The sequence below is a fragment of the Mustela putorius genome, unplaced genomic scaffold (assembly GCF_011764305.1).
Source record: "Mustela putorius furo isolate JIRA1106 unplaced genomic scaffold, ASM1176430v1.1 tig00003845_pilon_pilon_pilon, whole genome shotgun sequence".
Classification (NCBI taxonomy): domain Eukaryota; kingdom Metazoa; phylum Chordata; class Mammalia; order Carnivora; family Mustelidae; genus Mustela; species Mustela putorius.
This window is the reverse complement of record NW_025421998.1, coordinates 79,536,844-79,681,022: the sequence shown is the minus strand read 5'-3', so window position 1 is coordinate 79,681,022 and position 144,179 is coordinate 79,536,844. Positions and strand designations below refer to the sequence as shown.

Here is a 144,179-nt window from a genome sequence, read left to right as displayed (position 1 = left end):
AGAGGGACTCCAGATGGAGGGAATGGCAAGAGGAAAGATACAGAGGAAGGAAGACAAAGAGCACGTACAAATGGTAACAGACGTTGCTTTTTGAGGTATAGAGATCCCAAGGTGGTGACATCTAGCAGGTAGTTAGGAATTTCTCCAGGGGTGTAGAATTGGGATTCTTCTGTGCTGAGGTGGTGGTTGACACAAAAGAGGGAAAAATCTACAGAAAAAAGATGAGAGACCTGAAGATAGAATTTTGAGGATCACCTCAAAAATCAAAGGAGAGAAAATACTCAACGACAGAAAGAAAAAACACAAGTCATGAGAGAATTAGGAAGACAGTACAGTGTACCTACAGATGAGGGACCACAGTATTTAAGGAAGGTGATGAGCTGTGGAAGATGAACACGAAGAAAAGGCAACTTGCTGAGGTAGATGTTGACTGGTCTCAAACTTCAAAGGGGTTTATGAGGAAGTCAACTGAGTGAAGGCAGTATGGTTCCTTAGACTAGAGTGCAGTCTCCCTGTGACCTCTTGATTATCTCTCACTCGAGCTCCTTCAGCTGGAGTGGAGGAAGGATCCCATCTCAAGAAGGAATGCCTGAATGGTACAGGCCTCTCAATTTGGGGGTACTCAACTGAATTTACTCCTGAAGAGCTAAGGAAGAGACTGACACTCAATTCAGAGTAGTAGTAGTAAGTAGTCAGGTACTTGGAGCTTGGTGTTTTTTTAGTCCTGAAATAATAGCAAGTTTGGCTTTGAGAGATTTAAGAGAGAGGCATAATACAGCATACTGCATAATACAGCAGTAAACAATTATAGATGTTTCCTAATCTAAAAGATATATTATACATGAAATAGTACTGCCTCTTTCCTGATTATTTATTAAGCCATTCTCGTTTTTGCAAGCAGTTGAAAAATAGGTATTTGTTAATATTTAGTTTTGTTGGGGCGCCTGGGTGGCTCAGTGGGTTGAAGCCTCTGCCTTTGGCTCAGGTCATGGTCTCAGGGTCCTGGGATGGAGTCCCAAATTGGGCTCTCGGCTCAGCAGGGAGCCTGCTTCCTCCCACTCTCTGCCTCTCTGCCTACTTGTGATCTCTGTCTGTCAAATAAATAAATAAAATCTTTAAAAAATATATTTAGTTTTGTCTTTAGTATCTTGTGATTCTGTCTTTAACATTAAAGATTCAGTATCATAGAAAGATCTATAGCATTCTCAAAAGTAACAAACTGAAGCTTTACTCTCTTGCAGGGAGGCCTTTAAAAAAGAAAAAGAAATTGTCCAAACTTGGTCTCTGTAATTTGGGTTCAATTTTAAAATTTAGACTAATAGGGACACCTGGGTGGCTCAGTCATTTAAGTGTCTGCCTTTGGCTAGGGTGATGATCCCTGAGTCCCAGGGTTGGCCTACCTTCTCAGTGGGGAGTCTGCTTCTCCCTCTCTCTTTGCTCATTCCCTTGATGGTGTTCTCTCTCTCTGTCTCTCATGCTTGCTCACTCACTCTCTCTCTCAAATAAATTTTTTTTTAATCTTTAAAAAATTCAGATTGATAATATGGAGTGTTTGGCTGGCTTAGTTGGTGTGAGTCATCTTGGAGTTGTAAGTTCAAGCCCCAAGCTAAGTATAGAGATTACTTTTAAAAAAATCTTTAAAAAAGCCTTAGATTACTAATAAATGTAGCTCAATCATACACATGATTTATTGCCTAAATCAAAAAGCTGGTTGATGCAAAAAGATAAGAGTTCAATTTAAATTTAATTAAATAGAGGATTCTCTGAAACAGAGAAGGCATCTTTGGGTGATGTGCAAAAATAGGAAAGCTTCCCTAAAGAACATATTACCTGAACATATGAAAAGATTTACGGTAGAAGGAGCCATGGTAAAGAGAGGGATATGCTTAAATTTAGTTTTCCAAAAGTCCATATGGACATTTAAAATTAGAATTATCAAGCATAAAAAAAAATTTTATATAATGTCAGAAACTTCTGCAACAAGCATCTGGAGAAATTTTTATTTTTAGAAGTATCAACTATTACATTGGCTGCTTTGGCAGTAGTTATACTTGGAGATTAAATGCTCCATTTCTTCTCCCAAACTCATCAATCAGCAAAATCACTCCTCATCTCCTGGGGATGGATACGAGAAAAGGCAGAGAAAAGATAAAAGTGTTTTGTTTTGTTTTGTTCCCCATACTATTCTAGAAGTTCCTTCCTCTCTAGGACACAAAATCCTGGGGGAGAAAAGTGTTCCCGTAGAACTTTGACTAATGTGACCAGACATTCTGGTCAGCTGGGAACAGTCAGTTTCTACATTTTGTCCTCAATTGATTATTGGTAGTGCTGCCTTTTAATTCTCAAAACTGCCCCAATTCAGACAATAAATTATATGGATACCCTACATGTGTAGCAGTTGCCCTGTGTATACTCAGGGGATACATAATACCAAAAATAAACATTTCAAAGACCAGAGTTTCAAGGATCATTTCTACAGTTTGTTACTAGAGAAATTTCTCTGAATACGTGGTGCACTGGAAATTACCAGGAGGAGGCATGGCACTCTCTCCTGAGTGCAAAACTGGTTCTTGTTGTTTCTGCAAACGACATTCACCCTTGATATTGGTTGGTTCTTCTCTTCCTTTGAAAGAATAAGAGGGAGAAGATGCAGTCTAAGTGAAAGAAAGAAAGGAAGGAGAGAGAAAAGTTATTATAAAACTTTCTACTTAGCTTACTAAATGAAGGATTATGAAATTGCAAAAAAAATAAAACTGATGAAATCGGGATGCCTGGGTGGCTCAGTCGGTTGAGTGTCTGCCTTCAGCTGGCTCAGGTCATGACCCCAGAGTCCTTGGATAGAGTCCCACATGGGGCTCCTTGCTCAGCGGGGAACCTGCTTCTCCCTCTGGCTGCTGCTCCCCCTGCTTGTGCTCAATCTCTCTCTCTCCCTCATAAATAAATAAATAAAATCTCTTTTAAAAAAATAAATAAATCATTTTAAACTGACAATATCAATTAGATATGATATTTTAAACTTTATATATGAGTTAAACTGCTTAGAAATAAGCAGTTTTTATATATTTTTAAATTTAACTGTAGAATTGTTAGCCATCTTCAATAAACTGATTCGTACCTTTTTTTGAAGATTTTATTTAGTTCTTTGAGAGAGACAGAGAGAGAGCGCAGGAAGGTGGAGCAGCAGGGAAAGGGAGAAGCGGGCGCCCCACCGAGCAGGGAGCCCGATGCGGGGCTCCCTTCCAGGATGTTAGAATCATGACCTGAGCCGAAGGCAGAAGCTTAATGACTGAGGCACCCAGATGCCCTTGATTTGTGCTTTTGTACTCTTTCTTCCCCTGAGGGAAAAGGTCTCATATAATCCTTAGATCAAGGTAATGAGTGCACTAAAATATTTCATCTATTTTTGAGAGACTACTGAGGTCCGCAGACAGAAAATAGACCAAAACTCCTTTTCTGGATTAATAACTCCCCGCACTACCCTCACCTCCACTCGATTCCACTTACATTTGAAAAAGAGTTTTAAAAATTAAGTTTTAGAAAATTTTAATAGGTTTTATAATTTTGTTTTAAGTACAGCATTACCTGACTGGGTCAGTCAGTGGAGAATGCAACTCTTGATCTTGGGGTTGTGAGTTAAAACCCCACACTGAACCTAGAGATTACTTAAAAATTTTTTTTCAAGTGCCTCAGTATGGAAACCAAAATGAATAAGAAATAATATGAGTAAATGCCATAATGGATTATATTCTTATAAGACAACAAGGGATAAAGAAATAGGTGGTGGGTGAAGGAAGATTACTGAAACCTATTTTTCAAGGGGTTTACAATCTAGTGGGTGAAATAATCATAGAAAACAATGTGGCATAATAAAATACGTTTCAAAATAACATTGACATTTAAGATGGACGAGTATTACACTAGAAAGAATTTTTTAAATACAGAGAAATTGAGTGACTACATTCTAATTAAATCCTAGCAGATGATAGACTTACTTGATTTTTTAAGTACCAAAAGAGAAGAAACTTCTATTTTTATTTTATAATGAATTCACGTACCAAAAAGTGTATTAGGGAAAAAAAATCATATTCGAATTGACGTCAAAGACAGACCTAGTTTAAAATGCAAGAGACTCATTAGTAGAAAAATATGTCTGATAAAAAGAACAAAATGAACAAAAAACATGGAACCCAATGAATAAATGAAAAATGATTAACAAAAAGGTTAACAAAAGGACTCATAATTACCTTTCAGAGTATTGCAAGTTTTAAAAGAGCTAGAAAAATGAGCTTGCTGATAAAAGAGTAGGGAATTGAAAATATTGGCTAAAAAGGAGCTATAAAAATAAATAATTTTTTCTCTATTGCCTTTTAACAAGAAAATTAAGGGAAATGTGCAGTTAGGGAATAACAGTGTCTTTACAGAAGGCTGTGAGGGAAAGGAAGGGAAAAGTACATTGAATGTGAATCAGTCAAAGGGAAAGAGTATTACTTCAACAGTACTCAAGGAGCTTGGGATGAGTCTACTGATGCATTTAGAGCCAACTGATAAATGGGGGTACCCCCACTGAATTACTGTAGTAGCCTTTTACAAGTCCCTTGCCTTGTTCTCTGGCTTGGTTCAGTCCAGTTGCAACACTGCAACCATAATGTCCTGTTGAAAGCTTGTCAGATCATGCCATTCTTCTGCTCAAAGTTCTTAAGTGATCCCCATGTCCCTCAGAGTATGGATTAAGGCTTTATAGTATCCTAGAAGGTCCTATATGATTTGGTCACAGTTTCCTCTCTGACTTCCTCTCCTGTCTTTTTCCCGTAGATCTCTCTGGGTCACACCAGCATTCTTGAAGTCCCTACAACAGACTAGGCCTCCCTCAGCCCTTGCTCCAGCATCCATCAAAGGATGACCCAGGGATCTCTGTAAGTCCCCGGGATCTTTTCATGGGGTCTAAATGGTCAAGAAGCTCTTTGGGCTCCTTACCATAGTTTAAGAGTATACAAGAGTCCTGACACCAAGATATTAAGAATGATTGTTCTAGCTAATTCACTCCAGTGTGGAGTGACTTGGCCTTAGATATCTGCCTGCTCAGCCCTACACTTTCTTCAAGACTGCTTATACTTCACTTCCCTGGCGAGGCCTACCCCCACCATCTCCTCCCAATCCCAGACTTCTCAATCTCCCACATTTTCTCTTTTCCATGACATTTATTGCCTTACAACACACTATATAATTTACCTAAATATGATATTTATTGTCTATCTCTATAACTCTATAATGCTAGCTTCAAAAGAGTGAACACCATAGTCAGTTTTGTTCACTGATCTATCCCAAGAGCATCTATCTACCTGATGCATAGTAGATGTTTCCTGCATAAGTGAATGATTAAGAATTGATAAAAAAAAATAATTCTGATACATTTATTGTGATGAGCATTGCATAATGTATGGAATTGCCAAATCACTATGTTGTCTACCTGAAACTAATATATGTCAACTATACATCAATAATAAAAATTTTTTAAATATATATATTCCAAGACATTTCCAAGTAATGGCTTTATAAAAATGCAGCAAAAATACATACATTCACCAAAATTTAATAAATTATTGGGGAAAAAAACATCTAAAGAAAAATAATAATAAAAGTACTATAAAGTTGGTAACTTTATCTGGTGAACCCATGGCAGAAGAAAAGAAATCTTTGAAACATCTCGTATTGGTAATTATGTGCTCTAGTCTGAGAATGACGGACAGCACTGCCATCACCACTCATCATCACTACTCATCATCACTCATTAACTAGAACTAGTCACATGGCCCCGCCCAACCTAAAAGGGACCAAAAGTACTCTCCAGCTATTTATGTGAAGGCAGGAACCTGAAAATATTTGACAAATCGCACTACTACATGATGAATTGTGTTTCAAATTTGGTAAATCAATTCAATAACCAAGACTAATAAAATTTCATGTGAAATTAATCCAGAATATATGAGGGTTTTAAAAAGCAAATAAGTTCCAGTTTCATTATAAATAATAGATGGCTTAATCTTGACTTACATAACAGAAAATAGGTTATGATATATTACATTAATCATAATGAACTTTATTGATGGTTTGGACTTGGGAGCATTTCATTCATTCCTCACATCTTTTCTTCCTTCCTTGCTTCCTGGCTTCTTTGCTTGCTTTTTTCCTTCCCTCTTTCTTCTTTCAGCAAATATTTGTTGAGCCCTTCTCTGTGCCACTAGTGGTTCTAGGTGATGGGGGTACAGCAGTGGATAGACAAGATTCTTGCCCTCCACAGAGTTTATGGGGGGACCCTGGCAATAAACAGATAAGCAGAATTTCAAAATCAAAATAATTATAGATGGTGATAAGTATTATAATGGAAGTGAACATTTATAAAGAATAACTGGGACAGTCAGAAAAATCTTCCTAAATTGATATTTGAGAAGAGATGTATATAGACCGTGAAAGAGCTAGTTTTGCAAAGATCCAGAGAAAGAGAATTCCAGACACATGGGACATGTGCAGAAGTTCTGGCATGACTGAGAAATTGCAAGGAGTCCTGTACAGTTTGCACCGGGGAGGAAGGAGGAGAGAGGGGGGAGACAAATTTAGAGAGCCAAGCAGAGACCGAACCATGCAGGGCTTTGTTGACGAAGACAGTGGATTTCAATTTTATTCTGAAAGTAATAAAAAGTCTGAAAAGGTTTTAAGCAGGAGATTGCCAGGATTTCTTCTGTGTTTTTAAAAAATTACATTGGCTTCTGGGAGGAAAAAAAGAATGGATAGCGGAACAGTTAGGAAGTAAAATGCAGAAATCCGATTAAATTTAGATAATAGAGACAGAGAGAAAGAAATAGAGTCAACCTATTTAATAGGAAAGTCAACAAGATTTCCTGCTGGGTTAGATGTGGAGATAAAAGGGAAAACCTAAATACTGAGGAAATCAGCTAAAAGGTGAGGCCATGTATTGACTTGGATAATACAGAGGCAGAGTAAATCAGAATGGTGGGAATCAACAGTTCTTCATTTAACACATTAAATTTTGTATGCTGCTTAAATATCCAAGAGATGCTGCGCTTTCTGGAAGTTTTAAGTTGGCATTAATTCAACATATATTAAGCACTTATTATGAACGCTGTGCTCATTATTTAACATATAGAGCAGGGTCATAAATTTAAATCATACTATGTTGTGTATTTTTTTTCCTACTCACATGTAACAGCTTTAAACTGAAGACCAAAGTAGTTGTAGACAAAACAAAGCAATTACATTTGATGTATATATGCACTTTATGTATACGTGTGTATACACACACACATATATGCATATATATGCATATATGTAAAAATGTATGTATACATTCAGTGTGTGTGTGTGTGTGCATAGAGTGTGTTTATATATGCACACACTTTATTTTGTCTACGAATATTTTGGTCTTCAGTTTGAACCCCCTACTTCTGAATCAAAAAGCAAATTAACATTTAATTCCATTTAAATTTAACCAAATCCAACATCTTTAGAAGTGTAATGTTCCTGTCTATAGAATAAAAGTGCTGTCTTTCATATGGCCTCCTTCATTCTTCTACATCTGCCATGAAGAATGGTGTCCTTTCAGGTGGAGGTACAAAAGTAGGGGGCTCAGACCACCTCATGGGAGCAGGGAAGAATCCAGGATCTGGCATATAATGTGTTTTGCTTCTTCTGGTTTGTAGGATAACAGTCTTTATCCACCAGGATATTGCTTACCTTTGGAGATATTTAAGGCTGAGGTTTAAGTTGGGCACAGCTGGGATTTGGCTGCTCTAGTCTCATGGCCGTGACCCCTGGGTGGCTCAGTCTCGGCTCCTGATGTTCCAGGTCATCACTACTCAGGTCAGTTTGTGTTTCCTACTTGATCCGAGTCTCTTCTAAAAGCCTGGCCATTAGGCCTCTTGTTCTGCTAAAGTGACTCTTTCTGGCAAGCTCTCTAGTCAGGTGCTCAGTAACTTGGGGGTCAGTGCATCCCACAAAGGATCAGAGGCAGCCCAGGCAGCCACCTGACCACAGTTCATTTTCAGGTGACTGTGCTTGAAATGGGTGTCTGGCAGCCAGCATGCCTGCTTCCTCCCAGAATCTCAAACGGTGGAAGGAGGAAGAGTACCTCTCTATTCTCAGTGTTCTTCTCACTTAAGGAATGCTCTGCTCTAGGCCAGAGCCAAAACCCACAGAGGGAAAAGTACAGAGACATCTGCTCCCTTTGCTCTCACTCTCTTACTTTCTTCTTCTTCTCATCATTGCCCACAGTTCAAAAAGGAATGTTTTACTCCAGAGAAGGGCTGCGGGTCATCGGTCAGAGTGACATGTCTCCACCACTGGAGAACTGCCTAGCCGAGTCCATCAAGCTAACACGACTCTTATCTGACTGCATAATTCAAATGTATATATCGAAAGCAGAACTTGAATTTATTCTATATGTACTCCTCCTAGAACAAATTTTAGATTCATCTTACACAAAGGGGAGCCTCCTTAAAACCAAGATGAAAGTCATGAGCTCAGAAAAGCAAAAAAGAAAATCCGACCATTCGTTTTTAAAAAGTACTCACGGTTATTATCCGATTCAATCCATCTTCACATCAAATTTACAAGTTCAGTGATCTTGTTACTCCCATTTTAGGGAAGAAACTGATACTGAGGAAGATCCTTTTGCTTTTTAACATAAAACAGAAATTATCAAATTAAATTATTGGGACTCCAACCTTTCTGTCTACAAAACTCATGCGAAAATGTCTTTTCTTGAGATTTTTGGAGTTATGACTTGTGAAGAGAGGAAAATAAAAGGCAAGGATTCCAGCACCGTATGTGATACAGATGAAGGCAAATCAACTTAAAACCTATACTCTAACAAAAGCCCCAAAAAGCAAATAAGCAGAAACAGAATCAAGTAATATATTGCTTAGGAATGATGTAAGAAAGCCACAGAGCAGAAAGCAAGCTGGCTTTGTTTGGGGCATATGCTCAAGCATTATGATCAACCCCAAATCTCGGTAGCTTAATACAACAAAAGTTTACTTTTTGTTCCCGTTGTATCTCCCATAGGAGTCGGCTAACTTTCTGCTCCACACAGAGATCCACACAGAGATGGGGCTATGGCCCTCTTGTTCACTCCACCATCCTGGGCATGCCCCTTCCTCAGTATTTTGTTAGGGGAAGAGAAAAACTTGAGAAACTCACATGGGCTTTTGACTACTTCAGCCTGCAAATAATATACTTACACCCACTAAGATTTCACTGGTCAGAACTAGTCCTTTTTACTCATCCCATGCAAGGGGGCCAGGAAATGCAGGAGAGCAAATGGAATGTTTGCCCCGTCACTGTCACAGCCCTAAGAACCCAATCCACACATCCAGCACTTATCCCTTCTAATTTCAGATCTTTCATTTCCAAGGTTGCTTTTAGGCTCAGAATAACTATTATCCTTATTTTGGAGACTGCTTTACGTTTTGTGATTAAGGAAGAATATTGCAAGGTCTTTGGAACTCTTTGTTAAAGATGAAGTTACAGTTCTAAGATAATTGCGGGTAATCTATTTTCTCTTTAATGAAGCAGTGTTTATGGGATGAGAGCACATGTCCTCTTACCTACATTAGGAATAAGATACCGTGTAGGTAGCACGGTGGGGTCTCTGGTGATGGTGTTGGCCTTTCGTGGTTTAAATACACGAAAGTGACTTAAAAAGTCAAGCACCTTGCTTTTCAGTTACGATTGACAGGTTTCCATTTACAAAATTCCTTATTACTTTACAGCATGTTGAATAAGAGACATTTGCCAATTTGAATATGAACATGGCATATCTAAAACCTACTGTAAATAGTTAATTGATGTCTTCAGAAAATGTAAGGAAGTAGCACCATCTGGTGGGTAAGAAGGAAAGGAGGTGGAAAATTACCAAATGTGTAACTGTGGGCACTTTTTAAAAATTATTATTGCCATAGACATAATCAGATTTTTAGATGAAAGCTTTTGGGGAGCTTTAGAATGGAGACCTGAGGAATGAAATCCTCCTCTGAGAAAACAGGGACAAATACAAGGTGTGTGCCTTTTCATATTACCATATTTGTCACGGGAAACCCAGGTCAATGAAAGCAGCCTTGGTCATGATGAAAGGGTTATTTACAACCTGAGACTATTATCATCAAAGAGCCGGGTATCTTGGTAATTTTAGACAGTTTGCACATGCCAGACAGAGGCATGGAGTCTGGGCCTCCAATTCATCAGTATTTATTAGTAAAGGACCAGCAGGGGGCCCTTCACACCTATTTTGTTGGCAAGTACCAGAAATTAATGTTGAGTTTTAGTAGTTTGCTGCTGTTGTTTTGACAAAGGCAAGAGAAATAAAAGTTTTCAGCTTTTCAGTTTTGAAGTATCAGTGCCCCGTTTATGTGGCTGACACTTTCTCACAACTTAAAGGTTATTTCCTTGAGAGATTAAGTTTGGAATTCAATTTGGCCCTTTTGGAAAGGTGAACTTGACTAAATAGAGCAACAATGTAACAAATCTGTTCTGGAGTCCTACCCTGATACTTTTATCCCACATTTTCGAGATGTTCAGGAATGAAAAGAGAATGGTAGGTTTTATCCACAGGGAGGGAGGGATGTTAAAACCTAGTGTAACATGCTACCATTTCTGACGGAGCCTCGTGAAGTCAGCCTCCTTTAAGGTTGACCTTTCCCCCATGCATATCAAACCCATATGTATTTTTTAAGATTTTATTTATTAATTTGAGAGAGAGTGAGAGCGAGTGAGAGAGAGAGAGAGCACAGAGAAAGAGGGAGAAGCAGGCTCTCCACTGAACAGGGAGCCAGATGTGGGGCTCCATCGCAGGACCACGGGATATAATGTGAGCCCACCCAGATGCCCCAAAACTATATGTATTTTAAGGTATCTGAGCATGCTCATCAAAAAGTTCTGCTTGGCAGGCTTCTGTGGTCAAGGGAAAAGCCATAGCCCAGGGGTTGAAAGCCCAATCTCTTGAACCAGATTACCTGATTATTTTTTTCATAAGATTCTCATATCCCTTAGCTACCATTTCCAATTCCCATGACTCTCACCATAAGTAACTACTAATTTACTTTCTATCTCTACAGAGTTGCGTATTTTGGACATTTCATACAGATGGAATAATATAATTAGTGATCTCTATAACTGGCTTCTTTGACTTAGCATTGGGTTTTCAAAGTGCAACCATGTTATAGTATGTATCAGCACTTCATACCTTTTTATGCTCAATAATTCCACGCCACATTTTGTTTATGCATTCACACCGTCAATGGACTTCTGAATTATTTCCACCTTTTAGCTATTATGAATAATGCTCCTATAAAAACGACTGCACACATTTCTATGTGGGCATATGTTTTCATTTCTCTTGGAACAGATTTAGTAGGCCCTAGGAGTGAAATTACTACATCCTATGATAACTTTTTTTTTTAATTTTGAAAAAATTATTTATGTATTTGACAGGGAGTGCAAGAGAGAACAAAAGCAAGGAGAGTGGCAGAGGGAGATGGAGAAGCAGACTTCCTTCTGAGCAGGGAGCCTGGCCCCAGGTTCCACCAGGCTTGACCCCAGAACCCTGGGATCATGACCTGAACTGAAGGCAGACATTTAACCCTCTGAGCCACCTATGTGCCCCAGGTAACTCTATCTTTAATCAAGACTACATGATTTTAAATTCTGGCTCTGTTTCTTGCCATGTATGTTTTGGGGCAAGTTATGCCTCAGTTTGTTTATCTATAAAATGGGACCAGTAGTGCCCATGTGGTTTAAACAAATTACAATGTGAAAGGCTCATAGTATATCCATAGACATCATAGAAATGTATTTTTAAAATCAATTTCCAGATTTTCTTCCTTAAAGATTTTGTGAGACTCCTTAAGCCAGAAGGATAAAGGAGTGAATAACTCAGGTTTGGCCAGATCTGGACACTTCTTCCTCGACTGTCCCAGCTCTGCCAACCATTCTCTGTTTTCTCATGTCTATCCCCACACCATTTCCCTGTTTGAATTGTTACCTCTTTTCTTCAGTGCCTTATAAGGATTTTAAGTAGTATTTATTCTTTGCATTGGCAAAGGTTCAAAGTTCACCTAAATACAAGGTTTAAAGAGGCTTCATTTCCCAGCAATATAGTTTGCAAGCAGTTGACTTCCCGCTTTACTTGTAAACTGTGGGGAAGGTTCTTATTTATTTTTGGCTCTTTACTCTTAACCTGAGTATCCTACCCTAAGTGTCTCTGTCACATGGCGCTGGAGGAACTCATTTATTCTTCTCCATTTGCTTGATGGGGTCCAAACTGAAACAGCCCGCACCTTGGTACAGTGCCTTGACTCTTCCCTGCTGACTCTTCTATGTTCTACTAATGCTTTCTTTGATTAAGCCAGTCATGCTTGGAACCGTGTAGGCTACATGGATAGTAAGCTCCTAAGTCCTGAAATGCTCTGTTTAACAGCATGACCCAGAGGACTTTGGCTCACAGATTTTTTTCACTGAAGAAACAATTAGGTTGGCATAAAGATAAAATATGTTTTATTGTCAACTATCCACCAAATACATCAAATCATTCTTAGCCAAAGAAGACAAAGGGGGAATTATGTTTACTAAGAGCTTACTGTGTAGCAGAAACTAGTTACTTTAAGGTCTATTTTGGAGTAGGTCAAGGCTGGAGCATGACATAAGGTCCTCTGAATGCCCTTGATAGAACAGCTTCGGGTGACAGAATGTTCCAGGGGGGTTGTGACCATGACTGAATGCTCCTAAGGATGGAAACAGATGCCCAGACATACATCTCGTTTTGCATGCTCCTGGGATATCTATAGGAGAGCTCAGATCTGGTCCACGTGTTATGTTCAGGCATCCAGAAATCAGTCTAGGGGAGTGGGATTCCCCCAAAGGAGGCTGATCTGGAGACAGGGAACTCAGAACCCATGAGAAGATACGGAAGAATGGGCCTGAGGTGGTAGTTTGCCTGAATGTCAGAGGGAGCAGTGGCAGCTGGAGGCTTGATCTCCCCTAATATTTCCCCTCTCCCCCTAAGCTTGAATATGCTGTGAAATGAGAAGGCAGGGACCTGCGGGGCATAACTATTGAAATCTCTCTAAATCATGGCACCCTAAAGGATTTTCCCCACTGTCCAGAGGGAAAGAGAAACGTAAGATCAGCAATCTAGGGGTAAGAGCAGAGCACATGAAAATGGAGTGACTTTTGGCACGCCTCATCATGGGGCTTCCCAGACAGAATGAACTAATGGGAAGGGCTGCCATCAAAAGACTGAATTTTCTGCTGGTCAGGCAGCTGTAGACTCGTAGCCTTGAGATTCAGGATATTATTTTAAGTGTCAAGTATATGTCCTGGCAGGAAGCGTAAGGCTATCTGGTTTCTGTGCAATTAGCCCGTACAATTAATTTTAGAGAAGAAAAATGGAAGTTGGATGATGTCATTTACCTAAGTTCGCAGAGATAAAGGATGACAGAGCCATGAATCAACACCAGAGCTATTGGCTCCAAAAGCCAGGATCTTTCCGCTATACCTTAAAGCTTCTCAACATATGGAAGATTCAGTGGAGCACAGTCAGTATGCATTTAGAATATTCCAAACAATAATGATAAAAAATAACGGATATTGAGCAATTAACATGTGCTAATATACACTGTTATTTGCCTGTATAGCTGTGTGATTTACTGAGAAATTGATCAGTATTTTTATTTCTTTCTATTGTTTCCACTAAAGAATGATGAGAAAGATGAGACTCCACGCGCTTGAACTCTCCATTTCCCTGATCCTCTGAGTGAGTTTTAATAGGATTCATTTCAAAGCCCTTAGCCAATAAAGGGATTAAACTGGACGGTCCCAAAGGAGGTGAAAACAGAGGCCTTGGGAGGCTTGTCCAACCCTGGAGTTCTAAAACATGGGCAGGATTATGGATTTCTCAATTGCCTGGACTTGGTGTTCTGGAGATAACAGTCCTTATATGAGAACAGATGTTTGAATCAATGTGAGACTTGGCCTCAAATGCTGTATCTTGAGCACCTTGAATAAGATGCTTCTGGCTAAGGAGCCAGCAGAGAGGTATATTGTGAATAGATATGAGTCAGCCCAACCAAAAAAGCCATCTCCTGTGTATGACACAGAAGCAGTGCCCGGCTGCTGCTGAGCAGTTGGGGGACTGAGCTGCTACCCCCATGTGTGAAGGCTGGATACACAATGGCCCTGTATATGGCAACCACACGGAATCAAGGGAGAAAATAGCCATCCAGTGACCGAGAACCGGGCCCCCCCCCCATTTTTCTAGGAAGATGTAAGCCCCAGGGATTTTGTAAGCTCCAATAAGGATAAGCCCAGTTGATAACTGGTATTGGACGTATTGACATTGATAAGTGGTGACTTGGAGATGGCTTAATTCAGAAAATAAAGAACCATGGCACTTCTTGCGTCTTTACTGTCACAGAACTATTCACACCTATTATACATAGAGTAACTCACTTCCTTTTCCCACAACACATTCCTGACATTCTCTTACCAACCTCCTTTTACAGATAAAGAGACCAGACCACAGAGGCTGAACAAGTTGCCCATGTTCACACAGCTCAACGCGTTTCTCAACCTGAACTTAGACCTTTCAGACTTGCCAGCTTTATAAAAAGCACTGTGACCGTTTCGTCTGCAGGACTTGAGAACCTAATTCAAGGAGTCTCTTCCGCTCTGTAGAAACAGATCGTCAGATACCTGGGTGGCTCAGTCAGTTAAGTATCCGCCTTTGGCTCAGTTTATGATCCTGGAGTCCTGGACCGAGTCCCTTTCCCTCAGCCACCCCCTGCCACCTCACTCGTGCTTTCTCTTTCACTTTCTCTCTCTCAAATAAATAATGTCTTTGAAACAAAATAAATAAATAGATTGTCACCCAGCATAAACAGAATATGTGGGAGCATTCACTCTTACTTTAAAAAAAAAACTTATTGATAATTTAATTATATATAGGATACAACAAGGTTTTTTGTAAACAGCATGTCTCAGAATTTAGTTAAAGAGACTATATTGAAGGTATTAATTTTTGAGAGAGTGTTACAGATAATAAATGCTATAGGAATTTGGATTGGGACACTAGTAGATGGTGTAATGGAAAAATCATTAGACAAAAAACATCATTAGATAATGAGTCAAAAGACACCAGTTCCGACACCAACCGAACCACTCCTAGCTCTTTAACCCTTAAGGTTCTTAATTTCTCTGTGCTTCAGATTTGTCATTTAGAAACTGCTGATAGTAATGCTCCCTTCTTTCCTCACAGGGTTTTTAAAATTATATGTGCAAAAATGTTTATAAAACTATAATGAACTGTGTAAACAAATGAGAGATACTGTTTTCCCTCCTTTCTTATTTTTTTTAAAGATTTTATTTACTTATTTTTTTTAATTTTATTTATTTATTTGACAGACAGAGACCACAAGTAGGCAGAGAGGCAGGCAGAGAGCGAGAAGGAGGAAGCAGGCTCCCTGCTGAGCAGAGAGCCCGATGCGGGGCTCCATCCCAGGACCCTGGGATCATGACTTGAGCTGAAGGCAGAGGCTTTAACCCACTGAGCCACCCAGGCACCCCAAGATTTTATTTACTTATTTGACAGAGAAAGAGAGATCACAAGTAGGCAGAGAGGTAAGGGGTATGGAGCAAGCTCCCCGCTGAGCAGAGAGCCTGATATATGGCTAGATCCCAGGACCCTGACATTATGACCTGAACTGGAGGCAGAGGCTTAACCCATTGAGCCTCCCAGGCACCCCTGTTTTCCATCTTATCATTAGCACCATAGCTTCATGATTCCTGAGAACGATGATAATTTATGTGTCAGTTTGACTAGGCTATTGTGCTCAACCGTTTCATCAAACATTAATCTAGATGTTGCTGTGAAGGTAGTTTTAATTTTTTTATTAAAAATTTTTAGAAGATTTTATTTGTTTATTTGTTTATTTGTTTATTTGAGAGAAAGGGAGAAGCAGGAAGCCCGGCAAGGGGCTCAATCCAGGGACCTTGAGATCAGGACCCGAGCCAAGGCTTAAGTGACTGAGCCACCCAGGCGTGCCTGAGGGCAGTTTTTAGATGTGATTGTCATTTAAATCTGTAGACTTTGAATAAAGCAGATTACCCTTCATAACAGGAGTAGGCCTTCCAATCAGTTGAAGACTTAAGAAAAAAACTAGAGTCCCTACCCCACCAAAAAAGGGAATTCTGCCTCCTGACTGACTGTAGACTCAAGACAGCAACATCAACTCCTGCAAGAACTGGCAGCCCACCTACAGCCCTTCAACTCTCATAGTGCCAGCGCCTATATTTGTATGAGTCCATTTTTTGAAATACATCTCTCTCTCTCTATGCAACCAATGTGAGGTGTGTGTGTGTATACATATGTGTGTGCACAGATACACATTCACACACATACACATCCTGTTGGTTCTGTTTCGCTGAAGAATGCTGACTAATGCAATAGCTGCTCTGAATAAAGGACTTACTTTGATAAGAAAAATGTAGAAAGCAATTAAAGCAACTTCAGAAGGTACTATTTTACCCTTGACATATTTTTTGTTGGTCAACTTTCAAATATAGAGTGTGTGTCATGATGATATCTTCCCTTATTCCTATGAAATATGTGCCCTTAATATACCCAAGTAGGATATAGGATGAAACAAGAATGTTTGCTCTTGTCTGAGCTGTGGATCTGCCTTTGGGGACTGAATGTGTGTCTTTGCTCAAGGAATTGCCTGCATTAGAAATACCTGCCTTAAGGTGCCTGGGTGTCTCAATTGGTTAAGCATCTGCCTTTGGCTCAGATCATGATCCTGGAGTCCTGGGATCAAGTCCCACACTGGGCTCCCTGCTCAGTGGGGAGCCTGCTTCTCCCTCTCCCTCTGGCCCTCCACCTGCTTGTACTCACTGTCTCTCTCTCAAATAAAGGAAGGAAGGAAGGAAGACCTGCCTTCCCACTCATTCTTTGTGCAAATGGGATGCAACCCATTCTTTCAAGCCCAGTTCAATGACCCTTCTGTGCGGAAATGCACAATTCTTCTAGCTGAAAGTGGTTACTACTTCCTTTGAACTCTGTTCCTCTTTTAGTATTCATCACTGTAGGTCCTGAATTATAGTGACGTGTGTGTTTCTGTTGTGTTGACCTCTAGAAATGACAATTTTCTTGAAGGTAACAGTTACTGATAAATCATAGTTTTCATCAGAGCCTGCTCTAGGTCCTTGCCTGACGTATCCTGATAAATATATGCTGAATAAATAAAATTTTGTGGGTCATTTTCGTCTCTGGACTTCAAGTCATTCTCTCCCCTTTGTGCAATAACAAGTCCTATAAGAAACTTCTTCAGAGTGATTATAACGTTTTATGTATAATGGTGGTCCAGCGGTGAGTATTTATTACATAGTATAGGAATGAACAGTAGCTGCATGGGGCTTTAGCTATGAGCTTGAAAGTTGGCCTAAAATGACATTTTAAATGAGGAAATTTTATGAGCAGAGGTAATAAAATCACACAGGCTTGGTGACTGTACAGTAACCAAGGTACTTCCTTGTTCTCCCATGACTTATTCCTGGTATTTATCAGTGATATAAATTCACTGCTAAAATTATGGAAGCAAAGTACAAGTGTCTGTGTACCCATCAAATGCTTCACTTTCAAAGATATTTCTGTGCCCTCAATGAACAGCATGTACTTTCCATCCAAATTGGGAACACTCTACTAACTTCCCATTATGTGAGTAGACACAGTGGCACAGAGATACAATGACTTCTTAGGGAAAAAAAGCAGAGATGAAATCTATTTTAGATCGAAGAATTTTAAAATTCTAACTCAGTGTGTTTGGCTCCAATATTCCTCATGCCTCTGGGGGAAAATTCATCAAAATGGTTTACAGAGAGGGCACCTGGGTGGCTCAGTAGGTTAAAGCCTCTGCCTTCCGCTCAGATCAAGATCCTAGGGTCCTGGGATCGAGCCCCGCGTGGGCTCTCTGCTCAGCAGGGAGCCTGCATCCCCCTCTCTCTCTGCTTGCCTTTCTGCCTACTTGTGATCTCTGTCTGTCAAATAAATAAAATCTTTTTTTAAAAACCTGGTTTACAGAGACTTGTTCTTGAGTTCTGTTCAACTAGTTTTACATTTTAATGCATCTAAAATTCCTAAAACCAGAATTACTCCAGAAGATAAGAATAATAATCCAAACTATTGATTTTGATCATTGATCCAGTATTGATTGATAACATATGGTGGCACTATGGGGAATGCTAAAGACCCATCCGTGAAGAAAACATAGCCCCTACCCTCAAAAAGACCACTGTTTGTGGGAGGGGATGGACATATAAACCAAATTCACTGGTAAATCTTAATCATTGTTTATATCATTTTTAGTTTCCCCCCTATCAGTTCACCATGGTAAAATAAATGGTCTCCTTTCCTAAATTGTACCGGAAAAGGTAAGGTCTAGTCTCTCTTTATATGGCAGCTACCCCTCCCCCACCCAATAAACACAAACAGAACTGTTCAGTAAATTAAACTATTTGGGATTCAGGCCTATTGAGGAAGATTATACTGGATTATCTCAGAAGTAGAGTGGATAAAGGAATTGAATTATTGTTTGGAATTGAATTCCTGAGGTGGGTAGGGACAAGGGTCCTACTCCCAATCAGAATCCCAGTAGGTGGCATGACCAGTGGTAAGGAATGTGTGTAGGTGGCTGGTGGTTCTGTCTCTATAGCTGTAGCCTTGCAAGCCTTGGGTCTCAGTTGAGTATGGAGGAAGGGTACTACACAAATAATGGAGTAGCCTACCTTCCAGTAGGCCACATGCTTGAGTAATGGACATGACAACCGGACAACTAGAATGAACTCAAGTAAGAATCCTTTTCTCCATGATGATGTGGAATCATGAACACTCAAAGAAGAGCTCTCTAGTAATTAATATTAGAGGTGTTGACAAGTTCGGAGTGAGATTTATTTTGATTATTTTTTATTTTTTTTAAGGTTTTATTTATTTGTCAGACAGAGAGAGCACAAGCAGAGGAGGGGCAGAGGAAGAAGCAAGCTCCCCACTAAACAAGCAACCCAACTCAGGACTCCATCCCAAGACCCGGGGATCATGACCTGAGCCAAAGGCAGACGCTCAACCGACTAAGTCACCCAGGCATCCCTTGGGATTTTTTTTTTTTTTTTTTTTTAATGTGGGACTTGAGCTCACAACCCTGAGATGAAGCCCTGAGCTGTTAACAAGAGTCAGACACTTGATCAACTGAGCTACCCAGGCACCCCTTATTTTGATTTTTTTTTTTTTAAATAAGGTAATACAACTTTTGTTTCTGTTTTTAAAGATCGTATTTATTTATTTGACAGAGACACACAGAGAGAGGGAACACAAGCAGGGCGAGTGGGAGAGAGAGAAGCAGGCTTCCCACTGACCAGGAAGCCCAATGCAGGGCTCCATCCCAGGTCCCTGTGATCATGACCTGAACCTAAGGCAGATGCTTAACAACTGAGCCACCCAAGCGCCCCATACAACTTTTGTTTTAACCAAATCTCATGTAACAAATTTATATCCAATATGATATAAATGATTTGATAAGTACTAAAACAGAAAGTGTACTTATAGGAGTGCTTATAGGAGTAAGCAGCTGCAGCATTTTTTAAAATTTTATCTATTTATTTGACAGTGTGAGAGAAAGAGAGAGAGCATAAGCAGTGGGAGCTGCAGAGGGAGAGGGAGAAGCAGGCTCCCCACTGAGCAGGGAACCTGACTTGGGGCTCAATCCCAGGACAAAGGCATATGCTTAGCCAACTGAGCCATCCAGGCACCCCAACTACAATATTTTCTAGATTTTAAAATTTGTTTGATCACTTTAGCATTTTTCTATTGGAACATGTCATAAACTGAGGCATAACTTTAATATTCTGTTTGTTTTGCTTTAATTTACCAAAAAACCCCAATATCTTAGAATCCAAAAAATATCATAATTCTCTCTAGGGAACTGAGGAGGATAGGAAGGTATCATACAGGAATTGATTTTATTAATTGATTCAAAAGATGAGTAGCAACCAAAGTGGAGTAAAGACAACGTGTGTAGATGGAAATACGTGGAAAAGCATAGCAAGTGCAAGAAAACCTGAGTATTATTGGCAGCTGGATGATTTGGCACCCTTTTAATACATAAAAACTATTTGTTGAGCATTTCTTTAGAGGATAAGAAAATTATATCAATAAAAATCTAAGGGGCACCTGGGTGCCTCAGATCATTAAGCGTCTGCCTTTGGCTCAGGTCATGATCTCAGGGTCTTGGGATTGAGCCCTGAGTCAGGCTCTCTGTTCGGTAGGGAGTCTGCTTCTCCCTCTGTTCTGCCTCTCTGCTCATGCTCTCTCTCTCTCAAGTGAATAAATAAAATCTTTTTTAAAAAATTGACATCGAAGCAAATCCCTTTGCTGATTGACATGTACTGGTCAGAGCATAGTCAATGTTCTGAAAAATGTGACCACTTAGTTGGATACATATTCATAGATTAAAATTATAAATAAAAAGTTAATTATGTCCCCCATCAAGCAGCATTGTGACCTGCATTGTGGACCTTGGAATTGTGGCTGTTTGTAACTGCTTATTTGCAAGAAAGTTCAGCAAAGATAGCTAATTCTAGCAAGGGGAGTTTTGTTTTATATTTTTATTTCCGCTCAAGGGCTTGCGTCTTTGGGCAGAAGGGAAACCAAAAATTTACATTTTGCCAAGGATGACAGGTCAAAGTCTACATTATTTGACAACAGACTTCCAGAAATGTAATCCAGAGCTGTGCAGCACTTTCATACACTAGCACCAGGCTGTGGTGCCCTTGCCCACGCCTTCATCTAACTCTGAGTTCAAGGAACTTTGAGGAGTTAAAATGTGTTTATGGGAGGGAGGGCAGTTGAGGCAATCTAGCAAACTGTTGCTTTAATGAGCTACTTTGGCAGCATACACACTCTCTTTTGTTTCCCCACATCATTATAAGTTATCATCGCCTCCACTGTAAAGATTATGAAGCTGATACTGAGGAAATTAACCTATCTTAGACAAGAGTAATCTGCAACAAAGAAGATGGAGTGTGAGTCCCCAGAATCTCAACTGATGGACTGCCCACTACCCCACGCAACAGGCACGTGCCTCTCCAATCCAAGGGAGTGATTCTTTTGTTTGTTCAAAGAAATCACTGTATTAAATTTTTCAGTAATTGTTTATTCCACAAGTATTAAAGCAAATGAAAATTAACTATCCAGCTGGGTTAGGTTGGGAAAACACCATCTTTCCCTTGGTTACACTCAACCTAAGGGGCCTCTACACAGTTAACAGGCTCCGTGTTGCTAATGGTGGTTGCTGTGGCTCACCATCTGCCTTCTTCTAAGATGCAAAGGGTAACAAAAGGGACAACCACATAACTGGACCCAGGGACTGCCGGGGCCCCTCCCACATCCTGGAAGTCTTCTGGTTTTCAATGGAGTTGGTAGCTGTTGTGAAAACTGGAAAAATCAGATCCAAGCAGTGGTGGTTTATAAAGCTCTTTATAGAGTTAAGGTAAGCAAATTTATTTGTAGCAAAATATGCAAGGAGAGTCCTCTGGGATAAACATTCCAACACAAAGTTGCTGAAACCCTGTGGATTTTTAACCACAAAGTAATTCCCTCGTAATCAGTTTTGAATGCTGACAGGCTTGTTTTCTTCCTGGTTTCTTATTTCTGACCTCTTTAAGTCCCTTCTTTAGCAACAGTAAGAATATTCCAAAATAATTCTTTCCGAGGACTCTGTCAGCAGCTGTGAAACCTCTAAACTTCTGCTTTTATTTGGCTCGTCATTAAGTGAGGTCAGTGTAGGGCTTATGTCACACTTTCTAATCGAATTAAAGCAGCTTCTCAACTGGTGGAAAATGTAAGATTCTCAGTTACCAACATGTCAAGAGTTTCTAAAACCTGCTATGACATTGCTATTATGCAGTACACAGCAAGTCCACTAAATTTCTGACTAATATGTTGACATCATTCATTTGGCAACGTTTTTAATTTTATTTTTTCATTGTGTGTGTGTGCTCTCTTTTAGTTTTCTTTGCTATTTTAATAAATAGACTGAAATTAAAGAATTAAAAAAAAATAAAAGCTGGACATACTTTAAAATACTGGGACAATTACTGATGATACAGATGGGAGATTGAAAATAAGTAACATTCAAACCACAGAATTAAACTCTCTTTTACAAAGAGACGCTGCTGCTGCTGCTGCTACTGCTACGTGGACACGCACACGTACGCACAGCCGCCGGGTACCTGGAGCAGAAGTTCTTGCTAAAATAACTAGATTCGCTTATAAACATATTATTTTGTTGAAAGAGGGTGGTCAAATGCTATTGTGCACAGTGGTGACTCAGCATCCTTTATCTATCTCTTCGGTAGAACTTTAACAGACCCGTGAAAGTTCCTTTTAGGATCTTAGAGAATTGGCTCTCTAACGCTGAAGTGTATACTCACTTCAGCTCTCTAACGCTGAAGTGTATACCATGCCATAAAGTCATAGTGATGAGAAATCATAGGTGATTTCCTCAAAATCCTTAATGAGTCTTTAAAGAGCCTTTGTATTTTGTTCCCAATTATGTTTTCAAATTTCTTATTTGTCCCCCCAGGCATCCTTACCTACTGCCATCAGTGTGAATCATGGATTTTTCTGGTATTGCTTCTTTGTACAAACAATCATCCTAGCCTGGAAATACTTCTATGTCTTCTGTCTGTCAGCATTTTAATTTTTTCTGCTTGCATTAGCACCTCCTCAGTAAAATGCTTTTTAGTGACGTTGGGTAGAGTTGAACAGTCACTGTGTTTTAATGACAAATGTTGTGTCAGCCAGACTAACACCATCTTGGACAAATCCACCATGATGACTGCTCCACGACCTGAAGCCCACCTGAACAGAGCGCCCCCCCCATTCTTTTCTTTTATTTAACCACACCCTAAGTACACACTTAAGACATAATGTCCTTGATCTCCTCTGGAGATATGACAGTGACACACACCTGTTCTCAAGCATTCCCCTGTAGGGTGGTCCTTCCCACATGTACTCACTAACCTCTAGGGCTATAAAGGCAGGTCTTAGGGGAGATAGAGTTGTGGAGATCTCATCTTGTGGCCATACAGACATGCTTCTGTTCATGAGTCTCTTTTAAAAAACTATTTCTTGTCAAGCTGGACTTCTCAGCCTTTTTCTTTGATTCTATAGCTCCTTCAGGCATTGGAACTCATTTCGCATATACCCCCCTTTCAAGGAACACCTGTGTTACAGCACCTAACGCAATCATCTGTGCTCTACTGCTAGATTAACCCCAGTAACATTTATAGAACTTTGGAAATGGGACAAGAACTAACTAGAAATACAATTTAAAAAAAAAACCAATCAACCAAAAATAGAGAAAAATCCCTGCATAGAGGAGGCAGATCAATCCATTTATTTATTTATGTGCAGTGTGGGGATAATGGTCATGTCTTATTCACCTTTGGATTATCATCATTAGGCCAGCATGTGATGGAGAGAAAACATGATAAATATTTATTGAAGGAAACCAGAATTTCAGAGCTGAAACTCAGATTTTCTGATCATGAATAAAAGAAAAATATTTCTTTAAGCAGGTATCTGTTCATGTCACTACTATACTCTAGAAAAAGGCAAAGGGTTTCATTTTATATTTAAAATTTTATAAAAGTTTATATTTATGGGTATCTGGATGGCTCAGTGGGTTAAGCATCTGACTCTTGGTTTCAGCTCAGGTCATGATCTCAGGGTCCTGGGAAAGAGTCCTGCTTTCTTTGGGGTGCCTGCTTAATGGGGAGTCTGCTTGTCTCCCTCTCCTTCTGTCCCCCCCCACCCCCTCTCCCCACTTGCCCACACGTGCTGTCTCTCTGGAATAAATCTAAAAAAAATGTTGTACTTATTTACATGTGATAAAAAATAATTGGAACTATTAGTCAAAGATCTGGCTTTGAAAAACTCTAAATATGGTTAAATTATTTCAGGTGTGTTCTGCGGGGTGTTAATATGTTTTATAGGGAAAAAAGTCCACAATGAAGTGAATTTAGCAAACATTGATTTAAACAAAGTTAAACAACTTTCTTTCTTTATGACTTCTCAAATGCTAGTGTGTGTTATACATTTCTAAGTGGAGGATAGATTCATTCCCCAGACATATTTGACCAAGGAATTATTTCATTAGTAAAGATCTTACACAAGGGGTGACCATGTCATTTATTGCCTGAACTAGGACAATTTGGAGAGCAAAAGAGAGAGCCATTAATTATGCCAGAATAATAGTTGTGAACTGGGATTATGCCAGGAAATCCAGGATATATGGTCACCCTAGTCTTATGGGATTAGTTTTGTTTTGGAATACACTTCGAAAAAAGAAAAACTGAACTGGGGTGCTTGGGTGGCTCAGTCAGTTAAGCATGTGACTCCTGGTTTCAGCTCAGGTCATCATCTCAGGGTCATGAGTTCAAGCCCCACTTTGGGTAGAGAAATTACTAAAAAGAGATAAGTAAACTTTAAAAAAAAGTAACTTGTAGTATTGTTGTAAGTATTCAATGAATAAACTAATGTAAGGATTTAGCACAAAGCCTGTCTCATATTAAGCTCATTGAATGTTGGCTTTGTTAGCATACTTCTTCTATTATTGTTAATGTTATTGTATTATAAAGTAGCAGAACCAGGAATCAAATTCAGATCTATCTGATTTTAGGGTCTACACTTTTCAAGAGAGCAACACAGTCTGCATGCAAGCAACATTTAGTTTAGTGCAGCTAATTCCAAAAATACAATACTACTTAGTGAATGACAGTTGTTGAAACTTACTTTGCAAACTTCCTTGAGATGGTCAAAATGTTAAAGAAATGGATAATGAATATTCGTGTTTAAAAAAATCAACCAAGGTTAGTCTGTTCAAACCCTTTAGAAGAAAGGTATTATATAAATCCATGAAACCATGGATTATCATGAATTCATGATACTTCACATAATCTAAATAATTATGACATTTCGGGGAACTAAGCTTGATTCTCTCCTAAATCCTTACCATTGAGAAGCTTATCTAGAGATGAAACTTTTAAAAAAGACTTTTGTTTTGAAAATCTTCAAACCTACTCAAAATAGGATTTTATAATGAACCTCCATGTAGCAATGACACAACTTCAAAGGTAACAGCTCAATTTCTTTTCATCTGTACCCTCCTCACCAGCGCAACCGCCATTAGTACAACTGCGGCCACCATTATCATCATTTGTATTATTTTAAAGCCAATTTCAGACATCGTGTTATTTTACCTCTCGATATTACATTACATAGTTCTAAAAGGTAAGAATTTTCTGTGGAAAACATCAGGCCTATACTGAAGATGCTGTTGTCCAAAAGATAAACTTACTCCTGGAATTTTAGTTTCAGTTCCCCCTCGCTGACACTTTCCTAAGAAGTTTCTGGAGCGTAGCACTGATACCAACATGTCATTTGGTCTCAGACAGGGGTTCTCAAGCTTTTTGTTCTCCAGGCACCTTTACACACTCAAACTTGTAGAGGATCTCATAGAGCTTTGGCTTCTATAAGCTGCATTTATTGATGTTTACTATGTCAGAAATTAATAGTGAGAAACTTCAAAATATATTCATTAATTCATTTCAAAATAACAATGAAGGTTAGTTGAAATGTGGAATCATAAGCCCGTAACTCATTAACATGAATAACACATTTGTATGGAAAAAGCTTAATTCTCCAAACCATCAATGAACCAGTGAGAAGAGTGACTTTATTCCATATTTTCACGAATCTCCTTACTGTCTGCTTGATAGAATTCATCTGGATTCTCATACCTTTTTCTGCTTTACTCTATTGAGATATATTGTTTTGGTGGAATATGAAGTAGAGTTAGTTCAGATAAGAATCATCAATATCAGGGGTGCCTGGGTGGCTCAGTGGGTTAAGCCTCTGCCTTTGGCTCAGCTCATGGTCTCAGGGTCCTGGAATCGAGCCCAGCATCAGGCTCTCTGCTCAGCAGGGAGCCTGCTTCCCACCCCCCCACCCCTCTCTGTCTGCTGCTATGCCTACTTGTGATCTCTCTCTCTCTCTCTGTCAAATAAATAAATAAAATCTTAAAAAAAAAAGAAAGAATCATCAATATCGGCTAAAAATATGGGTGCACATTTGAAGAGGAGTAGGATATTTATTTAAAGTATCTCTGTCCTAATTATTTATGAATTACAAATTAATTTTAAAAGTTGTAATTTTTTCGTGATTGCATGTGTAATTTTATAGTGGAGAAGCCTAGTGGACACCACATTTACCAAGCTAATATCACCAAAATAGGAAACTGACATGATCTCACGGGGTACCTGAGATGAGAAAGTCACGGTATCACTTCTGTTGTACTCCTGTCAAAAAGATTCACAGCCTGCTTCTAATCACTTGAAAATTCACATCAAAGGGTGCAAAGGAGGCAGTACAAAACAATTGGCTCAGGCTCTTAAAAATATCGTTGTCATGAGATTAAAAAAAAAAAAAAACGGCCAGGGAATTGTTCCAGATGAAAGGCAGCTAAAAAAGACATGGCACTTAAAGGCAATGCATGTTCCTGAATCAGATCCTAGATGTGGGGAGGGGTGGCAGTGAATTACATGCAGAAAATTCGTAAAATATAAATATGTATTATATAATAGATAATTGCATTGAATTATATCAAATTTCATGGATTTGATCATTGTGCTATGATTTTTCCAGAAGAATATCCTTGTTCTTAGGAAATACTAACTGAAGTATTGTGGGGTAAAGAAGTATAATGTCTGCAACACTCATATGATTCATGAAAAAATAAAAAAATATGGAGAGATTGATGATAGATAGTAATAAAGCAAATGTGGCAAAATATAGGGCACCTGGGTGGCTCAGTGGGTTAAGCCGCTGCCTTCGGCTCAGGTCATGATCTCAGGGTCCTGGGATCGAGTCCCTCATCGGGCTCTCTGCTCAGCAGGAGCCTGCTTCCTCCTCTCTCTCTCTCTGCCTGCCTCTCTGCCTACTCGTGATCTCTCTATGTCAAATAAATAAATAAAATCTTTTTAAAAAAATGTGGCAAAATATAAATGATGAATCTGATTGAAGGGTGTGCTATTCTTATAAGTCTTTTGAAAGAAAATTATTTCCAAATGAATAGTTAAAAATAAAAACCATAATTGGCAATTTTAGAAATTCAGCTAACATTCCTCCCACGTATACTATATTATCAAAGGCTTATAGAAATAAACACATTAATGAAGAAAAGTGCCCTAATTTCTTTCTTACAATTCCCATTTTAGAAATATAAAGCAAGAGATGGAAAAATGAGCTCATGATGGAATTAAAATAATTCTATTATTCATTAGCACATTTTCTGAACTGAATACTTTTTATAACAATACAAAGTTCTGTTTATAATCAAAATACACTTATCTAGGACACAATCTAAAAGCAGCACACAGATTTATGGGAATAGACAAATAGTCTTTTTAAATCAATTGAAATCAATAAGTAGACAGTAAAAACTATCAATGCTATCAGTGTTTTAAGTACCTAGAAAAATGAAAAATAGAAACTTAGAACCTATCCTCCAAGACCTTATAATTTTATCAAGCTAAAAAATTTTGCATAAATGATTTAAAAAGCGAAATAATGAAAAAGAAAAAAGAGGGGACGCCTGGGTGGCTCAGTTGGTTAAGCAGCTGCCTTCGACTCAGGTCATGATCGAGTCCCACATCGGGCTCCTTGCTCGGCAGGGAGCCTGCTTCTCCCTCTGCCTCTGTCTGCCATTCTGTCTGCCTGTGCTTGCTCTCTCCCCCTCTCTCTCTCTGATAAATAAATAAAATCTTTAAAAAAAAAAAAAAGAAAAGAAAAAAGAGGGAGGCAAACCAGGGAGGAGACTATTAACTGTGGAGAACAAAGTGAGGGTGGAGGGAGGGAAAGTGGGTGGGGGCCGGGGTAAATAGGTGATAGGCATTAAGGAGGGCACTTGTATTGAGCACTGGGTATTGTATGTAAATGATGAATCACTAAATTCTACCCCCGAAACCAATATTACACTATATGTTAATTAACTAGAATTTAAGTAAAACTTCAAACAAAAAAAAAGTAAAATAAATGGCATATTATATAGTGTCCAAACGTTCATTATTGGGCAGTCTTATCCAATGGAAATATAATGTAAACTATATATGTAATTTTTAATTTTCCTGTAGCTACATTTTAAAAACTAAAAAGAAACATACGAAGTCTCAGAATCAGTGTGCATTTTACATCTATAACACATTTCAATTCAGATCAGCCACATTTCAAGTACTCAACAGACCATGGCCTGTGGCTACAATTTTGCACAGAGCATGCACAGGTGATGGGAGAATTATGGGAGAATTTCTTCATAAAAATAGCATTATGGCAGTGTATGGCTTAAGAAACTGCATCCATGTGACCCTTGTGTAAATTTAATCCGAGTTTTCCCCCATCTCATCATCCTGGGGATACAAAGGAGTTTTTACTAATAACAATTAATCAAATTTAATGACTTTGTTGTTTTTCTTTGCACTTCATGGGACAATGGTCTGTTATAAAATTCTACACCGCCATATTTTTTTCAAAGTTTCCAGGGATGTCTTGCCAATTCCCTTTCCAACCTTCCTTGAGAAGCCCGTTGAAGGGACATATCATCACTGTCAAAAGCTGTGCCTTCCAGTGCATCCCAAATCTTCAGCTGAAGGATCAGAAATGGTACATCACTCCAGTAACAACTCATTGTGTCTGTGTGGCAATGTGTCCTGCTCCAAAGTGTGGAAAATGTTCCTCCCCCAAACCTTGTCTTCTCTCCTGAAAATGTTCCTTCAGCCTCCACCCAAAGCACCTCTCCCCAGGAGGCTCCAATTAATAAGAGACCAGGAAAGAGACATGTTTCCCCCCATAACGTTTGTTTCTAGCTCCCAGGTGTCAGGCCTAAAACTTCCTCAGACTTCCTACAGTGTGAAACAAAAACCCTCATGACAGTCCACCCATAAAAATCAGGCTCTTCTTAGGTCCATCCGACTAGTTTTCAAAAGATGCCCCATTATGCCGAAGTTCTAAGAGTGGACCCAGTCCAGTGTAAAGCTGAGATTCCTATAATAGAAGGATTAATACTCAAGTTACGGTCATTCAAACACAGACATATATAGAAATATACCTTACTTTATGAAGCAGATGTTTTCCTGAAACATGTCTGTCAGTTGAAAATTTACAAATTAATTCCTACTTAAAATATATTATAGAATATAATATTTATCACCTAATACTATAGAATAGTATTAGGTGATCCAACTTCTCTAATTTTTCTAGATGAATAAAATGGCCAGTATGCACCTGCGCTTGAGGGAAATGTGGTCCCCTCTATTTTTCTGTATTGCCATGGGTCTTCCACTCCTGGTTGAGTGGCTTTCCATTGTATCAGTTGCCTAGGGAGGTTTGCTATTTTAAAAATTTATATGGAGCATGATTTTATTTTATTTTATTTTTTAATATTTTTTTTTATTTGAGAGAGAGAGCTCTTGAGAGAACGAGCATGAGCAGGGGGAAGGGCAGAGGGAGGGGGAGAAGCAGGTTTCCTGGTGAGGCACCTGGGTGGCTCAGTCAGTTAAATGTCTGCCTTTGTCCTGTGTTGGGTTCCCTGCTCAGTGGGGGATCCTGCTTCTCCTTCTCCTCCCGGCGCCCTCTCCTCCCTGCTCCTGCTCTCTCACTGCCTCTGTCTCTGTCTCTCACAAATAAACAAATAAAATCTTCTTTAAAAATTAGTATTCTTTACACTTTTTTAAAGTAAATCTTTACACCCAGTGCGGGACTCAAACTCACAACGCTGAGATCAAGAATTGTGTGCTCCACCGACTGAGCCAGCCAAGCATCCCTGTTAAGTATTTTCTTAAAACACTTGGAAGTATTTGTCGGGGTGTCCTCTTATTCAATCTTTCATTCATTCAACAAGTATTTATTTAACACCTACAGTGTAACAAGCACTGAGCTAGTTTCCAGGTATACAAGTAACGTAGACATTTCCCTGTCTCTTAAAGAAGACAAGAAGAGGGGCACCTGGGTGGCTCAGTAGAGATAGGAAAGCTGAGACATTAAGTATGAGTTGGAATTTGCTATGAAAAGGGTAGTGAAGAAGGTGGGGAGATAAAGAACATCAAGGTGAAGAGTCAGAGGGAAAGCTCTTCAAAAGAGCCAAAGGTGGGGCGCCTGGGTGGCTCAGTGGGTTAAGCCTCTGCCTTTGGCTCGGGTCATGATCTCAGGGTCCTGGGATCGAATCCCAAGTCGGGCTCTCTGCTCAGCGGGGAGCCTGCTTCCTCCTCTCTCTCTGCCTGCCTCTCTGCCTACTTGTGATCTCTGTCAAATAAATAAATTCTCAAAAAAAAAAGAAGAAGAAGACCTAAAGGTGAAATAGCACACGTTCAGGGTACTGTAGAGTTTGGGGGAGGGAAGTGTCAAGGGTCTGGGAAGGTGAGATATCCATGAGCCAGATCAGGAAAAGAATGTTAAAGACTGGGATGTCATTGTAAGGGGAGTGGAAGACATTGAAGGGGTTTTGAGTAGCTTGTGACAAGATCTGACTTGCACTTGAAGAAGATGCTATGACTGCAGAGTTGAATATGGATCAGAGGAAGAGTGTTTCAGTAATTAGCAGTTGCAGATATCCCAATGGCAAAAGACAGACATCCGATCTAGGGTGGTGGTGATGGAGACTGGTCGGAGCAGCAAGGGACAAGTTTGGCAGGAAAAAGTGGCAGAATTGACAGCATTTGCTCACTCGTTGAAGGGCAATCCACTGAGTGAGCAAAGCATAGAGGCAAGAATCTGGCTCATGAGGCTGTGTCTCATTCCCCTTGACTCTCCTCTGCCTAGCCAACTACCGTGCATGAAGTAGTGCGAAATAAGTGTTCGATGAAGGGATGGATGGATTTAGATTTATTGATTGACTAAGTGAATTCATTAATAAAAAGCAGAGAACTTGAGAGGAGAGGTTAAAGCAAAGAATGAACATTGCTAAATAAGAAACCTCAACTTGAATAATTAAAAGTTTTTATCTAGATTGAGATTTCTATGAGCTCTGAATCACAAGCTTGAGGGATTAAGCAAAGCAAACAATAAAGATCTGACTCAAATGATGAGTGAGTTGATACAAGGAACACATATACACTGGTAAAGCTGGGTTGTTGAAAGCTAATACCATCAGAGAAATACATGCTAAGTAAAAACATTCTGTGTGATGAAATTTATCCCAAGAGCATAAAAATCCACTGTAGTTATCCTCTTTTTTTGAACTAGTATAAAAATTGAACTAGCACAAATTAACGTGAAATTTATAAACCAATAATGTAATCTCATCTAGTGATCAGGTTATATTTATCTTAATTTTCCATTAAAAAGAGGGTAAGAATTAAAAAGAATAACAAAGCAAACTTCTTATTCCTTAATACAGTTACTAAATAACTGAAATAGTAAATATCTAATATTTTTAAATGTAAAACTAGATTCAAATCTGTTAAATCACAGTTTGCATAGTTCTTTCCTATGCAAGTTACCAAACAGAAGCTCATCCAAGAAGAGCACATGGACAATTTGTTCTATTAACAGCAAAAAAATTTCCTGACTGTAAAATCTAAAGCAGCAAAGAATAAGTCTGAGCAAGGATCAGGAAAAAGACTAAAGACATTCAGTAGTTTCTATAGTCAAGAATAGACTTAGACCATCATAAAAATATTCTAATCTTTCTAATGACATAGAAAAAAAGAAAGGCAAATCAAGAGAACCAGTGAATATTAGGAGACATTGTGGTGTGTCATCACATCAATGGCATTAATTCTTTTTCTTGGGTGTTGGATAGCTTGCCATCAAATGTAGTTTTTTAACTGTAATATCAGCTATTGGCTTCTGTGGGCAATCAGCAGACAAATAGTCCTTGGGCCCTTGGATTCGCCCAACCCAATGGCATTTCCTTTTGACTTCAGGCAGAAAGTAACCAAGCAATTTTCCTCACGCAAAGCTTGATTTTAAGCCACTTTTCTATAATTTTGTTCCAAAGATACCATACTTCTGGTTTCATTTACTATTTAAGTCACAATTTTTACCATGTAGTTCAAATCACTGGACTCCTGTGTTGTCCTGAGTTCTTAGCTTCAGTCCTAGTGTTTTGCCTAGTTGCTCAGTCCCACCACTTCAGCCTCTGGGTTTGAAATTTTGTACCAGAAACATCATTGCATTGGTTGGAAGGCCCATGATTTGCACACCAGCCTCTCAGATGGCAACTGAGAAAGATTTAGATGTCAGAGTATCACATGTCTGATTATGTTCTTGCCACCCATGAAGATGCCCTTGCTAACCATCGAGGTGCCCCACTTTTAGATGTCAGTCCCCACTCTTGCCTGAACTCTGACTGGATGTTGCTGTTTCCATGGATTCTACCCACTAACCACTCCACTTCAGTCTTAGTGACTTCTCTCCAAATCCAGGTAATTGGCGTCATGTACAAAATACCCATAACAAAAATGCCAAAGTACTATAACCACCAAAGTTTTTAGACTGCAACTACTATACTGGCAGAAAGGTGAGACTTTATAATCCAACTCTGTTACTCGAATTTATATGGAGGAAAAATATAGGATTACAAACATCGTGAATGATGAGGTAAAGAGAGGAACAACTTGGGTAGACTGAAATCAAACACAATTACATGTAAGTAATGGTTGTAGAAGTACGTGTGAGAGCACCAGCTGACAGATTCCCCTGATGTCCAGCAACATTGGTTTCTCTCCTTTTTAGAGCAAAGTAACCATGACGCATGAGGTAAAGACACAAAGTCAATACATTCCATCAGTGACTGCTCAACAAAGTTGAGTCTCTGTGTAGATGTAATGAGGACAGAAGTCTTAGTCATGGAGTGGTCATAACACCATCAACTGGGCATTTTACTATCAGTCACGAGATGGATCAAAAATAATGAGGTTCATTTCTCACTATAAAGGTCAATTTATATTTGTAAATTTGTAGCTAGGTGGACATATATCATGGTGGTTCTCCACTAGGGCTGTTTCCCCCCAACAGGGGGATATTTGGTGATGTTGAGGCATATCTTTGGCTGTCACAATGGAGTATGCTAGTGGCATTGAGTGGGCAGAGGACACAGATGCTGCTAAACATCGTACACAGGACATGCATAGGACAGCCCTCCAAAAAAAGAATTATCCAGTTCAGGGGCGCCTGGGTGGCTCAGTGGGTTAAAGCCTCTGCCTTCGGCTCGGGTCATGATCCCAGAGTCCTGGGATCGAGCCCCACATCGGGCTCCCTGCTCAGGAGGGCACCTGCTTCCTCCTTTCTCTCTTTCTCTCTGCCTGTCTCTCTGCCTACTCATGATCTCTGTCTGTCAAGTAAATAAAATAAAATAAAATAAAATAAAATAATTATCCAGTTCAAAACACCAAATGCTGAGGTACAACAACCCTGATAGACACTTCTTGAAATCTACATACAGGCAGCTCCCATTTTGCATGGTACAGTGTTGACTGAGGTTTGATTTCAGTGAGGAGTGAGGAAACAGTTCTGATATGAACAAGAATCAGTGAACATGCAGAGCAAAGACTGCTTTCATCTAGTTGCTGGGTGAAGCGGAACAATTCACAATATGATCGCAAGCAAGGAAAAGCATTTTTAGAAATAGACTTTCTCTCCAGCCTACTCTTCTTAAGGCACACTATTTAAATTTATAATGCCTGCAGCTGAACATTTTATCTTTTTTCAAAGTCTATCTCTTGCTCACACTCTTTTTCTATTAATGGAATTACCACTATCTTTCTCTTCCTTCTCGCTAAGCTCTTATATTCAATACATGGCCAAATCCCGTTGATTCCATTCCTGTTCTATTTCCCACATCCATTTCCTCCTTAATATTCTCAATGCCACGTTCCTAATTTGTGTCTTCTTTTACCTTTCACAGACTACAGCAATAGCTTTATGACAAGACACAGAAACTCCACCCTATAATCCATTTTCAGCACATTTCATGAATAAAACCTACTTACTAATAATTTATTTTTCCTAAAACACAAACCAAATCATGAAAATTCCTAGCTCGGAAACCTCTAATATTTCTCTATTGCTTCCTGAGTAGTCAAGTCCCAACGTACTTTGCTTTCATTGCTCAACACTCTTCTAAGTGACTAATGGCCCTCCTGAGCAGGATTACTTCATTTCGTTCTGTGATTACACCTACCCTATTCAATCTCCGTGTCTTTGCCCACATTCTTCACATAACCGGAAATCTTTTCCCTGACTCATCCTGCCACCCAGCTTTTCAAGAACTGTCCAGATTGACTATCACCTTCCTTACAAAATTGTCCTTGGTATCTTAAGGGGAACTTCTGCAGTAGATTGTTTGGTGTGTGTGTGTGTGTGTGTGTGTGTGTGTATGTGTGTGTGTTTTAATCTCAATAATTGCTAAATACCAGTAATGATTCTTAATGGTAATGGTAATGATTCCTAAATACCAGTTCACCGTCACACTGTTGGTGACATACTTTTTTCCTGTCCGTGATGAAGTAAGATAAATAGCTAGGCAGTACCTTTTTATGAGGGTAGATTTATTTAAACATAAGTTGTCCTTTATTCTGGTATCGTGTCCATCCTAACTTTTGGTTTAAAATAACGTGTTTCTTTAATGACAATGTAAAAAAAATTTTTTTCTTACTTGATAAATTTAAAAGCCAGCAACCTTATGTATGTCATCTCCATTTTTAGGGGCAATTTCATTGGTCTATGAAACCTAAAAATCTGCCTATCACATTTTACATTTACATTTACATTACATTTACATATCACATTTTATTTACTTATGTTAATAAGTGTTCACATTTTTTCCTTCGAATCTCTTTCCCTTACGGTTTTGAGGTAGCTTTAATACTACGAATACTGCGATTCTTTGCAAAAGGACTGCATAAATTATGAAGTAGACAGATGTTTGCGTCTCTAGGGACAAACTGAGGGGGTTCTGATAAATCTTGCTGGTAACTTATAACAAACTCTCACATTTAGGTTCGCAGGGATAGGTTGGGTTTGTTTTTCTTCTGTTCTGTTTTTTAACCTTTCCCCTCAATTTTCCATTAGAATAGTTCCTAAAAATGGATTTCATTTTTCACCAAATGCCTACCTTCCCTGGGCAGGTAGCTTCTGGCTTTTCTTGCCTTCCAACAATACTTTTATTATGATATTAAGACCTTTCTTTGTATAATACATTGCATCTGTGTTTTCAATTTTTCAAATAAATACTTCAACCTGGCCCAAAAAAAAAAAAATCTTTTGCATGAGACGGTTAACTGGGGTGTACATTGTGAGGAGTCACTCAGCTCCTCCTCCCAGAGGACTTGCTACCCCAGTTCCTGGAAGGGCCACTGGCAGGCAGCTTTCCGCTGTCAGCCTCTACAGGGATTGCTCCAACTCTAGAGAGCTCCCTCACCCAAGATAATGCCCCTTTTGTGGTGGTTTCCTTCCAGTGACTAATTGACAGCATCATGGGAATACTTTAAAGGGCCCTTTTAGCTCCAGAGGTTTTCCTGGGCTGAGCCAACACAAACACGGAGTCCGATCCAGCTCTTCTACCACAGCCCTCTTTTACTTTAGCAACTCTCTACCTTTATACGAGCAGAGCACGTGTGCTGGCCCAGCTCCCCTAGGTGCCTGATCCAAACTGCACCAGTCAGAACACTGCACCCAGTTTGCCGAGATGCTAATGAGCACCTGCCCCTGGGGGCAAGGAGAGCCAGACTGAAGACTCCTGCTCAGACTGGGGGGTAAGAGCAGTGGAGCTTTTCTACAAAGTGCTAAGCTGGCAGGTGCTAAGTCCTGGAGCTTCAGGGAGCCAGCACAGGGATAGAAGCTGCCAGGGAACTGTGGCTACATAGGATAAAGTTGAAACGTGGAGAATGAAATGCTGGAACCTATGGACATCAATGAGCCCTAGATATCCAGCTAAGCCTTGAGAAGTCTATCTTGGTCTTTTCAGTTATGAGAACCAATAAACCCAATCTTTTTTTTCCCTTCCTTTTTCTTTCTTTCTTTCTTTTTTTTTTTTTTTTTGCATGAACTTATACTCAGAATTCTACCACCTGTAGTTGAGTCCCCTTTTAGCAAGTTATCTTGAGGCACCCAAAGATTTATACCGTAAAGTTATTAAGTTGAAAATCAGAACCAAAACAAATCATTCCTAAAATTCAACACAGTTCACTGTTTTTCCAACGGATGATAATTACACTATGGATTGTATGTGAGATGATTTTAGCATGATGTGTAAAATAACTTTTTGTTTTAATAGCTTAATATTTCTTTGAATATGAATTAAAAATATAGCTAGCACATCAAACCCAAGCATTGTTTTAAAATATATTTGTTAAAGCCAAAAAAAAAAAAAAAAGATCTGATTAGAGTGGGAATATAAATTCTTGTGGGAGGGCAAGGAGATGACAAACATCAGAACGTAGGCATATGTCGGAAATTTTGAAGACACTGATAGTTCGTGTGACTGAGTATCAAATTTTCCTCTGTGTGTCATACTAGGCTGAGGTGAGGCAGGTGAGGCAGGTGGGGGATGGGGTAGAAATGCATGTGTTACAGCTCTTATCCGAAAAGAGCAATATGTCAGCACTTCTGGAGAGCCTATTCCCCGCAACTAAATTCCAAAAGAAATTTCTCAGTAAGCACTTTTATAGAGAGCCTATTAACTCATATTACTTAAGAAAAATATCCCAAGCAATCATTTTATACTCAATATCAAAGTGAATATTTTTTTCTTACAATAATCTTCTATTGAAGTCAAGAGTTTTTAAGCTATAACTCAGAGCATTTGAAAGCATAAACAGTGCGTTCTGATCCCACAAAAGGTTTAAGTTAATGTGGTGCAACTGTGTGGCCTTCCAGGGATCTAATTTAATACAAAAATAAAAGTTAGGTCACCTAGGGGTTTCAATGGGGAGCATTTCCATTGAAAACTTTTCTAAATCTCACATTTCTTACTGGGCTTGACAGTAGCTGAATAGTGAAAAATTTATGGTTTATGCTGCCTGAGGTGGTTTTGGAGTACTGATGTTCTGTATTTCTAATTAAGGACAGACTCATATGCTTTGGAAATCTAGAGAACAGAAGGCAACTATTACTGATGACAAAAAGAGAAGTCTTTTTGTAATACAAAGAGTTCTGTAGCAACTACAATTAGGAACCTTTTCATAATAGGAAAGATATCAACATAATGTCCTTCAGAACAGAATATAAGTTATTGGTAATCTAAATTTAGTGGTCAACTGTGAATCAAGAACTACAGGAACAGAAGCTAGAGAGTGGGAACCTTAAGAACCTATTTATGGAAAAAAGAGTAAGTAATCTCCTAAAACAATAGCAACGGGCACAGGAGAGACACATTGGGAGTTGGCCTTGTAAAGCATATCTTCGGAAGGAAATTGAAAAAGCTAAAGGAAGAGTAGAATGATAAAAAGTGAAACCTGACCTAGTAGGAGAGAGTAAGAGAACATATCCAGAGACTAAACCTCCTTGGGCCAATGTTTTGTTACACTAAGGAAGCAGGAAGGGCATATTGTTGGCTTCACTCATAGCCTTGGTTTAAATAAATATGAAAACTGAGATAAAGACCTGCACTGTTTTGGCAGCGCAGTAGCTGAAGAAATGCTGACTACAGAAAGAGGAACTGCAAAAGAAGTTGTTCCTTTAAGTCTTAGTTTTTGATCATTTCAATAGTGAAAAGTTACGCTTTCTTCTACATACATAAATATTTGCCATCTAATGGACTAAGTGTGAAAAGACAAACCATTTCATTAGCAGAAGCTACTTTTGAGAAATGTATGAAAACTGAGAAGGGAATTAAGAGCAAAATATTAGAGAAAGAGACTATAAATCCCTTGAATTAACAGATACCCAATTCTGTCGTATGTGAAGAGCAGGGATTTCCCCAACTAATGCTTTAAACCCTTTAAGTTTTAAACCCTTGACTTGCAAAAGTGCCCAAGATACTGCATCCCTGACAATTGTAAACTATCAATTTCTGCCTTTACCCATTCTGACCTGGTCTCTGTTCCCTAGCCCTGCCCCGACTTGCTTAGAAAACAAGAAGATTGTTTTGTAGAGGCAACATCAGTACTTGGCTATCATCTTTATTCACCTTCAGAGGGACAATTCATTTTCTTTATTTATCACTTGTAGCTTTGTTAATTCAAAAGAAGATGAAAAAATTTCCTTGAGAAATTGACAAGATTTTTGATTAATAAATACCTTGAATGATGAATAAAGTGTTCAGAATTATTAGCTTCTAAGTCTTTGATGTTGTATTTTTTTTGCAGTAGAAATATATTCAGACAAATTATTTAAATATAACATATGATTCCTGGTCAATCCAGTACCATTTTTGAATGTGTTTTTGTCATTAAGAGTCATTGCCACTTTCAAAAGATTTGTTTATGCATTTGTTATACATCAGGAATGTCAATGGAAAGGAAGTAAGATTGGAGGGCGCCTGGGTGGCTCAGTGGGTTAAACCTCTGCCTTTGGCTCAGGACATGATCCCAGGGTTCTGGGATCAAGTCCTGAATCAGGCTCTCTGCTCAGCGGGGAGCTTGCTTCCCCCTCTCTCTCTCTGACTGCCTCTCTGTCTACTTGTGATCTCTGACTGTCAAATAAATAAATAAATTTTTTTTAAAAAAAAGAAAAGAAAGTAAGATTGGAGATGCTGGTACCTGGGCAAAGATCTTCCAGTAAGTATAGGAACATTTTGAAGGAACCTACCTGACTGCAGAGAGTGGCATTAGTATTTGTATTCAGATGGGTGAGAACAGAAATCTTATGATTCAGACATTTAACACTGGGAGGGCCAAGATTACTTAAAAGAAAAGGAGATAGAGAACTATAAGGAATCTGGAGTCTTAGAACTCTGAAAGGTCCTTCTCTCTCCTTGCTTTCTTTCCTCCCTTCCCTTTTATGTTTCTTTAAATGTTAATAAATAAATACTTACTGAGAATCCTTGCCAGGCAGTAGAGGGATCATGTGTAAGAAAAATCTACATACGCATGGAAAGTTACAGGGTCCATCTCTTTAGAATCACATGAGGAAACAGGTGAGGATGAACACGTTTAACTCATTCTAAGCTGTAGTAGAATTATATGCAAGTTGCAATGTGGGCCCAGAGGAGAAAGGGGCACCTCCCCTGGGAAATTCGGTCAATGCTTCGCAGAAGTGGTAAATACTTGACCTGGCTGTTGAAGGAAAGCTTGCGACACAGACAAACAAGGGAACAGGAAAGAGGACATTCCAAGCGGAGGGAATAAGGTGTAAGATATGTGGCCTGTTTAGGCAACTGTAAGTCCTGGTGGGGCATTAAGTATGAGGAGTGAGGAAGGGGGAGCTACCAGAGCACAAGGCTGAACCCGTCAGAAGGGACAGGTAGTGAAGGGCTTATACATCCCTTTAGAAGGAACTAAATCTTACCCTGTAAGCAATGAGGAATCTCTGAAGAATTTCTAGTAGGGAGGGTAACATGAGGAGCGTCTCATCTGCTTGCCGGCAATATGTGCAAGATGAATTGGGGGCAGGGCAGTAAGAGTAAAAACAGAGAGACTATTAAGGCAGTCAAGGATGGCCTGATTTGGGGCACAGACAGAAGAGATGTGAGAGGTGATGGATTGAGATCTTAAAGGAGGTAAAACTGACATGATATGATGACTGGAGTTTATTTATTTATTTATTTTTAAAGATTTTATTTATTTGGCAGACAGGGACAGTAAGAGAGGGAATACAAATGGGGAGTGGGAGAGAGAAAAGCAGGCCTCCCGCTGAGCAGGGAGCCTGATGTAGGGCTCAATCCCAGGACTCTGGGATCATGACCGGAGCCAAAGAAAGACTTCAGGACTGAGCCACTCAGGTGCCTTTGGTGACTGGAGTTTAGAGGACAGGGGCAGTGTGAGGGACGGGAGAACCCAACGGTTTTGAAGTTTCTGATTGGCAGAGAGTATATGGCAGTGCTATTCACTAAGGTAGGGAACACCTGAAGAAGAAAGATTGGAAACAAAGATTTTAAGTTCAGATTTGTGCGTGATGACTTGGAGGAGCTTATCAGTTGAAGATACAGATCTGGGGCTCAGCAGAGAAGTCTGGAGAGATATATGGGAATCACAGAAATGACAGTAAAAAGCCGTGGACATTAATAGTGCCACTGCTGAGGGTGTAGGCTATTGTCAAAATAAGCAGCTTTGAATCAGATTTTCCTCTCACTGACTTGTGCAAGTGGTCTAAATCTGAAAAGAGATGTTAAAAATATTTCCCATAAGCCAAAAAAGAATTACATGAGAATATATCTAAAGCACCCAAGAAGGTGTATGACATGTAGTAAGTACTCAATAAATGCTTGCTTATGTTATTCTGACAAATAGGATTAACAAATTAGAATTAATCTAGTCACGAGGTCTCGTTAGGACTCCTGCTATATTCAAGGCCAAAGAAAAGAAGCAAAATGAAAGCACTCTGGGTGGATCGATATTTTTAAGATGCAGAGCCCACAGAGAAAGCAGAGTGAGTGGTCAGACTAGTGGGAGAGATAATGTATTGACTGGTGGTACAGCGCCTGCAAAGAAGAGAAAATGTCAAACTCTACCAATATGTCACATAACTAATGAATTTTGGGGGAATTTAGTAGTTACTAAGTCACTCGTGAACTTAAGACACCAGAATGTTAGGGGTGGAAACCAGCTCACACTGCTTGATGAGTGAAAGAGAAAGTTAAAAAACGGGGACAGTGAATGGACATGAATCTTTTTAGAAGCTTGACTGTGAAAAGGAGAGATACAGGATATTAACTAAATCAGAGTATTTTTAATTTCAGCTTGAGAGATATTTGAGCATATTTATATATAGATTAGAGAAAGCCAATGAAGAAGAAATTGCTTAAAATATAGGAAAGAACGGGGCGCCTGGGTGGCTCAGTGGTTAAGCCGCTGCCTTCGGCTCAGGTCATGATCTCAGGTCCTGTGATCGAGTCCCGCATCAGGCTCTCTGCTCAGCAGGGAGCCTGCTTCCCTCTCTCCCTCTCTGCCTGCCTCTCCATCTATTTGTGATTTCTCTCTGTCAAATAAATAAATAAAATCTTTAAAAAAAAATACAGGAAAGAAGGTGAATCATCCATGGAGCAAGTTTACAGAGAAGTGTAGAATACAGCAGGTGGAAGGCTTTAGGAAGGGCAAAATGCTGCTTCCGTAAACATAGAGATAGATGCCAGACACGATGCAAACTGAGTTACCTTTACTGTCATTTGAAGGGTAGAATTTGAGCTGTCTATATTATTAAAAAAGACCTAAAAATGTATAACATCCATAGGTCAATGATTTTTAAAGTTTTTTTGTTTTGTTTTGTTTTTTTACTTATTTATTTGACAGAGAGAGATCACAAATAGGCAGAGAGGCAGGAAGAGAGAGAGACGTGAAAGTAGGCTCCCCAGCAAGCAGAGAGCCCGAAGCAGGGCCCAATCCCAGGACCCCGGGATCATGACCTGAGCTGAAGGCAGAGGCTTTAACCCACTGAGCCACTCAGGTGCCCCAGGTCAATGATTCTTAAAAGAAATTTACAGTAAAATAGCCAATGAGTTTCTTTTTCTTTTTTTGAGTAATTTTAATGGTTATCCCTATCTCATTGCAAAGTATTTAAGATACTCTAATCCACAAGTCATTAGTTCAGCAACCGTGGATAAAATTATGAACTTCACTTCTGGCAACCTCAGTCCTATAGTCCTAACAATCCAAGAGAGAAAGGTTTTTTTGTTTGTTTGTTTGTTTTCAGAATTATCACAGAATGTCTCTGAGTATCAGGCTGTGCTCTGAGGCAAGAATTTATAGACAAGAGCTTGTCATTCTCACTGGTTCATTTATTCAGTGCTGTCTCACAGTTACTGAATTCTTCATACCTTTATTATTTGATGGCAAAAAAAATACTTAATTACCTATCAAGGGTTAACAAACTTTCTGTGTATGGCCAGATAGTAAATATTTGAATCTTTGTGGGTTATACATGTTTCTGTTGCAACTACTCAGTTCTTCTATTGTAACATGAAAGTAGTCATAGACAATATTTAAAGAATGAGCATGGCTATGTTCCAATAAAGCTTTATTTATAAAAACAGGCAGCAGGCTAGATTGAGCCCTGGCTAGTTTGCTGACTCCTGCCCTAGAGCTTTCTGGAATCCCAATAAATTTTAGGTTGTAATAACCATAGGAAATAATGTAATACTGTTTCATTGCTACTTTCTCAACTTAGAATGTGAATGACACTTTCACTGCCTCTTGCCCCTCGCAGCCACATAACCAATTCCAAATAACCCACCTTCCTTAATGATATATTACGTGCAACCAGCATTATGGTAGAAATGTTAGAATCACCTAGGGTTTCCAGTTCCAGCAACAGAAACTGACCCTGAATAACTAAAGCAAAGGGGAATTTATTGGAAGGATATTATGAGGCTCACAGATCAGCAGATTTCTCAAGCACAGGTCAGACCTCCTGGACCATGTTCCCATTCCACTTGATACTGTGTTAGGTCACTGCATAAAAACATCACACTGAAACTGACCTGTAGATCAGGAGGTTACAAGTATCCTAGTGCCTAGGCCAGATAAATGATTGTGATGGGGAAATGAATATGACCAAATACAGAAGTCTAATACCATAGGGACATTTTAGGAGGACATGTAAAAATATCTTCTTCAAAATGAAGGGCATGTTGCCATTCCTAACATGTCTTTCCAGTAAAAAAAGGAGGCTTGGTAGACATCTTTGGATGGTTATGTCAGCAGATACAGTTGAGTGCCTTATTTCAATTTATGTATCCAGTGTTTGCAAACTGCTATTTTGAAGTGGAACCAAGAGTAAAAGAGGGCTTTCCAGTAAGTTCAGCCTGAGATAAGATGGTCTGCAAATCACCTCTTATGGCCCAGTAAATCCAATGGTGCTTGGAGAGCCTGGGGAAGATTGGGATGTTGTATGAAACTTCATTAAAACAGGAAGTTGTGACAGGGTCACACATTCTCCTTTTGTGTGTCAGAACATTATAATGTGCATGCATGTAGACACAGGCTGCTCTTCCTTGGATCTCCCTCTTGGAGGGTGGGGGGGTTTGCATGAACTCCCATCTTCGCTTCATTCTGATTTCTCCCCTCAAAATGCTTTCTCTTCTTTCATGCACACAGAAAATGGCCACCGCACATTCCTTGCATTTATATGTCCTTAGTTGATGCAATTAGCACGCACTAACATCTAGCACATAGGATTCCCAGATCCAGATCCCAATCCTGGATTGGCCCAGCCAAGATTAGGCGCTCAGCCCTGATCCAATTTTCTATGGGAGGGTCTTAGACCTTAGATTAGATTTTCTAAGCGCAAGGTCACAAAATAAAACATGGCTACCACTACTTCAGTACGGACATGAGCTTTTGTTAAAGAACAGGTATCTATTATAGGAAAATAGGGACGAGTAAAGGTAATATGTGGAATCTGATTATTGGTTTCACTGGTGCTAGGAATGCTGAAAAACCAAATAGGGAACAGTAGAAACAGAGATTAGTAGAAAGAGAAAGTCACTAGAATTTTGAGTCTGGAAGAACAAAGGGAGAAGGAGGAACCAGAGATACTTAGCAGTAGCTGGATCCTCAGCTGGCCCAGTCAGTGGAAGCTCTCTACTCTCAGAGAGGCCATCTCAGAAAAACAAAATACAAAACAAAACAAAAAGTTTCCTGACTGCTCTCTTTCTCCTGTCTTCTGGTCCTTAAAGTACCTCTCATTAACTTAACCTAGTTGGAAATCAGCTGATTTGGAAGCTGGGAATTGTACCCTTGTAGGAGTCACCCCTTTACAAAACAGAACAGAACAGAGGAAGAGTGAGAAATTGGTTTGATAGCAAATTCTCAAGGACAGGTATGATACTATTTGCTAAACTAACCTTAGAAGGTTGTATGTAGCCTTCTAAGTTCCCAGTCCCTGTGTCTCCTTCAGATACACACACACACACACACACACACACACACACATATGTGTATACATATACACACACACACACATATATATTTTCAAATTCATTTTGTCTTGACTGGACTTCTTTCACTCAGAGTTTCTGCTCATTACTAGCTTTTAAATCATTTACCAATCATCAGATTCCACATGTTATCTTTACTCCGGGTTAGATTCATTCTGTCTTAAATACTTCATTTATGATTGCTTAGGTGGACCATGGTTGACCATATGAGCATCACTATGAGTATTTTTTTTTATTGTACTTATTTGAGAGAGAGAGAGAGAGAGAGAGAGAGAGCACGAGTGGGGTGTGGGGAGGAGCAGAGGGAGAGGGAGAAGCAGGCTCCCCATGGAGCAGAGAGCCAAACATAGGCTTAATACCAGGACCCAAAGATCATGACCTGACCCCAAAGCAGATGCAAAAACCCCTCTGCGGGTTTTTGATTTCTCTGATGTTTCTCTGAAGTCTCACAGGACTCCAGAGTCAGAGCCAAAGGCAAGAGTCTAAACCCAAACAAAATATAAGCCCCCGGATGCTTTAGAGACTAAGAAATTATTGTTTTTCACTGGTAACAGTTGAAATCAAGATTAAGTGATAACCAGACAGAGAAAAACAATTATTGGGCTTTGATGAAAGGACAATTTGTATCCAGCTTTATTTTTTTCTTAAACATTTGTCAGTATTGCTTTCCGGGCCCTGCTGAGCAGCAGGTACTGAAGCCCTTCACTTGTAGTTTATGCTTCAAGGGCTGTCACTAGTCTACTCAGTGCTTTTGTAGGAATTAGCAAAGTGTCTCCTCTGGGTGCCAGGGCTATAGAGTGTAAACTAGGCTACAGAGCGTAAACTAGGTTTTAGCTCATAGAAATTTAGAAATTATTAATCAGGATGCTGTGAGTGCAAAGGAAAAATGCTGGATTCAGAAACCTTCCTGGAAGAACTATTCTGTTGGTGTACCTCCCCCATCTCCTTGACCAATCCAGGAACCCAGCTCCCAGTGTTGAAAGTGCTGCCAGCTAAGGGTGCACAGCTGCTCCTCTTCTCCAGAGACTTGCCATTGCCTTTGGCTAGTGGGCGTCACCATCCAAACTGCTACCTCCTCCCAAAGCCAATGGCTGAGAGTGTAATATATGACATACAAAAGGGTGATCCTCAAGAACTCAAGGTGACATTTCTGTGCAGTCATTTCTGCTTCAGAGCCTCATCTTCTGGATCAGACTAAGGCCAGACCTCATCTGAGATGTCATTCTTGTGGCTATTTCTTTCCTCCCCTTGCAGCTTCCTTCATTCCGTTTTGAGTGTTTCCTGAACAACAGTCCCTCCAGAAATCATGTGTGCCTGAATCCCTATCTCAGGCTCTGCTTCTAGGGAACTCAGTCTAATACAAATACTAATTATTATTATTATTATTATTATTAATTTTAACCTCTAGAGAAGGACAAATAGATTCTGGAGAAAGAGTACTGATTTAAACAGTAAGAAATAATTAGTAATTTAATATTAAGGTTTAAGGATTCAATCTTAAAACAAGTGGCTAATTTGTACTTATAGATGAAATGACAAAATATTTTTCTTGGATAAGAATCTTAAGAATGGAGAAAACAAAGCAAGGAAGTGTTTTAAAACTTGATCTGTGCACTGTAGGGTCTTCAGGTTACACATGTTTTTATGTATAAAGTACATCTACATATGGCTGAGTAGTTTGATTAACATTCTTGAAAATCTTTCTTGTGGGAATTGCTTACACCTTCCTTCTATTGAGTAGTAATAGCTACCATTTCCTGAGCAACAATTAAAGGTCAGGTTTGTAGCAGGTGCTGTTATATACATAATTTCAATTTTACTCCTTGCAACAATCCCATAGGATAGTATTATCTAAATTTTACAGATGAGAAAAATGAGGTACAGTGACGTTAATTTGACCACTGCAGAGCTGGTTTTCAATAGAGGTCTAACTGACTGCTATAATGTCTACCTTATGTTCATTATATTATGCTGCCTCTCCATGGAATTTTTAGATACATTTAATCAACAGCTGTTGCTGTGTAGCAAACCAAATATATCCAGCTATTCTCTTATACTTATTTGCTTTTTTCATTTTTAGGCACAGATGAAGGAAGAGTTTGAGCTATATAATTGTTAAGGTCCCTTCCATCTCTAACACAAGGATTTGAGCTGAATGATTTTCCAAACAAGGAATAAGGAATTTATTCTAATATAACCATTAACTCTGGATAAAGTCTTGAGTGTTCTATGTTTTTCTCATCTCTTAAAAAACAACTAATAATATTAACTCCCAGCCATGGGAAATTGAGAAGCATGACTGATTTAGCAATTACCAAGTTTTGTGTAATCTAGTTTTGAATATAAATAATACGTATGAGAGTGACATTTCCATGAAACCATAGTCACCAATTACCCATTCCTTTCTGCTGCGGTAATTAGAAGTAGGATTTTTATGCTCAGGGGATAGAAATTCTTACCAGCCCCTCCTGCAATAGAGGTAGGCTTATCATTAGACATATACTCCCAGAGGGCATTTGTAATAATGCAAAAAATAGCATTGCTTATATTCTCTTATGCACTGCCCTTTTATCCATTACTTTTAAAAATGCTAGATGTCTTTCCAATTCAAAAATATGGGATTGATTATTTTTAAGCTGTAAAAAACCTTAGCAATCGTTAATTCATTCCTTTCATTTCAGAAATCAGAAATGGAAGCATAAAGAAGTTGAGTGACTTTACTACGATATATCAGAACTGAGATTAGAATAGCTAATCCATTTGCCCTAGCAGCTATTTTGCCAGATGTGAACAGTGAAGATGTTGTGCCTATGTCTAGGCCTTACACTGACAAGAATACACCCTAACAGGTTTTTTTAATTAAAAAAATTAAGTTTTTATTTGAATTCCAGTTAACATGCAACGTAGTATTAGTTTCCGGTGTACAATATAGTGATTCAGCCTGTCCACACATCACCAGGCACTTATCACCACAAGTGCCCGCCTTAATCCCCATCCCGTTTTTTATATAATTTTTACAATTTTTTAATAAACATATAATGTATTATTAGCCCCAGGGGTACAGGTCTGTGAATCGCCAGGTTTATACACTTTACAGTACTCACCATAGCACATACCCTCCCCAATGTCTGTAACGCCACCACCCTCTCCCTACCCCTCTCCCCCAGCACCCCTGTTTGTTTTTGTGAAATTAAGAGTGTCTTATGATTTGTCTCCCCCATCCCATCTTGTTTCATTTACTCACGTTGCATCTCCCCCCAGACCCTCCACGTTGCATCTCCACTTCCTCATATCAGGGAGATCATATGATAGTTGTCTTTCTCGGATTGACTTATTTTGCTAAGCATAATACTACCTCTAGTTCCAATCACATCATCGCAAAAGGCAAGATTTCATTTCTTTTGATGGCTGTATTGTATTCCATTGTATATATATACACCACATCTTCTTTATTCATTCATCTGTTGATGGACATCTAGGTTCTTTCCATAGTTTGGCTATTGTGGACATTGCTGCTATAAACATTCATATACCCTAATGGTTTTTATAGTTCCCTCCCCAAAAAGGAATGGGATTCAGATATGGTGGCCTAGTTCAGAAGAAATGTGGGATCTGTTGTTAGAGATTTTGATAATAGCTTTTAGCATGAATCATTTGCCAGAAAACTAAATCAAGGCCCGACTTCATCTGGGGAAGCAACTCTGAAAGCAAGTCCAGTACCCAGGCATATTAAAAACTGGAGTAAGAGCAAGGATCAGGACAGAAGGTCAATAGACTAGCCATCCCTAGGGACTGGGTGAGACAGATAGTTCTCAAAACGTGGTTCCCCCAACCAAGGGCAATGGAATTACCTGGGAAATTAAAGAAATTCCCGTTCTTTTGAAAAATTTTTAAAAATATTTTATTTACTTATTTGACACAGAGAGAGAGAGAGACAGGGAGAGAGGGAACACAAGCAGGGAGTGGGGGAGGAAGAAATAGGTACCCTGCTAAGCAGGGAGCCCAATGCAGGGCTCGATCCCAGGACGAACCCAGGACTCTGGCATCATGACCTGAGCCAACGGTGAACACTTAACAACTGGGCCACCCAGGTGCCCCAAGAAATTCCCATTCTTGAATTAGAAACTGAATCAGAAACAGTGGGGACAGAACTCATGAGTGTATATTTTAAAAAGTCTTCCTGTTGATTATGATGGGCTGATTTTCAAGAGGACATCTAGGGGGCTAAATTTACAACTACCAACAACTACCTTCCCCCTGTAGCATATAAGATATATAGCATTCTACACACCATATCTGAAGTGATTTCATGCTCTGGACTTGAATTCATTTGCTGGGCCACCTATAGCGAGAGCCATCCATGTCTGTTGCTCTAAGTTATAACCGCTCTCCCTGCTCCCACTAGGCTTTATGCAGATTTCTGTGTGTTGTATTTTCTTTCCAGATACTCTTTGAATATTATGTGATTAGTATTGTGTGGAAGAGTTTAGACAAACCAGTAAGTTTTCTTGTCTTGATTTTAAAGCATGTATAACCATTTTTGTACCTTATGAGAAATATTCATGTACTGTTCCTGGAATCAGAAGTGATCATTTGATCTAGGAATATACATTTAATTCAGTATAGGTTCAATATTAAGAATAAGGAAATATTAAAAAAAAGAATAAAGAAATATCAAGATGAATAAGACAGAGCTTTCAGGCTAATAATGGAAGAAACAGACATTTACAAACTAATTATATTTACCAAATAGAAAATTTGTATGTCACTGGCTTTGACAGAACATTATGATATATTAAAATGACACACAACAGTTTTCTTTAATGGACTGGCAAAGCAGCTATTTGTAGACAAATAACATCAAAGTGTATCATCTTATAGTTCCAATCCATTCAGCCATTACTAACTTTCTAAGAACAAACCTAGTTGACCTGGGTCAGGGGGAAGGGATAACATTGTTAATTCTTATTTATTTATTTTTTAAAGATTTTATTTATTTATTTGAGAGAGAGACAGTGAGAAAGAGCATGAGAGAGGAGAAGGTCAGAGGGAGAAGTAGACTCCCCGTGGAGCTGGGAGCCTGATGTGGGACTCAAGCCCAGTACTCTGGGATCATGACTGGAGCCAAAGGCAGTTGCTCAACCAACTGAGCAACCCAGGCACCCCCGCTGATTCTTATTAAAGACCAAAAAAAAAAAAAAAAAAAAGAAGGAATGAGGAATGAAAAGGACTGCTTACTTCCTAGAGACAATTTTACAATTTTTTATGTGTGGGATATGCATGTACTATATAAAATGCTGTCACCTTCATAAAACTGGAAAGCAAATACTAGTTAAATTTAATACTTAATATTATTGTTTTGTCTTTAAAAAGATCCCCTCTCTAGTCATCCAGTGTTCTAAAGTTCTGTCGATTGCCACCTTCTCTCCAACTGAATCAACTTGCTGCTGAGTGCCTACAAATATTCTTCCTAGGTTCAGGGAATTTCTGACCTTATGAATCTGCAGATCCCTAAAGTTGAACCTGAAATCACAGGCCCCCTTGCAGCAAGGGCACAGGTATGTGACTTTTCTCTAAACAGACAAATCCATGGGCAACTGTGATTTCAAAGCACAAAGAAGTGGGTGGCAAAGGAATCCATTCTGGCAAAGGTAGCAGCAGAAACACACAGCTTTAAAGAAAGAAAGAAAAGAAATATATGGCTTTTAGAAACCTAGAAGAGATTCTGGTTTCTTGTTCCCAATATTAGCAGTGGATTTATGGTGTCTGTGTCCAGAGATGATGACAGGTGAGAGTTCACTGGAGTAATTCCAGAGGGAAACTTACGTTTAGTTTCTAGTTGTGTAAAGAATACATCAGGACGTTTAACATTCAACCAACAGACATTCTGGAAAGAGAAGAGAAAAACTGAGTGGAGAAAATGATGAGAAAGTAACCTAACAAAATGTTCAAGTACCAAAGAACACGAGTTTTTAGGTAGAAAAAGCTTTTGGAATACCCAGTACAATAACTGAATATATATAAAAAATGCCACTATGATACATCATCAAATTGCAGAATTCCATGAGCAAAGAGAAGATCCTAAGAACTTCTAAAAATAATAAAAAGTCACACAAAGGATCAGAATCAGAATCGTAGCTCCACATTTCAACAGCAATGTTGAAAATTAGAAATCAATGGAATAACACCCTCAGTTTCTGAATAAAACTGATTTTCATTCTGAAATCTATCTACCCTGTTAAACTATCAGCCAAGGATTAGAATAAGACAGAATCTGATATGCAAGGTGTCAAAAATTTTACTTTCTACAGTTTTTTTTTTTCTAGGGAAGTCACTAATGGATATAGACTACCAAAATGAAAGAATAAACCAATTTAAATAACACAGGATCCAGAGACAGAGGCCCCAAGAATAAGAGGGTTGAAGGGAAATCCCAGATAACAGACATGTAGTCAAGAGAGCTATAGACTAGGTTAACCTCTCTCAGGGAGAGAGGTCTCTGATTTAAAAATAAACAAACAACAATGTAAATATATCAAATAGGTTTCTGATACATGTAATTACCTGGAAAATAGTATGGGGAGGGATTTTATAGTTGTTAAAGAATATGGAAAAAATGCAAAAATTAAACATAAGAAAATTTGAGGAAATCATTGAGGGGGAAAAAAAACCCCAACAAAGTTAAAGTAGTATAAGGATATAAATATAATCATAGTGCAACACTTGACTCATTAGAGACTAACGCACATTTTTCTGTGTGATAATGCCTTAAACACAAATTGTGCTATAACTATGTGGGAAGGGAGAGAAAAGTGGGAATGGTAGTTTAAGAGATAAATCCTTGCCATTTGTAATAGAAAGTTAATAAATAATACTTTAAATTGATCAAGTTAGTATATAGCAGCTTAGCCTAGTATTTATAAATACATACGTAAAAGCCAGAAGAAACAATGAGGATGTCTCTGGGGAGAGTAAGTGAGAACAGAGAAGGAAGCATGAAGATTCTATTTTTGTTGTTATAAACTTTGTCATATTTTTAAAATTATGCACAAGTATCACTTTTATAAAACTAAATATTGATTTTAGAAAGTTCTATGCATCTTGAAATATATTCAAATACCCAATCATTATGTCGTTTACCTGAAACTGATATAATGTTACATGTCAATGATATCTCAATTTTTAAAAAGCCTCGATTTCAACTCTGAAATGGAAAAAGAACTACAAATTACTAAGACTGAAATAGAAAAGAGCAATAAAAACACAAAAATTATTGAAATAGAAAATCAAATAAACCTGATCAATATAACAACAACAACATATTAGATGTTAGGGATGACCATATCCTTCACCCTGATACTTTTAGTGAGGTAATGGGGATCTGTGGCGTCTTCAAATGATCCCAAGCATCCAAGATGCCCACCATTTCAATCAAGGTAGACTGACATGGAGCACATTATAAAAAAGGAAGCGATGTTCCCGCCCCCTCATCTGAAATAATTAAACTAAGAGCCATTGAATATTCATTAACATTAAAGAGCAACAACAGAGAAAACCAGTAAGCAGCACCCTGGGAACTATTACACACTTAGCTGTTTAAATAATTTCTTCAAAAAGGTACTGAGGTGGGAAACAAAGGCAGAACAAAAATTGTTAAATTTCCTTACTACCTACAGCCCATTGACACGTCCTTGAAACAGGCAGACTGCTACCTACAGCCCATCGACACGTCCTTGAAACAGGCAGACTGACATTCCTCTAGGGACTCAACTGCCCCCTCAATGTTAATAATACTTTGCTAAGGGCAAAAGGCAATCCTAGCCTGACCACCCACCTCCACCCCATCCCCAGCTGAAATCCTATAAGTTTAATGTATAAAGATTCCTTTGGAAACCTCCTTTATCTATAAACCCACCAAGATATGTGTTGGCAATCATCTCCCAAGCATATGGCCCACTGGTATGCATCTGAAGGATCTCATGACTAAGGTTTTATTAGATAGCAATAAATGACCTTTTGCCAACAATAGCTAGCTAGCCCCCTCAAGATCCTTAAAACTTTGCTTCCAAATTCCTTTGAGACTTATGCTATCCCTAACCCCCTCTCAACTTGAAAGTATATAATGGGCCATGCCTCATGACCCCAGTGCAGCTCTTTCTACCCAAGGGTCCTGTCCCCATGCTTTAATAAAATCACCTTTTTGCACCAAAGATGTCTCAAGAATTCCTTCCTGGCTGTCAGCTTCAATCCCTAATGTCATCTTTCTTACATCAGGTATATATTAGGCATCTGGAGATTATGCCATATAGTGGTGGTGACTACCACTATAATTCACTAGCATGAGTAAGAATTCAGTTTTCTACTAACATCAGTAAGAAATTAGAACGAATTGTAAATAAGCTATCTAATTCTTTAAAAAGTAAGCCCCAAAGAGGCTTATACTCAAAAGGAATTTAAAAGGAAGCGGAAAGGGCACCTGGGTAGCTCAGTTGGTTGGCCTCTGATTCTTGATTTTGGCTCAGGTCATGATCTCAGGGTTGTGAGATTGAGCCCCCTATTGTGATATGTGCTGGGTGTGGAGCCTGCTTAAGATTCTCTCTCTCCCTCTGCCCCCCCCCCTCTCTCCTCTCTAAAAAAAATAAAAATAAAAGGAAGAGGGAAGGGAAAATAAGTTTGCTAGCTTTTTAAGATTTTAGTTGATGAAAAACAAAACATTCAGCATTTAATGAGAGAAAGTACTAGGACAAATTCTTTTGCACACTGCTGTGTGCAACATTTACATAAACATGAATAGAGACATTTTACAATGTGAACATTTTAAACCCAAGGCACTTGGAGGTTGGTTGGTAGAAGTCACATTCATCACCCCTGCAGTATCCTGATTCACTGTTGTTCTGTCTCTATAACTCAGTTCTGCCAAGTAAAGCAGCTACTCAATACTGGTAATTACGGCTACAATGGCTGCTGAATGCAACTGATCCTGTGTGCTACCTCCACATTCCTCTACAATGATGGGTGTCACTACATTTTAAATTATTAACATTAGCAATGAGAACAGGGTGTTTCAAAGGACTTGTAATAGTATACAAACAACGATATCTGTGAGAAGAAAAGTGGATTAACAAAGGAGAAATTTGCAAAATATAATAATGGCAAGGAATCCATCTGAAATTATGCTCTCGTTTCCATAAATAAGCTACCCTAATGTCTTCTGTTAAAATAAGGACTTTACCTTAAAGGATCATAGCAAAGAAAGAAGAAAATAGAAGTAGTTAGAATACATTCTGAGTCATGGAAAGTCAAATGGAAGAAATTAAATTTAAGAATTGCCTTATTCTTAATTATTTTCAGACATTTTAATACAGCATATGCATTTTATACCCACATGAAGATAAAATCCTTACAGTCTTCTTAACCTAGCTTATAAATTTCAAGATACTTAGTGGAAGGGAAAGAGAATACTTCTTATTTCCTGGACCAAATCCAATCTCTCAAACTGGGTAAAAAGAATTTGAGATAAGAAAATAACTTGCCAAAGAAAACAGAGAGAAAGATGTCTTGTGTTCTGCCAAATAGAGGATATGCTATCAAGAATAAAAGAAGAGACTTGCTAGAACTTTGAAACAAACCAAGCTGCTACTGCTTGGTCTCGGGATGAACATGGAAAAATAAAATCCTTGTATGCATGCTAAGAAGGGAAAACCCCAAATATTGCTTGTTCACATGCTCCTAAGAGTAAGGAAGTCATATTTCCAATGTAATGTTCACAGTAACATTTTCCATATTTTAAGAATAGGGAGTTGGGCAAAGGCCAAAGAAAAGCAAAAATAAGAATGAAGGGGTAGAAAATAAAAAAACTTAGATTGCAATTTTGTGGACAAAATAACCATATTTCAAATTTTGAGTCAAAGTTAAAGAAATGATTTGGGCCATCATCATTTCTAAACAAAGAAAGGGGCAAACAGAAAATTGCACCTAGAAATAGGTGACATTTAATATTTCCTGAAAGGAAAAAAAAAGCAATTAAAATAGTACATAGTCCAGGTTAACAGGAGGTTGTGAAATGATTGGAGTTAACTCATAGCTGATGTCCCTTAACTAGCTTTCCATGCTGCCTGCTTTTTCCCATAGCCCTCTTCCATGGCTCTCTCTCTGATCTTCAGAATAATTGGGTGGTCTATAAGCTTTTAAAAGCTAACCTTCTGCATAAAAATTGCTGCCTTTCAGTTTTTATTAATGAGTAAAATTAACATTAGAAAATACAATATTATAAAATATTATTTAATATTATAAAGATAATATTAGAAGCAAATGAGTCTGTCTCTAGTTTTATAGTTTTAAAAAGATTTGTAATTTTGGCATAGTGGGACATACATACTCCACATGACATACTATATAGCCTTAGTCGAAATTCTGCTCACAAAGAAATAATTCACCACTATATATTTGGAGAAGTACAGAGTTCTAAATGCGAAAAACAGTTTTTGAAGTATCACATTTAGATAGCACAAAGGTAAAAATACACATTTCAACTCAACTTTTGATCCTTAGCTAAGAGAAGGGAAGCTGACCACAGGCAAAGGGAAGACAAGAAGACCATAGGCAAGGATGGTCAATGATGAACAAATAATATTTGAGTAACCACTATGTGTCAGATATTTTACATCTATTTTCTTGGTAAATTTTACAAGTTTGAAGTAGGTTTAATTATCTCTATACTACACCTCTATTAAATAAAAATTATTTTCATTTTACAGATCAAGACTCAGGCAACTTGTCCAAGGTCCATAAGGTTGTATAAATACATGGCAGAACAAGAACTCCACATAGGCCTATCTAAAGTGTGTATTTGTTACTACCCTGGTTCACAGGTTTGACACTATTAGGTCTCTGATTTCTATTATTTCTCAAAAATTTGTACTGCTTTCTGCTGTCATTGTGATTTTAATTTAAAGGAACCGCACTTTTAAGAGACAAACTGATGTAATGTCTGTTAGCTTTGTAATTCAGAGGCAACTGCAGGTTTACATTTCTGCCTTTCTATACCTAATTATTTTATAAAAAGTCAGCTTGCTTTTCTTGAATCACTTTTCCCCCTAACACTACTAATCAAGTTTAATTTTGAGATGTCCATATTTTATAAGAGGACTCCTAGGACTACATGATCTCATTTTCCTTTCTAGATATCTTAGCTAGTTTCATAAGGGCCGCTTTAATTTTGAATTTTTATAGTATTTCCAAAGTTCATTTATCATGGCTTATCAGTTTCTTTAGTACATAGGAGATTTGCATTGGAAGCTAAAGGGATGTTAACATCAAATAGTGTTACCAAATTTTATCTGGTGTAACATGGGGGTCAGGTTTAATATATGGCAACTCCTTTGTTTATTGAAATTGAATAATTACCAAACACAATGGTAAAGATTATACAATAAATGATGTTTAAAGTGGAGATGTCAGGGGCGCCTGGGTGGCTCAGATGGTTCAATGCCCTCAGCTCAGGTCATGATCCTGGGGTCTTGGGATTGAGCCCGGCATCCCGCTGCTGGCACAGTGGGGAACCATCTTCTCTCTCTTTCCCCCTGATCATTTTCTTTCCCTTCCCGGTATCTCTTTCTCAAATGAATAAATAAAATCGTTAAAAAAAAAAAAAGTGGATAAGTCAGATACATATTGCTGCAAGGGTATTCTTTACGTTTCGGTAAGTGCGAAATCTCGTTTAGCAATATTTGTTTAGTATTTCATTTGCTGAACAAAGAACGTTATCCTAAGTAACTATCAATGTTCTGAGGCATACAAATTTAACACAAATTCTTGAGATTTTCTTCTAAGGATTAAATCAGACTACCTATTTTCCTGTGTGACATCCCCGTATGGGCGCATTTCTTTTGGATAAAAAGACAAGAGTGTTTGGGGTTTGAGAGAAAGAAAAAGATGGGGAAGGGGGGGGGAGCATATTTTCCAATTCACAAGACAGGGGAAAATGTGTTCAGGGCACGTCAGAGAAGAGAAATTGAATTTAAATGTTCCAAATACATTTATCCCACGCAACACTCCAGGCAAACGGTAGAAAAAAAATAATTTTTTTTTTAAGCGCGTGTGATTTTTGTTAACCTCCATCAGCAAGATCCGTCTTTCACAATACTGGGAGAGGCCTGTTTGTTCCTCCACTCCCACTGCTGAAGTTTGGACAAAGTTTGAGAAACCCCAGGCACCTGCGGCTCTGACCGAAACCGGCGAGGAGCACAGGGAGCGCGTCCCCTCTTCCCAGTCTTCCGTCTCCAGATTCCAGACCTTTTTGACCCGCGATGTGAACGTCCGGCTGCCGCGCCCCCCAAATAAGAGCTATTCTGGGGCGGGGGGACCTGGGTCTTTACCGACGCTTCGCCAAGGTGTGCGTCCGCGGCCCGGGGGCGGGCGGCCCCTCTTCCCTGCAGGCGGCTGCCGCCGGGCCCGAGCCCCACCGAAGCGAGGCCAGAGGCCGGCTCCGGTACGCGTGATCACAGCTCCGCGTCCCACCGCGCAGCCCGCGCCCCGCCGGAAGGGGGCGGGGCCTCGGGCCGGCGCGGCGAGGCCGGCCGCGGCGTGGGGTGGGGGGGGTGCTCCTCAGGGGCCCGGCCCGCAGCCGCGCGTTTCCGGCGCGCTCCCCCGCGTCCTGCGTCCTGTGGTCTCGTCCGCCCCCGCTGCCATATTGGATTGTGCGGCCGCCACCGCCGCCGCTGCTGCCGCCGAAGAAGGTTTGGAGGAGGAGTTGGGAGTTTAGCGCAGTCGCCAGAGAACGAAGACAACGGCCATCCGGCCGGAGCCTAGCCGGGCGGGAGCCGGGAGCTTCCCTTTCCCTGCGCGGCCCGTGGTTGGCTCCTCCTTCCCGTGGCCTCCTCCTCCCCGCGCCCGAGGAGCTGCGAGATGCTGCGCCTCTGATTCCCCTCCTCCTACCCCTGTCACCGAGAGGGGAAAGAGCGCTCGCCTACTCGCCGGAGACGGCCCTGGACTCGCAACCCCGCCAGCGAAACCATGAGCTCCGGCCAGCAGCAGCCGCCGCCACCGCGGAGGGTCACCAACGTGGGGTCCTTGCTGCTCACCCCGCAGGAGAATGAGTCTCTCTTCACCTTCCTCGGCAAGAAATGTGTGGTCAGTGGCCGAGACCCGCGTCTCCATCCCCTCCCCGACGTTACCTCACGGGCCCGGGAAGTGGGAGTGGGGAAGAAGGCGGGAGCGGCGCGGGGAGGGTCCGGCTGCCGGCCAGGCCTCCAGCCGGCCGGCTCCCTGGGTACGGGCTCTGCGGGCCGGGGCCGCCGGACGCCGCCTCCCGAAGCTGCCCGGGAGCACGGAAAGTGTCACCTCCGCAGGCCTGTCCTGGAACCCTGCCTGGCCGGGCCCGGGTCTGCGCCCTTGCTGCTGGTTCAAACTTTGCTCTCAGGCCACAAGGGGATTTTATTCTTGCACGAGCTGCTCGATCTTAAAAACCGGGCCTCTGTACTGGCCCTCGCTTCACCTCCTACTGCTTGATTTGGGGGTACCTTCTTTCACAATGGCTGAGGTTCAGGAGTGGGTAGGTCAAGGAATGAAGCCCAGATATGAATGAAGAGGACCAGATTGGGGTATTTGATCCCCCTTTAGGATCCCAGGAGGGAATGAAGTCGAGTGCATCGGTTCAGAATGAGGGCAGGAAATGCTACTGATCCCCATTTGCAGAGAACCAGCGTTTATTTCTCCAGCAATCTCGCCCAGGCCTGGTTTCTGCTCTCCTCCCCACTGACTTTTTTTTTTTTTTTTTTTTTTTCCTCCATTGGTGGGAGGAGGTGCTGCTCTCCCCACAACCATGCGCAGGGGAACCGCAATCTCTAGTAGTTCTGGGCCTTTGGGGGCCTGAGAGTGATTCTTAGGTTGGTGCTGTGCGGCCTGTTCCAACCCCAGATGGCCGGTTGGGAGCAAGCAGTTCTGCTGTGGGAAGGGGAATGTGTGTTGTTGACGGAAGCATTCATTACATTGGCTGCTGGCACTTCTGGGGGTGGGGAGGTTCTGCTCTGTGGTGTAGGCCTTGTCAGGCTGCATCTTACTGCGGTGGCTGGTTTGAACTGTGGTTGAGTTTGTTCAAACGCTGTTTGGGTCCCTTTCTCCCCTCCTTGGCGTGTTAGCACCTGCACTGTCTGTGCCGCGGCGACTCAGGAAACCCCTACTGAAATGTCCACAGAGCAGTACCATTTTACAACTTTTCTTAGTAGTGTTAAGCTAGGCTAAGTCTGCTTGTTTAAGAAGTTAAGATTAGACAGTTTCTGGAAAGTTACCGTATGGGTTAATTGTTAACTTTATAGGAGTCAACCTTTTGTATCCTCTTGGAGATTGAATCATTACATTTAATTCAGATGTGTTTCATATTTTGCTGATTAGAAGAATGAAATAAGAAGACTGGTTTAAAATCAATATTTTGGGAAACGACTTTAAGGATAATCAAGTCCCCCCACACACACACCCACTGCTTTTAAACAAATGAGAAAACAGCCAGTGAACCCCAAGTCACACAGCAGTTTAGTAATGTAACCAGAACTAGAAAATCTGGACTCCTGATGCCTAGTTTGTTGTACTTTCCACTACATCATGTTGTTTTAGAAGGGTATTTCTCTTAATTTGTTATTGATTTATTTCAAAAAGTCGTGCAGAAGGAATAATCACTTCTTTTTTTTCCATCAGAACTTGATACAATTGGAGTGTGAGATTCTTAAAAGCAGCACTAACTTTTGTATATTTTCAGTTTAGGAAAATCTCCAGCTCTTTAAATGTTACATTATCTGCAAATGAAAAAAAATTAAAATTTCACTGGTTTATTTTTATTTGCTATGTAATCTGTGTCAGAAAGGAAGTAGTTGTATTATGTTTTACATACCAGACACATTAACTTTAGGCAGGAAGGACATTACATTTAAACACGAGTGCACTGACTAATTGCTCTGTGCTTACCTGTAATGTTTACTGGTTTCAAAAAAAAGATGTGGAAGAATACTGTCATTGAGATAGTTTTGCTTTCTGGTTAGCATAAGTGGATTGCAGAATGAGCCATCAGTATTCATTGCTCAATATCTTTATGCCATCTATTATTCATCACCTTTACCTTTTGAATTTGTCATTTAAAACCACACTCTAGTGGTATGAAATTATTGTGAAGATTAACTTTTAATATTTGAAGTCTCCAGTTACTTGAGTAAAGTAAGACTATTTTAATTTTTTGAACGATCTTTTTTTTCTTCTTTGCTGACTGGCAGTTTTTTTTTTTTTAGCTTAAAATAATAGTGAAATAGGTTATATCATTTAAAAAAAAAATCAGCAATAACGTTTACAAGTCAGACCAGATTTCTTAAGGAAGAAGTGTATTCAGAGCCATATCTAAGCGTTCAAGGAATGAAACATAAGTAGTTATATAGTCCCAGTTCTGGAGGAGCTGCATTCCTTCTTTGACTCAACAAATATATATTGAGTAACTAAATGTTGAGGTCAAAATCAGGGGAGATGCCTGCCCTCAAAGAGCTTCACTGTCTCAAAAGGGAAACAAGTAAGTAAACTGATGAGTAAGTCAGTACTTCAGAATGATGTGTAAGATGCTGCATGTCACAGTGCAGAATGTCTTGGCTTGTAGTCAGCACATCAGAGTTCAAACTCATTTGGTCACTTAGGACAAGTTTTGTTCTTGTTTTTTTCTTTTCTTTTTCTTTCTTTTTTCTTTTTTTTTTTTTTTTTACTTCTTGTGATAGAATTGATTTTCTCATTTCTAAAATAGGGATACTGTCTGATGGGATGATTTTATGGATTAGGAGGACCATATGTAAATATAAGGATGGTGGTTTTTTTTTTTTTTTTTTTTTTTTTTTTTAAGTTTAGGAGTTAAAAGAGGATGAATTATATTTTTTAGGTTGGGTGATACCTGACTATTTAAGATTAGTATATGCTCCCAGGTTGATGAGAGAAATGAGACATCTTGGAAAGTTGGAGGCCTACTAGTAGTTTGTTACGGAGCAAGGAGGATTTCTGTTTGGTTCTCAAATTTAGGTATGCATTAGAAACATTGTAGAGTTTACAAATATTGCTAGCTGGCATTCCTAGATAATATTCAGTGAGTCTGAAGTGGAACTTGGGCATTTCTATTTCTAGCAGGCTTAACAGGAGACTTTAACATATATGAAATTTACTGTTTTCTGATAGGATAATCCTGAAACACATTTGAAATGTTTGTTTCCCTTTACTCTTGGGTGTGTATTTTGTGAGTTAAGTTTAAATTTTAAAAAAAAGATTTTTTTGTTTTGTTTTGTCTTGTTTGTTTTAGTATAGACTATCTCTAATAAGGTATTTCATAGATGTAAGAGAGAGATACAGTTGATGAAGTTTTGTACTGGTTAGTACACAAGATCAGGTATGACTGTTAGAAAGTTGGGGGGAAAGTTGAAGGTGCTATAGAAGGTCGATTGACGGTTGTAAGAGTGGAGACAAAGGAGATCAGGTAAGTATTTAACAGTAGTGTACATGAGATTTGAGGGCCTAAATTAAGGCACTGCTGGTAGGAATTCCAGGGCAATTAAAAAGTCTTTTAGTAGGATTTCATTCCACTTAGATTTAGTGGGTGAGGGAAGAGAATTAGGTTAAAGTCAGGTATAACCACCAGCAGAAAAAGTATGCAGACACATGCATACTTAACTAAGTGGAAATATGCCTTGTATTAGACTCCATGTTGGTGATTGGTTTGATGGAAGAGGTGAATCTTAAATCTATTTTGCCACAGTTTTAAAGAACAGATTTTGTGAAAGATGAGGTTTCACTTAAAGTTATGTATAATAAGTCAGTATATGTTAAGTATTTTTACTTAAGTAGTTCTGATGCAGTTCATTAGCTGGGGTATTTTCTTAGAACAATTAAGAGTTTAAAAACAAGATTATCAAAAAACCCATCAAGATTATCAGCTCTTGGGGTACCTGGCTGGCTCAGTGGGTTAAGCCTCTGCCTTCTGCTCAGGTCCTGGGATGGACTCTACCTCAGGCTTCCTGCTCAGCAGGGGACCTCCTGCTCCCTCTCCTCCCCATTTGTGCTCTCACACTATCTCTGTGCAAGATATTATTATTAAATAAATAAAATCTGTAAAAAAAAAAAAAAGGCTGACAGGTCTTATTTTGTTGTTAGTTCTGTTGTACTGTGATTTAACTTACTTTCTGTAGAGTATATGCCATCTTGCCAAGTGAGGTTTAGTATATGTAGTCCTGAAAAAGAAATTCAGGATTGGGAAAAGTAAAATCTTACACTAGCTCTCTACAACCATCTTTGGGTTGAGGTTAGTAATATTGACTGCTGCTTATTTCTACCATGCTGACCTGGTTTATTACAAGATTTAGTGGTGTTTAAGGAGCCATTTTTATTAACCATCTTTAATTTTCATTTCTTTTGATTCCTCAGTACTTGTTTTAACTTGCTTATATTCTTTTGTTAGTTTTTTGGTTTGTTTTCTCACCCTGTATGTAATTTTGGGAGATTAGACCTTATGCCTATGTAGTTTTCTATAATTTTTATGACATCTAGTGTACAGATCACTGACCACTTATTAATTAATTATACTTGCTAACTCTTTTATTCCTTAGGAGCTCATTTAGTATTTCTCATTGCTCAGTCAGGTTGTTAAAGTCTTCAGTTTCTGATGCAGGTTGTATTTGTACTTAAATCTTCTTCTATTAGAACAAATGGTTGGGCGTCTGGGTGGCTCAGTGAGTTAAGCCTCTGCCTTTGGCTCAGGTCATGATCTCAGGGTCCTGGGATTGAGTCCCACATCAGGCTCTCTGCTTGGCAGGGAGCCCGCTTCCTCCTCTCTCTCTCTGTCTGCCTCTCTGCTTACTTGTGATCTGTCAAATAAATAAATAAAATCTTAAAAAAAAAAAACACAAAACCCAGAATGGTTTAAGTCAGATGCTGAATACAGGTGGTAATAGTAGCTATCCCAATAGTTACTTTCTGTTTTAAATTCTACAATAGGTTTATAGGAAGAGGTGCCTAGTAGGGTCATTGTTTTGATGAAGGCCTGAATTAAGGCAGCACTGGTGGGAAGTTAGGGCTGAGAATATATTTCACCTTGAGTTTTGGAAGAGAAAGAAGGTTAATACTTACGGGATTTGGAATATACGAGGCAGAGAAGGCAACCTTGTCTAGTATGGAGGGAAAAGGTGATTATAAAAGTGTGTGTCATATGGGATAAACTATAAGTATAGGAGGAGATTTAGAAGAATCTAGCAGATTTGGGTTATAAATCCTATTTCTTATAATTCTTAGCTTATTGTCAAATTTCTTAGCCAATATGAGCCTTAATGTCTATCTAGATTTGTAAAATGGGCTTACTCAAGGATTTCAGAAAATAATGCTATAATGTATGTATAGCACTTGGAGTACCTGCCACTTCTAAAGTGTTCTGGTTGTTTGGGGAAGCATGTGAAAGAAGGTAAAGAAGAGTTTAAAAAAGTTTTTGTTTAAGTGTGAGATTCAGCAGTTATAGTGAACTGACTTGGTCATTTTATTTTATTTTATTTCTATTATTTATTTATTTTAATACTATTTTAAAATATTTTTATTTATGTTTTGACAGAGAGACAGCGAGAGAGGGAACACAAGTAGGGGGAACGGAAGAGGGAGACACAGGCTTCCTGCTGAGAGCAGGGAGCCCAATGTAGGGCTCTATCCCAGGACCCTGGGATCATGACGTGAGCTGAAGGTGGACAGTTAACCACTGAGCCACCCAGGCACACTTGGCTTGGTCATTTTATTTATTTTATTTTATTTTATTTATTTATTTGAGAGAGAGACAGTGAGAGAGGACATGAGAGGTGAGAAGGTCAGAGGGAGAAGCAGACTCCCCATGGAGCTGGGAGCCGCATGCGGGACTCGATCCCGAGACTCCAGGACGGTGACCTGAGCCGAAGGCAGTTGCTCAACCAACTGAGCCACCCAGGCGCCCATTGGCTTGGTCATTTTAAAGAAACTAATTCAAAGTTGAGGTATAAAAGAGCGGATAGAGGTTATTAATTGAAAGTTGATCTGTCTGGGAGTTTATAGAACCCAGGATAGAGGTCACTTTCACTAAAGGTTTTGGAAGCAAAGCAAGTTCATACATTCTTGTCCACTGTAATATATATTGTTAACTGTAACTGTGACTCTCAGTGGTGTATGAGTGAACAGTCTAGTACTTTTAAGTGGTTATGTATTAGTAATTAGAAGACATTTTGTGTATTTAACTCTTCATAAATACATGTAAGAGAAATATATCCTGTTTTTATTTGTTACATCTATCGTATCTCTATCAGCATTCTTAATAGTGGAGGATTAATAACTATAATATCAATATAGGAGAGTGAAATTAATTAGACTATTAGTTTCACTTTGGAGTTAATGTTTTGTGGAGGAATTATGACCCTTTTTTAAAGAGACCAAATAATTGCGTTTAGAATACTATTGAAGAGGGAAATCTAGAAAAGCCACCTTTAGAAAATGGAATCAAATGAAAGATTTGAAGTGACTTAATAGTTCAATTACTGTGGGTTTCTGTTAGTTTCCTTGGTTTCTCAGTTACCTTGGCCCCTTGGTTCCTCTGCCATAGTGATTTTTTAAACTTATTTTTAACTTGATCTGAACATTACTATAGAAACCTGTCTTTGTGAAAGGGGTGCTCTTTGAACACCAAATAAACTCAAACAAAAGGGAAATATGAGAGATACCTAGGAATATAAAATGCTATTAAAAATGATATGCGATCAAAATTATCATAAGCTAAACATACAGTAGTCTTTGGACAATGAAATGTTTTTCAAGTTTCATTTTCAAGTTAAATTTTATATTAGATTTGGAGAAGCTAAATCTAGTATTTTTAATTATTAAGATAGAGGTGAAATTGTTTATTTGTCATGTCTTTGGTTCCAGAATAAAAAAATTTTAAGAGATATTGTTCCTCCACTGTGATGAATACTTCTGTTGCCGTAAAATATTAGAGGATCCTTAAATACCTAAGAAATTTTCATTATAGTGAAGGAGTTGATTGGTTTGTATGTAATTCATAAAGCTAGTTAGAAACCCAGATGATTTCCTCTCTTTTTATTAATGAAATGTCATCATGATCAAGTACCGAGGACTTACTGAGAACATAACATCCTCTCAGTATCTTAGAATACATGAAAGGAGTGAGGAAGATTCAGTCCTTATTCCTTAGCTGGGGAAGACAAAAATCATGCACAAAAAGATACGTTTTACAAGCCAGCCCATACTAAAGATTTAAATAATAAAGAGGAAAGTTAGATTACCATGGGTTTTGGTACATCATTGTGGGGCTTAAACATGCGGACTTAAAATGTCCTCAAATTGTCAGGAACAAGGAAGCAACTCAGTTCAAGTTGAGGGAAATACGTAAGTTCAGACTATAACATTTGCAAGAGTATTAGGAAATATTAAATAGACTGGCTTGGCTAGAATGGTGTTTGCTTGAGAACACAATAAATGATAAGTTTGAAGGGTAAGTTGAGGCCAGATTTTGAAGGACCTTGACCTTCAGATGTTGAGCTTTAGTTCTTAAGTAGTATGAGGTCAAAAAGATCTTTGATTCAAAAAGTATCAAGCTGGAAGGATCTAGAGATGGGGAAAGCTAGAAATTACATTCGTAGTGGAAATAATTCAGTAATGGTTTAAAGTTTAGTAAACATTCTCATATTCATTATTTCAGCTGACCTGGCCTGGCTTAGGAACCTGAATTGTAGCAGCATCTGGAACAAAAGAAGGGTTATGATGTATAGTTAAATCCATGGTCTTTGTGCACATGGCAGACACCACCTACCACTCATAGCATTTTTTCCTACTATGTCCACATATGGTCTCTGAATACTTAGCATATCCCTACAGGTGGCTACTACCGATCAGTCCAGGTTTTGCAAAGATGAAATCTAGTTGCCGTGCCATGGCTGTGTAATAAAAATATTTTGAAGAAAAAAATGGCAATGTTTAGTTGGCTGTATGAATTCCAGATGACAACAGAAACTCCTGATAGTAATGGTTAGATAGTAGAGACTGTAGGAGTAGAGCTTTTGGATTCCTTTGCAGTGTTGATTATTGAGGCCTTGGGAGTGAATTCAGTCTATGAAGGTGTCAGTGCAGGTCAGGATCACAGAGGGAACTAGTCTAACCCATATTTGACTTGGCCAGTATTTGAGAAGGGTGGATTTCAGTGAGTAGTTGGAGGGAAAGATGTTCTCTTTAATTTATCTGAAAAATGGTATTATACATGCTGTTCTGAAACTTAATTTTTTCACTTATATTAATATATCTTTCATATATTTCCATCTTCATTTATATCTATTGCATAGTTTTTTTTTTTTTTTTATACATCCTCTGTTTTCTGAGTTTCTTGTAACTTACTGTAACTGTTGATAAGTGTATTAACTTTCTGGGGCTACCATAATGAAGTATCACAAACGAGGTAGCCTAAAAGGCAAATGTATTCTTGCTTACTTTGGAGGCTAGCAGTCAGAAATCAGGGTGTTTGCGGAGTTGGTTCCTTCTGGAGGCACTGAGAGAATTTGTCTCATCCTCTCTCTTAGCTTCTGGCATTGCTGGCAATCCTTGATGTTCCTTGGCTTAGAGATTCATGACTCTAATCTCTACCTATGTAATCACATGGTGTTCTCTACCTGTCTGTGTTTTCTCTTATAAGGATACCAGTCATTGGATTAATGTCAGCCCTAATGACCTCATTTTAACGTTGTTACACTTTGCAAAGCCGCACTTTGAAAGTAAGGTCCATTTGTAGATACAGGTATTAGAACTTCAATATATCTTTTAAGGAGACATAATTCAGTCCTGGACGTTAGGTATTTTTTACTTTCCAAGTTTTTGCCTTTAGAAAAAGTGCTATAGGGACACCTAGGTGGCTCAGATAAGCGTCTGCCTTCAGCTCAGGTTATGAGCCCAGCCAGGGCCCCGGGATCAGTCCCACATCAGGCTCCCTCTTTCTCTGCCTGCTGCTCCCCTTGCTTGTGCTCTCTCCTTGTCAGATGAATAAATAAAATCTTTAGAAAGTGTACTGAGCGCCGGGGTGGCTCAGTTGGTTAAGCTACTGCCTTTGGCTCAAGGTCATGGTTCTGGAGTCCCAGGATTGAGTCCCCATCCATGCTCCCTGCTCAGCCTCTGAGAAGTCTCTGATTGACCCTCTGACCCTTCCCTTCTTGTTCTCTCTCTCTCTCACTCTCATTCTCTCTTTTTCAAATAAAATAAGTAAAGTAAAATAAATAAAATAATTATATATATTTTAATACATACCGCTGGATTGTCTTCCAAAGCAGTTGTTTCTGAACTCCATATATTCTTACCAATATTAGTATTTCAAAATCATTTCCATCTTGACAGTTATACTGGCCAAAAAAAAAAAAAAATCGTATTTGATTTGTAGTTTTTAGTGAAGTTAAATATTTTTTCATGTCTGGTTATTGATACTTCTGTGAATTATTCTTGTCTTTAGACCAGTTTTTCTATTGGGCTTTTTTCCCCCCGTAGTTATTTGAAGAACTCTTTAGGGATAGTTACTGTATATTACAGGTGTTTTTTTTTTTCTTTTTTTTTCTTTTTTTTTTTTTTTTTGCAATTTGTCATTTATCTTTAGCAGAAGTATACTTGGTATTTCTGTTCACTGCATGGGATTTGAAGTTTTGTATAGTTAGATATAATAATCTTTTCTATTATTCCAAGCTTTCACTTAATACTGCCCTAGCTTAGAATTGCAAAAATATTTTCTCAATTTTCTTACCTTTGTGGTTATATTTTGAACATTTTATCTTCGATCTTTCTGGAAATAACTTTGGAAAATGAGTATAGAAGAAATCCAGCTTTATATTTTTACAAATGGCTAGTTGTCCCAATACCATTTATTGAACAGTTTTTTCTTTCATCTATTTGAAATGCAACCTTTATTATTTACTAAATTTCCAGATGTACTTACATGTATTTTTGCATTCTCTTCTATTTATTTATTTCTTTGCCTGTTAGAGAAATTTTAATGAATGTAACTTTATAATGATGGTAGAGTTTGATTATCATTAAGCCCCTCATTACTCTCCTTTTCAGTATCTTCTGGCTATTTTTATGTGCCTATGCTTTGTATTTTTTTAAGACTTACCTACCATCTCTGTCCCCCAGAAAATATTTGCTTTGATTTGGAATAGCATTGAATTTGTAGATTAAGTTAGGAAGAATTGACATATTATGGCTTCCCATTGGAAAACAAGTCTTTTATTTACTATTTAGTTCTTAATTCATTCTGTAGTTTTATGATTTTCTTATCATATGTATTAGCCATTTAAAGTTGTTTTAGAGTGTAAAAGTAATGTCCACTTATACTCATTGTTTAAAACATACACATACACAGTGCACTATACAGCATTAAAAGTTAAAATACTCTTTTACCCCTCTAAGCCTCCAGTACAGTTAGGCTTCATATAACACTCTCCTTAATGGTTTAATGTGACTGTTGCCCTTTTTTTTTTCACTTTTATGTGCATTCAGTGCTATAAATTCTCTCTAAGTGCTGTTTTTGCTTCATGCCACAAATTTTGCTAAGTTATATTTTCATTTAACTCCACATTATTTTTTAAATTTCTCAAGACTTGGAGCACCTGGATGCCTCAGTTGTTTAAGCATCTGCCTTTGGCTCAGGTCGTGGTCCCAGGGTTGGGATTGAGCCCTGTGTAGGCCTCCTTGCTCAGTGGGGAGTCTGCTTCTCCCTCTCCCTCTGCCCCTTTCCACCATTTGTGTGCACGCTCGCTCTCTCTCCCCACTCTCTCACTTTCAAACAAATAAGTAAATAATTTTTAAAAATTAATTTCTCAAAACCCTTTTAAATCCTGTGTTATATAGCAATATGTTTAACTCCAAATATTTTGAAAATTTCTTTTATTGATTTCCACATTGTTGTCTGCTTTGCATGATTTGTTATTTTATTTTTTAATTTTTATTTTTAAAAAGATTTTATTTACTATTGAAAGAGAGAGATCCTGATTGGAGTGGGGGGGGGAGCAGGGAGGGAGAAGCAGACTCCCTGCTTAGCAGGGAGCCATACATGGGGCTCAGCCCCAGAACCTGGGGATCATGGCCTGAGCCAAAGGCAGATGCTTAACTGACTGAGCCACCCAGGTACTCCTCTCTTCTTTTAAATTTAAGTTGTGTTTTATGGCCCAGAATTGTCTCTCACTCGGTGATTATTCCATGTGGACCTGAGAGAGATGTATATTTTGCTGTTGAATGAAGTATTCTATAAATGTGAACTAGATCCAGCTTACCAACGAATAATAGTGTTGAGTCCTCACTGATTTTCTGCCAATTAGATCTGTCAGTTATTGCTTGAATACTGCTGGAGTCTCCAGCTTAAATAGTGGATTCATCTGTTTTTTCTTGCAGTTCTGTCAGCTTTTGCCTCATGTATTTTAATGCTCTGTTGTTAAATGCAGACTATTAAATATTGTTATATCTTCCTGAGAATTGGTCTCCTTATCATTATGTAATGTCCCTCTTTATTCCTGACAATCTTCCTTGCTCTAAAGCATGCTTTTTTTTTTTTTTCCTTCCAATTTGTCAGAGAAAGAGAGTACAAGCAGGGGAGCACCAGGCAGAGGGAGAGGAAGAAGCAGGTTTCCTGCTGAGCAAGGAGCCCGATGTAGGACTCTATCCTCATGACCTGAGTGGGAGGCAGATGCTTAACTGACTGAGCCACCCAAGTGTCCCACTCTAAAGTATGCTTTGCCCAAAATTAATATAGCTACTCCAGCTTTCTTTCATGTAGTGTTGGCATAGAATATTTTTCTCTTTGCTTTTAATTATCTGTCTTTATAATTAAATTTTTTATTTTTATTTATTTATTTTTTGGGTAAACAACATACACTTGGCTCTCCTTTTTAATCCACTCTGACAGTCACTCCCTTTTAATTAGTATATTTAGACCACTTACATTTAAAGTGATTACTGATATAATTGGATTAAGGTCTACTATATTGTTTTTTTCTATTTGTTGCCCTTGTTCAGTGTTTCATTTTTTCTTCTTCTGCTCTTTTTCTGCTTTGTCTTTTTTAGAGATATTTATTTATTTATTTTAAAGAGAGAGGGAGCATGTGCACATGCTCCCTCTCTCTGGAGTGCCAGATTGTGCCCTGAGCTGAAACCAGGAGTTGGAGGCTTAACTGACTGAGCTACCCAGGTGCCCCAAGCTTTTGGTTTTAATTGAGCATTTTATATGATTCCATTTTAATTCCTCTCAACATATCAATTGTATTTCTTAAAAAAATTTTTTTAGTGGCTCCCCTACATCCTGCAGTATACATTTATAGTCAGTCTAAGTCTAATATCAAGTAACAGTATTGCCTCATGGCTAGTGTAAGTACCTTATGACAGAGTACTCCCAGTTCTTCCATGTCATCCCTTATAACATTGCTTTCATTCATTTTGCTGATCTATAAACCATAATCACTAAATACATTGGTGCTGTTATGTGTTAGAGCAGTTAAAAATAAGAAAAAAGATTTTATTTAACCTTCATTTATTCTTTCTCTAACCCTTTCTTCTTACAAGTATATTCATGTTTCTGACATTTCATTTACTTCCCTCTAACGAATTTTTAGTACTTATTGTAGGTAGGCTTCTTGTCTAGTGGGAACAAATTGAATTTGTTTGTCTTAACAAGTACTTAACCACTTTTGAGGCTAATTTTGCTGTATACAGAATTGTAGATTGGTGGGTTTTTCTTTTAGCACTTTAAATATCTTACGCCACTCTCTTGTTTGTATGGCTTTTGAGACATTTGATGCAGTTCTTACTTCTGATAGGAGGAGAAATTCCTCTGGTAGGAATTCTTAGGTTTACTTAAATACTGAATGAATCCTTAATTTTTCAAGCCTGTTTTGATGCATCTAATGATTATGATCTTTTTCTTATTTTTTAGGAGAACTCAGAGAATTTTCTGAAGCAGAAGTTATTTTAATTCTTTATTCGATTAAACATACTGTGCATAATTTTAATGTCACATTAAAAGACCTTGAAATAATGTTCATAGTATATAGCTAAGCAGTTAATATGTACTGAATTTAACTATCAGGAATTTACTGTTTAGGACATGTAGAAATCAGGGAACTGGTTTTATGTATACACCTACTTCTATACTGAAAGACTGCTAGTGCTACATTTTTAATTTTTGTATTGTACCTTTCTTCCATGAGCTCAGACCAACCTGTTCATTTCTAAAAACAGAATTTTCCCACAGAATACTAGGAAACAGTATGAATAACTCAAAAAATTATGTAATATTCAGGTGTGAGACTTTGGGAAAAGGTCTCTGATAGCAGTCAAGTGACTGATTATTTAAAAAATGACTTCTCCTTTCCATTAAAAATATAGTGTTTATTATAGAGATTAAGACCTTCACTGTCTGATAATGTACCTGGTAGCCACTAACCACATGTGACTGTTGAGCACTTGAAGTATTATTAGTTCAAATTGATATGTACAGTAACTATGGTATACACCCTGGATTTCTAAGACTAAAACTAAGACTTAGTACAAAAAAGAATGCAAAATATTTCACTAAGATTTTAATATTGAGATGCCTGGCTAGCTCAGTCAGAAGAGTATGTGATTTTTGATTTCGGGGTTGTGAGTTTGAGCCCCATGTTGGGTATAGAGTTGCTTAAATAAATAAACTTTTTTTTTTTTTTTTAAGATTTTATTTATTCATTGGACAGAGAGCACAAGCAGGGGGAGTGGCAGGCAGAGGTAGAGAGAAAAGCAGACTCCCTGCTGAGCAGAGAGCTTGATGTGGGGCTTGATCCCAGGACTCTGAGATCATGACCTGGGCTGAAGGCAGACACTTAATCCACTGAGCCACCCAGGCATCCCTTAAATAAATAAACTTAAAAAAAAAAAAAAAGATTTTAATATTGATTACATGCTGAAATGACAGTTTAAGAAATATTTTCAGTTAAATTTATTAAAATTTATTTTATCTACTCTTTATTTACATACTGGCTACTTGAAAATTTGAAATTGCTTATGTGATTCACTTACTCTGTCTACTGGGGAGTGCATACTTAAGCAGTTCACTGGGTAGTAATCATAAAAATGGAAAATTATCTATAAACCCCATCACCCAGAAAAAGCTCTTATTAATATTTTTGTATATATCCTTCTAGGTTTTGTTTTTCATGAATTACTGGATAATAAATAAAAAGGTGTACTTACTCTCAGCAAACACCCCAAGACAAATATAGATACTAATTTTTTATTAACATTGTTTCATGTTAGTAAGTATACTGTTTTCAGTGGAAGGGACACATCAAAGAAGATTGACCAACTTCCTAGAATAGATAGTTAATTTTCTCTTTTCTTTTTTCTTTTTATTTCTGCTAGTATTCTCCCTAATATTTGTGTGTATACATATATTCCATCTGTCTTGATCTGTTGTTTTACTGTGATAATTTCAAAGAAATAGAGTTGCTTAAAGGGATAAGTATACTTAAAATTTGACTTTATATTGCCAAATTATGCTGTCCTTGTCCCTTTTATTATGATAATCTAGTGTATTCTTTGTAGTTCTTGAAAGTGCCCAATTGCTATGTAAGCCTACCTATGGGGCCATTAATACTAAGTAACATTAAACAAATATAAATAGCAATAGTTTTTTAAATTTAATTCCATAAAAATGTTCTGATTTCTTAAATGTGATTTTCCTGAGTCCTGGAAATGATTTTTCTTAAGTATTAGAGATTTTTCAATTTTAAAGTGATAGTGAATGAATCGACAGTAAAGTATGGAAAGAGTCCAAATATCTTTAAGCTGGATTTAAATGGATAAAGAAGAAATGGTATATAGATATACAATGGAACGTTACTCAGCTATCCAAAAAGAATGAAATCATGCCATTTGTAATGACATGGATGAAACTAGAGTATATTATGCTAAGCGAAGTAAGAGAAAGACAAATATCATATGATTTCACTCATGTTGAATTTCAGAAATAAAGCAGATGAACATAGGGGAAGGAAAGGAAAAATTAAAATAAGGTAAAAGTAGAGAGGGACCAAACCATAAGAGACTCTCAACTATAGAGAACAAACTGAGGGTCAAGGGTAGGAGGTTGGGGAGATGGGGTAAATGGGTGAATGGGCATTAAGGTGGGCACTTGTCAGGAGCACTGGTGTTATATAATGGATCACTAGAGTCTATTCCTGAAACTAATACTACACTATATATTAATCAATTTGAATTTAATTAAAATCTTGGTGAAAGATCAAATAAAAATTTAAAAAGTGAATGAATGAGAAAATAAGTATAACAAAGTAGGATTTTATGGGTTTTTCTTGAATAAAGCAAGTAAGAAAGTTGTGTTAATATTTATTGTTACAACTTTCCCTTTTTGTCTAGTCACCTTGCAAACAACTTTGTGTCACACATAGAAGTAATTTGACAGTTTGTTTTTAAAACTCATCAGGGTAAGGTATTTTTCACTTTTAAAACAATTGAGGTATAATTTACATAACAATAAAACAGATTTATATACCTAAATACTAAAATTGATGAATTTTGACATGTGATACACTTGTGTAACAAGCACCCCCCTAAAAAAACAAAGATTAAGAATATCTCTTTAAGGGGCACCTGTGTGGCTCAGTGGGTTAAAGCCTCTGCCTTCAGCTCAGGTCATGCATGATCTCAGGGTCCTGGGAAGGAGCTCTGCATCCCTGCAAAGTCTCTGCTCAGCGGGGAGCCTGCTTCCCCTTCTCTCTCTGCCTGCCTCTCTGCCTACTTGTGATCTCTGTCAAATAAATAAATAAAATCTTTAAAAAAAAATAAAAGAGTATCTCTTAATACCTTATAAAGTTTCTGTGTCTCTGTCCAACCAGTTACTTTCTAATTCTTACCACCCCTTCACCACTATCCCTAGCAAATCACTTTTTGATTTCTGTCACAATGGCTTAGGTTTTGTCTGTTTGACTTCTTTCACACAGCATGTTTTTGAGATTCATTTGTGTTATTGCGTAGGTATTTGTTTTTATTGGTCGGTGGTGTTCCATTGAGGAATATATCATAGTTTACTTATGCATTCTCCTATAGATGGATATTTAAGTTATTTCCCATTTGGGACAGTTAAAAGGTTTCTGTGAATGTTCTTGTACAAATTTTTTATGTCACGCATGTTTTTATTTCTTTGTGGTACATATCTAGGAGAAGAATCACATTGTTGTAGGAAGATGTATATTTTTATAACAGTCTTTCAGATAGTTCTCTAAGTGGCTAGTGCCATTTTACACTTTGACCAACAGTATATGGAACTTCTAATTATTCCCCGTCTTTGTCAACACTTGGTATGGTCAGTCTTTTTGATTTTGGCCATCCTAGTTGGTGTGAAATAGCGTCTCAGCATGTTTTTTATTTGCATTTCCCTGACAGTTAATGATGTTGAGTAACTTTCATGTATTTATTGTTCATTTATGTATCTTTGTTTTTTAATGTAGCTTTTCAACTCTTACTCATATATTTAGTGAGTTATCTGTTTATTAATGACTTAGGAGTGCTTTATATATTCTGGACACAAGGCCATTTATGTACCTCAAATATTTTCTGTGGTTTGCCTCGTTATTTTCTAAGTAATGTGTATTGATGGGTTGGGCTTTTTAGTTTTGATGAGGTAATTTACCTTTTTTTTTCTTTTCCGGAAAATGCTTTTTGTGTTCTAAGAAGTCTTTGCCTATGCCAAGGTTACAATGATAGTTAAATGCTTCTTCTAGAAGTTTTGTGGTTCTGACTTTTTATGTGTAGGTTTCATTTCTAATTTTTTCATCTCCAATTAATTATTGTATATGGAGTGCAGAATGGGTAGAATGCTATTTTTTTCTTTAGAGTTTTATTTTTTTTCAAATAGTTACTCATTTAATAATTATAAATCATAAAAAAGAATCATCATGACCAAGTGGGGTCATCAATGTACTGTACCTCATTAACAAAACAGAAAAAAGAATCCTATAGATCATCTCAATAGATACAGAAGAAACAGCTGACAAAATTGAATACTATTCATGATAAAAGTTCTCATGAAACTAAGCATAAACAGCAACCTCCTAAATTTGAAAAAGGACATCTGTGACAATATCATACTTTCCCGCACCAATATCAAAAACAAGGATAGAATGTCTTTTCTTACCACTAATATTCAAGATTGTATTAGAAATCTAAGCTAGGTAAATAAGGCAGGAATAATAAAAGGCATAAAGTTAGGGAGGAAAAAAAATAAAACTTCCATTATTTATAGAAGACATGGTTGTATGTATAAAAATATTACTGAATCTAAAAAATAATACAGAATCTATTAAAAAAAAGGCTACTGGAGCTAATAATTGAATTTAGTAGGTTTAACTGGTTTCAGGATGCAAGGTCAATGTACTACATACTTGTATATGTTAACAATTAGAAAATAAAAAAAATTTTTTTTTTTAAAGATTTTATTTATCTGTTTGACAGAGAGAGATCACAAGCAGGCAGAGAGGCAGACAGAGAGAGAGAGAAGGAAGCAGGCTCCCGGCTGAGCAGAGAGTCCGATGCGGGGCTCAATCCCAGGACCCTGGGATCATGACCTGAGCCGAGGGCAGTGGCTTAACCCACCGAGCCACCCAGGTGCCCCAGAAAATAAAAATGTTAAACAAGAACATTTACAATAGCATATAAAAAATATATAGAAATAAATGAATACTGAGATATGTTCATAGGTTGGAAAACTCAGTATTGTTACAAAACGCATTCTTCCCAAATTGATCAATAGATTTAACACAGTCCCAACCAAAATCCCAGAAGGAAAGAGTTGAAACACTTTTTAAAAAAAATTTAGATGGAAATTCAGAGGACCTAGAATAGCCAAAACAATCTTGAAAAAAGAAAAATGTTCGTCCAGCATACCTGACTTTTAAGATTTTGATAAAGCTACAATAATCAGATCATTGTACATTGACATTATGAATAAGGTTCCAAGTCAATTTAGTGATGATGGATAAGACTTGACACTCTCTTCTGTTAATGGAGGTTGGAATGGAAGCAAATTCCTGTGGTTTGTGAATATTAGAAAAGGGGATGCATTAATTGGGGTTTTCACCATGTCATACTGATGTTTATGACTAATGGAAATGCCAAGAACTGTTGCCATTCTTCTAAAAATAATATAAATACTACAGATTAGCAATTTCTACCTTCCTGAAAAAGTATTTAAAATAATTTTGATAATGTAGCGATAATATGATTCTAAGAAAGACACCCTTTCAATTTAGTTGAGCTAATGAATGAGTGCAAATGCATATAAAATACTGTGGAGAGGCAGTGCGTTTCTAGTATCAGAAATATTCAGGATGGGGACAGGCAGTCCCTGCTTAAGATAGGTTTATCATGTATGTAAAAGTTAGTGAAAATTCTTTTGAGATGTAGTACTTGGTTATTTATTTGGTGTGTCACTGACCTAAACCCATTTTATTTTTTTATTTTTATTTTTTTATATTATTTATTTATTTGAGAGAGAGCATGAGAGTAGAGAGGTCAGCAGGAGAAGCAGACAGATGTGGGACTCGATCCCGGGACTCCAGGATCATGACCTGAGCCGAAGGCAGTTGCTTAAACAACTGAGCCAGCCAGGCGCCCCCCCTAACCCGTTTTAGATGCCATCCTTAAACTGAGGGTGTGTAGCTGGCTCAGTTGTTTGACTGTCAGGCTCTTGATTCTGGCTCAGGTCATGATTTCAGGGTTCTGGGATCAAACTCCGTGTTGGGCTTTGCCACACAGTGCGAAGTCAGCTTATCCCTGTCCCTCTGCTGCCTCCCCAGCTCAAATGAGCACACTCGCTTACTCTCTCTTTCTCTCAAATAAATAAATAAAATCTTTAAAAAATATTTACTGTAACTGAGGTGCTTTTTCAGTTATAATTCTGATCCTAGTTTTGTAGTCTGTAGAGGTGTAAGGGTGTCTTTCACATTTTTGCAAGCTTAAGATTCTTCTGTTCTCCTTATTTTAATTGACCAATTTGCTAAAAACAGGAAATATTAGTCCTCTAGTTTCTAGTTTCTTTCTTTTTTAAAATTTTTTATTTTTTATAAGCATATATTTTTATCCCCAGGGGTACAGGAATTACTAGTTTCTATAAGCTAGTAGTAGAGCTTTAAAATGATCTGATTGGAAATAATCTGATAATAGCAGTGTCATAATAATTAACATTAAGTACAATGACCTGCAATTTTCTAAGTACTTTCTGTATTATTTTATTTAATTTTAATCACCCTATGATGAAGAAATTGTTCAGAGCACTTTACATGTATTAACTGATTTACTCTATAACACAAAATGAAGTTAGTAATATTATCCCCATTTTAGAGATCAAGAAGTGGATATGGAAGAGAAGTGCATAATCACCTAAAATCACTTAGCAAGTAAGTGGTGGGATCTACCCCAGAGTGTAAGCTTTAGTCCTCACGTTTTTCTTCCCTAGGACATCTCTGATTCTCTGCCCTCACCTTGTCCCCAGTGAGAATTCAAGGGTTGCTTTTCAGCCTTCCCAGAGCATGTGATTTCTGCTTTCATTTGGGTACATTACAGGTGGTACATATTTATTTGGTAGCATACTTTGTCATTTTTTAAAACATATCTCCCTAACTAGGTTATTAACTCATCAAAGACAGAGACCATCTCTTAATTGTTTTTCTATTTTCAGCATGTAATAAATATTAATTAAATTGTAATAAATTTCAGTTAAATTGAATTAATGTCCTGTTCAAACTTAGTCATTAAGTTAGCCAGACATTTTGTGAATAAATATGATTTTATTCTTTTTATTATGAATATTCCTTGTTTAATGATCCCAACTCTGTTCTACTCTTGATCTTATAAATTCTGTGTCTTACTTTAGAAAGTATTTATATAAAATCTCTTCGTTAGGTTTTTCCAGAGAAGTACTGTCCAATGAAACTTTTTTTTAGGGGCACCTGGGTGACTCAGTGGCTTAAGCTCTGCCTTCAGCTCAGGTCATGATCCTATGGGATTGAGCCTCACATTGGGCTCTCTGCTCAGCAGGAAGCCTTCTTCCCCCTCTCTCTCTGCCTGCCTCTCTGCCTACTTGTGATCTGTCTGTCAAATAAATAAATAAATAAATAAATAAATAACTCTTTTTAAAAAGTTTAAAAAAAAAGAAACTTTTTTTTTTTTTAAATATGGGCATATTCTGTACCATTTATTAAGTGGTTACCGATGGCTGCTGAGTGTTTGAAACGTGGCTAGAGTATGACCAAGGACCTGAGTTTTCAACTTGAAATAGCTACATGTGGCTATTGACCTCCTTATTAGTGCAGCTCAAAGAGCAGAAAGGAATCTGAACCTAATAGCACCCTTCCACCTTTTCTGCCTAGCCACCAGATAAGGCACTCACCTGGAGAGGTCAGTAACACTGTGAAATCTGTTTGGCTCAAAGTTAATTAGTTCCCAAATAACTTAGGCATTAAAAAAGTAAAACATTCACGTTATTAAATATTTACATGGGATCCAGGCCACCCATTCCATTTAGAGAGAAAATCATTAGCTTGTTGTTTTTGCCTTTATAGCAGCACTTAGGGTAATAGTAGAGAGTAGAATTATATAAAATCCTAACATTTTTCCCTGCCCCCAAAGTTTATGGTTTATTAATAGTAAAGATGTTTTAAAAGAAAAAACAACATGATCTTCCTTTTATTTTAATATAGTCTGCTCCTGACTCCTGGTAATGGAAGTCAAACATTTAGTTAGGCGTGTTGATTCAGTTTCAGTAATGTAACTGGAGTTAGAAATATTGGTTCATGCATTTTGAGTAAAAAATGCCTTTTGAAACTAGCAATATTGAGCTTTCCGAGGAAGTATATAAAACCTAGTTTTTTGTTTTGTTTTGTTTTAAAGATTTTTTTTTTCATTTATTCATTTGACAGAGATCACAGGTAGGCAGAGAGGCAGGCAGAGAGAGAGAGGACGAAGCAGGCTCCCCACTGAGCAGAGAGCCCGATGTGGGGCTCCATCCCAGGACCCCAAAATCATGACCTGAGCCGAAGGCAGAGGCTTTAACCCACTGAGCCATCCAGGCGCCCGAAAACCTAGTTTATTAAATAAATGATTTTTCAAATTATTGAGTAGATTATTATTAATGTTTTTTGCATTATAATTTTCAGTATGAAATTGTTAATAAATATAAAATTTTTAATTGAAGAATAATTGAAATACAACTTCGTATTAGTTTCAGCATACAGCATAGTAACTCAGTATTTATATATTGCAAAGGGATCACCATAGTAAGTCTGGTTACATAAAGTATAAATCTTAAAAACAACTTTAGGAAGGTTTTTGTCTTTCCTTTTTTTTCTTTTCTAATTCTTACTCACAATGTATGAGAGAGTCTCAAATGTTGAATTTAAAGTCTTTAGCTAGGTTGTATGTTGAATTTAAACTGTTCGTTTAGGGGCGCCTGGGTGGCTCAGTGGGTTAAGCCGCTGCCTTTGGCTCAGGTCATGATCTCAGGGTCCTGGGTTCAAGTCCCACATCGGGCTCTCTGCTCAGCAGGGAGCCTGCTTCCTCCTCTCTCTCTCTCTCTGCCTACTTGTGATCTCTCTCTGTCAAATAAATAAATAAAATCTTAAAAAAAAAAACCTGTTCGTTTACTCTCAGATTAACCTTCTCTTTGCATGTCTCTTTCCCCTACCTTGATTGTACATATGAAAGCCAAGCAAATTAAATGCATGTATGTATATAATATATAATGTGTACAAAAGTGCATGTATATATGTACATACACATATATGTATGTATATATAATATGTGCACGCATCCTTGTGACAATAAAAGTTGGGATAATCATGGTTGCTGCATATAGAATAACAAATAGGAAAAATAAAGCCAATTGAATTTTATTTATACTTGTTTCTCCTGAGTTCAGAAGACTTAGGGAAAGTTTGTGAAAGAAATCATAGACTTTGGCCTTCATTACAGTCATAGGCTATCTCTTTATCATAGCCAAAGTTTGCTTTTTTATTACTTTATGCCTTCAGACGCTATGTTATGTTAGTATAGTATGTTATTTTTAGCAGTATTCACTTTTAAGTTTTAAGGGGAAGGCTTTTTAAAAAGCTACTAGAAATTCTCCTGAATTATAGTTCTCAAAGATCTTTTTACCATCCCCAAACATACCCCATGATATGACTTGGACAGGTCTTTTTCTTTCTTTTTTGTATTTTCAAATCAGTATTTAGTTTTTTGAAAAGCTAAAAGAGTCACATGGTTTAAAATCAAAATCTGTGAAAGTAAAAGTTTATTTTCCACCTGATCTTGCATTTGCCTATCCTTTCTTCCCTTACAAAACACCTGCACGTACACAAAACAGCTAGCAACTGTGTCCCTTTCTAGTTTTACATGTACTGAGGCAAATATTGAATCTTGCTCCTGCTGTTGTGCACATATGGTAACATACTGTATCTTTCATTTTATAGCTTGCTTTCTTCTCATGTACCAATATTGCTTGAGAATTTTTGTCATTACTTACAGCCTCTTCATTTTTTTTTTTAAGCAGCTGTATAGTATCTCATTGTGTAACTGAATTTAATGAGTTGAGTGGTTATTTTTCTTGATGACCTAGAAAATTCCAGTTGCTTGAATAATTTTGAATAATATTAAGGTTCTGAATATCTGAATTAACAAATACAAGATTTGAAGTATTCCAGTGATTTTGATGGGAGGCTTTCTAAGTGTGTTATTCTTTTAGTATGGTTTAGTAAAATAGACCAAACACATTATTAAACTTATTTTAACTTCTGTATGATTAAATCAGGTCATCTGTGTGAACAGTTTGGGTTCCATATATTTTATTATGCTATGTTTCCTTGCTCCAAAGGAAATACATCATTATTGTAGGATACAAGTTGTCGTATCATGCTTTATCTTATGAATTTATTCATTTTGCCTATGGTTAAGACAACTTTTTCAGTGTTACTGCCAGTCAGTTATAGTTCTTCTTTCACAGTGTATATTATCTTTGTTTATGTAATTTCTCATTCTTGTTAATTATTACATACTTTTATCTCAGTATTTTGTAGATCTGTTACTGTTTTGTATAAGCAAGATTGTTTGAGTAATGCTTGCCTATATTTTCTGAGTATGTGCGCTCAATTGCAGAGGATTTATGGTAGATCTGCTGTCCAGTAGCACTCAACTAGACTTCTTTCAGAGAATTATTATTAGTACCTATGTATGCTTGTGGGAAAACTCTTGTATTAGCTACATCAGAGATCATCATTTTTCCTATTCCGTGTGTGTGTGTGTGTTTGTTTATTTATTTATGTTGAAGTATAGTTGACATACAATCTTAAATTAGTTTCAGGTGTGCAACATATATATGCTCACCACCAAAAGTGTAGTTACCATCTATTACCATACAACGTTTTTACAATATTATTGACTATATTCCCAATATTATTGACTATATTCCTTTTTAATGAGCTTTGTTTCTCAACATGTTTGCTTCTTACAGACTTTTAAATTCTGTATTTCATTTTACTCTCTAGCATTTCCTGTCCACTAAAAAAATGTTTAACCTGACCATTAGTGTAGTTTGAGAGGATTAATTACCTAAGCGGTCCACTGACTTTTGATGAGAATCTTCTTGGTAAGGCCCAGTGAAAGGAAAAACTGCTTATTACTTCTTCTGAGGTTTTTGTGCTTTGGTTTTTTTTTAAGATTTTATTTATTTATTTGATAGAGAGGGATTACAAGTAGGCAGAGAGGCGGGCAGAAAGAAAGGCAGGCAGAGAAGCAGGCTCCCCACCAAGCGGAGAGCCCAATGCAGGGCTCAATCCAGGACCCTGAGATTCAGCCCAGTGCGGGGCTCAATCCCAGGACTCTGAGATCATGACCTGAGCCAAAGGGAGAGGCTTAACCTACCAGGCCACCGAGACACCCTTCTTCTGAGTTTTGATGACTGAAGCTAACTAAAGTGTCTTGTTAGGCAAGCTCATGTTGCTTATTCTAATAAATAGTGGGATATTAACAGGTGGTTAAGTTATAACACTTTTTAAGGAAGTCAGGGAAGGGATATGGTAGATGCCATCTGAACTGATTGAAAGGTGAAGAGAATTAGCCAGGTAAATGGAGGGTCAGAGAGGGTGTTTTGGAGAGCACAGAATTGAAATGGAAGATCGGGGTGAGAGTGGGTAATGATTTAGAGAAAGACAATCCCATGTGTCTTCTGTATACCACGTGATAGAGGAGAACGAGGCTGCACATGGATTTCTTTCTGCAGTTGTTAACAAGTTATTTCCTCCATCATTTTATTAAAGGTCTGCAGTGTTCAGATCACATGTAAATGTCATCTGTTTCATTTTACCAGACTGATAAGGAATCTATAAGTCAGGTCAGATGAAGATAGTCAAAATAAATTCTTGCTGAAAAAGAGATGACCTGAGAGGTTGGGTTGTTAGAGCACATCTTCATGAAAGTGAAGATGTTATTACCATTAAACGGATAAAAGTATGCTGCAGTTAGTGGGGAACAGTTTGCATCTCTAGTTTTATAGCATCATAGTTATAGTAACTAGCCCTGTGCTTATCACATAGCACATGTTCATGTTCAACAGATACTTCAATGAATGACTAAAATTTAAATACCTATTAGTAGGAATTGCTAGGAAAACAGGTTTAGGTGCAGTATTATTTTCCTGAGTTGCTCAACAATAAGAGTTTATTTTTTCCCCTCAAGTTGTGAACTCTACATTACAGCAAGCATTCAAGCAAATGTTATTTAATCATCTATTAAGAATATTATATGAAGGATTTTTACTTTGGATAGAAGGTTGACTATAAATGACTTGCAACCCATCCATAAACACACATAACATACCCATTGGCCTTTCACACATTTTTTAATTGAGTGTTTTTTTGAAGTTCCTTGGCCAGTTTTCTTATGTGAGTAAGGTCATTGTATGTTAAAAAGTTACTACACTAAGTTTAGTTAGGCAAAAGGAATATCTTGACTTAGATAATTCATTTTTCTTTAGGTACAGAGGCCTGTTCCTGTAATTGATGCATCATTTTCTTACCCCAAATAAGGCTGATCCAGGTTTTGTGGCCTGAAATGTAGACAATTTGGAGGGACTCTTCAAAAAAGGAATCCAAAGTTAAATATAAAAACAAATAATTGTTTAGTATGAGAAAAGATCCCCACAAAAAAATACCATAACCGTCACAGAATCCAGAACAATAACTTATTATTATAAGTTATTTCTGTTATTGTTAATTGACTGATACACCTTAATACTTTTTTCCTTCTACTTTGGCTGCATATTCATTGAACATCTCTTTACTTGACAACAGTTTCTATTTCTTACAGAGGGAACCTTTCCTTTTGCACAAAGCTTGGCAAACTATAGCCTGCATACTAAATCTAGCATGCTTGTGTTTGTAAATGATGTTTTATTGGAACATATGCATCTCCAAATTATCTATGGCAGCTTTTGCAAACACATAGTGGCAGAGGTAAAAGACCAAATACCCCTTGAAGCCTAAAATATTAATTGTCTGGCACTTTACATTAAAAGAAGCTTTCTCAGTGTGTTTGCTCAAAATGTTGATAGTTGTGAAGCTGAAAGAAATTTCCTAAAACCAATTACTGGTAATAATACATCTTTAATTTCCTTTAGTTTGTTTAGAGGGTGCTTCTTGGCTGGGGAAAACTCTAGCTCTTTGAGCTCAGTTGGCTGGACCACTCCCCAGTCCCTAGAAGTGTTTTGTGAAGTTTGGCCTTAGCATGCCATCCCCAGCAGAGCTAGACAGCACTCATTCAGACCTTTTCCTTGGGGTTAAAGATTGGGTCCGGGGGTGCCTGGGGGCTCAGTCGGTTAAAGCCTCTGCCTTCGGCTCAAGTCATGATCCCAGGGTCCTGGGATCGAGCCCCACATGAGGCTCTCTGCAAAGCAGTAGGGAGCCTGCTTCCCTTCCTCTTTCTCTGCCTGCCTCTCTGCCTACTTGTGATCTCTGTCAAATAAATAAAATCTTAAAAAAAAAAAAAAAAGATTGGGTCTGGATGCATATCGTGGTCCAAGAGGGGGACAGGTTATTTGCTGGGGCTGGGCAGGTGTTAAGATAGTACATCCTTGATGGAAGTACCAGGATCACCTACAAGGGTAGCTAGAGAGGGAGTCCCTAAGCAGGAAGCTGGGGTTGCTGCTACCTCATGTGCTCCCCAAAGGAGAATGAGCCAGACCTTGTAAGGGGCTCTTCCAAGTAAAGGACCCTGAAGCCTAAACTAAGCAACTTCATCATTGACTTCATAAATCTACCTATGTCCCCAGGACATGTAACTTAAATCTGTTTGAAGTTTTTCTTTTCATAAAGATCCTTTCTTCTCATGCACTAGGAATCCTCTGTTTTCCACCACCACTAACCTCCCCCTACCGTTCCCCCAAATAAGGTAAACCAAATGGGATCAGTAGAGGAATAAAATTATATTAAGGATATATAGTTCTTCGAGAATGATTTAGATGGGATAGAGCAAAAATAAATTAGGAATTGAGCTGAGTCTGGGGGTAGTGTATGGTAAATATAAAATGAGCATCTGATTGTGAAATTTGTCCAGAGCTGACCAAGATGACCTTTGGCAAATAAATTGACCTCTTCTGTAAAATGAGGGGATTGGATTATACTCTGGAAAAATTTATGGTGAAATGATAATTGCGTTCGGGAACAGTGAAATCCAAAGTACCTTACCCTTCCACCGTCTCTTCCCAAACTGTTATTTGGACAGGAAAGTGGTAGCGTAATAAAATATATATTTTTAAAATAAATAAATCTGTATGTTTTATAATAAACATAAAAATATAATATACTTATATTTTTACACATGAAATATATATGCCACTAATTAATATGTAATATATATTTTATGAGACATAATATACTGTATATGTAATTTACTCTCTGTATTTTACAATTTTATAATACATTTTATACACTTATACACATACTGGTACCAGGGCTTGGGTCTCAGCTGGTAATGTTAGCCTTTGATCAGCTGAGGTCATAGTCCTGGGGAGCTTCTTTCCCACCTCCACATTCATTCCCTGAAAATTGAAACCCACACGTCATGTTTTACCATAGGTTTTACTGACCTTGTAAGAGAGAGGCAGACAAAGGGAAGAGGAGACAGAAGAGGAAGGAAGAAAAACTTAGGTTTTACTGACCTTGTAAGAGAGAGGCAGACAAAGAGAAGAGAAGACAAAAGAGGAAGGAAGAAAAACTTTAAGCTGGTCCGCTTACCCTGCAGGGGAGGGAGAGGCAGAGGAGAGCAAGCCAACACCTGTTTGCTACCCTTTTGACAGTGTCCTCACCTATTCGCAAACATAACTCAGTCTGTAATGAGATCAGTTTGACTCTCACCTTTATCTATATATGGTTGTCCTTCAAGTGGAAAATTAAGAGTACAGTAAACCTTGCCATTTGTGGTTTGTAGCATCTATAATTTTGATTGTAGGTAATGCTAAAGGTCTTTGCCACATAATTTACAGTTTTTTGATGTATGAATTTAAATCACAGGCACCATATGAGATTGATGTGTGGCTATGAGTGGTTTAGTGAGTGAGCCTAGTTTCTTGTTCAGTACATAATTTTTAGTAAGGCTTTTGGATATAAATTGCTTTGTGTCATGATCCTGGAGTCCAGATCGAGTCCCACGTCAGGGAGGGTCTGTTTCTCCCTCTAACCTTACCCTTCTCATGGACATGTGCGCGCGCGCTCTCTCTATCTCTCTCTCAAATAAATACATAAAATCCAAAATAAAATAAAAATTTTCCCAAAAAAGAAAATGCATTTGATAGTGAGAGTGAGCGCTAGAACTTTTATGATTCGTAGATTTTGGTGACTTTACTGGTAATTTTAAACACATGTTCAATACGAATGAATGGGAGGAAGGAGCTAGCACCATCTATTACAGGTTATTATTATATTAAAAAATAGTATGTGTATTGCCTCAAACAAACCTCCTAAAAACGTTGTGACTTAAAGCAGTATCGATTTATTTTTTATGATTCTGTGGCTTGGCGGGGTGGTTACTTTGTCACCTTTGCTCACTCATGCTGTGGCATTCAGCTGGCAGGTCTAATGGGAACCCGGCTCAGCAAAGTCAAGTAATAGGACAGGGGCCTTGCTCTCCATATTCCCTTTTCCCCCAATATTTTAGGGCAGCAGTTTCAAGAGGGTAAGCCACATTGCACATGTACTTTTCAAGCTTCTACTTAATCTGCAGAGGTCTTGTTGGTCAAAGCAAGTGATACGGACAAACCCCGGGTCAGTGGGGGATGAGGGTATACCAGAACTGGGATACTAAGAGGCATCAAAAGACATTGTAGAAACGACAAACCACTGTACCACATCTCCAAACTATAGGTGGCTGTTTATCTCTCTAAACCACAGAGGTTAGCTGTTTTTTGATATTACTTTAATAAGTCTGTAACTTCATTCCCTGCTACTCTTCTCTTTCTCAGCTCCCCAAACCCCCTTAGCACTTTCCCATGGTAGGATCTTTGATAAGTCTGCATAGAATGCTGTTTCCTCTCCTCTTCCCTTTACCCCTTTGCTCACCAGTTCTATCCTTTAGGTAAAATGTCACTTTGAGGAAACCTTTCCATGCTGGGTAGGTTTTACATTTTTCCTGCATACTGAATTTTTTCCTCTATAGCATTTGTAACAGTTACTAATGCCTGTGTGCCCATTGGAGCACATTTCATGAGGACCATGCCTGTGTAATAAATTTTTTTACTCAAGCTCACTTTCATTCCCACCCACCCCCATTTATCACAGTTCCATGTACTCAGTAACATTTGGTAAATGAGTATGCCTAACATGGTTGTTTTCTTAAACAGCTACTAAGGCCTTAAAAGACTATTTCTGCTTGATCCATAAGACAGCAGCTGTTCTCATGTGACTCCACTTTTTTCAATGTTGGAGATTCTGTTAGTGCTTTCTTTTTCTTCTTCTAGTCCTGCAACTTTCCTTTTTTATTTATTTTTATTTTTTTAAGGATTTTATTTATTTATTTGACAGAAAGAGATCATGAGTAGGCAGAGAGGCAGGCAGAGAGAGGAAGAGAAGCAGGCTCCCTGCTGAGCAGAGAGCCCTGTGTGGGGCTCAATCCCAGGTCCCTGAGATCATGACTTGAGCTCAAGGCAGAGGCTTTAACCTTAACACTGAGCCACCCAGGCACCCCCAATTTTGCTTTTTTAAAAGTCACTGTTTCTTGTGGAGTTGTCTATCTTTGATGTATTCTTTTTTAATCTTTACCTTTTTCTATTGTTTTTTCTTTCTTTTTCTGGTTCACATTGTGGAAATTACTAGGTGATTAAAATCTCTCCTTTCCGGAGTAAATTATTTGTGTTTTCTTTTCCTGGATAATTTTCTCTGGTATTCACCAATCAGGACTCTTACTTCTGTTTTTTAAATTGCTGGTTTCTGTATTGGGTTTTTTAGGTGGCCATGTAACTGAGGTGTTTTTATACTTTAATTATTTAGAAAATGGATCCTTGAGATCATTGCATGGTTAAAGTAAGTAGAAGAATTCATCCAGATTCCTTGTTTAAATATTTTTTTAATTTTTAATTGAAGTATAATGAAATTATTTTTCTTCACTTTTGTAATTTCTTTTATATAAAAACTACATATTAAAATTTCATATTCATGATACTAATAGGACATTTCATATTATATTCATATCATCAGAGTATTTAGGAACATATTTAAAATAGCTTTTATATAATAAGAAAACTTGGGATGGATTTTCCTGGATTAGTTTTTAGGAATTTGGGTACACACACACACACACAAAAGCTGAAGGAATATTTTGATTATTAATCTAGGCTATTGTGACCACCAAAAAGACTTAGTTATTCAATCATGTGATTTTTTTCCCCACACACTGTTTATTTTGGATATTAATTAAATATATATCTTTAAAAATTTTTTCCTTTAACAGCATTGTGTATTTATTGGATTTTTAAAGTAATAATAGTTGTAGACAATTATTCACTATTAAGTCTCATTAGTACTTATAGGAGATAGTTGGCAAGAATCTATAAGACCTAGTATTTTCCAGTCTTTTCCCTGTTACTGATTCTGTAATAAAAGAAACATCTATTTCCCATATCTAAAATTCTTGCTCTGACCTGTTATATAACATGATTGTTCTGATAATTTGAAAAGAATTTAAACTATAGGGGCGCCTGGGTGACTCAAGCCCCACATCAAGCTCCCTGCTCAGCGGAATGCCTGCTTCTCTCTCTCCCACTCCCCTGCTTGTGTTCCCTCTCTCACTGTGTGTCTCTCTCTCCAATAAATGAATAAAATCTTTAAAAAAAAATTTAAACTGTAGAAGTGGCGGATATTTGTGATTTTAGTCTTACTCAGGTTGAAGTTTCTTTTAACAAAGTTGGTGTCAGTATAGAAGGAATTTGAAGAAGTGGTAGTTGTCTTAGTTTTGGATCAGTTTAGGTGGTGCTTTGTGTATGGACAGATAGCAGTGGCTCTGAGAAGAGAATCACCTTCCCAAGACTGTTACATGGCCGTGGAAGGAGGCTGAGTCTTACACTTTTCTGAGTCATTTGGGCTTTAAAATTTTTTTAATTTCATATTTACAGAAAAGTTGCAAATATAGTACAAAGAATTCCTGTGTATTTTTCATCCAGATTTGTCAAGCATTTATAACATTTTACCAGGGTTTCTTCTTTCTGTGTATATACACATAATTTTCAGAATCACTTGAGAGTAGGTTGCCAATATGATGTCCCTTTATAGTAATACTTCAAGATGCATATCCTTTAAAAATTTTATTTATTTATGTGAGAGGGAGAAAGAGTGTATATGAGCAAGCAGAGGGGAGGGACAGTGGGAGAGGGAAAGCGAAACTTTAACAGACTCCCCACTGAGCACAGAGCCTGATGCCAGGCTCTGCCTGCCAGGCTGCATCTCACAAACCGGAGATCAGGACCTGAGCCAAAACCAAGAGACTGATGCTCAACCAACTCAACTGGGCCACCCAGACGTCCCCACAATGTGGATCCAAAATCAAGGGCATTATCATAGTATTATTATCAGAATCAGAATATGTAATTTTTAATTTAGTAAATGTTTGCTTGGAGCAAAGTATAGGTGAAAAAGTATAGTCTAGAAACTATACTTTGTATACTATGATATAGAGACTAGGTGCTTAAGAGAATTACAGTCTACTTAATGGGTAATAAATCAATATAGAAAATTATTCTATTTTAGAGTAAGGTCTGTGAGGTAATAAGATTTACACAAGGTATTCAAAAAGTTACTCTAAAAAAAAAAGTTACTCTAGAAAGAAAGCAGAGTCATTTAACATAGGGAATCAGGGAAGTCATTCCTGACAGTGCAGAGTAAGCCTGAGAGGTAATACTGATGCCCTGTTGGAGGACAGTGGGAGGGATTTACATCCCACAATTCATCCTTTATCTTATTTCCGTCCTTGACAAAGTTCTGAGGATGAATATGATATGGCAGTAACTTTGTACTGAAATATCAGGGATGCGTAAAGATAGGATAGGTTCTTTTTTCTACAGTTTTTGTTTTTCCCTTTTTTTTCCCTTTAATTAACAAATTTTAACCCTAAGGTTATTAGGCTTAGATTTCCCTTTCTTGGCACTTGTCCCTCAGTTGTTTTTTAATAGTACCTTCTCAGTTATGAAAGACAAGAAGTAATGGAGTTGATTAGCTGTAATTACTTTAAAGGAATGGAAGGAATGTTTTTAAAAACTTAATTAAGCTGCTGTCAACCTAGAGCTTAAGGGATAGTCACTTTTTATATTTCTAGCATTTATATATTTACTTTTATGTGTATAAGCTATTCTTGGATTCACTATAATTTTCCTAAATTAATCAGAAAGGGCTTTGTATATTTTTCAGACTTTGCTAGTTTAAGATAAAAGGGAGTGAAAGATACATACTTAGACTGATATATGATTGTAGCAAAATTTTGAAAATCCAGTAACTGAAAATAGCTTATGGTTAGGTGGTTTCTTCAGTATTAAAATTTTATAAGTTGTTTTAGAATAAGGTTTATAGTGCCAACCACATTTATGTGGAATGTTATTGAATTATTTCGCAGGTCTTTATTTCTTAAGCATATGTTAAAAGAATTTGTTTTAAATTTATATAATACTTAGATGTGGATTTTTAGTTTTTTGTTACTTTTTTTTTTTTAAAGATTTTATTTATTTATTTGACAGACAGAGATCACAAGTAGGCAGAGAGGCAGGCGGAGAGAGAGGAGGAAGCAGGCTCCCTGCTGAGCAGAGAGCCCGAAAAGGGGCTTGATCCCAGGACCCTGGGATCATGACCTGAGCCGAAGGCAGAGGCTTTAACCCACTGAGCCACCCAGGCACCCCATTGTTACTTTTTTTCTTAAGTTCACATATATGTTCAGTTATTTTACATGTTAATATTTGGTCATTTGCAAGGGAATTTCCGTAATGGAATTTCAGACTTTATTTGATAATATGTTGTTTCTTTCGCAAGCTGTCACTTCTTGTTTTTCAGTTAAAAAAAAAAAAAGTAAAGGATTAAAAAAAAGATTTATTTATTTGAGAGAGAGCATACATGGGCTTACATGTATGAGTAAGGTAGGGGAGGAGCAGGGGGAGAGGGGGACTGGCAGACTCCCTGCAGAGTGGGAAACAGACACAGATTCTATCTGATGATCCTGTAGGGGAGGAGCAGGGGGAGAGGGGGACTGGCAGACTCCCTGCAGAGTGGGAAACAGACACAGATTCTATCTGATGATCCTGTAGATCATGACCTGAGCCGAAATCAAGATTTGGATGCCCAACCAACTGAGCCACCCAGGTGCCCCTAAAAGGACTTTTTGATGGTGGTTTTTTTTTGTTTTTTTTTTTTGTTTTTTTGCTTGGTATCTAGTTTCCTAGTTGTTTTTCTTTTTAGAAATGAATATATTTTGACAGCATCATTCATACTAAAAGAGCTGTAATTTATATGAATTTGACTTAGAAAATGAATTAACTCCTCCAGTTTTGAATCCTTCAGCCTCCTTTTTAATACCTTTGGATAATAAATGCAAAATCGTTTTTTTTTTCTTTTTTAAGGTTCTAGTGTTAGAGTTTGGGGTCAGGGAGCCCAAGCAGATGATGATATGTATTACAACTGCAGAAGAACAAAATATGTTTTGAGCAGGCCAAAGGCTTACTCAGCAGTCTTCAGTGTCCTTTTTTAAGCCCAGTATCCTACTATATACATTTTTTTATTTTTCTAAGCAATCTTCATAATTTTTAAATGGCTCTTGTGGAAATTTTCCTGCTGCTTTCTGTCCTATTCATGACTCTGAAATTCAAAGATGAGTTTGGTCTACAAAAAGTTAAAAACTTGGAGTAGTGTTACTTAGGAAAGTTTTTATACATAGAATTTTGGTCCCCAAAAGTACACTGATCTTACATTTTTTATTTTATTATTATAAAAGACACACATATATATATCTATATATCTCTCTCTATATATATATCTTTATTTATTTATTTATTTATTGGCTCTTTGGAATCCTCTTATTAAAGGAGGGCATTCCCCAGCCATAGTTAAGGAAACCAAAACAGCTTTATCTCTAAATCTTAATATAATCTATTTTTTTAACAATGCCCACTATTCATTGAACTGCCCACTATTCATTGTACTGTTATTATTTAAATTATCCATCATCTCATTATTTAAATTCCTTTTCTTATGTATTTCTATAGATATTTTGTTTCATATTCATATTATAAATAATAAATTTTTGTTGTATTTGAAATTATTTCCTTGATTTGTGGTTTTGGAGTGAAAGCACTAGATTTAGGCCAGAAAACATGATTATTGTTTTTAGAGGATTTGTAACTGCTTTGTATCACTCTTTTTTTTTTTTAATTTTTTATTCTTTATAAACATATATTTTTATCCCCAGGGGTACAAGTCTGTGAATCACCAGGTTTACACACTTCACAGCACTCACCAAAGCACACACCTTCCCCAATGTCAATAATCCCACCCCCTTCTCCCAACCCCCCTCCCCCCAGCAACCCTCAGTTTGTTTTGTGAGATTAAGAGTCACTTAATGGTTTGTCTCCCTCCCAATTCCATCTTGTTGCATTGATTCTTCTTCTACCCACTTAAGCCCCCATGTTGCATCACCACTTCCTCATATCAGGGAGATCATATGATAGTTGTCTTTCTCTGCTTGACTTATTTCGCTAAGCATGATACGCTCTAGTTCCATCCATGTTGTCGCAAATGGCAAGATTTCATTTCTTTTGATGGCTACATAGTATTCCATTGTGTATATAGACCACATCTTCTTGATCCATTCATCTGTTGACGGACATCTAGGTTCTTTCCATAGTTTGGCTATTGTGGACATTGCTGCTATAAACATTCAGGTGCACGTGCCCCTTTGAATCACTACGTTTGTATCTTTAGGGTAAATACCCAATAGTGCAATTGCTGGGTCATAGGGCAGTTCTATTTTCAACATTTTGAGGAACCTCCATGCTGTTTTCCAGAGTAGCCGCACTAGCTTGCATTCCCACCAACAGTGTAGGAGGGTTCCCCTTTCTCCGCATCCTTGCCAGCATATGTCATTTCCTGACTTGTTGATTTTAGCCATTCTGACTGGTGTGAGGTGATATCTCATTGTGGTTTTGATTTATATTTCCCTGATGCCGAGTGATGTGGAGCACTTTTTCATGTGTCTGTTGGCCATCTGGATGTCTTCTTTGCAGAAATGTCTGTTCATGTCCTCTGCCCATTTCTTGATTGGATTATTTGTTCTTTGGGTGTTGAGTTTGCTAAGTTCTTTATAGATTTTGGACACTAGTCCTTTATCTGATATGTCGTTTGCAAATATCTTCTCCCATTCTGTCAGTTGTCTTTTGATTTTGTTAACTGTTTCCTTTGCTGTGCAAAAGCTTTTGATCTTGATGAAATCCCAATAGTTCATTTTTGCCCTTGCTTCCCTTGCCTTTGGCGTTGTTCCTAGGAAGATGTTGCTACGGCTGAGGTTGAAGAGGTTGCTGCCTGTGTTCTCCTCAAGGATTTTCTTTTTTTTTAAGATTTATTTATTTATTTATTTGACAGAGAGAAATTACAAGTACACTGAGAGGCAGGCAGAGAGAGAGAGAGAAGGAAGCAGGCTCCCTGCTGAGCAGAGAGCCCGATGCGGGACTCGATCCCAGGACCCTGAGATCATGACCTGAGCCAAAGGCAGCGGCTTAACCCACTGAGCCACCCAGGCGCCCTCTCCTCAAGGATTTTGATGGATTCCTTTCGCACATTGAGATCCTTCATCCATTTTGAGTCTATTTTCGTGTGTGGTGTAAAGAAATGGTCCAATTTCATTTTTCTGCATGTGGCTGTCCAATTTTCCCAGCACCATTTATTGAAGAGGCTGTCTTTTTTCCATTGGAAATTATTTCCTGCTTTGTCGAAGATTAGTTGACCATAGATTTGAGGGTCTATTTCTGGGCTCTCTATTCTGTTCCATTGATCTATGTGTCTGTTTTTGTGCCAGTACCATGCTGTCTTGATGATGACAGCTTTGTAATAGAGCTTGAAGTCCGGAATTGTGATGCCACCAACGTTGGCTTTCTTTTTCAATATCCCTTTGGCTATTCGAGGACTTTTCTGGTTCCATATAAATTTTAGAATTATTTGTTCCATTTCTTTGAAAAAGATGGATGGTACTTTGATAGGAATTGCATTAAATGTGTAGATTGCTTTAGGTAGCATAGACATTTTCACAATATTTATTCTTCCAATCCAGGAGCATGGAACATTTTTCCATTTCTTTGTGTCTTCCTCAATTTCTTTCATGAGTACTTGATAGTTTTCTGAGTATAGATTCTGTGTCTCTTTGGTTAGGTTTATTCCTAGGTATCTTATGGTTTGGGGTGCGATTGTAAATGGGATTGACTCCTTAATTTCTCTTTCTTCTGTCTTGCTGTAGGTGTAGAGAAAAGCAACTGATTAGATTTTGCATTGATTTTATATCCTGACACTTTACTGAATTGCTGTACAAGTTCTAGCAGTTTTGGAGTGGAGTCTTTTGGGTTTTCTACATATAGTATCATATCATCTGCGAAGAGTGATAATTTGACTTCTTCTTTGCTGATTTGGATGCCTTTAATTTCCTTTTGTTGTCTGATTGCTGAGGCTAGGACCTCTAGTACTATGTTGAATAGCAGTGGTGATAATGGACATCCCTGCCGTGTTCCTGACCTTAGCGGAAAAGCTTTCAGTTTTTCTCCATTGAGAATGATATTTGCGGTGGGTTTTTCATAGATGGCTTTGATGATATTGAGGTATGTGCCCTCTATCCCTGCACTTTGAAGAGTTTTCATCAGGAAGGGATGCTGTACTTTGTCAAATGCTTTTTCAGCATCTATTGAGAGTATCATATGGTTCTTGTTCTTTCTTTTATTGATGTGTTGTATCACATTGACTGATTTGCGGATGTTGAACCAACCTTGCAGCCCTGGAATAAATCCCACTTGGTCGTGGTGAATAATCCTTTTAATGTACTGTTGAATCCTATTGGCTAGTATTTTGTTGAGTATTTTCGCATCTGTGTTCATCAAGGATATTGGTCTATAGCTCTCTTTTTTGGTGGGATCCTTGTCTGGTTTTGGGATCAAGGTGATGCTGGCCTCATAAAATGAGTTTGGAAGTTTTCCTTCCATTTCAATTTTTTGGAACAGTTTCAGGAGAATAGGAATTAGTTCTTCTTTAAATGTTTGGTAGAATTCCCCCGGGAAGCCGTCTGGCCCTGGGCTTTTGTTTGTTTGGAGATTTTTAATGACTGTTTCAATCTCCTTACTGGTTATGGGTCTGTTCAGGCTTTCTATTTCTTCCTGGTTCAGTTGTGGTAGTTTATATGTTTCTAGGAATGCATCCATTTCTTCCAGATTGTCAAATTTATTGCCGTAGAGTTGCTCATAGTATGTTCTTATAATAGTTTGTATTTCTTTGGTGTTAGTTGTGATCTCTCCTCTTTCATTCATGATTTTATTTATTTGGGTCCTTTCTCTTTTCTTTTTGATAAGTCGGGCCAGGGGTTTATCAATTTTATTAATTCTTTCAAAGAACCAGCTCCTAGTTTCATTGATTTGTTCTATTGTTTTTTTGGTTTCTATTTCATTGATTTCTGCTCTGATCTTTATGATTTCTCTTCTCCTGCTGGGCTTAGGGTTTCTTTCTTGTTCTTTCTCCAGCTCCTTTAGCTGTAGGGTTAGGTTGTGTACCTGAGACCTTTCTTGTTTCTTGAGAAAGGCGTGTACTGCTATATATTTTCCTCTCAGGACTGCCTTTGTTGTGTCCGACAGATTTTGAACCATTGTATTTTCTTTTTTTTTTTTTTTTTTAAGATTTTATTTATTTATTTGACAGAGAGAAATCACAAGTAGATGGAGAGGCAGGCAGAGAGAGAGAGAGAGGGAAGCAGGCTCCCTGCTGAGCAGAGAGCCCGATGCGGGACTCGATCCCAGGACCCTGAGATCATGACCTGAGCCGAAGGCAGCGGCTTAACCCACTGAGCCACCCAGGCGCCCGAACCATTGTATTTTCATTATCATTTGTTTCCATGATTTTTTTCAATTCTTCTTTAATTTCCTGGTTGACCCATTCATTCTTTAGAAGGATGCTGTTTAGTCTCCATGTTTGGGTTCTTTTCAAACTTCCTTTTGTGGTTGAGTTCTAGCTTTAGAGCATTGTGGTCTGAAAATATGCAGGGAATGATCCCAATCTTTTGATACCGGTTGAGTCCTGATTTAGGACCGAGGATGTGATCTATTCTGGAGAATGTTCCATGTGCACTAGAGAAGAATGTGTATTCTGTTGCTTTGGGATGAAATGTTCTGAATATATCTGTGATGTCCATCTGGTCCAGTGTGTCGTTTAAGGCCTTTATTTCCTTGCTGATCTTTTGCTTGGATGATCTGTCCATTTCAGTGAGGGGAGTGTTAAAGTCCCCTACTATTATTGTATTATTGTTGATGTGTTTCTTTGATTTTGTTATTAATTGGTTTATATAGTTGGCTGCTCCCACGTTGGGGGCATAGATATTTAAAATTGTTAGATCTTCTTGTTGGACAGACCCTTTGAGTATGATATAGTGTTCTTCCTCATCTCTTATTATAGTCTTTGGTTTAAAATCTAATTGATCTGATATAAGGATTGCCACTCCTGCTTTCTTCTGATGTCCATTAGCATGGTACATTCTTTTCCACCCCCTCACTTTAAATCTGGAGGTGTCTTCAGGCTTAAAATGAGTTTCTTGGAGGCAGCATATAGATGGGTTTTGTTTTTTTATCCATTCTGATACCCTGTGTCTTTTGACAGGGGCATTTAGCCCATTAACATTCAGGGTAACTATTGAGAGATATGAATTTAGTGCCATTGTATTGCCTGTAAGGTGACTGTTACTGTATATCGTCTCTGTTCCTTTCTGATCTACCACTTATAGGCTCTCTCTTTGCTTAGAGGACCCCTTTCAATATTTCCTGTAGAGCTGGTTTGGTATTTGCAAATTCTTTCAGTTTTTGTTTGTCCTGGAAGCTTTTAATCTCTCCTTCTATTTTCAATGATAGCCTAGCTGGATATAGTATTCTTGGCTGCATGTTTTTCTCGTTTCGTGCTCTGAAAATATCATGCCAGCTCTTTCTGGCCTGCCAGGTCTCTGTGGATAAGTCAGCTGCCAATCTAATATTTTTACCATTGTATGTTACAGACTTCTTTTCCCGGGCTGCTTTCAGGATTTTCTCTTTGTCATTGAGACTTGTAAATTTTAGTATTAGGTGATGGGGTGTGGGCCTATTCTTACTGATTTTGAGGGGCGTTCTTTGAACCTCCTGAATTTTGATGCTCGTTCCCTTTGCCATATTGGGGAAATTCTCCCCAAGAATTCTCTTCAGTATACCTTCTGCTCCCCTCTCTCTTTCTTCATCTTCTGGAATCCCAATTATTCTAATGTTGTTTCGTCTTATGTGTCACTTATCTCTCAGATTCTCCCCTCGTGGTCCAGTAGCTGTTTGTCCCTCTTTTGCTCAGCTTCTTTATTCTCTGTCATTTGGTCTTCTATATCACTAATTCTTTCTTCTGCCTCATATCCTAGCAGTGAGAGCCTCCATTTTTTATTGCACTTCATTAATAGCTTTTTTAATTTCAACTTGGTTAGATTTTAGTTCTTTTTTTCTCCAGAAAGGGCTTTTATATCTCCCGAGAGGGTTTCTCTAATATCTTCCATGCCTTTTTCGAGTCCGACTAGAACCTTGAGAATTGTCATTCTGAACTCTAGATCTTACATATTACCAATGTCTGTATTGATTAGCCCTAGCCTCGGTACTGCCTCTTGTTCTTTTTTTTGTGGTGAATTTTTCCGCCTTGTCATTTTGTCCAGATAAGAGTATATGAAGGAGCAAGTAAAATACTAAAAGGGTGGCAACCCCAGGAAAATATGCTTTAACCAAATCAGAAGAGATCCCAAATCGTGAGGGGGGTGAAAGGGGATAAAAAGAGGTTCAAAAAGGAAGAAAGAAAAAAAAAGAAAGAAAAATATAAAAAAGAAAAATATATATATTAGATAAACTAGTTAAAAAACGTTAAAAAGGAAAAGGGTACGGGCGCCTGAGTGCCTCAGTGGTTTAAACCGCTGCCTTCGGTTCAGGTCATGATCTCAGGGTCCTGGGATCGAGTCCCACATCGGGCTCTCTGCTCGGCAGGGAGCCTGCTTCCCTCTCACCCTCTTTGCCTGCCTCTCTGCCTACCTGTGATCTCTGTCAAATAAATAAATAAAATCTTTTAAAAAAAAAAAGGGTAAAAGTTAAAAAAAAATTTTACCAGAAGGCAAGAGAAAAAAACAAATGAAAAAGAAAAAAATTAAATTAACTGCAAGACTAAAAAAAAATAACAGGGAGAAAGCCTTGAGTTCCGTGCTTTGCTTTCTCCTCCTCTGGAATTCTGCTGCTCTCCTTGGTATTGAAACCGCACTCTTTGGTAGGTGAACTTGGTCTTGGCTGGATTTCTTGTTGCTTTTCTGGACGAGGGGCCTGGTGTAGTGATTCTCAAGTGTCTTTGCCCCAGGCAGAATTGCACCGCCCTTACCAGTGGCGGGGCTGAGTAATTAGCTCGGGTTTGCTTTCAGGAGCTTTTGTTCCCTGAGCCCTTTCCGTAGAGTTCCGGAGGACGGGAATACAAATGGCGGCCTCCTGGTCTCCGGCCTGGAGGAGCCGAGAACCCGGGGCCCCACTCCTCAGTGCGCCCTCAGAGAACAGCGCCCAGTTACTTGCGTCTGACCTCCGGCCGCGCTCCAAGCTCACCGAGCCTGTGGCTGGTTCAAGGTAACCCTGAGCTGTGAGCTTACTGTCGGCTCTGTCTCTGTAGCCAGTTTTCCCATTCCAGTACCCGCAAGTTCTGCGACACTCAGACACCCTCGATCCTTCTGTGACCCTGTGGGACCTGAGGCCACCGTGACCCCCCGTGGACTTCACCCCGGTTTAGCCTCTGGAGCGATGTCCCTCAGCGGAACAGACTTTTAAAAGTCCTGATTTTGTGCTCCGTTGCTCCGCAGCTTGCCGGGAGCCGGCCCCTCCCCCCGGGGTCTATCTTCCCGTCGCTTTGGATTCACATATCCACCAGTCCTACCTTTCAGAAAGTGGCTGTTTTTCTATTTCCAGAATTGCTGTTCTTCTTCTCTTCGATCTGCCTCTGCCGATAGATTTGCAGGTGTTTGCAATCTTTAGATAAGCTATCTAGCTGATCTCCTGCTAGCTGAAGTAGTCTCAGCCTGCTACTTCTCTGCCATCTTGACTCCTCTGCTTTGTATCACTCTTAATGGAAACTAAAATCGAATAGTTACATCCAAGATTATAACATTAAAAAAAAAAACCTTTAGAAGTAAACTAGAGTTTCCATTTTTTCAAGATGCTGTCATGAGGGAGTTTGCAACATGGTTAAAACTTAATGTGCCATGTTCCTTGCTTGTAGCAATTAGCTTTTCGCTTATACATCCCAAAGGGTACTAGTTAGGTATATCCTTGGGAAAATTAGTACAATAATTACTGATAATTCTTTATATCTTCAGTATAGCTCTCAAGCATGGCCATGTGCAAGTCACTTAATATCTTTTTTCCCTCAGTTTTGCCCTCTTTTAAAAAGATATTACACGGGTGCCTGGGTGGCTCAGTTCGTGAAGCACCTCCTTTTGGCTCAGATCTTGATCATAGCGTCCTGGGATTGAGCTTGCTTTGGGCTTCCTGCTGAGTGGGGAGCCTGTTTCTCCCTCTCCCTCTGCCTGCCACTCCCTTGCTTGTGTTCTTTCTCTCTTTGTCAAATAAATAAAATCTTCAAAAAAAATTTTAAAAAAAGATGATTTTAGAATCTGCCTTCTAGGATAATGATATGTTCAGAATGTCTAGCAGTATAATTAGTACCTTCAAATCTTGCTTTCAGTTGTGATTTAGTACCATACTAAAGTAATTAACTGCTATGTGGATGTCAGCCTTTACTAACACTACTACTTCATATACTGAAGTGTTCACAGTATTGGAAAGTGGTATAGTAGTCCTTCTTCATGCATGGTTTTGCTCTCCACAGTTTCAGTTACGCACGGTCAGTCAACTGCTGTTTGGAAGTAGATGATCCTCCTTCTGACATAGTGTCGGAAGGTTAGTAGTAGCCTAACATTATGTTATAATGCCTACTCCATTCACCTCACTTCATCCGCTCATGTAGGTGTGTTTTATCATCTAACATTATCACAGGAAGGATGAGTATAGTACAATAAGATATTTTGAGAGAGATCCCACATTCACATGACTTATTACAATAGTTATAACAATTGTTTTACTTTTTGTTATTTTTAATCTCTGCCTAATTTATAAATTAAACTTCATCATAGATATGTAGGAAAAACATAGTATATATGGGATTTGTAGTGTCTGCAGTTTCAGGCATCTACTGGGGAGTCTTGGAATGTACACCCCATCGATAAAGGGGGACTACAGGATCTGAAGTCATAAATTGCCTGCATGGAACTCTGCCACTTTGCTGTGTGATTTGAGGCAGATTATTTATCTCTTTAACGTTGGGTTTTGCAAGCATTGAATGAGATTATAATAGTAATACATTTAAATGGAGTTGTATTTTAATGCACCTAATATAATTTTTGTCACATTCTAAGCATCAGTAAATGTTTGCTTTCTATAGTTACGTTTAATGCAGTTATTATGTTGTTTGCTACTGTTTGAGAAATTACCTCAAAAAGTAATGGCTTAAAGGAACAACAAATGTTTATCATCTTGTTTCTGTGGGACAGGGAATCAGGAGTGACCTAGCTGGGTGATTCTGGTTGGATGTCTCTTTTTTTTTTTTTAAAGATTTTATTTATTTATTTGACAGAGAGAGAGATCACAAGTAGGCAGAGAGGCAGGCAGAGAGAGAGAGGAAGGGAAGCAGGCTCCCTGCTGAGCAGAGAGCCTGATGCAGGACTCGATCCCAGGACCCTGAGATCATGACCTGAGCCGAAGGCAGCGGCTTAACCCACTGAGCCGCCCTGGTTGGATGTCTCTTAAGAAATTTCAGTGAAGATGTCAGAGGTGCTGTGGTCATCTGAATGTTATTTTGAACCTAATGGCTATACATTTTATATTTTCCAGACTATGTCTTCAGCAGTGGTACAGCTATATGCAGCAGATCGTAACTGTATGTGGTCAAAGAAGTGCAGCGGTGTCGCTTGTCTTGTTAAGGACAATCCACAGAGATCTTATTTTTTAAGAATATTTGATATTAAGGTGAGTTTTATTTCCACTTTAAACTTTAGGTAAATAGGTTTTTTAACCTCCGTTATAATTATTTTTATATTTAAATATATTGTTAAATATATAATTTTTGTTCATCTTGTGTATATTTTTTTAAATTATACTTAATATTTGAAGAGTGAGGCTTGCTTTTAGAAAATGAAGCATGGGCATTGCAACCAAACAGGAATAGGTTGTAAGCCAGAACATGAAGAGTTCCCTGTTTATCTTTCTACAGCCACTACACATTAAAGGATTTTTCTGTTTTTTTTGTTTTGTTTTGCTTTTTTTGTTTTAATATCTTTACATCTTGGGCTTTCTCTGTATTCTCTCTTTTTCTACTGGTGCTCCTTTATTCCAAGCATATATAATCCTTTCAGGGAACTATAAAAGTATATTTTAGTTTAGTATATCCTGTTAATTACTTCAGTCTAGGTTTAAAGCACGATACACTACCTATAATAATGTATTTGCAACTTATACCTATGTTGAGACAACAGTAACAATGTTCAGATTTTCACAGCTTTGTACCTCACACATTCAAACACAAATCCACATTGTTCTAGATTGGATGCCCATTCTCAGGTATTCACCCTCTTACAGTTACTGTAGAAGTAATTACCTTTGTGCAGAGATGAATCTCCATTTATCTTTCGAAACCTTTTTTATAGGGGACCCCTGGGTGGCTCAGTCAGTAAAGCGTCTGCCTTTGGCTCAGGTCATGATCCCAGTTTCCTGGGATCAAATCCCGCGTTGGGCTCCTTGCTCAGCAGGGAGCCTGCTTCTCCCTCTGCCTGCCTCTTTCTCTCTCTAACAAATAAATAAATTTAAAAAAAAAAAAAAAAAACCTTTTCTATATGTAGGCTTCTGTAATATTTGTATGTGGCAATAAGTATAATGGAATAATTACCAAAAAAATATTTTTGAACTCTCCTGGATGATACTTAAGATAGATAGATTGTAATTAAACTGTTTTACTTCTCTGGGCCTTGGTTTATTTATTTGTAAAATGGGAGAACCATTTGGGCCTATTGCAAAGTGTTTCCCTGAGATTAAATAAGATTTAAATTACTGTTCTTTGTAGCTTTGTGCTACTTAACATTTACTTCTCCATACCACAAGATGTGGCATACTCCCGTGAGCAGTGGCTTACTGTGGCACTGATTCTGGGGGATAGGGAACACATGCAGAGTTTGAAAGAAACTGTTTAGTTTTTAGTTTGTTGTTTTTTTTGTTTTTTAACATATTTCTCATCACCAGTGAGAAGCACTATTCAGAAATCAAGTGCAATAAAGCTTCACTAAGAAAGGAATTGCATTGTATGTGTATATAGTGTTTTCTAAATATTTTAAAGTCATGGTCTAGGTAGAACCTTGCTTTTGAAATAGGACAATACTTAAATTTCTCTAACCATTTACTTCTAATTTTAGATAACCATTGCTGAATACTTTCACTTAGCCACCTTTGGTAGTAGGTTAATTATATTTCTTCTACTGTAGCCACAGATAAGAAAATCCAGTCATCTATGGTTCTCTCAACCATACTTTAACCTTGGTGCACTTTAATTATCAGTCTCTTTTTGCACATGATTGACACTAACTACTCTTACCAGTATTTAATTAGAGGGCCACTATGTAAAAGTTAGGAATTCAAAAATTGTTAATGAATAGTACAGAGAGGCTATATTTGACCCTCTCAGCATTTACAAAATTGAGGAAAAGAGCATGAAATGTTCCTATAATATTTGATGGCACACAGTCTATTACTGATGGAACTATGCATTGATAATCAGTGCATGTACAACAGTATTCTAGTCCTTCTGTCTAACATTGATGATCTAGTAATTGTTCTAGGTTAATATTTGACTGAGTAACTATTTGGGAATACAAGGCTAATGAGATAGTGTCTTAGCATACTGACTTAAACTCATTTGATATGTAGTTTTTTGAAAGAAAAATCCAGAATTTACTCTTTTGTTAAGAAATTACTGATTAAATTATATGTTATTTATGTTTTATACGTGTGTGTGTGTGTTTTCTGTGCCTGTATAACCTATTGTTAATGTAAACAATTCCCTGAATATGAGTCATCTATCTTGTTTTATTCCTGGAGATTATCTTTTTGGTAACTCTTATTTTAACCTTTTTCTAGGATGGGAAACTATTGTGGGAACAAGAGCTATACAATAACTTTGTATATAATAGTCCTAGAGGATATTTTCATACCTTTGCTGGAGATGTAAGTCATATTATTTTTTATTGCCCTGTTTAATGTAATTTTTTTTGTTTTTTCATCTGGCTTTTGTTTTGTTTAAGATTTTACTTATTTATTTGACAGAGAGAGAGAGAGACAGTGAGAGAGGAAACACAGGTAGGGAGAGCAGGAGAGGGAGAACAGGCCTCCTACTGAGCAGGGAGCCCGATGTGGAGCTCGATCCCATAATTGTTTTAATACTTGTTTGTGGAAAGCATTTATGAGCTTTCCATGTAAACACTATATAAAGTAAAAATAATTATTTTACCTTTAAAAGGTTCTTCAGAGGGGCACCTGGGTGGCTCAGTCAGTTAAGCATCTGCCTTCTGCTCAGATCATGATCCTGGAATCCTGGGATCGAGCCCCGCATTGAGCTCCCTGCGGGAAGCCTTTTCTCCCTCTCTCACTCCCTCTGCTTTGTGTTCTCTCTCACTGTCTCTCTTTCTCTGTCAAATAAATAAATAAAATCTTAAAAAAAAAAAAAAGCTGAATAGAAGAAATGGCTTAGACTTTAAAGGGCCAAAAAAAAAAAGAAAAAAAAAGTTTCCAAAGAGTACCATAAATATAATTTGCTGTGTAGAAAAGAAATTTGTTTTTTCATCATCTTTGTCTTTGGACAGAGAGCTTTATCTTTCTGGGATTTAGTGTTCTTATGTATAAAAATGAAGTCTTAATTGCCCACTAATCCATGGTATGTTTTAAATATTGATGTTATATTGCCATTCAAATTATTTTGTGAAAGAATAGTTTGTGGCCTAGGAGAGTGCTAAAATACAATAAATGCGTGTAGGGGGAGAATAGAATATGAAGAAATTTATTGCATATACTCGAGGAAGATGTTAGAAGGATTTCCATACCATATGCTGACAGAGATTGTCTGAGTGACTAGGTTATAGGTGATTTTAATTTTCTTTATTTTTGTATTTTTATTTCCTAAATTTTATATAGTGAGGAAAAAAGGTTAGATGATATATAGTTTCAAAAATTTTTCTTCTCTAGCTGTTATTTTTCACATTTTTCTTAATAAAATATGAATATATCTACACATATAAAAGTGTGCATAAAATGCCATTATCAATGTCAGTCTTTTCATATTTTTAATACTTTATCTGAATTAAGGTTATAATATAAATAATACCTACAGTTGAGCTGTAAAATAAAAACATAACCTAGTAAAGATAGAGCTGACCTGCATTTGACCAACTTTTCCAGTGTTTGCTATTCTAAAATCCGTATTATTTTGTAGAGTTCTATTGAAAGATCACATTCAATTTGCTATTTTTGTTGTCATTGTTGAAGATGGAGTATTCCATTTAATATTTGAATGTGCGTTATGAGAGGCAACTTATCTATTAGTAGTCTTTTACTTTGCCTTCTCCATGCTTTCAGTATTCTTCAGTTATTCAGATAAAATTAAAACTAAGCTTAAACTAAGCTCTTGTCTGCTAGTAAACTTAGCTTTCCTTCTTCAGAAATGTACTTTGTTATCGATTTTTTTCATTAAAGCTAGATTCATGTTTTCTGTTGTTTACCTTTTTAAATAAAAATATTTCAGACTTGTCAAGTTGCTCTTAATTTTGCCAATGAAGAAGAAGCAAAAAAATTCCGGAAAGCAGTTACAGACTTGTTGGGCCGGAGACAAAGGAAATCTGGTAAACTTTTTTCTTTTTTTTTTTTAAACAGGAGCTGGCTCATGGGACAGAACGGGCCCACACCTGTTTTTATAAATAAAGTTTTAGTGAGACAAACCTACACTCATTGGTTTACATTTTGTCTGTTGCCAGAACAACAGTTGGGTGGTTACAACAAAGACTGTATGGTGCACAAAGCCTAAAATATTTATTCTCTGGCCCCTTACCAAAAAAAAAAAAAAAAAAAAAAAAATTCGTTAGGACTTATTTAAGAACTATTTTTATTAAGAACTATTTTTTTTTTTTTCAGATTTACTGAAGAATTCATTCTGATAATCTGTCTTGTTGATAACATGCCATATATACTGACTCTAAAACTTGCATTTTTATGGCTTTGTTCTTAACTTACATTCTTAGCATATTTAATACTTTGTGACAAAGACTTTTTAGGCAAGCCTAGAAGCGAACAAGCAAAGTTGCAAACAAAATTTGTAAGCATTGTTTTGTCTCTATTTTGTCTCTAATGTTGTCTATCATAAATCCATAAAAAACTTAATGTATGAGACTATAATACACATAAAATAATTAGAGAATGCTCTAGTCTAGTATACAATTTTAAATTTATTGATATAGAAATACTTGACAACAGTATACTAGGCCTTTCTGTTGTCAAGTGGGAGAAGGGTGATTAGGAAAGGTGAACCTCTCTAAAACCATCATCTTAAGAAGATCAGTTTTCAGAGAAAGAGCATGTGTGAGTTGTGATCACCAAATTGTTCGCCTTCAAACTAGCCAGGCTGTATAATCCTTGGGAAGTTTTTCTATACATCTGGGGGTACATGTTAGCCCAGTTTTGAAGATCAGTGTATTCCAGGTTGTGCTTTACCACTAAGAGGGACTAAGCCTTGAAAAAATAAGACATTGGATCCAGAAAACAGGAATGTAAAATCATGTATTCCATTTTGTACATCTTTACTGTTATTTTAATGGTTTTCAAGAGGGAGGTGAGGTAAAATGAAATGAAATAAAATGAAGTGAAAATAAAATGAACTAAGTTGTTGCCTCACAACAACAATAGATGTTGCCTTCTTATTATACCTTAACTGCAATGAATAAATAGAATTATTAGGGACCTATTTTTTCTTACTACTTTTTAGGAATGAGGACATTTACTACTTGATTTCTTGCAGGAAAGGATTTAAAGATAAAGAATAGTTTATGGTTCTGTGACATAATCAGGTGCTAGGCCAGGGGCTCCTTATAGTCAATATATGTGACATTTCCAAATCAAACAATAAAAAATATTTCTTAAAATATAGACTAATTGACTTTGAAATAGGAAGGTCCCTAAAGGCATCTTTCAGCTGGTATAGGAATTTTGCTTTATGTAGTTCCTAAACTTTTAAGCATGGTGTTTCAGAAGCAGAAAGGTCATCTTAGGGAGGCAGCTGATAGATTCCTGGGTAGGGATCTATTCTACTTCTGCTAATTCAAACTCCAGCCTCACCTCTCTTTAACTTAGATGCATGGAGTCTGACTTTTGGAGCAATAAAAAATTAGTCTATTTTCTTTTCCTCCCAGTAGCCATTTAATATTGGAAGCCATCTATCATGTTCTCATGCCTTTACTTCTTTACCTTAACCTATTTCAGTTTCTTACTCCTCTCATGATGTACTTTATAGATGCATCATCCCAAATACTGTACTCTGAAGCCACTGTATATTTTTATGTCTTCTTCAGAAGGTCCAGATTTGAAGAAATGATCCAGCTTCAAATACAGTAGTCATATTGAACACAGTACTCCACAAGTAGTTTTACTAGTTGGTACTAAAATACCTCTTGATATGATTAAATCACTGTTCTGCAAATATTTCTAGCAGATACCTCATACCAGCAGCTCCCATTCTTCCTTGTTCAACCAAACCCTCCCTTTTTTTTAATGTGAATGGCTCTCAAGCCAGGTCGGCATCTTATTTGTAAATTACTTTTTAGAACTTATCCTCTGAACTTTATATTTATGTCAGTGTATTTCCATATCTGTGTTATCAGTTAAAGTATTTCCTCTCTGGTTGCAGAGATAACATCACCTGGGAAATGGGAGATTGACATTCATTGACATAGATGGGACTTGCTTATGTCCAGTGTTTCAGAAAGTTACTTCATCAGACCACCAGATGGAGTAATAAATTGATTATTTCCTATTGCCAGGATTTTTTAACTTATTCCCCAGTTAAATCCTATTAATTTTAGTTTATGGCTGTCTGTAAACTGATAATTATATCATTATTTATGGGTATTTCTCTTATAATTTGGGTTAATTTTATATTAGAAAATCTTTCTGGAAATTACATTTGTTTAAAATTCTTCAACCACTTTTGAATTTCTTAAAGCTAAAATGATACCAAACTTCATATGTAAGAGTCTGAGTACAAAGGATTGATAGTTCTCCTGGTTTTACTCCTTTCTGATCTGCTATAGCTTTTTGTTATTTTTGGTCTGCTTTAGTGATCAAATGTTTCTGAGTATTTTCATTACTCTTGTGCTTTCATTGTGTCCCCGTAGCTTTGAAAACTCTCCATACACTGATGCCTCCCAAAGTTTTGTCCTCATTGTTGACCTTTCCCCCAACCTTCAAACTTGTTTACTTCAACTGAGCATCAGGATAACCTTAAACTTAACTTGTCTGAGCAGAACATCTGATCTATGTTCCCTGACCCCGGTTAGACCCATTCCTACTCTTCCCCGTGTATTCCCCAACTTGGTAAAAGGCTCCACTCTGGCTCACCATGGTCTCTTATAAATCCTATCAGTGAGCCTGTTGTCTCTTCAGAAACATATCGTGGATCTAATTCTCTTCACCTCTGCTACCCCTCTAATCGAAGCCCCCTTTATCTGTCATCTGGACTACCATAACTTCCTCACTAGTTTCCCTGCTGCCACTCAGATTTCTTTTCCACATAGTAGCCTAAGTTATCTTTTAAAAACATTAGATTATGTTGGCCCTATTAAACCCTATAAGAGCTTCCTATCATATATAGAATACAATCTGTATTCCTTACCATGGCCTGTGGGACCCTACATGATCCAGTCCCTGGGTCTCCTTCTGACTGCCTCCTTTTACTCTTCTGTTGGCTCACTCTGGTGCAAGCTTCATGATGTTCCTTCATGCTGTTCCCTCCTTAGGCCTTTAAATACGTTGTTCCTTATTTTATTCAGATGTCACTTCCTTAGAGAAACCTTTTTTAGCCACTTATACATTGACTTAAGAATAAGACAGAGTTTGGGTAGATTAATTCTTTATGTTGATTTTTGTATTGCATATGTCTGATAATATTATTTTGATTTATTTTCTAACAGAGAAAAGACGAGACCCCCCAAATGGTAAGCTCTTTGATACAAATTATTGATCTAGAAGATTTTAGGTTGTTGTTTAATCCTTTAGAAACATGTATCATACATTAATACTTAAATATTTAATATCTGTGATCAAATACTGTAGTTTATTGTGTCATTTTAAAATAACAAAGATGAATCTTAGAAATGTACTATTTTTTGGCTTTTTTATAGGATGAAGGAGGACTATGTAGGGTGAAGATCACTATTACTTATATCTTCATTCTATATTGACAAGTTTATAAACTGTATGATCTTGACTTAATATCTTCTTTAAAGATAGCAAATTTTGTGTAGCATACTTGTTCGTTTCTTTCTTTAAGATTTATGTTTCTTATTTCCAAATACTATTTCACACTGGTAATACGAAACTAGTCCCTGTGAGAATGAGCACTGACTTTAATGGAGTGCATAGAACTAATAGTAGCTTTATATTATCCTTTTTAATTTCATGATGAGCACTTGAAGTATTGAGAATTCTTTAAAAAAAAAAAAAAGTATACCAGAAAAGTATATATTCCAAAATGAAGTGGAATTCCAAAATAAAAAGGACAAAGCCCCAGATCATTAGGGCAGAGATTCACATCTTGGACTCTGTAAACACTCCTTGAAATATAGTGTACTAAATTCTTAAGTGTATATATTTTCTATGGGGACAGAGGATGCAGAGATTGCATCACATTGAAATTGGGTGGCTGACCCTGTGGAGGTATGGAACTATTGCTCCAGGAACCTTCGTTATAATGGAGGGTATGGCTTTTTTTTTTTAAAGCATCTCACATCCTCTCATCAGAATTTAGATAGCTTATTCTGGGACACAAATAATATATGATAGCTGTTGAGGATTGTTAGGGTTTGTATCTTTTAAACAGATATATTGCTTTCTGATTTGTCCTTAAATTTTTTTCCTGATACAAAAACATGAATCAAATACTGCTGTAGTCAATTTTGGATTATTTACCTTATTATAATTAAAAAAAAAAATCACATTCAGTAAGGCTTACCCTCTGCCAAGTAATGTATACTTTGGCTTTATCTTTTTTTTTTTTTTTTTTTTTTAAAGATTTTATTTATTTATTTGACAGAGAGAAATCACAAGTACACTGAGAGGCAGGCAGAGAGAGAGAGAGAGAAGGAAGCAGGCTCCCTGCCGAGCAGAGAGCCCCATGTGGGACTCGATCCCAGGACCCTGAGATCATGACCTGAGCCGAAGGCAGCGGCTTAACCCACTGAGCCACCCAGGCGCCCTTGGCTTTATCTTTTAAGTGGAAATTTTAATACTTATTTTATAGAAATGCTGTGGAGATTAAATGAAGTAATCAAAGTACTTAGCATAGCACTTACTAAAACCTAGCTGTCATGATGAAGACAATAACAACAATAATTACAGCAGCTACTATTTAATGATCATTTACTACCAGCCAGGCACTCTCCAGGAGTCTTATGAAGTGGCTGCTATTATCCCCGTTTTATAGAAGACCAAACAGGGAGGGACACAAATGAGTATCTTGCTCAGGGTCACAAATCTAGTAAGTGGTACAGAAGAATTCAGTCTCAAGCAGTCTTAACTCCACAGCCCGGCCCCTTTATCACTATGCTACGTCCATAAGATTTTGAAGGAGAAACTGAGACCTAGACAGGGTAAATTACATGCCTTAAGTAACGCCACTGTTAACGTGGTAGAGGCAGAGGAAGCAGAAGCAGCTGACTCAGAAGTCATTCATTTGTGAAATCTTACAGCAGTGTTAGAATTTTCTCCCTGTTGCATGCTCAATATTTTAATCATTTTGAATTTATTATTCTGCATTCTTGAAGCATGTGTTGAGTACCAGTGGGGAAGGCTTCCTGGAAGTGGCATCTTTGGGAAAAGTAACCTGAGATATTAAAGTATAGATGTTGCAATTAAAGTTAACAGTATATTAAACTGATAAGAACAGATACTACACTTGATCTTAGCCAAAAGGCCAAGAAGCGATAATAAAGTTAACAATATAAGTGTTTTATGGAGTTTTCAAAATTTTAATCTTTTCAGTACATATAAAATGTATTTCTGAAGAGGTACCTAATCCATGAATACAAGGAATTTGGATATTCTTTTTTTGTTTGTTTTTTAAGATTTTATTTATTTGTTTATGTATTTATTTAAGAGAGAGCTTCTGAGTGGGAGGAGGAGCAGAGAGCAGAGGGGGAGAAAGAGGGACAAGTAGTTTCTGTACTGAGATTATGACCTGAGCTTAGACCAAGAGTCTAACACTTAATTGACTGAGCCACGCATGCACCCCATGAATTTGAATATTCTTTATGTGACAGTGGTGTCTTGCAATTTTATTATTCCTGGTAGGAGAGGTACTCATAATAAGAGTTTCTTTCTCTGTGATAGCTCTTGGTTTTAAATATTTAGTTCTTTAGTTTAACCCTTTTGGTGCAGTGATCCCAAACGTCTTTTCATTAAATGAGAGTTTAAAAGGTATCATGAAAAGGCAAAAATATATGGCATGTATTGCCAGAATTTGTATATTTTCTTATAAAATATACATATAATATGTATTAACATATTGCATACACAGTAAAGGATAAAATAATTATTAAAAGAAGTTTTAATATTTTTTTCCTGCAGTGCAGTCACTCCCCACTATGTGGAGACCACTGTTTTGAAGGCAGCATATTACTTTTTTTGCATTTGGTACACTACTACCAGGTGCACTGGACACCTTATCCACCTTGCTGTGTCCCTGCAGGTGCTTTGTCTTAAATCCCCATATGGATTATCAGTTTAGTAGACATTTTCAAATTGTAACTATTGAAAAGACACTTTATGTAGAAGTAGCATATATTCCTGAAATGCAATTCAGTGTCTTCCTCACTAACTCCTAATCCATACATCTTTCTTTTTTCTTTATTGGTCAGTCTCACCTTTTAGCTTAGACGCTTTCCAATGATTTGTTCTCAGCTTCATGACTGCTTGACATCAGAGGCCTCTGGGCCACCTGTTTCTCAACTATTTTACCTTGGTGAGAGTTCTCTGCTTTTTATGTAATTAAGGGGAAGACTTTAGTTTGTTCTTTTAGTTTTAAAATTAACTAGAAATGCTGTTCAGTGAGAATATTAAAAAGCCTTTTCTGTGACAGTTGTCTTTAATCAGAAAATGGTAATTTGTCATTTGACTAGTTTTTTTTTTTTTTAAAGAAGGGAAACAATCCCCTTAGTGTATGTTCTTAGGATGAGTATAATTTTATAAATGGAATACTTAATTTTTACTAGAAGTGATTTAGGCGTATCTCCATTACCAGATCTTCGATAAACTTCATTTAAAAATGACTGTACCTTACACCAGTTGTCACTTTTGGAAACAAATATTTAATTGGGCTTTACAACATCATTTTAAACTAATTTCCAAACACCTTCAAACTCTAAAGTAAATGACTATTATCAACAGAGATAACCAAGTACCTAATCTCATGATTATGTAGGAATTTTTTTTCCTAAATTTTAAAAGTTACTAGTAAATATTTATTGAATGATAAACAGTTAAACTATATAAATTGAGAGAACTAATTGGTAAGGAAATAATATATGACAACATTGGTAAAGTTAGCATTATCAGTCACCTTGTGGTTTGACATTAGTGTAAAAGTACAGTAGTAGTTAATGGATTAGGAATCAAGAAAGCAGAGTTCACCTTTGCTTTTTGTCCCTAATTCTGTGACTTTAGACAGGTCACCTGACACTTCTCATCCTTAGTTTTCATCTATAAGATGAAAAGTGTAGAAAAACTCTCTATAATTTCCCAGCTAACGTAGCTAATACTAATTTTCTGTTTGTCTCTATAATTTGAATTTTCCTGTATAAACTTAACTAAATAATGTTTTAACCAGTACTAAAAAAAATCATGTGTAATTACACTAAATAGCTAATTCAAAGGCTTTATAAACTGCTTGGCAGTAACAGTATATCCATACTTCCTCTTGGGGTAGAAGGAGGAGGGGAAACCCAGTCTGACTACAGTATGAATTAAACTTTGCTATTCATTCCACATACCCCTTGTATTTTGTTCCTGTCTTCTTTATTCTTAAGCTTTTTTCAGAGGTGGCTGAATTATTTTCTTTAGTGAGATATGTATCAGGCTTATAAGAATCTTAATTTTATGAAATTTCCCAGGAAAGAATTTGTTAATTTGGATAATGAAAACTATTAAGCTTCTTCACTTTACCCAACTCTATTACCATTTAAAATATCATGGTATAATAATAACTTTCATATAACCTAAAGCAGCAGAATATTTTCTTTTTTTTTTCTAAAAACTAATAGTTTGGTTTTTTTCTTTTTTTTTTTATGGTGAATCTGGTTGCTCCTTTATAGTTGCTCTTTGAACATCTATTTCAGGAGGGGTGGTAAGGTACAAGGAGAGTGTCTCATTCTGATACTCCTAAATCAGTCTAAGTTAATCCTTAAATTATATTAAGTATAAAGAAAAGAGTAAGTAGTGATTTGTGGCATCTTACCATGGATGGTGTAGCTGAATACTGATTTTTAAAGTTATAAATAAAAGAGGGAAGGCAGAAAAGGAAGGATGAGAAGGAGAAACAGATCAGTAGATAAACCTTTGAGTATAACACAGATTTGACCCTCTAACACTTGGATCCCGGGTATTCTCAATAAGTCCTTTACTTTGTGAAACTGCAGTAAACACAAATCTGATATGTGAACAAATTTGAAAATCCTAGTCTTTATCTACTATTTCATCAGCCTTCTGTATTGCATAACTAACCTTTAATTTTCAATCCTGTTATTTTTATTATTCCTTGACACTGAATCAGCTTGTTTTAATGGTCTTACCCATATTATTCACTAGGTTCCATTTTTTTCAGATAACAATTTCTTTATTTCTTGCCAATGTGAGCAACTTCCTTTAGAAATTTATATGAAAAAATTTTATATGAAATACAAATAGAACTTTTAGATGCTTACATGTAAGTAGACTTTGATTATGAAGAGAAAAGAGCTGAATTTTGGTGATACTAAAAATACAAATCTTTCCAAATTGTTTACTCGTCCAATAAGGTGTTAGATGGCTTTTGTAAATTATTTTAGCTCTATTTCATCTTGAATAGTAGAGTTGAAAGAGAGAACATGGGATATATATAATCTATCCATTTAGATAAACATTGTTCTTTCAGGTAACTTTAATCAATAGGCTACATTTTGAGGTTTTAGTGCAATTGAAGAAATACAGTCAAATTGACATTTATTTATCACCTAATTTACTTTAGCCTATAATTTCTTGGGATTTCTGTATTCCATTGTATTGGGGTATTCATGGCAAAGATTTATGACAGTGGAAAGATATAAAACAAAATCAAAGGGAGAGACATAAGGGGTTAGGTCTGAGGGAAATTACATATAACTTTGCCATAGTCTTCTCCCATTGGAGTCAAAGGGAATGCACATAATTCCTTTGATATGTTGTTACAACACATGGTAAATGTCTAAAGGAGAAACTCACTAGGCACTCAGTGCCCAGAGTTTATCGGGGGCTACTCACATAAGGCCTCCTATGTCTAGCACATACCAAGGTACTAGACTCCCAGAAGGAAAGCAGGTGTTTAGCATAAGCACGTTGTTAGCACAAATAGTTGAGGCACAATGGGCCCATCTTATCAGGGAATGATAAAAACCCTCTTGGAATCCCCATTTCCAGATGCCAGCTCAGAGCTAACCTTACAAGCAGCCCTTTCTAAGGATGACAGACTTGGGCCTGCTATGTTAACTCTTTCTCTGGGCCGTAGTGGTTCCATTTTATACAGCATTTGAAAGTTGTCATTAATGTACTTATCTCATAGGAATTTAGTCTAATAAGAGGTTTTGTCAGAGAACCCTATATTAAAATGGACTCTCTAAGGAACAGGTGATGCCATTTAGTTAAATTTATAAGGCATTTTTAAATTGAATACATTTCATTTAGACTCGTGCTTTTAAAGCCAAGAATATTTTTGTGAATTATAAAAAACAGGTTTTGTATATTATATTTAAGGTCACTCCTAAAGGTGTGTTGATAATATCTGAAGATGTCAGAGATCGTTTCACTGTTGATTATTGTGGAAGATGAATGTTTTGAGAATTTTTCCATCTCAGTTTTGAGCCCTGTACTTCCAGTAGTCAAAGTGTATGTATACCAATAGAGAAAACGTTATTGGACCTACATACGGTATTTTGAAAATAATAATAGTAATAATTGTATAAGTACTTTTTTTCCCCTCATAGACTAATAAAGTTGAAACAAAGAAGTAAGACTAGATTTTTTGTCAGATTTTTTTTAAAGTGTATGCTCTTTCTAATTTTTATTATTATTATTATGCCATATATAGCACTTTGCCACAAGTAATGGGTTGTGTGTGTGAGGCTATTATAATCAAAATTTAAGGGATTAGACCAATTAAATTTAAATTTTACTGAGAATTTTTTTTTCATGAGATTTAATGTTATAAAAATACAAATTCTCTTTGAAGTAACATCTATGCTTATGTGCTTAAGAATTTATTCTATGCTTTTGAAATTTCGGTAGTACTTTATCCATTATTTATAAAAAATTAACATGCAACTTTAAAATTTAAATAATTTATATTAGTGAAACGGTCCTACTTCAGAGAAAGATATTTAAATTACAAATTATGAATGTAATAATTGTTATCTTAAATTATATCCCTTTTATATTGTTTTACAGGTCCTAATCTACCCATGGCAACAGTTGATATAAAAAATCCGGAAATCACAACCAATAGATTTTATGGTCCACAGGTCAACAACATCTCCCATACCAAAGAAAAGAAAAAAGGAAAAGCTAAAAAGAAGAGATTAACCAAGGCAGATATCGGAACACCAAGCAATTTCCAGTATGAGTTCTTTTGTTTTTCTTATCTTTCAATTAACTTACTCCTGCTCCTGATTTTTACCTTGTTAGGAAATTTTGTTTTCTTCTACATTTATCATTTGCATACTTTTTTCTCTATAGATTTTGTTGGAATTGTTTGTGTATGTGTGTGTGTATTTAAGGCTATTGCTCAGTAGACTTTCTGTGAATCTTACAGTTTATTTACCTTTCTATTCATCAGGAAAGAAAAACTAGATTAAGTTGTTTCTTTAATTGTTGGAGATGATTTCTCACTTTTTCCCTATAAATGGTATTTGGAAATTGCCTAGAGGCACGGTCTTATCCAATTTGGGCTACTATAACAGGAATACTATAGACTGAGTGGCTTTTAAACAACAGAGATTTATTTCTACAGTTCTGGAGATTGGGAAGAAGCAGGCAAAATTTGGTGTCTGGTGAGGTTCTACTACCTGGTTAACAGCTGTCTTCTAGCTAGACAGCTTCTACATGTTGGAAGACGGCAAGAGAACTCTCTGGGGCCTTTGTTTTAAGGGTACTAATCCTGTTTTTGAGGGATCTACCCTCAAAACCTAATCACCTCCCCAAATCCTTACCTCCAGATATTATCATCATACCTGGTATTAGGTCTCAACATAGGAATTTTAGGGGGACACAAACATTTAGTCTATAGTAGGCATCAAACCTTTGGTATTTATTTGACATATTTTAAGCATTTTCATATACATATGCATCATTTCATTAGCTCATTGCAAAATTCATATATATATATATATATATAAAATGCTTGTATTCTTCTGCTAGTTTGACAGTTGAGGAAATGGATACTCAGAAAGATTATGCAAAAATATTAAAACTCAGTTTAACTGAGGCCAGTCCTGGCCTCTTGACCCCTCACACAGTTTTTCCCTGAATATGGGTATGTCTGTGAGAATTATTAGCTCAGGCCCAAAATTTATTGGTTGGATTGGATTTTATGTTTTAAATTGCATTTTATGTTTTAAATGCTGTTTATGTATTTTCTGTTTTTTATTTATACATATTTTTGGTCTACTTCTTTAGGCACATTGGACATGTTGGTTGGGATCCGAATACTGGCTTTGATGTAAGTGTCTTTTCAAGCCATAAATATTATTGCTGTAAATATGTGGTAATGCGGGGCACCTGGGTGGCTCAGCCAGTTAAGTGTCTGCTTTCAGCTTAGGGCATGATCCTGGGGTCCTAGGATCGAGCCCCACATTAGGCTACCTGCTCAGCGGGAACCCTGCTTCTCCCTCTCTCACTCCCTTGCTTGTGTTCTCTCTCTCTCTCTCTCTCTATCAAATAAATAAAATCTTTAAAAATAAAATAAATAAATATGTGGTAATGCTGTGGCCTGTGTATAGATTTTTATTATTCATTTTTGTGAATTCTAGCATTTATTTGAATGTGTTTATGTGCATACACCACTGAGGTTGGAAACCTCAGTATTGTTCTGTTATTTATGGCTATGTCTATAAAGCAAAGGTTTTATACTCCTTGAATTGATATACTATATTACTGGGGTGCCTGGGTGGTTCAGTCTGACTCTTGATTTCGACTCATGATCTCAGACATGAGATCTTCGACATGATCTCAGAGTTGTGAGATTAAACCCTGCGTCAGAGCTACGCTCGAGTCTGCTCGAGATTCTTTCTGTCCCTCTCCCTCTGTTCCTCACCTGCTAGCGCGCACTCTCTCTCTGCCTCTCTCAAATAAATAAATATGTAAATAAAATCTTATATACGATAATATAAAATTCTTGTGTGTTGACAGCCAAGAGAAGAAAATTATTTCTGCTAACTGATCATTTTTAGGAGAATGTATGCCAAATTACTGGAAAGTAATAGTACTAAAAAGTATTATAATCAAATTCTGAATATCCAGTTTTTAAATTAGCTAGATCTTTCATTCCATTCTTTTTGGCGTTTTTGTCATTATTTATTTTTAGCCCTATGAGCAAGTAAGTGAAACTGCTAGCAAAAATAAGTGTTTTTAACATTTTATCTGTTTTGGTTGCTTAAGTAATATGTATTTCACATTTAACAGATAATCAGGGTTTGGAAAAATTATTTTGAAGAGAAATATTTATGATTGGGGTCAGAAACTTTTTTGTTATTGACTACAGTGTTAACTCCACAACATTTATTGAACGCTTCCTTGTTTTGGGCTCTGTCCAGGATGCTGAGGTTATAAGGAGGTGCTTCAGATTTTCAAATTGACAGAATTTCCTCATTTCTTTGTGATTATATCTAAATTGAGTAATAGGCGAATAGGTTGGAGATGTCTGAATCATGAATGGGTTAGTAAAGCTCTAATGAGATGCTGTCTTTTTGAAGAGAGAACAAAAAAAGAAAATTTTATTCTTTTTTCTTATCTTTTCTATTTCTTTTATTTATTTATTTTTAAAGATTTTATTTATTTATTTGACAGAGAGAGATCACAAGTAGATGGAGAGGCAGGAAGAGAGAGAGAGAGAGGGAAGCAGGCTCCCTGCTGAGCAGAGAGCCCGATGTGGGACTCGATCCCAGGACCCTGGGATCATGACCTGAGCGAAGGCAGCGGCTTAACCCACTGAGCCACCCATGCGCCCCTCTATTTCTTTTAAATAAGAAAGTTTCATTGGCTTATAAATAATCTAACCATGTTAAAAAGTGTATAAATTTAAACTCATTTCATAATGGGCACAGGTGAGAACTAAATTTGAATTTGATTATGCTTATTTTTAGAAATTGGGATAGATTTTACAGTTAACAGTTACATTATATGTTATAGCTAAATAATTTGGATCCAGAATTGAAGAATCTTTTCGATATGTGTGGAATCTCAGAGGCACAACTGAAAGACCGAGAAACATCAAAAGTTATATATGACTTCATTGAAAAAACAGGAGGTGTAGAAGCTGTTAAAAATGAACTACGAAGGCAAGGTAACTTTTTTTTTTCTTCTCAGGCATTCTGATCTTTTTTTCCTTGTGAATCTTTTGAGGTCAGTTTCCTGGAAACAGCTACACACATTCATATGAACTTCCCATAAACAGAATATTTGAAATTATAGATTAAGTAGCTTGGCCTGGCTGCTTTGCATTATTTTGATATAACTTAATAATTTGATAAGGTTTTTCTTATTAAAAATCTTCTTTGCCACCTTATTCATTTGGGCTTCTTCCTAGTTTTTGTGTACTCCAGTTAAAGCATTCTTCGGAGGAATTTAACTGTCATTTTAAATTTGATATTTGACTTATCTGTATCTTTTTCACTACTGATATTCATTCAGTCTTTCATTCATTCATATATTCGTAAACATTATGTCTGCACTCATTTCCACTCAGGGTATTTAGATGTAAATAAGCAGTTTCTGTCCTCAGAAATCTTACAGTCTAGTGTGGAAACAGATACTTAACAAGTATACAGTCAATAATTGCTATTGTAGAAACACAGTGTTAGTTTTAATGAAACTAGTCCGCTAATTTGTTTTTTGAAAAAATTATATTTCCAGATTCTATGGATTTTTGATAAAAGCATCTTGGGCATAGCACCGTTTTTGTTTTTAAATGCTCCCAGAGTAATTCACATTTACTAGTATTATGTTCCTTGACTCTCTTTTTGTCCACTGTTACCACACACTTTGGCTTTACTCTATCAGATGTCGCCTGCCATCTTTCTGAGCTCTCTGAATTTATAAGTTTATGAATCACTCTTGACATTTACTGGGCCATCCATGCATCTGCCTTCACACCTGAATTCCTTTGACTAAGAGCTGACTATATTAATTTGATTGGGTTTGGTTTTTAAAATTTATTGTGATTGCTCTTTATTCTAGCTGCTTTTAAAGCATCAAATTAGGCAAAGTCTTTCCTCAGTTGAATTACCTAAAACAAAACAATATACAGGCATTAAAAAACATGCTTTGGGAACAAGTTTAAATTGTTGTCATACTCAAGAACCTAACGCCCAGTGTAGAATCTTTTAGACACCAACGAATGATTTTATAGAAGGTAAATTTGTTCAAAGGAAGAATAAAAAGATTAATGACTTACTAAGGAAATGTTTTCCAGGGAGAACATATATGTGTTCAAAAGTATAAAAAAATTAGAACAGCTTATGAAGTTGTCTTAGAAATATATTTTGTTTAAAAAAATATATATATAAAATCTACTGAATCTAACCTCTTGAAATTTGTTTTTCATAATTATATAATCAGGTTTTTAAAAGTAGTAGACTTGTGATTTCCAACATATTTTTTGTGTGTCTATGCAATTGTTTGAAGGCCATTAACTCAATAATCTGTGTAGGTCCACCACAATGGAGTGGTATGTATGTGGGATGTCATTTGACCCAGTGCTTTAAATTATGCATGCTTTGATATGTTTATTGTCAAAGAAGCTAGGGTTCATTTATCCTGCTTCCAAATCTAACATTAGTAAGATTATTTGCCCTCTACTCAAACTAATTTATTTCTGTATGAGTCTGAGCTATATTTTATCTATACTTTAGATGATTTTAATGAAATTCTGTGGATATTTTAAAAACACCTCTTACAGCACCACCGTTTTTATTGTTGCTTATTATACTTATTCCTAATGATTGCTTTTCACACTTGGTGTTATTTCAGTAACCTATATAAAATATACAATATATATATATATGTATATATATATACATATATATATATATATATACATGTATATATATATATATATATATATGCATATATATACATATATATATACATATGTATATATATATATATATGAATTGGGTCAGGGAGGGGGTACTTAATATAAATACACACACATCTCTATAAATGCCTACTCTGGGAGTTGTCAGTATTCCCATAAATTTAATATAATTTAATATAAATACACAGGTCTATACATACCTACTCTGGGAGTTGTCATTATTCCCATAAATTTAAATTTGTCTTAAATAGTATTTTTCTGTTGCTTTACTTTGATGAGAATGCATGAGGTGTTTCCTGAATTCTGTAATACTATATTTCTTTAAGTATTAGTTATATTTCTATTGCTTTATATTTTTTGCTTATAATACCTATAAATGTCAAGTACCTAGAGATTAGTTATCTATTACTCTTAATGTTGATCTGCAATAATAATAATTCTTAAATATATGAGCTTTTTTTTAGTATAACCTCAAGACAAGTTTCTGTAAATACCAGTTTTTCTTCCTTTTTAACTAAACTTTGATAGTAAGAAGTTTTATTTGTTGTGACTTTTGTCATACTTTTGACTTTATTTCTTTTTTAGGACTCTAAGAACTATTGTCATTCTGATTCTGGTATTTGAGTTTTGCAAGTCTCTAGACCATCAGATTTTCTCTTGATGTGTGTGGTATCTGCTTAACAGGCATATTTGTGCATGGAAACATTCTAACTCCCAATGTGCCCTTTCCTCTCTTTTTTTAATTCTTTCACATTTTTACGTTGAGATATGGCATGTTTTTTACATACTTACTTTTATGTAGAAATAATACGGACTATAAAAAAATAGAAAGTTGGTAATAGAGATTTTCCTCATAAAAATATAGAGACATTTCCAGTCACTTTTCAAGATCATAGAAATACTGAACTTCTGCTGTACTCAAACTGGATGCAGTTAATAATTTACTCACAATCAATTAAGGCTTCCCTTTCCCCTTGGCAGTGACTTAACTATTCCAATGAATAATAGCTAGAGTATAGATTACTCCTATAAAGATACTTACCTCCAAGTTTAAAAGAACTTTTATTCTCTCTACTGAGGACGTGCATCATTTTACATATAAAAAATTGTGGATTCAGAGTGCTCAGTGAGACCATGAGAAATGATTTACTAGTACTTTTTATAGTAGGATGAGGTGGATATTTTCCTCTTGCAGCAAACAAGTAAATCATAACTCTTTGAAATATAAACCTCAGAGTGATTAAAATTGCTGGAAGGATTTGATGTACTTACTGTCTCTAGTCTCTGTGATAGCTGACATATAAGTGGGGTAACTCTACCGTTTGCAGATATATTTTCACTTTTAAAAGTTTGAATGCAAGGAGATAATACCCTATGAGTATTGGTCTTTTTGCATATTTTATTTAATATTTATATATGGTAGCCTATTTCCCATGATCATCCCAAATTGGAAGATTCCGTTTTATCTCCTCTGAAATGAGGGTTCCCCCCCATCCCCGGTATCATTGTATTGTTGAACATCAAAAGGTGCTTGTTGTTATTTGTAGTTAGGGTTGGCATTAGTATTTCATAAGATTGTAGAACTATCCATCAATAAGATAGTTTATATCAGTAAATACAAATAGTTTTTATGAATTCTAGGATTTTTCTACTTCTAAAAATAGTGAATTTTTCTCTCCAGTCTCTAAATGAATGGAGAAGTGATGTTCTTTATTATGTAAATTTGTTTATACTATTGGTAAAATCATGCCTTTAGAAATGTAATAAATGTGTAATTTGAATTTGTTTCTTTGTTATATCTTATACTTTTACTTAAGTAGAAAAAGAATGAATATCATTAATACCAAAATAGTTTTAATATTTTATTAATAACTTTAGTTCAGTTTTTCAGAATGTAGAAATTCTCAGTTAATTTAACTGAGCCACCCAGGTGCCCCAAGAAATTCTCAGTTAATTTATTAATAGTTAGTTGTGTCTTCTGAATAAGTAGTTGAATTATTTCACCTGAGCAAGCCTCCCTTACTGCCATCACTATAATTAATTGACCATCTTAGAGAAATATGGAATATTACATATATTATTGCATATTATAGCATACATGTTTTAATATATTCTGTATTTTTTAGAAAGTAAAGACATAAAATATAAATGTAAGGTGGCAAAGGTTTAAATTTTAAAGAAAAAGTATTCAATTTGGGTTTAGCTCAGATTAACTTGGGTAAACGGGGATAGGTTATGCTACGCCAGCTACATAATTCTGAATGTAAATTAATTTTATAAAGTAACTAAATAAACTCAATTCTTTAAAGAGAGAAGGTATCCATTAATTTTTATTAAAATGTTAAATAATGCTAATTGACCAAAGTGTTTAATTCTGTTGTGATATTTTTGTTATTATATAAGAAAGTGTGTATTCCCTTACCTTCAGAAGTGGTGCTGATTCCTAAAAACTAAATTCAACAGCTTTAGCTAATATTTTTTAAGAAACACAAGAAGGTGATCTCGAGTGTTCCCAAATAGAACGATAAGATATCATCTGTGCCCGCATACCTTTGTAAAATAAAATAACGAAGATGAGGCCTTTTTTTTTCTCGTGTCATTCTTTTAAATCTGTTGAAGTTTGTTTGTTTTCAGTATGATGTTTGTGGGGGAAAAGCATGCTGTCTTTCTTCTGTTTTTATTTCAGCACCACCTCCTCCACCACCATCCAGGGGAGGGCCGCCTCCTCCTCCCCCACCTCCACATAGCTCAGGCCCTCCGCCCCCTCCTGCCAGGGGGAGAGGCGCTCCTCCACCGCCGCCATCAAGAGCTCCCACAGCTGCACCTCCACCACCGCCTCCATCCAGGCCAGGTGTAGGAGTCCCTCCACCACCACCAAATAGGATGTACCCGCCTCCACCTCCAGCCCTTCCCTCCTCCGCACCGGCAGGGCCTCCGCCACCACCTCCACCCCTGTCGTTGGCGGGGTCCGCGGCGCCACCCCCGCCACCGCCACCTCCACCTCCACCGGGGCCGCCGCCTCCCCCTGGCCTCCCTTCTGATGGTGACCATCAAGTCCCAACTCCTGCTGGAAACAAAGCCGCTCTTTTAGATCAGATTAGAGAGGGTGCTCAGCTCAAAAAAGTGGAACAAAACAGTCGACCGGTATCCTGCTCTGGAAGGGATGCACTTTTAGACCAGATACGACAGGGTATTCAGCTGAAATCTGTAAGTAAACCATTCTTTTCGGTTTAGACTATCTGTCGTAATGGAATTTTAAAGTAATTTATAAGACAACTTGGAAAGTCTTTATTTCACTTTTTGCACTTTCTCTTGGTATTCATCTTTTTAACCCTTTTTCTTCTGTTATTTTTAGATATTGTGAAACACACACATTTATACCTATCCCAGTGTAACCCATACTTCTGTAATCAAAATATCACCCCAGAAAAGTTCCCTCATGCCTCTTTCCAGTTAGTCCCCCTCTCAGAAAAATCACTAATCTGATTTGTGTCACTGTAGATTAGTTTTGCCTCTTCTAGAACTTCATGTAAGTGGAGTATTACAACATGTTGGCTGTTCTAGACTTCACCTCTGAATAAAATTTACTTTAAATTAAAAAAAAAATCTTCAAACTATGGAGAAGTAACCCTACTTTTAACCATTTATAATCACCTTGGTAAGTTCAAACTATTACCTTTATGAAAACTAAACTAAAGTTCCTGTGTTCTGAAATTTACATTAGTAGAGAATCTGACTCTGCAGAAAATGGAAAGAGTTTTTTTGTGTTTTTTTTGGGTTTTTTTTAAGATTTTATTTATTTTAGAGAGAGCATGAGAGGGGAGAAGGTCAGAGGGAGAAGCAGACTCCCCATGGAGCTGGAAGCCCAATGTGGGACTCGATCCCAGGACTCCACCAGAACCATGACCTGAGCCGGAGGCAGTCACTTAACCAACTAAGCCACCCAGGTGCCCAATAATGGAAAGAGTTCTAATAGAATTTTGGATAGTGGTGATAGATAATTTTGGAATCTCTTTAATGGATGAAGCAGAAGTTGGCAACTTTTTTTTTTCTTTTAAAGGACCACATAGTAAATATTTTAGGCTCACAGGCTATGTGGTCTCTGTCCCAAAAACTCAGTTTTACTGTTGCGCCACAAAAGCAGCAGTACTCATGATGCATAACTGAATGGTCATGATTGTGTTCTATAAAGCTTTATTGAGGGACACTGAAATTTGATTTTCATATAATTCTTACATGTCACACATATTTTTCTTTTGATTTTCTTCCAGCCATTTAAAAATGTGAAACTCATTTTTCAGTTTAAAAGTTTCTACATAAATAAGACACACTAAATTTGGCCCATGGGCAATAGTTTGCTGACCCCTTTTCTAGAGCCTAAACTGCTTGCATTTACTTACTTCCTTCTGATAGCAGATGTAGTCTGTCAGTTCCAAAGGGGAACCTTTGCTCTGTAGGGCTCCAGGTGGGTAATGGATGGTAGATTTTTCTACGCAGTAAATAAAGATGAAAGAAGGGGATTTTAATTGAAAATTATTTTGTGACATAGGGAATTAGGGTCACTTTCTAAATCTCCAAAGCTTTGGCTAGGAAGAGAATGATGGATAGAGAACACAGCTAACTGAATGAAAACATCTAAACATTGGCATAGCACATATTTTAAAAACTCTCATCTTTACTATGTATCTGGAGCTTTTTCTTGCTACATGATCAACCTGTGAGCAGTCGTCTCTGCTCCCTCTCCCTTTTTAGCTTAAACTCAAGGTTTCTCAGGAGCAGTTAAAGAATTTTAAACAGTTGTTAGTGGGAAGAATTAGTGTCAAAATGACCACAACTGAGGTGAATAACAGGTTTTAATGGAGTCATTTTCAAGCTTGTAGCTTAGAATCGGTGCCACCTCTGTGTCACTCATTCCCACGTCTGCCACTCTTACTTTGTGTTTCTCTTTCATATTTCCTCTCTCTTCCGCAGTCAACTTTTGGTTCTTTCTCAGTTGCTGATACTAATAAGGTGTTATTTTTAATGAATTAAATTGTGTTCTCTTTTCTTCATTTAAAAAGTTGCTGAATTAAATCCCATGTTTATTTTCCCCATCAGTACGTCTTCTCATCCCATCCCAACTCTCTCCCTGCCCAAACAAACCGTGTTAACTGATCTCTGCATTTCTCTTAGAGAGAAAAATGTGTTCCATTATAAGTATAGGCCATCCTTACCCTAAATAATCACTTAAAAAAAAAATTAACTACAGAGTACTATCCTAGAGTGCATAAATCAGTGAATTATTAGCATGTTATATGTGTGACTTGAGTCCATAATTTTATTTTCTTTTTAAGAAACCTTCCTGTGGGGAAAAAAAGAAGAAAAGAAACCTATCTGTAGTTGAAATTTCTCTGTTTTTTTTTTTTTAAACAATCTATATAAATCATTTATTCAGTGATGAAAATGACTAACATAAGATCACAGATTTACTTTAAACAACTGGCAGTAAGGGTATAAGTAACATATATTTTGAATTCCGTGTTCATAGTAGCTCAGACAGCTGCATGTCCAAGTCAGTGCTTTAGAAAACGTGTTTACAGCAGTTTCATGCTGCTGCAGTGCTCCTTCAGTGTTTCCTGCCTCGTTTTACTAGATTGCTTAAAGGGAGTCTGTTTCTCCTTATTGCTGCTAGTTTTTTGAGAGCCTTATGCTGACATTCAAAGCTCTGAAACTATTTCTGTTGTCTTTTTCATTTATGGTATTTCTGTACCAGTAATAGTTAACATCTGGTCTCCAAAAACCTAAATACCAATGAATGAGTCAGTATCTTATGGGGAATTACTTTGAATATTTTTAAAAGAAAAAGATCTGTAAGTCCGGAAAGACAAGTAGTATTAGAAGACGAGTTGTTAAGACCAAAGGAAGAAGTTTGTCGTAACAAAGTAATTTCTGGGGGGAAATGACTTAGAAATAGAGCAGCTGTGTGATTTCATTTTTAATTATACCAATATTCTACCTTTATATAGGTAATATAATTCCAGAGACAAAATTAACAAAATCAGTATTTTGTATAAATGACTGCTCATTTTAGCCAAAGCACACTTAGGGAGGTACTCTCTAAATATTTTTTCCCCTGAATCTCTACAGATTTCCTGTGTTCTCTCTTTTTTAATGAGAGTTGAAATCAGAGTATTTTGCATAGAAATTAGATTTTAATGAGACCCCTTGAGGTTGATTCCCCCCCCCCCTTGAATGTAGTTTATACTAGATAGAAGTACTTCAGTTAGGGATGGTTGGTTGCCTTGTGAGATAGGTACATTTTGAAAGCTACCTAACTAATCTCTTTGCAGAGAAATATGCTATAAGAATGAAGGTTCATTTTGAGTTAAAATTATATATGATGTATAATTATATATATAGTATGTAAAGTTATAAAGCTTGTTTGTAAAGCTGAGTTTTTGTAGGAGAGCAGAAGTCTCCTCAGTTGCTTTTAGGTATCTTAAGTGTCCTTTTCACTAACACCTCCAGGAATCGGATATTACTTAAGTTTTGTTAAAATAATGTTCCTTGATAATAGTTTCAAAGTTTCATCAGCTAAGGTATTGTGTACTAGAATGAAAATGGACATAAGTAATCCATCTGCCTGGGTAAGTATTATTTAGGGAAAGGTTTGTTTTTCCAAGTTTGGAAATGTGTTGATGGCTTTATACATTAGGGAGTATATGAATAATTTTAAGATAGCCATTACTTCTTAGTTAAACCTGTCCTGGGCTCATGGCTCATGTGCTCTGTTTTTTTCCCCTTTCCTTTTTTTTTTTTTTTTTTTTTTTAAATAGGAAGTGATTCTAAAAAAGTAAGACTTTCTGGAGACAAAAATTTATTTCTAAATTTTGCTGACTTTCTTTTCCAAGGTATCTGATGGCCAAGAGTCTACACCACCAACACCTGCACCCACTTCAGGAATTGTGGGTGCATTAATGGAGGTGATGCAGAAAAGGAGCAAAGCCATTCATTCTTCAGGTATATTTACATGTACATATGTATGTTTAATTTTAATATTTGAAGTTCTATTTTCTTTTGATTTTATGATAGTCTTTACTAGCTTTTCCTCTGCTGTTGAGTAACACTGATGTGGATTTTAGGGCCAATATTTAAAAGTTACTGCCACTGTGACTAGTCTGTCTGAAGCTTAATGGATTCCAAGACACCATAGCCATAACCGTAAATTAGAAGAACAGCTTCAGAAAAATAGCAATTTGATTTCCTATACTGAAAATACTAATAGAATGCCTGGCAAATCTCTAAATGAGCCTTGAGATTCTGGATCACATTCCTGTGACATGAGAAATTCAGGTTTCCCTGATTTGTGAGAATCAGGGCTGAGAAATTGGGTTTTCTGGGATTTTTTAAAGAATCTTGAAGTTTTCTGTGTCCTCCTTTTTGTGATTTCCTGAAAGGTTTATGTGAAAAAACTAGTCTCTATTCTGACGCCATTATTAAAAGTGGCCACCATATAAGTGGGTATTACTTTCAAAAGAGAAAAAACAGTGGGTCTTGCTGATACAATGCTTGAGGTTTACTAAAGTTTCCTGGCATGATGTACCAGAATCAGATTTTTGTTCTTTTTGAATCTATTATTTACTCTCTATGGACCTCAGTTTTCTTACTTGCTATGTGAAGAGAATTCATGAATCATGATCGATATGAAGAATAAATAAAATAGTATGTAACTAACCAGCAGATTACCCTAGCACATAGTAAGTACTCAAGAAATGTCATTTTTCTTCTCTGTTTCTCTGTGAGGATGTGGCTATCTCGGATCTATTACCAATATTTATTTTCCTTAAATAGACATATTTATTCTCATACTGTGTGATAAGGAGAAAATGGGCTGTTTCATTCTGCAGATATTTATTGTGGAATAAAAAAAAAAAAAAAATCCCTGCCTCCATGGAGCATGCATTCTGGTGAAAGACAAACAGTAAACAAACTATGTTAGAAAAATACATAGTATGTTAAGTGGTGATATGTACCAAGGACAAAAATTAAGCAGAAAAGGGAGATACAAGGACTTACAGGATGTGGGAGGGAAGTTCATTTTGAAATAAGATGAGGCCTAACTGAGGTGACATTTGAAAAAAGACCAGAAGGAGTTCAGGGAGAAAACCATATAGAAGATGGGGGAAAATGTGTTCATTTGGGTGGAAAGAACAGCAAGTGCAAAGTCCCTGAGGTTGTAGAACACCAGTGAGGCCAGTATGGCTGAGTAAGGAAGGGAGGGGAAAGAAGGGAGGGGAAAGAACAGTAAGGTAATGAAGTAGGAGAGATAGTAGGAGGCCAGTGGTTAAGACTCTGGAGGCCATGGATATGATGGGAAGCCATGGAAGGCCCTTAGCAGAGGAATGGCAATGATCCAAGCAAGAGATAGCAAAGGTTTGAATCAGATTGGTAGCACCACTGAGCTGGGGGTTGGATACTAGGTATATTTTGGCTGTGGAGATCCTTGAGTTTGCTGATGGATTGGGAGTGAGGTTTGGAAAAAAGAAAGGAGTGAAAGATGACTCCCGGGATTTTTGACTTGAGCATGAAAGGGGTAAAATTTTCATTAACAGAGTAGGAAGGATAAGATTTTAGGAGGAACAGGTTTGAGAGGAAAGATCAACAGTTTGGTTTTTGTAAATATTAAATTTGAGATACTTACTAAAAATTCAAATGTAGATGTTATGGATTTGGTTATGAGCCTGGAGTTGAGGGGCGAGGTCTGGACTGTTAATAAATTTGCATGTCATTAAAGTAGGCGGGATATTTAAAGTTACAGAATGGGATGGGGGCATGAAGGAAGTGGATGGAAACAGAGAGGAGAAGGTGTAATAAGGTGTAAAGGCTGGAGAGTACAGTATCTCAGAAGCCACATGAAGCCTTTGAAGTAGGATGGAGTGACGATCTGGGTTATATCCATGTGATTGGTCAAAAAAGTGAGAAAAGGAAATTGAGCTTTAGCTTTAGGAACAGTAGGTCATTGGTGACCTGGAAAGAGCAATGTCTTTGGGTTCAGAAGAGAACGGGCGGGTAGGAAGGGAGGCTAGGTATTTGGTCTGCCTGCTCGGTTTCCTTAGTGGCTCAATGTCCTCAGTGTCAGTGTCAGTGCCTGTCACTGGAGTTGTTCCTGGAATTGGTAGTAGAACAATCTATCAGGTGTATTTTTTTTACAACTTTTCTTTAAAAATAGTCATTAAAGAGGCCTCTCTTGGATTTGAGATGTGTGAAAATTGAGAGACAAACCCAAATGTAGGTTTACATATAAACAAACACTGGTTGAAATTCTCTACATAGATACTAAGGAACTAGACCCCAAGTCTTCTGACTCCTGGTCTAATCTTCAACTGACCATTATACTCTTTAGATATATTTTATTGGATTCATTTTAAATTGTCTTTGTTACCAGATTTCTCCAGAATCGAATGGTTTTGTTTCAGAAGTTAAGTAATTGAGAAGTCATCCAAGAATCATGTAATGTTATTTTATTTATGCATATATTTTGAATGTTTGCCTTGATGATTTTCTTTTAGATGAAGATGAGGATGAAGATGACGAAGAAGATTTTGAGGATGATGATGAATGGGAAGACTGATCTATATATTATATATATATATATATTTTTAAGGTGAAATACTAAACACTACTTTCTGTCTATGGATTCTGTAAAATTATCATGTAAATGTTCTACCAATTTGCTGTATATTTTTGTTGCCTTTTTTGCTTTTTTTTTTAATTAATCTGTGCAATACCTCATTTAATCTGTAAAGGTTTGTCAAAATCCTCTACAAAGCTACTCCCTGTTACTGTGTGCAAGTTTACACCAGGATGCTCACTTAATTTGTGAATAGTTTTCATTCCATCAACAAGGGAGTTTAAATATTATATGTGAGACTGACAAAAACCTTAATGTAATTTAGTTATAATGCCAGACGGAAAACACTATTTTCATACCCTACTTTTTCTGTACCTAAATTTTCTTATTAAAATCTAGTATAGCACTACATTCTTTTTTAAGTGATACAGACCTTAGTTTATTTAGCCCCTTCATTTTGAACACCATGCTACATGAATGTTGAAGCTGACACGTTGCACAGTTCTCTAGACATCACTACACTGATGCAGTTTCTCAAGTTGTAGCAATATGCTCTGCATAATGTCACTACAGAGACACTAGTTGGGAAAATTAGTAACACACCTCTTAAAACAATATTGCCTGTTCTTGGACAGAAGTGATATTTGGAGGCTGGAATCACAAGGAGACCTTGCATACCTGTACTTGACTGAGATTATTTTTATGCTATAGCAAATGTGGCAGGCTCTTTTTAGCAAAAATTTAAAAATATTTTTGGTATTACTCTTAAACAGTTGTTTAAGTTTTTGCAGTTCGGGGGATTTTAGGGGTAATACTCTACATAAACTGAAGGAGGCTATACATTATGGTTACTTCAGTATCTGGTTAAATGCACTATAAAAATCAGAACATTTCTAAAAATGATGTGGAATTATTTTTATTGTGTATTCTGTGTGGATTGAGGTATTCAGAAATATCCACCATACAAATTGAATCTAGCTGACAAAGGTAAACACTGTAATGCTGAACCAATTATGCTATTTAAAATTTTTTTATATAATTTCTCAAGGTTTTTGTCAAATGTCAGGTGAAGGGTTACATTTTTCTTAAAAGATTGGTGGCCCCAGTGTTATATTTCTTGAACCACATAACTGAATGATAGATTCTTTTTTTTTTTTTTTAATAAAACTTTGCAACCTGCACATTTGTTATGTATACTAAATGATGTGCTAAAATTAGGGTTTCCTTGCCTCTCTACAGTACACTAATCTGCCTAAAGGTGGTTGTTTTCATATTTATAGTGCTAATTATCATACCTACCTACTTTAAATTTTAGGTAGAAAAACGATCTGATTTAAATACAGACACGTATTTTTCTCACATTGAGTCATATGCAGAATGTAGTTCCAAATGTATTTCAGTACTATAATCACAATATCCAACTAAAAATTAAGCTCTCTAGAATTGTACCGACCAAAATCTAGTATTGGCATGATCTTGACAGGCTGGACCTGCAAGATACGGCTTGAATTTTAACCATTTATCACATAATCTCTAGTGATCATGCATCTAGTTATCATAAGAAATAATTTAAAAGGTTTTGTTGCTGAAAGCAGTAAGTGGTGCAGTAAGATAGTTAAGTTATTCAAAGAATGTTACCTTTCTTGCAAGAGTAATTTAAACACAAGGGAAAGAGTCTAGACTTTTTGTTTCTTGCAAAAACAGTGCCCTCTGCTGCTAGAAACCTTTTTCTGCTTACTCTCATTTTTATCGTGGCTTGCGCTCAGTGACGCTGAGTCTGGTGTGGATGAGGCTGGACAGCTATTAACCAATAGAGTTAGGAATTTGTGCAAATGGTAAATAGAACATTATAATTATTTTAAGTAATATTAAACATCCTTCTTTTTTTTCATTTTGACATTTTCAAAAACATTTTAAGTATCCTACAAATGTCTTTAAGATAATGCCAACTTAAGATCTCTTAACTTTTGGCCAAGGAATTCAGGGTTTTCCAGCTAACTTCGGTGTGATAAGTATTATCAGGAGCTGCTCTGAATGAAAGGATATCAATTCTTTGAGTTGGAAGCAATTTTAAACAAAATTTGCCAAAGGTAATTGAGTTTATTCTTCTTGAAGAAAAGGAAAAAAGGCTTTCTATTATTGTTATTGCACAAAGTCTAAATTACTATTGGTTGAAACACAGCAGCTATGGAGTTCAGTCCAGGCATGAAGACTAAACCCACTGTAGATGTAAAGGTTGCATGTTTCAGTCCTCCTCCACCTTGCACTGTGGGCAGCACTGTACCTGTGCGTTGTCTGAAAGCCTCCCATATATTCTGCAGCTAAATGATTGTCTGATAGCCTTCGCATTTAACAAACTAGCATGAGGCTTTTTATATGCTACGTGATAGACAATTTCAGCTAGCCACAAATTGTATGTGTGAGATTCATAAAGACTTTTCAATCATTCGTTTCCATTTATCAACTGAAATTTTGTTTAGTATGTGAATTTTTTTGAAATGTATAGTGATAGGATGTTGCACTGGTGGCAATTCATCATGGAGCATAATAAAATTAATTTGACCCAAATAGGCTAAAATACTGTGTTTTTCTTTATTGTGGAGAGATTAAAATGGATAAAAACAATTTTTTTGACTACAGATTGTAGTAAAGGGTACAGAGCAGTGAATGATGATGGCTGAAGTTCTCAGCAGACTGCATGCCCTGAGAGAGTGTGCCATTAAATAAACACGGTGAGCAGAAAGAATGTTACACCCTGTTCCGCTGGGAAATGTGACAGCTGCTCAGCAGCTCCCTGGAAGCCACAGAACATTCACATTGCAAGGTCAAACTGGAGCTCTTGGCATTCCAGAGACGTTGAGGTTCCCTAAAATCAGAATGATACTGCAGTTTACTGGTCATTTCAGTAAGCCAGATACAGGAGTTCATGTGGGGCTTAAGTAGTTCTTAATCAATGGATCAAAGATGGTTCTTTAAACAGGAACCTCTGTTTGGATAAATAGAATTTTCTGTGCTGCTGACTTTGGCACAAGTGGGTGTCTGAAGATTAAACTGAGTTATGGAATCTAGTGTGTAGGATGCTACAAAATGCCTTCTAAGAGCTTTAGCCAAATTTAAACATTTCAATAATATGTTCCATTAAAAATTTGTTTATATTGTACAGATGTGAACACTTAAGAATGTATTGACCAAACTTAGAAAAAATTTTTTTTGTGATACAAATGCCTCAGAATTGCTCTTGTCACATTATATTTATCTAATCAAAGGAGAAATTCCTGAAATAACTTACTGTCCTTTAGAAATGGAGTTCTTAAAGGACAAGTGTAGACATAAGGTCTATTTATATACAATAGAAAATTCTTATGGGAAAGAAAAGAGAAATTTTTGCTTTGCACACTTATTTTATTAACATTTTTACATCTTACCTCCAAAATACAGCATTCTCTCATAATCTCTTGGTCTTTCATTGATGGATTTTTTTTTAACTTTTGCTTTTTAGTGAAGCCACTGGGAAAAGGTATAGTATATGGGCTGTTATGAATATGATGGGGAACATACTTTGTAGTTAGTGCTAAGACTATCTACATGTGATACATGTATCCTCCATTACATGAAGGAGTTTGTTGAAAATTTTGGCTTTATAAGAAAATGTCTACATAAATTAACCATAAGTTTTTTTTTTTTTTTTTAATCTACATCAGTGGTCATCCTAACTATTGATGCAGCATTTAATTTTACACAAGTCCAGTGTAAATTTAAACTGGTCTGTACCACCATCAGAACTGACAAATCAAGATGTGAATAGCATCCAATTATTTTGAGTAAAATTTAACAGATGGTAGCTTATAGGTGAGTGGTTTTTAGGTTAGGTATTTGTGTATTGGGGAATTTCTAGAAAATTTGAGGTCCCTTAATTTTTTTTTAGCAACCACAAAATATTTTTATACTTACTTTAGTAAAGGTTTTCTTTAAATTTTCTATTCAAGAGGAAATTCCATTTTAACAGTATTAAGTTACATTATGGAACTGGAAGTTCCAGGTGTCATATTGACATCACTTTCTGTCTTGGACTGATGGGCATGTCTTGACCTAAATTCAGTTTTATCTTGGTTATGGCTAGATGTGTGAGGATTTTCATCCAAGCCCAAGTCTAAGAATTTTTAAACATCAATATCCCCATATTTAAACAATTGTTTATTAGGACTAAATAGGTGGTGGACATTAAAATATAATTGCAATAAGGTAGATCCCTCCCTCTTTACATCTAAAATGCTTATTTCACAGCGGAAAGACTGCTGCGGATCATCAAGTTCCATCAAGACAACTCTCATCGGAGTGGTCGAGGGGCTCACCTGAGTTCTGTCAAAAGGAGCTAAGACTAGAATTCAGCCTTGACTACTAGTTCAGTTGCGTCTTTATGCACCATAATGCTGTTTTATCCTTGTTTTCTGTATTTTTCATAAATTACCAATAAATTGCTGACTTAATTTTGCCTCTGAAAGATTTATGGCTATAAATTTCACTACTTCTCACTTGTCATCTGGGTGTTGATAGAAGCCACCGGCTTCCTGTTCTCATCTCTGCCTGGGAGAGCTAGCTGGCTTTGAGGACCCGGCCTCTGACTCTGAAGCATGTGATCATATTTTGGCTCAGTGACGGCAGACACCCTACATTGTCCAAGCATTCGGTCATCACAGGACACTCTTGTCATTTAGCACTGGGTTAAAATAAAATTGAGCTTTATAATCTACATCCACATTATTTTTGTTAGTTTCCTATAGATATAAAGACCATTGCCTTTATTTAGATGTAAGTATTTTGTAAGCCCTTAACACTCAACTTGCCTGACAGAAAATCATTTTGAGAATATATTAATCTTTCTGTATAATTTTCAGGCAACAGCTGCACTGTCATTTTAAAGACCGGGAGTTCTTCCAGGAGGACAAGGACAAACCAAACACTTTTAAATCCAACTTCCTGGTTTTCTTACTAGTGAGAGAGGGGAGATTCTAATTTAGTGGCTTGTATTTCACCCTTACTGGAAAAGATGCAGGAAAATAAAGTTTGTATTCCAGCGTTGGGGGTGTCGAAAGAAAGAAATTAAGTGAAAGGAAAAGGTATCGTCAGATCCAATTAACTACAGGGAAACAAAGCTGTTCATAATGTCTCAATTCTGTAGTAATCTGTTAAGAGAAGTTAGTTTCTTAAATCAGCTTTTGTTTATTTATTTTTTTAGTTAGGGTGGGAGTCTAAGGAGATAGAGAGTAGAAAGGAGAATTTGTGTTTGCAAGCAGATTTATGTTTTAAGATTGGGATTGGAAGAATATTCAGAAAGTAAAATTTTAAGTATGTTAAAATCCCCATTTTGAAGGGTGATGACTAGTTGAGAAGAAGCTGATGAAATCAGGTGTTTGGTTTATGTTTTGCTTATTAAGCAAGGATGTAGGGGTACTTGGGTGGCTCAGTTGGTTAAGCATCGGACCCTTGATTTTGGCTCACGTCATGATTTCAAGGTCGTGGAATGGAGCCCTGCTTCGGACTCTCAGCATGGAGTCTGCTTGAGATTCTCTCTCTCTCCCCCCCCCACCCCCCCATGTGTCCTCTTTCTCACTCGCTCTCTTCCTAAAATAAAATCTTTCTTAAAAATTTTAAAAATTCTAAATAAGTAAAAAGGTTATAAATGTAGAGATGCCAGCTTCTTTATTGTATAGTTGACTAAAAATCTATACCAATCCTTTCAGATTTTTTTGAACTTTGCTGTGGATATTTGACAAAGGTTGTGATGTATTTAACATGAACAGTTAAGTATGAGGGAGTCTGATTTAGTACGTGTAGTCCTAGCACTGCAACCATTTTCTTCCCAAGCCATGGGTAAATGGGAGTATTTTATGATTCTATTTAAGTGACCTTGCTTTGTCCATGCTTGAATCCTTGGATGCTGTTGAACATGTTTGTAAGGATCTGCTGCCTAAAAATGTCTAGAAAGTTTGAGTTGATTCTGAGCCAAATGATTGCTTTGGGTCCCCATAGCCACCGTGCCTGAGTCAGTCTGATGTGGTTTATGCTTTGAGACTGTGTGCGGAAAGCTCTGTGAGTCCTTGAGCCAGGTCAGTATCCTCCTGTTACTTTCCACTTCTATTACTTGGTATTTCAGAACAATAGAAAACCTGGTTTGATGGAAAGTCATTGTGTTATTTTTTATAGATGCTTCTTTCTTTCCCAATGCTTTTAAGTATTACGCCAAGCATCGTGCCTCTGAGAAGACAGGCAGGGAGAAACAAGTACGTTGTGCATTTGAGTTCAGTCTTGACTCTGTTGAGCTTGCTTCTCTAATCATTATGGACGGTTGAATTCAAATGGGATTTGGTGGGTCATTGGAAAAGATAGGATAGCTTGTAGGGGGGAAACATGTTTGTATTCTTTCCACCGCATGGCCGGTTAACACTCAGAGGTAGCATTTTCTTTGTATCTGGGTCTTGGTTTGTGATGTGTGGTCAGTTAGAATTGCAGTAATGACTCCACACACAAAACAGCTTGACGTAATAAAGTATCTTTCAACACTTGGAAGCCATTGCTCTATCTTCATGTTGACAAGATACGCCACAAAATTGAGGATAGGGATGGGCAGTGTGAAAACTATGAAGGAATTTTTTCAGAGTTTTTCCCAAAAAATTTTTCAAATATACACGTTTGTTTTTTTTTAAATATTACTAGGAACTGGTAGCTAAAGCAAGAAGGAATGGAAATGTAAGGAAATGTTCTGTATGAAGTTCCTGAGGCTTCAAAAATTCCAACTTCTTATTTTCGGAACAACTAGGTGAGTACAGGTAGATGCGGGTGTTATTATCCTAATGTCCTGTACTTAACCAAACTACTTAAAATGAATTATTGTTACTATAATTTGGAAGTAGGACCCAGAAAAAAACAAATCTGTTGTCTTGTACTAACATATCTCTAGATCAGGAAAATAGAAATTCATGTGGCCACATAATGCCAAGACCCACTGAGAAGTCAGGCTCCCCACCTCCCCTGCCAGCTTGGTAACAGGTGGTTTATTAAATCACCTTGTGGTTTGAATAGAAGTTTGAATAGAAGATGTACTCATGACCCATCATGAAAGAATGGCTGAAAAGCATGCATCAGTGAAACAGGAAAGGAGGCTGGAAAAAACCTTGACACTGAACGCTGGTGATACTCTTGTGTGGCTACTTGTGTGAGCCCCTTCCAAGCCTGTCTCAAAATACAAGCTCTGCTCTAGCAGGTCACTGGAGATGCGGCCTTGGCGCCACTTACGTTATTTAAGAAACTGTTTGTGTTAGGGGGCATGAGCAGGAATATTTATGTATATTGATGTATTCAGAAGGTAGTCTTGGAACCACCCTGATCTGCGGAAATTAGAAACCACTTGCCCAGGTACGAGGAGGAGGACTCAGTGCACAAGCACTTGACTGGCTCCATTTAGATTGAGAAAGAGCATTTTTGAGTCATAGGTCATGATTCTGAAAAAGTTTACCAGAGCTGTTTTGGCAAATCTTTTTTGGAGAAGCAAAAGTGATGTTGTGTAAAGTTCAAAATATGGAAAATTTTTTTCTTAAGTTGTTTGGTTTCCAGACTTAAATTCCAATTGGTAATTTTTCACAGCATCTCCCCCAAAGATAGAAACTATTGCACCATGTTGAATAGGAAATCAGAAGAAACAACAGGTTTCAGAAAATTATGAGGATTGCTTTCCTGTCTGTTACTATTTCTCTTGAAAGCATTGTCCCCTTAAGTCACTCTCTAGGATTACTCTTTCTCTTTAAGAAGGTAGCAATAACTTCCCTTGTGCTTACCCCTCCTAGAAATTATCTAATACTATTTTTTTGTTATATGGTTCCTGTCATTCCCTTCTACTTCCTTCCCCCGTCACAGAAATGAACAGTAACTGTCAGGTAATTAAGAGGGCTGGGAATATAAAATGCTCAGGAGAGGATCGGGTTCTCATATATATTCTTGAAACTTGCGAGTTGATACTGGGAAGTAGCACAGTGAAGATCCCATGGACTTCATGTAAGTAATAGGAAGAAATACCGGCAATACATTTACCAACCTGTATGAGTGTTTTGGGGTTTGTTTTGGTTGGGTTTTAGGGTTTTTTTGCTTTCACTTTTTTAAAAAATTAAGTTTTAATTTAAACTATAGTATAGCTACAAGTGTTTTTCTAATAAACACTTTTCCCAGAGGGCACAGTCAGTACCTTCCCAATTAATTTGTAATTCCCAAAATGTCCACTGCTCTGGCTTCCTCGGGGAGACACTCCCAACCCTGTCTCCCTTCTGCAGGGGGAACTGTAATGTGGACACTCAGCCAGTTTCAGACTGGGCTACTTTTTGATGATAATGATGAAGCCATTTAAGGGGTCTTCAAAGCCCCATGGCCATGCATACTCCATGACCATTTACTTTTTCTTTGAGGAAAGTAGTATTTGAAAGTATCCATTTTAATACTAGCCAGTATTTACTAGAGCACTTACTAACATGCAGTTGGACACTACATGAAATATTTTACATGAGGAACTTGTCACAATTTTTCAGCCAAGGCAAATAAAACAGGTTAAACAATTTGCACAAAGTTAGATAGCTGATATCAGACAGAGCTGAGCTTCAGACTTAGGTCTGTCGTAATACAGAGGCTGTGCCTTTAACCACTACAGTTCCCTTCTTCCCAGGTGCATTAAGTTATCACTGATAGTCTGGGTAAAAAATAAAAACACTACTCCAGCAGCTTTACTTCAAATGTAGAAGGCTTGGGATTATTCTGCTTATGCTCGTGCAAAGGCCCAAAGGGAAATTCTGTCATTCTCTGTTTTCCAGAAAAAAAAAAAAAAAGGTCCACAGAAAGGAAAATAAGTTATAATCATGCAGCTGAACCAGCAGCCACTGAAGCAAGCCAAGGCCCAAGGCAAGTTGTGAGATTAGTACAGGCTCATATTTTGGGAGTATTCAGTGAATAGAATATAGTATTTTTATAATTTGTCTTTGGTTTGCTCATCCCCAACCCCCGCTTCCCTCTCCATCAGCGTTAAAGTTTTTTTCCCCCATTTGAAATGTTAGATTCGGTAACTAACATTTTTGAGTAATCCCAAATGTATAATAAATGATGACACAAGAATTTATTTGGAATTACCTCAGAATCCTCTCTCTAAATTTGAAGTAATCTCTGCCAGTATGTCTCCTTTCCTTAAGCATTTTCCATTTATTTCATATTTTTATACCCCCCCATGGGGACTTTTAATTTATGAATATCATATGTGGAGACAAAATTGGATTTGTTTTGCCTATTTTTTTTTTTACTTATGTTTAAAAAATTCACTTTTCTTTAAAACCAACATTGACCACTAATAGCCTCTGAGGTAAAAGCATAATTATCTATCCTAACAAATCAAGATTTCTGTTCAACTTCCTATGAGTGTCTCTGAAAAGAGTCCCCCAAAATTTCTTGGCAGCATTTAGAGAAAAATAAATGAAGGTGTTAGTATTACCTTGCTCTTCCTGAATGTGATATTTTCAGCTGTTTGCTGGTCTCCTGGGTAGGTTCCACAATTCCCAGCTGGTACCATGTGGGCAAAAATTAAAGCCAGAGAAGATTAAAGTATAACTTCTAAAAAGACAATAATAAATATATATAAAATACATGTATTTTCCCCTCTGACTCCTCCTTCCAAAGTCCAAAAACTGTTTCCCAAAAAATGTCTTTTAATTTTCCCACTTTTGCTGAAGAGTTTGTAAAGAGTTCCTCTGAGCCGCCATTTGTGGGATTATGTTCACATGGATGCACTGGTTTTTAATCTGGGGTGCTGTCCCCCCACCCCGCACTACCCCTCCCTCCCGACTGGCTTGAAAAGGATTTAATACAGGATAAATTCAGGGAGGTCAACTTGCAAACTGTGAGCTGAGCCTGACTTTTGATCATGTGTTTCTGTGTTTTGGTGACAGTGATCACTCAGATGGGTCGCCTGAGATTCCATTCAGGAAAGAGAGAAAGTTTAACAGTTTGTGCTAGTGTCAACACTAGTTTGACCACAGGTGTTTTTTGGTTACATGTCTAATTTTTAAAAATTCAAAATATATAACCCCACAAAAGTTGTGTTGTTAGGAATCTATTCAGTTTGTAATAAAGTTTATATAGCTATTTACACAATTTTTAATCTGGAACAAGTGATTAGTTGTCTGAAAATTAGCACAGCATAGCTAATATACAAATAGATTATGTATCCAAGTAAAAAATTCCACTTTAGAGTGCAAATTTGTCCTAAGGGTTTTAAAAAAAACGGACTAATTTTCCCTCAGGATCATCATTTAGAGAATGGGACTTTGATTTTCCAGTTGTCATTCCCTGACTTGCTCAAATGCTGTCCTGACCGTAGCTTGCATAGCCACTCCTGAAGATCGCCTGACCTCTGCTCCCAGACCACACACAGAAAAAGTGTGGAGGTTCTGAGCAAAAGTGGATGCTAATATTCTTAGAACTCAGGCCCTACTATGTACACAAAGGAAATGGTAGCATTGGGTGCTCATTGGAGCCCTTTAGCCCCCATGTGTAGGACCTGGGACCAGTCTTGCCTCTAGAACTTCATTTCTCAACCATGGTCCTTTTTGATCCCAGACTACTGTTGGCACTCCACGAGGACTGATGAGAAGATACTGTCATGTTGTCTCTTCATTGTTGTTGAGTAGCTAATACATCTGTCTATTAAAATACATGTATTGAGTGCTTGGTGTTTATTGGGCATAAAGATAAGATACAATCCCTAAGCTCCTGGATATAGAGTCCAGTAAAGATAGTGGGGAGACTAAGACATGTACGCAAATAGTATATAATGCAAGGCAAAATGTATCGTGAGACTGTGGAAAACTGATCATAACAAGGGCAGATATTGAAGGAGGAAGGAAGATAAGTTAGTTTTCAGTACATTTGTCTGAATGTGAATGAGAGCATTCAGAATCATGGGGGCATTCATTTGTGCTGGATTCGGGGGACCTGTGGTTTGAGTAGTAGTTAAAGATAGCACTTTGGATGAGCTCATCTGGGAGAATGTGAAGAACAGAGGCTCTTTTGAAGGATACTCTTGTCCACATCAACTTGGGTCAATAAGCTACTTGTCTTTCAAGGCCTCTTTGGATGGAGGAATTAGGTGCTAATAAAGAGAGTGAGGGGAACTCCAGGCAGGTAAGACGGGGTGTGAAAGGCTGTGTGTCAGGAGGGGGCACCGCTTGTCTAGTGAGCTGCGGGTCACGCAACAGTCCAGCTAATAGACTGTGAGGGACTCTGTGAGGATTTTTGGTGGTGTTCAAGGAGAGCGTATACCATCTTCCAGGGGGAAAGAAGTTCTATTCAGAGCTATAAGTCTAGGGGTTGCTTCTGTTACATAAAAGTCCCCTGAGCATCTGCACCACACTAATGAGTTTGGGGGTGCAAAGGTAGACAGGAACTGCACCTTGGGAGGAACCCGGAGACAGCTGAATTAGTGCCTAACTGAGTGAAACAGATCTGGAATTCCCAAGGGTAACATACAAGGACAGGAGTGATGTAGAAGCATGAAGGAGAGGAAGTGATACACTAGCAAGAAAACACGGACAAGGAAGTGGGATGAAATAGCCAAGCTGGAGGGCGGGTGCGGGGGGGTGTGTGTGGATCTCTGATGTTAGTGAGGCAGAGGACTTCTCACAACAATAACATCTCATGTTTGATTGGAAGTTGTTTGTGTTGCTGTAATGCCAACCCTTCCTTTGTTTTCCAAAGTTTCGTGCAATGTTGAGGCTGTGGAAATGGAGAAAGAGAGCTAATTGCCACAGGTCAATATAATTTGAAACAGGGCCATTAAATCATCAGTTTTTAAGGTGCAGGCTTGGAACGAGGGACCCAGAGACAACTAGGAGCAGGAATTCTCCTCCATCCCAGGAATTCTCAGAAATCTTGCAGAAGACCATGGCCTGTCATGGGGATGGAGTGAGATTTCCAATTGACTTTATCTAGAACATACACACAGTTTCCCCTACTATTCTAGTGTTCCCATAAAAACTTCCACATGCAGAAATGGCTTAAAGCAAAGTAGCAATGATTTAATTTATATGGAAAAACTTGCAAGTATTCCCAGACCCTAAAAATCACCTCTGTTAGACTTTTCTGCTAAACATCTAATGTTAAACATGTACGTCTCTCCTCCTGAGAGATGTACAGAATAAATTGAGATAAAGCACAGATGCTCACAGACATGTTTCAAAGCTATGGAGGCTTGATGCTAAGATCCCAAGGGCAGGTCCTGGGGAGGGGACTCGGGCAGCCCTCTCTCTTCTTGAGGTGCATGCTACCTCTGTAATGGCCTGCTGCCAAACACTGAACGTTATTCTCACTTTTTTGTTAAGGTGAAAATCCTTTTTTGGATTCCGTTTGCTCAGTGAAAACATACCATATACTAGTAGTATATGTCTTCCGTAAAACCAAAGTGGCATAATGCAAACTTTACAAAATCAGGAGATACATGTAGATATGCACTCACAAATGATATGTCATTTTTACTTGACATAAAAATATATATATAAATTTATACGTAAATATATAATATAACTTTTTCTCATGTCAGGTAAAAATGATTATATGTGTATATGTGTGAGTATAAAATACAACTTATATTTCTCATGTCAAGTAAAAATGACATACCAGGAGGATGTGCCTTCTTTATTCTGAGATTTGGGGACACTGCTCTCCAACCCTGTATCCTTGAATGCCACTCATGCCATGTGACCCCCAAACCCTTATTTGCAGTAGGAATCCCACCCCCATCATTCTAGACCCACCCACTCATTCAAATGGGCAGGCACCTCAGACACAATGTATTTAAAACCAAAGTCATCTTCTTCCTCCAACACCTGCTCCTACCCCACTTTTGGCACCACTATCCACCCAGATGGCCCAGCCAGGAACACAAGTGTCTACATAGACTCCTCTCTTACATTGCCTCCTGCCCCCTACACCTACCCAGTTACTAAATTCTGTGGAGTAGGTACTTTGAGTCTCTGCTCTGTCTGTTCAGACCCCTTTACACTTACGCAGTGTTCACAGTTCAAATGTGTATCACTTCCTTCTTAAATGATTGTAACGGTCTCCTGTCTGGTCTTCCTGCCAACAGCCTGGCCCTCACGGAATCCATCCTTCTCTTGGTTACACAGGTCATATTTTTAAAACCCATATAAACATCATGTCATTCCTCCTCTTGAAATTCTTTGATGCTCCCAGGACTTTCATTAATTAAGTCCACATTCCTTAGCTTGCACTAAATTGTTCAGGTTGGGTTTCTGTAAGCTTAATTCATCCCAGCCTTTTTGATTAAGAAGCAGAAAATTGCATGAACTTTTTGAAAGCATCCTACTAATGCATGCCTCTGTGGTTCAGATAGGCATATAATTTGGCTGTGAGAAAGTTGGTAAACATGACAATTTGGTTGAAACCTAATTTCCAGTTTTGGTGTACCACAATGATGGCTCACAACTCTTGTCTATCTGGGAAATGGCTTTATAGCGGTCATTCATCAATCAGTTTTTCTAAGGACTTTCTGGAAGAGTTTCAAGTCAGAATAACTCAAAGGGATGGTTGACACAAACAATATATCCAACATCAGAGGACTAATCAAAATAACCTAAATAACCAACAGTTATTGAACTTTCTTAAATAAAATATGATGGGTTGTATAATGGTATATACGCTATCTTCCCTTTTTTGTAGAGAACATAGTAATATGTATATTTAAGTATGCATTAAGAAGAATGAATCTAAAAGGATATACACTAAAGGGTCATCAGCGGTTGGTCTGTGTGGGTGGGGATATGGGAATTCATTAGGTTCTTTTGCTTCCTGTATATTCTGATTTTTCTTAACGATCACATACTATTTTTGTAAAAAGGAAGCCCATAGAGAAAATATAAGTGGTAATTTTAATTCACCAAAATTATCAATACTGGATAAAAAGACTGAACTATTAACTTTTTACCAAATCCTTTTTACAGAATTACATTAAACTCTATGATTTTCAACTATTTTCTATATTGCCCTGTTCCTCAAACTTAAATATCCTTCCTTATTCCCTAGCCCCATCATTTGACTGGCTAAAAAAATCACGTGTTACTATCCCTGAGGAGGCTTTCTTTTCTTGCCTTATTTTTAAGAGAGAGGGAGAGAGAAAGAGAAGGAAAGAGAGAGGGAGAGATGGGGGGAGGGCAGAGAGAATCCCAAGCAGGCTCCACACCCAGCTTGGAGCCAGAAATGGGGCTCAGTCTCACAACCCTGAGATCATGACCTGAGCCAAAAATCAAGTCAGATGCTTAATCCACTGAGCCACCCAGTCACCACCCCCCCCATAAGCTTTCCTTGACCCCTATCTGCTTTTGGTCAAGGGTCTATGGTAAACTATGACTCCCAAGTCACATCCATCCAACAGCCTGTGAACTAAGAGCATTTACATTTTTAAATGACTGAAAAAATCAAAAGAGGAAAAGTTAACAATTCAGGGAGGTTATATAAAATTCAAATTTGAACATCTATAAAGTTAATTAGTACACACACGTTTTCTCAGTTACATATTGCCTATGGCTGTTTTTGCCCTGCAGGGGCAAAGTCGAATCATTTCAGCAGAGACCAAACGGCCCACAAAGTCTAAAATATTTACTCCTTAATTCTTTACAGAAAAAAGTTTCCTGACCTAACTTCAGATGACGAGGCTTCTTCAGTGCCCACATACGACCTTAAATCTTTCTCTAAGTCAATTCTTATCACATATTCAGGAAGGGGTGGTTTTCTCAGGATTCCCACTGCTCTGGGGTGGAAGACACTCTCTAGTTTAACTTGGTCTCCCCAGCAAGGAGCAGAGGGTCTAGTACACGGGAGGCACTTGGTAAGTGAATGCATGATATTTGAGGGCTGGTGGAAGCTCCCTCAGTGAGAAGGTCCGTTACAGGACAGGGATTGTATCTCCTTCATTGACTGTGTTTCCGCAGCATCCAGAAAAGTGCCTGGAACCCAGCAGACACTTAGAAATCTGTCTTTGTGGAAGTTGTCAAGGGTACTAATATTGTACCATATTTCTGAGTTCTGTAATTCTTAAGTCAATTCTTAGTCTTTTAGACCATGCTATTTGATGATTAATGAAAATAAGACTCCACCTTTCAAACCTCAGAGAAACCAAGAAAAGATAGTGTAAACTCTGACATGAAAGGAAGTGGTTGGGAGGTCTTTTCAAGAACCTACGGATTTGCTGCTGTGCTCAGTACGGCTCAGTCTAGGCCTTGCAGCCTGATAGTACCTCTTCCTTTCCCTCGCTTGGAGCAACTACCTCAGGGCAGGTATTAAATCAACCTCCTGCTGACACTGAGTTATAAATGCCTGGGGCAGCCGGGCTCCTGACCCGCCGCGAGACTCAGCATCCTGGCCTTGTTTCAAAGCCGGATGATGTGTACTTGAAGAGATTAATGTGCAAGTATAAATCACAGCCTAAACATTTCATCTGCTCTTGGACGC

At 37.4% G+C, this 144,179-nt stretch overlaps 1 protein-coding gene, 1 non-coding gene and 1 pseudogene across 2 annotated transcripts; 2 read left to right on the top strand and 1 right to left on the bottom strand.

The window, feature by feature from the left end:
* Nucleotides 1–2,448: 2,448 nt before the first annotated feature.
* LOC123387146 lies at nt 2,449–2,663 on the top strand. The gene has a single exon (XR_006601491.1). It is a non-coding gene; the product is annotated as a small nucleolar RNA U3 (small nucleolar RNA).
* Nucleotides 2,664–56,880: 54,217 nt separating this feature from the next.
* WASL (WASP like actin nucleation promoting factor) lies at nt 56,881–133,117 on the top strand. Its single transcript, XM_004741863.3, has 12 exons — nt 56,881–57,335; nt 100,018–100,152; nt 102,310–102,396; nt 103,967–104,063; nt 107,400–107,423; nt 114,157–114,325; nt 115,384–115,426; nt 117,115–117,268; nt 121,707–122,227; nt 125,911–126,019; nt 128,569–128,663; nt 132,915–133,117. Exons 1-11 carry the CDS (start codon nt 57,219–57,221, stop codon nt 128,628–128,630), a joined length of 1,518 nt encoding a protein of 505 aa, XP_004741920.1. The 5' UTR covers nt 56,881–57,218; the 3' UTR covers nt 128,631–128,663; nt 132,915–133,117.
* On the bottom strand, nt 109,300–109,411 carry LOC123387135 (annotated as a pseudogene).
* Nucleotides 133,118–144,179: the final 11,062 nt, after the last annotated feature.

Excerpts from the sequence above, each read along its gene's own strand:
- WASL (XM_004741863.3), top strand. The coding sequence starts at position 57,219 with ATGAGCTCCGGCCAGCAGCAGCCGCCGCCACCGCGGAGGGTCACCAAC. Across the intron at positions 100,153-102,309 it reads TAAGAATATTTGATATTAAG|GATGGGAAACTATTGTGGGA; the intron begins GTGAGTTTTATT and ends ACCTTTTTCTAG. Across the intron at positions 126,020-128,568 it reads CAAAGCCATTCATTCTTCAG|ATGAAGATGAGGATGAAGAT; the intron begins GTATATTTACAT and ends ATTTTCTTTTAG.